General features: G+C 45.3%; 14 protein-coding genes, 1 long non-coding RNA gene and 2 pseudogenes across 15 annotated transcripts; all 17 read right to left on the bottom strand.

Moving 5' to 3' along the window:
• Positions 1-16,699: 16,699 nt before the first annotated feature.
• LOC123450134 (germin-like protein 8-11) lies at positions 16,700-17,747 on the bottom strand. Its single transcript, XM_045127536.1, has 2 exons — positions 17,570-17,747; positions 16,700-17,438 (listed from the first exon to the last, which is right to left on the bottom strand). The coding sequence occupies exons 1-2, from the start codon at positions 17,688-17,690 to the stop codon at positions 16,870-16,872; spliced, it is 690 nt and encodes a 229-aa protein (XP_044983471.1). The 5' UTR covers positions 17,691-17,747; the 3' UTR covers positions 16,700-16,869.
• On the bottom strand, positions 16,700-29,145 carry LOC123450133 (germin-like protein 8-11). Its single transcript, XM_045127535.1, has 3 exons — positions 28,968-29,145; positions 28,261-28,836; positions 16,700-16,862 (listed from the first exon to the last, which is right to left on the bottom strand). Exons 1-2 carry the CDS (start codon positions 29,086-29,088, stop codon positions 28,268-28,270), a joined length of 690 nt encoding a protein of 229 aa, XP_044983470.1. The 5' UTR covers positions 29,089-29,145; the 3' UTR covers positions 16,700-16,862; positions 28,261-28,267.
• On the bottom strand, positions 23,846-24,930 carry LOC123450135 (germin-like protein 8-5). Its single transcript, XM_045127537.1, has 2 exons — positions 24,732-24,930; positions 23,846-24,593 (listed from the first exon to the last, which is right to left on the bottom strand). The coding sequence occupies exons 1-2, from the start codon at positions 24,850-24,852 to the stop codon at positions 24,025-24,027; spliced, it is 690 nt and encodes a 229-aa protein (XP_044983472.1). The 5' UTR covers positions 24,853-24,930; the 3' UTR covers positions 23,846-24,024.
• Positions 29,146-35,240: 6,095 nt separating the features above from the next.
• Positions 35,241-36,318, bottom strand: LOC123450132 (germin-like protein 8-5). Its single transcript, XM_045127534.1, has 2 exons — positions 36,120-36,318; positions 35,241-35,981 (listed from the first exon to the last, which is right to left on the bottom strand). Exons 1-2 carry the CDS (start codon positions 36,238-36,240, stop codon positions 35,413-35,415), a joined length of 690 nt encoding a protein of 229 aa, XP_044983469.1. The 5' UTR covers positions 36,241-36,318; the 3' UTR covers positions 35,241-35,412.
• A 3,174-nt stretch (positions 36,319-39,492) lies between these two features.
• LOC123450131 (germin-like protein 8-11) lies at positions 39,493-40,541 on the bottom strand. Its single transcript, XM_045127532.1, has 2 exons — positions 40,356-40,541; positions 39,493-40,224 (listed from the first exon to the last, which is right to left on the bottom strand). The coding sequence occupies exons 1-2, from the start codon at positions 40,474-40,476 to the stop codon at positions 39,656-39,658; spliced, it is 690 nt and encodes a 229-aa protein (XP_044983467.1). The 5' UTR covers positions 40,477-40,541; the 3' UTR covers positions 39,493-39,655.
• Positions 40,542-44,833: 4,292 nt separating this feature from the next.
• On the bottom strand, positions 44,834-45,964 carry LOC123450130 (germin-like protein 8-5). Its single transcript, XM_045127531.1, has 2 exons — positions 45,706-45,964; positions 44,834-45,578 (listed from the first exon to the last, which is right to left on the bottom strand). The coding sequence occupies exons 1-2, from the start codon at positions 45,824-45,826 to the stop codon at positions 45,010-45,012; spliced, it is 690 nt and encodes a 229-aa protein (XP_044983466.1). The 5' UTR covers positions 45,827-45,964; the 3' UTR covers positions 44,834-45,009.
• Positions 45,965-49,025: 3,061 nt separating this feature from the next.
• Positions 49,026-50,072, bottom strand: LOC123450129 (germin-like protein 8-11). Its single transcript, XM_045127530.1, has 2 exons — positions 49,896-50,072; positions 49,026-49,764 (listed from the first exon to the last, which is right to left on the bottom strand). Exons 1-2 carry the CDS (start codon positions 50,014-50,016, stop codon positions 49,196-49,198), a joined length of 690 nt encoding a protein of 229 aa, XP_044983465.1. The 5' UTR covers positions 50,017-50,072; the 3' UTR covers positions 49,026-49,195.
• Positions 50,073-54,377: 4,305 nt separating this feature from the next.
• Positions 54,378-55,508, bottom strand: LOC123450126 (germin-like protein 8-5). Its single transcript, XM_045127528.1, has 2 exons — positions 55,250-55,508; positions 54,378-55,122 (listed from the first exon to the last, which is right to left on the bottom strand). Exons 1-2 carry the CDS (start codon positions 55,368-55,370, stop codon positions 54,554-54,556), a joined length of 690 nt encoding a protein of 229 aa, XP_044983463.1. The 5' UTR covers positions 55,371-55,508; the 3' UTR covers positions 54,378-54,553.
• A 3,061-nt stretch (positions 55,509-58,569) lies between these two features.
• On the bottom strand, positions 58,570-59,620 carry LOC123450125 (germin-like protein 8-11). Its single transcript, XM_045127527.1, has 2 exons — positions 59,440-59,620; positions 58,570-59,308 (listed from the first exon to the last, which is right to left on the bottom strand). Exons 1-2 carry the CDS (start codon positions 59,558-59,560, stop codon positions 58,740-58,742), a joined length of 690 nt encoding a protein of 229 aa, XP_044983462.1. The 5' UTR covers positions 59,561-59,620; the 3' UTR covers positions 58,570-58,739.
• Positions 59,621-65,737: 6,117 nt separating this feature from the next.
• LOC123450127 (germin-like protein 8-5) lies at positions 65,738-66,822 on the bottom strand. The gene is made up of 2 exons (XM_045127529.1): positions 66,624-66,822; positions 65,738-66,485 (listed from the first exon to the last, which is right to left on the bottom strand). The coding sequence occupies exons 1-2, from the start codon at positions 66,742-66,744 to the stop codon at positions 65,917-65,919; spliced, it is 690 nt and encodes a 229-aa protein (XP_044983464.1). The 5' UTR covers positions 66,745-66,822; the 3' UTR covers positions 65,738-65,916.
• Positions 66,823-69,996: 3,174 nt separating this feature from the next.
• On the bottom strand, positions 69,997-71,044 carry LOC123450123 (germin-like protein 8-11). Its single transcript, XM_045127526.1, has 2 exons — positions 70,867-71,044; positions 69,997-70,735 (listed from the first exon to the last, which is right to left on the bottom strand). The coding sequence occupies exons 1-2, from the start codon at positions 70,985-70,987 to the stop codon at positions 70,167-70,169; spliced, it is 690 nt and encodes a 229-aa protein (XP_044983461.1). The 5' UTR covers positions 70,988-71,044; the 3' UTR covers positions 69,997-70,166.
• Positions 71,045-75,845: 4,801 nt separating this feature from the next.
• Positions 75,846-76,804, bottom strand: LOC123450124. Its single transcript, XR_006632071.1, has 2 exons — positions 76,452-76,804; positions 75,846-76,357 (listed from the first exon to the last, which is right to left on the bottom strand). It is a non-coding gene; the product is annotated as an uncharacterized LOC123450124 (long non-coding RNA).
• Positions 76,805-86,615: 9,811 nt separating this feature from the next.
• LOC123450122 (germin-like protein 8-5) lies at positions 86,616-87,662 on the bottom strand. The gene is made up of 2 exons (XM_045127525.1): positions 87,488-87,662; positions 86,616-87,351 (listed from the first exon to the last, which is right to left on the bottom strand). Exons 1-2 carry the CDS (start codon positions 87,606-87,608, stop codon positions 86,783-86,785), a joined length of 690 nt encoding a protein of 229 aa, XP_044983460.1. The 5' UTR covers positions 87,609-87,662; the 3' UTR covers positions 86,616-86,782.
• A 2,176-nt stretch (positions 87,663-89,838) lies between these two features.
• On the bottom strand, positions 89,839-90,421 carry LOC123450121 (annotated as a pseudogene).
• A 612-nt stretch (positions 90,422-91,033) lies between these two features.
• On the bottom strand, positions 91,034-92,109 carry LOC123450120 (germin-like protein 8-5). Its single transcript, XM_045127523.1, has 2 exons — positions 91,906-92,109; positions 91,034-91,769 (listed from the first exon to the last, which is right to left on the bottom strand). The coding sequence occupies exons 1-2, from the start codon at positions 92,024-92,026 to the stop codon at positions 91,201-91,203; spliced, it is 690 nt and encodes a 229-aa protein (XP_044983458.1). The 5' UTR covers positions 92,027-92,109; the 3' UTR covers positions 91,034-91,200.
• Positions 92,110-101,739: 9,630 nt separating this feature from the next.
• LOC123450945 lies at positions 101,740-105,712 on the bottom strand (annotated as a pseudogene).
• Positions 105,713-113,368: 7,656 nt separating this feature from the next.
• On the bottom strand, positions 113,369-114,404 carry LOC123450119 (germin-like protein 8-11). The gene is made up of 2 exons (XM_045127522.1): positions 114,243-114,404; positions 113,369-114,114 (listed from the first exon to the last, which is right to left on the bottom strand). The coding sequence occupies exons 1-2, from the start codon at positions 114,361-114,363 to the stop codon at positions 113,546-113,548; spliced, it is 690 nt and encodes a 229-aa protein (XP_044983457.1). The 5' UTR covers positions 114,364-114,404; the 3' UTR covers positions 113,369-113,545.
• Between the last annotated feature and the right edge of the window lie 1,037 nt (positions 114,405-115,441).

The following is a 115,441-nucleotide window of genomic DNA, read 5'->3' as shown; positions in this document are numbered from 1 at the left end:
CCTCATTTGATTACCGGAAGGTTTTCGGAGTTACCGGGAATGTACCGGGAATGACGAATGGGTTCCAGATGTTCACCGGGGGGGGGGGGGGGGCAGCCCACCCCCGGGAAGCCCATAGGCCTTGGGGGTGGCGCACCAGCCCTTGGTGGGCTGGTGGGACAGCCCAAGAAGGCCCTATGCGCCATAGATAGAAAATCAAAGAGAAAAGAAAAAAAAGAGGTGGGAAGGAAGAGAAGGACTCCACCTTCCAATCCTAGTTGGACTAGGATTGGAGGAGGACTCCTCCTCCCCTTGGTGGCGCAGCCCTTGGGGCTCCTTGAGCCTCAAGGCAAGCCTCCCCTCCCCTTCTCCTATATATATGGAGCTATTAGGGCTGATTTGAGACAACTTTTTCCACGGCAGCCCGACCACATACCTCCACGGTTTTACCTCTAAATCGCGTTTCTGCGGAGGTCGGGCGGAGCCCTGCTGAGATTAGATCACCACCAACCTCCGGAGCGTCGTCACGCTGCCGGAGAACTCATCTACCTCTCCGTCTCTCTTGCTGGATCAAGAAGGCCGAGATCATCGTCGAGCTGTACGTGTGCTGAACGCGGAGGTGCCGTCCGTTCGGCACTAGATCGGAGCGGATCGTGGGACGGATCGCGGGACGGTTCGTGGGACGGTTCGCGGGGCGGATCGAGGGACGTGAGGACGTTCCACTACATCAACCGCGTTTCTTAACGCTTCTGCTGTGCGATCTACAAGGGTACGTAGATCGGAAATCCCCTTTCGTAGATGGACATCACCATGATAGGTCTTCGTGCGCGTAGGAAATTTTTTGTTTCCCATGCGACGTTCTACAACACAGATCCACGCGGAGGCTTTGCCCGAAGGACGCAAACGGTCGGCGGCGAGGGAAGGAGGAGAATCGGGGAGGGGCGGACGCGATATGCACCGGAGTGACAACTGCCTAGGGGCTTTTTCCAAAAAATGTAACGTTTTTTCCACTTATTGAAGGACCGCGGGTTGATTTCGAACAAACAGGGGGACTTTTCTGCAAAAACGCCATGACGGACGACCAGAAACCCTATTTGCTTTATTATTAGGGAGAGATATATATACTTGTATCCCTACCCCTTGTAACACCAGATCAACCAGATTCAGATCAAAGCAATAAAGCAACAGGGACGACAAGCTCCTGTTTGGCTATCAACTCTCGTGCCGTGTCTCGCCTATACGTATTTACGCTTGTACAGCCGCATCGATAGCACAACCTCAAGCTAGCTCGAGAGGATCCATCCACCAGCTTGTGTGCCTGCTTTCTTGCACGTGCATAGCTAGCTGCTGGGTGATTTGATATACGAGATCAAAGCCAACAATTGGTATCTAGAGCCTCGACCATCTACGATCTACGATGACGGACAGCGACGCTGAGTCGGTCAAGTCTGGCAGCGGCGGTGCCAAGGGGAACAAGAACGGCGACAAGGTGAAGAAGGGCGTCAAGTCAGCAACCAGTGGTGGAGGAACGAGCGGCGCCAACTTCCAGGCGCATCGCAACATCGCAATCCAGTAACCGATGCTCACAGACGCCAACTACGGTGTGTGGGCGGTGAAGATGAAGATTATTCTTTGGTCCCTTCGAGTGTGGGAGGCCATCACGGACGACGACGTCGATGAGGAGCGCGACGAAGGTGCCATGGCCGCCATAGCCCAGTCTGTGCCGGATTCCGTGCTGATGACATTGGCGGAGTTCGAGACGGCAAGAGAGGCGTGGAACGCACTCAAGGAGATGAGGATCGGAGAAGATCACGTCACCAAGGCACGGGCACAAGTGCTGAAGCGCCAATTTCACAAGTTGCAGATGGAGGAAACTGAATCGGTGAACGACTACGCCATGCGTCTTACTACTCTGGAGGGAGAGATCCGCGCGCTTGGTTCAAAGCTCGAGGAGACTGAGATCGTGGAGAAATTTTTCAGTTCGGTGTCTGACAAATTCACGTACATCATCGGCACGCTCGAGAGCTTTACGACATCGACGACATGACCATAACGGAGGCGATCGGACGCCTGCGGACATGGGAAGAGAATGCTCGTGGCTGTTGGAAAGGCAAAGGAGGAGGAAGTGACCAACTCATGTACTCGCGCGCAGATTGGGAGGCCCCAAGTAGCAAAGGAAGGCGTGATGATGGCGAAGGCTCAAGCAACGTGAAGTGCGATGGACAAACCGGAAAAGGCAAAGGAAAAGGAAAGCCACAAGATCGTGTCAAGGCAGACCGATCTAAAGGGCGGAAGCAACGAAACTTGGATATGTCCGAGGTCAAGTGCTATAACTGCAACGAGATGGGTCACTTTGCAAAGGATTCTCCGAAGCCTAACAACCGGAAGATCAAGGCAAATTTGGCAAAGTAGGAAGACGAAGGTCCAGGTCTTCTGATGGCCGAAGTTTGTGATCTCGCTGAAAAGGCGGTTGTGAAACCAAGCCGGAAGGTGCTACTTCATGAGGAAAAAGTGACACCAAAGTTATCCGGTGATCAGAACGTGTCGTGGTATCTCGACACGGGTGCCAGTAACCACATGACGGGGTGCAAGGAGAAATTCCTCGAGCTGGAATACGATGTTGAAGGCTCGGTCAAGTTCGGTGATGGTTCAGCTGTGGAGATTTGCGGGCAAGGATCTATCCTATTCGAGGGTCTCACAGGCGAACATCGCATACTCACCGGAGTGTACTACATCCCACGGCTTCGCAACAACATCATCTCTATTGGGAAGCTTGACGAGAATGGATGCAAGGTGAATATCGAGAACGGAGTGATGACGATCTTCGACAACCTCCGAAACATGCTAGCTCGTGTTAATCGCACACGGAATAGGCTCTATATCCTCAACCTTGATCAATCTCAACCGGAGTGTTGGCTCGCCAAGAGTGATGATGATTCGTGGTTATGGCATGCTAGATTTGGACACGTTAGCTTCTACGCCTTGAAGAAGATGTCAAAGATGGAGATGGTATCCGGGATGCCATTTATCGAACATGTTGATCGAGTATGTGATGGGTGCTTGGTTGGAAAACAGCACTGCAGGCCGTTCCCTGCTCAGTCTACCTATCGTGCAAGTGATGCACTCGAGCAGCTCCATGGTGATCTATGTGGCCCTATCACCCCAGCAACTCACGCGGGAAAGAAGTATTTCTTCCTCGTGGTAGACGACTACTCGAGATATATGTGGGTCGTTCTCCTACGATCTAAAGTTGAGGCGTTTGAAGTGTTCAAGAAGCTGAAGGCTGCAACGGAGATGGAACACAAGTTGAATGTTCGCGCTCTACGGACAGATCGCGGCGGAGAGTTTACATCGAACGAATTCAACGATTACTGCGAGAAGATTGGCATAAAGAGGTTCCTCGCGGCACCTTACACGCCGCAGCAGAATGGGGTCGTTGAAAGGCGCAATCGAACCGTCGTTGACATGGCAAGGAGTTTACTCAAGAGCAAGAACCTGCCGGGGATTTTTTGGGGGGAAGCTGTCTCGACGGCAGTCTATCTTCTTAACCGGGCTCCAACGAGGGTGGTGATCGGCAAGACTCCGTATGAAGCAATTTACGGACGTAAGCCGAATGTGTCTCATTTACGGACGTTCGGGTGCGTGGCACATGTGAAGATGACGGAGCCACATCTCTCAAAGCTTGCTGATCGTAGCACCAAGATGGTGTTCATCGGATACGAGAGCAGTTATGGCACCAAGGCATACCGTTTCTACGATCCACAAACCAAGCGTCTACGGATTTCACGCGACGTCGTGTTTGAAGAAAACCAAGCGTGGAATTGGAGCGCCGCAGCCGACGGTGCTCCAAACGGTAACATATTCACGATTGAATTTCCAACTGATGATGATGCAGGGGAGGATGTCCAGGTGGTTGGCAAGACGCCCAACCAAGGTGACCACAATGGTAGTGATCATCATGGCGCCGACACCGACGACGGCGTGCATAGGTCGCAAGGAGATAACGACAACGCCGCACACGACACAGGCGGAGATCTCGACGACAACATCGACAACGAGGCGCGTAGTGACGACGACAATCAAGATGATGGTCACGGTCAGGACGACTACGCCGACGACACGGATGTCGATGACACGCCCGTGTCTCAGCTATCTTCCTCAAGTGCATCAACACCGACACAATTTGTGTCGCCTCCTTCGCAAGCCACAACGGATTCCTCAGGGCCTCGTCGCTACAAGACCCTCAAGAAAGTCTACAAGTACACAAAGCCAGTTACACTCGAGTACTCTGGACTATGTCTGTTCGGAGTTGAGGAGCCGGCGAACTTCGTAGAGGCGAGCAAAAGTCCTAGCTGGACGCACGCCATGGATGAGGAGATGAAGGAGATTGAGAGCAATGGCACGTGGACTTTGGTAACCCGTCCTCCAAACCAAAAGGCGATTGGTTTGGAGTGGGTTTACAAGTTAAAGAAGGACACACAGGGTGATATTGTGAAGTACAAGGCAAGACTCGTTGCAAAGGGCTACATTCAACGTCAAGGAGTTGACTATGATGAGGTGTTTGCACCGGTTACTCGAATCGAGACGGTGAGAGTGCTCCTAGCTTTGGCAGCACAAGAGGATTGGAAGGTTCATCATATGGATGTTAAATCCGCTTTCCTCAACGGCGATCTCACAGAAGAAGTGTACGTGGAACAACCCCTCGGCTACGAGAAGAAAGGCGAAGAAGGGAAAGTTTACAAGCTCAAGAAGGCACTTTATGGGTTGAAGCAAGCACCAAGATCTTGGAACTCAAAGTTAGACCGAAGTCTGGTCTCGCTCGGGTTCAAGAGATGTCCCCTCGAGCACGCAGTCTATACAAAGAACTCTAAAGGCTCAAACCTGCTAGTTGGAGTTTATGTTGACGATCTGATTATCACCGGAGAAAGCGTACAAGAAATTGAACGTTTCAAGGCGCAAATGAAGAACAAGTTCAGCATGAGTGATCTAGGATTACTAAGCTATTACTTGGGCATCGAAGTGAAGCAAAGCTCCGGAGAGATTTCCCTATGTCAATCGGCTTATGCGGTCAAGTTATTGGAAAAGTGTGGCATGTCAGATTGCTACGAGACACAAGTTCTAATGGACCAACGTCACAAGTTGAGCAAGCGTAGCTCAAATCCGCTGGTGGACACCACAATGTATCGAAGCGTTGTGGGCAGCCTAAGATATTTGATGCATACCCGACCTGACTTGGCTTATTCAGTCGGGATCGTGAGTCGTTTCATGGAGAATCCGACAACTGAGCACATGAGCACGGTCAATCAAATCTTGCGCTATGTGAAAGGCACCATTAATCTTGGTTGCACGTACAGAAAGGGAAAGGAAGGATTGATCCTTCGTGGATATTCAGATAGTGACATGGCAGGTGATGTTGATGACCGAAAGAGCACAACGGGCATGGTTTTCTACCTTGGCCCGAATCCGATTAGCTGGAATTCTCAGAAGCAAAAGGTGGTGGCACTGTCTTCATGCGAGGCAGAATACATAGCGGCAAGCAGATCGGCTTGTCAAGCAGTGTGGCTGAGAAGACTCCTAGCTATTCTTGCGAAGCGCGAGGTGCGGAAGGTGTCACTGAAGATCGACAACCAAGCTGCAATCTCATTGTGCAAAAATCCGGTTCATCACGAAAGGAGCAAGCACATAGATACCCAATACCATCACATCCGGGAGTGCATTGAGGAGGGGTTGATCGAAGTTCAGCACGTGAACACGAAAGACCAGCTTGCCGATATTCTCACGAAGTCTCTCGGACGACAGAAGTTCTTGGAGATGCGAGAAAAGATCGGCGTCCAAACTGTAAAGTAAGGACATTGTGTTTAGGGGGGTGAATGTAGGGATTAAACCCAACGTCCGGGTCGTACTGGTATACGTTTCCGAGTAGGTTTGCTGGTAGGCTCTTCTATACCTATATATATACTTGTATCCCTACCCCTTGTAACACCAGATCAACCAGATTCAGATCAAAGAAATAAAGCAACAGGGACGACAAGCTCCTGTTTAGCTATCAACTCCCGCGCCGTGTCTCGCCTATACGTATTTGCGCTTGTACAACCGCATGGATAGCACAGCCTCAAGCTAGCTCGAGAGGATCCATCCACCAGCTTGTGTGCCTGCTTTCTTGCACGTGCATAGCTAGCTGCAGATCAAAGCCAACATGCACCGATGGACGTGATGATGGCAGCGCATTGCATCATAACTCTCTTGGGGGAGTCACCGGTGAGTGTAGTTGTCTTTAAGTCGCACTAGCCTTTTCGGAATGGTATTGTGATCCTTTCAACCCTACCTCAAATCTGGTTACTCACGGTAAGCCACAATGTGCTCCTTTCACCGTGTCTGCTCGTCCCTACGGCCAATGCTCCTTAGTTTAGGCAGAGGGTCCTCTCCCACAACATTTAGGTTGTGACGGCGCGACGAAGTCCATTATTTTCTTCCAGGTGGCGCATAGTTCAATGTCATTATCCGTCATGGTTGAGTATGAGGTGGTACAACCTCTCATGTGCTTCATCTCGGCTGTATGCTGAAGGTGTCTAATTGTGCACTTCTGATGCTTGTTAACGTGTTTGGCTTGTTTTGTCGTGCTTTCTTTGATCATCTTGTATGGCGATTTCCTCAGCATCGTGTATCATTCAACCAAGTGGTCTGAAGTCCGTTTCGTGATAAAAAGCTTATATGACCAGCAAAACAAGAGCAGCGAAGATAACGAAGGAAGAGGAGGATGCCATCTAATCTCTCTCTCCCACACGCGCGCGCACACACACACTCTCATTTTTTCCTTTTGTTGGTGTTGTGTGAGTGATGGATTGGACATGCTGAGGATGTATGTGATGATATAGACGCAGATGGGAGCGCCCTCACTCCTGAGGAATAGTGTACTTAGCCAATTGGAACGGACATCAGATTGAAATAGTCTCTGGTTGTTGATTCAACTATTTTTCATAAACTTTACAAGCTACCTTTTAAGACATGTTTTCCCTTCAAAGAAGCAATGCAGCGTATACAACCATATAAGGATACTCTATCGGACGTGGAGTTTCACAGCCCGAGCTCAAATGAGCTCGGATGAACAGTAAAATCAAGGTCTCGAAGTAAGCTCTTGTAGCCTGATTCCCCTTGGCGAGGTTTTCGGGGCGGTCCAAGCGAAAGCTCAGCACCTCGACACTCGTGGCTGCGATATCTTGGTAGTCACTTCCCTCTTAGTGTCGTCACCATGGCTCTCCCGCCTTCCTAGCTCACGGTGAAAACCCTTGTCCGCCCTGACGAACGTGGTGGCTGTCGTGACCCTCTAGTACACGCAACAATGTCCTCCTTTGATCATGTATGCTTGCTGGTACGGTCAACACGCTCCTTGGTTTAGGCGTCGGTCCTCTCCGACAACAGTTGGGTGCTGACGGTGCGACAACCAGTGTTTTATTCTAGATGGCGCGTGGTTGAATGTCGTGGTCGGTCCTGCTTGAGTCTTCAGGTGGTCCAACCTCTCCTAAGTTTCCCCCGCCGGCATGCTGGAGGCGTGTAATTAGGCACTTCCGGTGGTTATTAGCCTGTTTGCCTTATTTTTTCATGCTAACTTTGATCATCTTTTATGACGATTTCCTCAACACCATGTATCATTCAACAAAGTGAGCTGAAGTCTGTTTCGTGATAAAATGCATTTATAACAGGCTTGTTACAAAGAAACAACTCAAATGATATTCATTTTAGGGTTTTTTAAGGAGGCCTCGTCCCGGCCTCTGCATCGAGGGATGCATACAGCCATATATTAAGTAAACATAGTGTTCAAGAAGTACAAAGTATATAAAAGGGGAAAAAAGGTACATGGCGAACATCGCGCCTCGGCCTGAAATGGCTAAAAGGTAAAGATGACTAAACACCTATCCTATTAATATGCCGCCATCCAAACCGGTTGAATATACCCTATGCTATCATCTCCCAGCGGACACACCGAGTAACCATAGGCTCCCTGGCTGCCACAGGAGTTAGTAACGACCATGTACGGATCAGTGCAGTAATTCTGTAGATAACCTGCAGAAAGTGAATATCACGAATTCTGTTAAAAACCAAATCATTTCTGCTATTCCATAAAGCCCAAAGAAGAGCACATGCTCCGACACGACTAGATTTAGCCAATTGAACATCAACTCCCTGTAACCACGTTCCAAATAACGAGTTCAAGTTAACAGGAGGAGAGATGTTAAAAGCAATATGAATTGAGCGCCAAACAAGTTTAGCCATAGGACAATCGAGAAAGAGGTGCTGAATATTCTCTACTCTTGGACAGAAACAACATCTGGGGCTACCTTTCCAATTCCGTTTGGCCAAATTATCCTTAGTTAAAATAACTCCCTTGTGAACAAACCACAAGAAAACTTTAATTCTAAGAGGAACTCTAACCTTCCAAATATGTTTGGAATTTGGAATAGGCACTGAATCAATGAGATCAGAATACATGGATTTAACCGTAAACAACCCATTCAGTGTTAATCTCCAGGAGATTCTATCACTCCTAGCAGAAAGGTTAATCTCCATTAACCTTCTAACTAGATGCAACCAAGAAATCCATCTATCCCCAACTAGAGATCTGCGGAATTGAATATTAAGGGGACTCTCACGCAATACTACCGCAACTGACACTTGGCGACGCTGGGCAATATGGTATAACCGCGGATATTGAAGAGCCAAAGGCGCTTCTCCTAGCCAGGTGTCTTCCCAGAATCTAGTCAATTCCCCATTCCCAATGATAAACCTCGATCTATGGCAGAATGAGCTTTTTACCCGCATCAGACCCTTCCAGAATGGCGAGTCAAAAGGTCTCGCTTCAACCTGAGATAAAGATTTGGAATGAAGGTACTTATTGGTCAGAATTTGTACCCACATTCCTTCGGATTCCATCGACAATCTGAACAGCCACCTGCTGAGAAGACATCTATTTTTGGTCTCCAAATTCTCAATACCTAAGCCTCCTTGATCTTTAGGACGGCAGATAATATCCCATTTCGCCAACCTATATTTAGTCTTAACCTCATCACTCTGCCAGAAAAAGCGAGACCGGTAGAAATCCAATCTTTTCCGTACCCCCACAGGTATCTCAAAAAAAGATAAGAGGAACATAGGCATACTTGTTAATACTGAATTAACCAACACTAACCTACCTCCGTAATAAAGAAGCTTGCCTTTCCAAGTACTTAGTTTCTTTTCAAACCGTTCCTCAATGCATTTCCACTCAGCATTTGTTAGTTTGCGATGGTGAATGGGAATCCCTAAGTACGTAAAAGGAAATTCCCCTGCCACACATCCAAACAGCTGATTATAGATATGTTGTTGGTTTTTGGCTTCACCAAAACAAAACAACTCACTTTATTGAAGTTAATCTTCAATCCAGATAACTGTTCAAAAAGGGACAAGATGAGCTTAAGGTTTTTAGCTTTGACTAAATCATGCTCCATAAAGATAATCGTATCATCAGCATATTGTAGAATAGATACACCCCCATCCACCAGATAAGGTACTAATCCAGCTACAAGGTCCTTTTCGTTAGCTCTCTTGATCAACAGAGCCAACATATCCGCAACAATATTAAAGAGAATAGGGGACATAGGATCCCCTTGTCTTAGCCCCTTACGTGTCTAGAAGAAGTGACCAATATCATCATTGACCTTGATCCCAACACTCCCTCTTGTAGTAAAGGAATCTATGTGCTTTCTCCAAACCTCATCGAACCCCTTCATCCGTAGTGTTTGTTGCAAGAAGGACCATTTCACTTTGTCATATGCCTTTTCGAAATCCACTTTAAAGATAACTCCATCAAGTTTTTTTGAGTGAATTTCGTGCAGAGTCTCATGAAGAACCACTACCCCTTCAAGGATATTACGCCCGGGCATAAATGCGGTTTGCGAAGATTGTACCACGGAATGCGCCATCTTTGTTAGTCTATCTGTTCCAACCTTTGTGAATATTTTGAAACTAACATTAAGCAAACAGATCGGGCGAAACTGCTCAATACGTGATGCCCCTTCCTTCTTTGGTATCAACGTAATAGTACCAAAATTCAAATGGAAAAGTTGGAGATTACCAGCATACAAATCATCGAACATTGCCATAAGATCCTTCTTAATGATGTGCCAACAATGTTTGTAAAACTCCGCCGGAAACCCATCTGGACCAGGGGCCTTGCCACACTTCAAACCTCCTATCGCGTCTAGCACCTCTTTCTCCGAGAAAGGAGCAGATAAAGACTCATTATCAGCCTCCCTAACTTGGGGAATATCTGCAACCTGGTGCTCGTCCATAGTCACAGAACTATCATGATGAGCACCAAAAAGTTGTTTATAATAGTTTGAGATGTACAATTTTAAGTTCTCATGACCAACTATTGTACCATCATCCTGTTCAAGCTGCACTATCCTCTTCTTCCTGTGCTTGCCATTGGCTACTAAATGGAAGAACTTAGTGTTATTATCCCCAAGTAAAATAGCTTTTACTTTTGCTCTATTCGCCCACTTCATCTCCTCCTCTCTAAGAAGAGTGCGAAGCCTTTGTTCAGCCTCAAATCTAAGTTGACGATCATTATCATTCAGCACGTTGTACTCAGCCTTTCTATCCAGCTCATCAATAAAGTTAATGAGCCTTTCCCGCTCATCTTTATATGTCCCCGAGACATGCTTAGCCCAGCCACGAAGGTATTGTCTCAGGTGTCTAATTTTATTTTGCCATCGTTGTACACTCGATGAACCCCCCGAAGTCCTATTCCATTCCCTGTCAATCAACTCCAGAAAGCCCTCCCTTAAGAACCAGCTGGATTCGAAAGAGAAACTGTCTCGATTACCCAGATGCGATGCATCCCCAGTATCCAACAGCAAGGGGGTATGATCGGAAATCGCCCTTTGGGGTGCACGGACTGAAACCAAAGGGAACTTATGTTCCCAATCTACACTGGTAAGAACTCTATCTAACTTTTCAAAAGTTTGATTTGGCAGAGAATTTGCCCAAGTGAAATTCCTACCTGTGAGTTCAATCTCCCGCAATTCAAGGCTCTCAATAATAGTATTGAACAAAAATGGCCATTTACCATCAAAATTGTTATTATCCTTTTCATACGGCCATCGCATAATTTTGAAATCACCGCCTATCAGTAATGGCAATTGATCGTCGCATATGCGAACTAAATCCGCCAAGAATTCAGATTTAAGTTCAGGCTGAGCAGCCCCATAAACCGCTACTAGAGCCCACTTAAAACCATCCATTTTGGATGTAATTTTGAATTTGACCGCAAAATCGCCAAACACTACTTCCCTAACCTGGAGTGTGTCACATCTGACTCCAAGTAAGATCCCTCCGGATCTTCCTCTTGGGGGTAGGCAATGCCAATCAAAATCAATCCCTGCGGAAAGAGAACTCAGAAACTGAGAAGAGAACTTATCTCTCCCTGTCTCCAAAACGGCGATAAAGTCTAGCTGATGCTCCACCGTAGCGTCAGCGAGGAATCTTGTTTTAGCCAAGTCACGTAGACCTCTGCTATTCCAAAAAATTCCTCACATCTTTCATCGTAAAATTTCTTAGCAGTCTCAAAGCGGGAACTCCTACGGATAGCCGACACCGGATAAACTTTTCAATTCCATGTCCGTTTAGTTTTCTCCCCATGTCCCTGGTCCGTATAACCAGGAGGACCTGAGTCAATTTGAACAGCACCCTGGGCACCTAAAGTATTATCAAGAAACGAATCCTGACCCTCCTTAAGCTCATCTATGGGATACAAATTCTGACATAAAGAATTCAGCCCCCCAAGGTCACTAATCTCTGCATCGGTCATCGGTTTGACCGTAGCCAGGTTCCTAACAATATCCAGAGCCATATCTACCTCTAGGTCCAATAACTCATTAGTAGATTTCGCAATTTCAGCGTTCGAATTACCAAGCGAAACCCCGATAGCCGTAGCTTTATCAATAATCTCAGGAGGTGAAAATTGCAAAATAGAATGCTCCAAATTAGGGTTAATTAGGTAATAATCATTTCTTTTATATATTTATATGCATGTTTTCTATATGTATCTTGGTGCTAATTTTTGGAACCTGATCTCCGATTTGCCCAGTTTGAAAAACTTAGTAATAATCGTATTTTTAGTTCTCAAGTTAAGATAAACAAAAATAATGCTCATAAGAATTTAGATAAAACAAGCCACCTCATATATTTCCATTAGAGCAACCGTCAATCAAACTTACAAGAGTTTTGAACCAAAAGGAAGCTAAAAAATACATGCAGGAACGTATATTTCTAGTTTCATGCACCAGAAAGCAAGAGACTGGAACAACTACTCCAGGAAGCAACGTTTGCACATTCCACTTTCACATTTAAATCATGAGCACAATCGGGCTCCACCCATTGCATACTTCACATGTATTGCAAGATTATAATACGTCCATAACTGTAGCATCAGACATATACTTCATTACAAAATAGTCGAGCATTGTTTCTTTTTTCAACCGATCATATATCGTTTCGGAATAAGGTGAAAAGAACCCAAGCTGGCTCCTAGAGGAGGCTTGTTTCTTTTTTGAGCTCCTCAGCACCATGTATCGTTCAGCCAAGCGAGCGAAGTCCGTTTCGTGATAAAAATGCTTCCAGAGGAGGCTTGTTACACTGAAACAACTAAAAAGATATTCATTTGGGGAGGTGGGGTTCCGCCGCCGGCGAGCTCCTCCCTGCACCCACCCGGAATGGTTAGATGGTTTTGCCGGCACTACTAGGCTCGACTGGATCTGTTCATGGTCGTGGGCTTGGGCCTGGTCGAGCCTAATCTGGAGTCTGGGGCCCATCATGGTGGATCTGGTGGCCCAAGTCCCCTTGACTAAGTGTGAGTTGTGGTCCAAGCGAAAGCTCGACGCCTCCGTGCTGGTAACGTGATGTCCTGGTAGTCATGTCCCTCTTGGGGTCGTCGCCATGGCTCTCTCGCCCTCTCAACTCAAGGTGAAAACCCTTATGCGCACATACAGATGGATGGTGGCGGCGTATTGCGTCGTGACCCTCTTCGGGGAGTCACTAGTGAGTGCAGTTGTCCTTCATTTGTGGTGGCTTGTTTGGAACGGTATGACGAAACAATTGACCCTACCTCACCTCCCGTGACTCACGGTTTTGCTTGCACCTATCTTCTACACGCAACAACGTCATCCTTTCATCATGTCTGCTCGCAGTCAACGTTCCTTGCTTTAGTTAGATGGTCCTCTTCGACATCCATTGGCTGGTGATGGCGCGATGAAGTCCAGCATTTTCCTCCAACTGGCGCGTGGTTGAATGTCGTCAGCGGTGCTAGTTGAATCTTCAGTTGGTCCAACCTCTCATGTTCTTCCTCTCGATGGCATGTTGGAGGCATCTAATTGTGCACTTCATGTGCTTGTTAGCATGTTTGGCTTGTTTTGCCAAGCTTTCTTCCATCATCGTGTATGATGATTTCCTCCACACCTTGTAAGCATTGGACTTTATGTATGGGAAGCAGGCCGAAGTACGTTTTAGGGATAAAATACTTCTATGACAAGCTTGTTACAAACAAGCAACTCAAATTATAATCTGTTTTTTTTTGGGGGGGGGGGGGGGGGAAGGGGGTAGGTAATAATCGTTTATTCTGTATATTGATGGAGCTGATTTTTTGAACCTGGTCTCCGGTATGTCCAGGTTCTAGAACTTGGTGAAAATCGTACTCCCTCTCTTCTTAAATATAAGTATTTCTAGAGATTTTAATATGGACTACATACGGAGCAAAAGGAGTGAACGTACACTCTAAAATATGTCTACACACATCCATATATAGTCCATGTAGGAACCTCTACAAAGATCTATATTTAGGAATCGAGGGAGTATTTCTAGTTCTCAACTTAAGAAAAACAAATAATGCTACGAGTTTTTTGATAAAACGAATCACCTCATTAACTCCCATCAAAGCATCCGCCAATCGAACTTGCAAGAGTTTGAACCAACATGAATCTAAAACATTACAAGAGCAGTTAAAATTTCCTTGTCAAAGAGATCTCATCATGACCAATTCAGTGCATAAATCTAACGATCTAGTCCTGACAAAGGTTCATGACTAGTTTTTGTCATGGATGTTCTGATCCATGTATCTTACAACAAGAAGCATGGCTGATTTACACTCCAACAAGGAAGAACGGGAAGCTACCAACCCCGAGGAGGAGGAGGAGCGGGCCCGCTGTTGGCGGGTGTAGTCCCAGATTGCGATGGCGGCGTTGACATGGACGTTGAGCGACCGGACGACGCCCAGCTGCAGGATCTAAACGCACACGTCCACCGCCTCCTGGATGATGTCCACCGGGATGCCCTCCTAACTGCCCAGCACCACCATCGTCTTCTCCGGGAACGAGAACTCGTCCAGGGCTGGGCAGTTTCAAGCCAACACGACAAGATAGCTCAAGTTCAAGTGCTTACATTCAGAAAGTTATTTACTCTCTCCAAAACCGACACTGGAACACATTCAAAGCTAGACGACTGCATAAAAACAAGGCATATTCTTTATTTTTTGCGAGAAAAATAAGGCATATTCAGAATTACAACAGAAAGGCCGAAAGGTTCAGTGCCCCATAAAAAACATAACTACCGCCCTAGAGTCGTCCGTCTTATTCATTTCTTCACAAAATAAACAGTGTCCTCAAATTTCTAGGAGACAGAGAATACAACGAATCTCAGTGCAAGTTGTAAATATTCCCGTTGGAGTCCCAGATGTATTGGGATAAAAAACATCAAGAAAACCTTCAATTGAAACTCTGAGCCTGTAATCAAAACATATACGGAGGATACAAACACTCAAGATGGAAATATTTATAATTAACACCTTTCTAGATTAAGAGAAGGACATCAAGTAAGGTATATCGGTTTCTTTTAGAGAAAACTAAGGTATATATAAGTGTATAACTTGACACTATTAGTTACGGAAGAAATCTATGAGTAAACTCGTGATGGTACACAGAGAGAAGTTTTATCACTGAGAGAAGTATAGCCCAAGTATGTGGGCTATACTCCAGGAACTACCGTAAACTACTTATTACATGCCCCGGAAAGGCAGACCACAACAACGACTCAAGGAAGCAACGTTTGCACATTCAACTTGCACGTTGAAACCTCTGAGCACATTACTAAATAATCATCTATTGGCTTCTGAATAGTATTTTGCATAAAATTTTCAAGTTTGCTTTTTAATATGCTTAAGCGCTAATGCATCATCCGATGTATGACTGAGTAGTAATTACAATTATTTATCCATCTCAACCAAGTCAGCACAATGCATGGAGCGCTGGTTTCATGAAAAGTCGCCACCCATCATCATAGTTTATTAGATATCATATACGTATACTTGGTCATGGTGAGAACTGATGCACACGAGGTCAAAGAGGAGTTGAGAGATGTAAGTTATGTAAAGCAATCGTTTTCTACACAGACAAAGTCGTCTGCTTAGCTTGATCTACTCTCCTGTAAGATTATCTCGTGTGTTTGCGTGCTATACTTTGGTGTAGTCCCGATTGAGATTTATCTAGCCGGACGGCAGAATACATCAGTTCCATAGCTAGCTAGCCCAACAATCGATCCACCAGCCAGCTTGCTTGCTTTTAGCTCGTAGCGTGCATGTTTTGTTCTAGTTTCGGTTATAGTTGTGTTGGCGTACGACGGCGATCTGATCTACGGCAAGCGGCTAGTTCTAACACTCTCCATTCTTTTAAGTTGCTACAGAATGTGTGCAATCAACACTCTCCATTTACGGTGGTGTGTTCGGAATGGTATGGCGATCCAATCGACCCTGCCTTAAATCAAATGACTCACGGTATTGCATGCACATATCTTGTAGTACATGCAACAATGTCCTCCTTTCATCATGTCTGCTGGTATGGTCAAGACACTACTTGGTTTAAGCAGCGGGTCGTCTCCGACATGCAACTGTAGTTCAAAGGTGACAGTACGACGAAGTCAGGTGTTTTCTTCCAGGTGGCTCGTGGATGAATGTCGTCATCGGTCCTGGTTGAGTCTTAAGGTGGTCCAGCTTCTCATCTGCTCCCTTCCGCCAGCATGCTCGAGGTGTGTCATTAGGCACTTCCGGTAATAAGTTTATTTTCTACATTTATGCATATTTTTTATATGTATGTTGGAGCTAATGTTTAAAATCTCGACTCCGTTGTGCCCAGTTTCCAAAACTTAGTAAAAAAACGTGTTTTTAGTTCCCAACTTAAGAAAATCAAAAATACTACTCATAAGAATTTAGATAAAATGAGCCACCTCATCGATTTCCATCAAAGCAGCCGTCAATCGAACTTACAAGAGCTTTGAACCAAAAGGAAGCTAAAAATATTACATGGAGGAACTGTATATTTCTAATTTCATGCACCAGAAAGCGAGAGACCAGAACAACAAGTCCAGGAAGCAACTTTTGCACATTCCACATTCACATTTAAATCCTGAGCACAATCGGGCTCCACCCATCGCATACTTCACATGTATTGCCAGATAATAATACGTGTTCAACACCAGCGTCAAACAAATACTGCATTACCAAATAATCTTGTATTGTTTCTTTTTTTTAACCTAATCATATATTATTTCAGAATAAGGGGAAAAGAACCCAAAATATTGATCAATTATGAGAAATACGACACAGTAGAACCAAAAAAAAGCATGTGAGATCATATCAGTGTGATAAAAAACAATATTTTTGATTATTTAAAAGGTAGAAATACATTCACTGATTACAGGCACACAATTACATATGCTCCTTTTATTTTATAAATTAGGATGCATATCTAGGAACTCAATCATGCCCTTAATTTACGCACGTGTCGTCCGTGTAATCACCCAATGTGTGACTTAATTGTGGTTGTTCTCCCAGAACTGAGCCTGGAGCCAGTCTATAGTATTCTTTTCCACCTGAAACGCCTTGGCAAGAACATCATCTGATATTGCTGGGTCTGACCCAAACACTGCATTGGCAATTGTGATAGCCCCTGGGTTCTGGCTGCTGAGCGCGGCAATTGCAACAGCGGGCTGATGGGGGTTGGGGTTGAACTGAAAGTGAATGAGCCCCACGGGGAAGACAAATACATCACCTTTGTTGAGCACCTTCGAGAGGAACTTGTTTCTGTTGGGTGCAGGCAGGTTGGATGTGACAAATCCGACATACAGTGTCCCCTCGAGTACCGTGAGGATCTCAGTGGCGCGAGGGTGCGTATGTGGCGGGTTCTGACCCAAGGGAGCATAGTCGATGCGCGCAATTGAGATGCCGAGGGTGTTGAGTCCAGCAATCTGCATGACGTTGATCAAGGTGACGTTGGAGCCAACCTTGTTTGTCACCCTAGGCTTGTCGAGGGCGGCTGCCTTGAAGAAGTCATCAGCGTTTACATCCATAGGGTTCTTGCAAACAAACCCATTTACACGCACTGGTGAATAGAGGAGATGTAGAGTGTAAGCTTGGGTATTACTAGGAAGTGATATGAACATGCATATAATTTTTAGAAATTAATTTCAGCATATGTATTTGGTGAAAGCATGGTAAGAAGCCGTACTGTACCTGGTGAATGCATGTCGGCCACACAAAAGTCTTGGAGTGGGCTAGGGTCGGAGGAAGTTGCCTGCCATGAGACCAACGCAAGAAGAGCAGCGAGGAGAAGGAAGGAACAGGAGGATGCCATCTTATTGATTTCCTTGTCTTGTGTTCCTGTTTGTGGTTGTGGCGTGAGTGATGGTTTGGATATGCCGGGAATGTATGTGTTTATATAGGCGCAGCAAGCAGTGCATGAACTCGTGAGCAATAATAGACTTGGCCAACTGGAACCGACCAACATATTGAAATGGTCTATGATGGCTGATTAAACTATTTTATATAAACTTTATGAGTTACCTTTTAAGACATGTTTTTCCTTCAAAGAAGCAATGCAGGGTATACAGCCATATAATAGCTACTCTGTGGTGATGTGTTCGGCTGAGTAGTAATTATGAATGTTTCTCCATCTCACCTGAGTCCCGAAATGCATGCAGGACTGATTCCTAGAAAATGCACCACACATCACTGTCAAGAAAATGATATTTAATTAAGACAAGAAACATCTGACACTAGTAAAATTAGATATCATATACTTGGTCATAGTTGGAGCCAATGCGTACGAAACCAGTCAAAGAGCAGTTGAGAAAAGCCATGTCATGTAAAGCAATCACTCGTTTTCTAACTCGGGGCCGACATAGACAAAGTCACCTATTTGCACATGCGCTTGATTCATGTCTGCATGACTTCTAAAGACATACAGAGTGACTACTACTACAGGTTCTTTCCAGAAGTTGATATAGAATCATGTGCGCAGTCCCGCTTTTCAAACTATGAAACTATATATTATTTGCCAATATATTTGTCATGAAATCCAGCAACATAAGACGACGGAGTAGTTAGAGGATTTATAGCAGCCCCTGTACGTTATCAACATGTCAATTCGATATTTACTTTGTCAGATGTCTCTCGAAGTGGTTGAGTACTTAATTACAGGAAGAAGCGGCGACATTAATGCACGAAATACCCAACCAAAAGGAGAGTTGATACAAAGGTCATGATGATGGAGAGCAGGAAGTTTCCATACGATCTTAGCAAGACTAGTCAACACCCTCTTGCTAAGAGTTTTATCATGCATGACCAGTTCAGTGTATAAATCTAACAATCTGGTTTGCCTTCGTGACTAGGTTCACGGCACCAGTAAGTACTCATCCAATGACTAGACTAGGTCGGGCAACCAGTCATAAACTTATTAATTTCTTCGAGGTGTGTGTTGGCTGTTTTAGATAGAAAGAAGTTTTCATCAAATGATTTAATTACTTCTATCACAAGCTGGTTAGAAAAAGAACTCAAATAATAGTTTTATTGTGGGGTCAAATATCTAAAAAAGTTTGCTGGGGAATGATCAATCAAACTTAGATTTTTGAACCAAAAGGAAGCTAAAACAAAACACTCAAGAAAAATAGAAATACTGTAAACTACTTATGACATGCACCAGGAAAGGCAGACCATAACAACGACTCCAGGAAGCAACTTTTGCACATTCAGCTTGCACATTGCAACCTGTGAGCACATTACCATATAATCATATAATTGTCTATTGGCTTCTGATTAATTTTGTCATAAACTTCTCAAGTTTGCTTTTAATTTGCTTAAGCGCTACTGAATCTTTTTATGTACATATCAGTAGTAATTACGTTATCCATCTCATCCAAGTCAGCACAATGCATGCAGGGTTGGTTCCATGAAAAGGCACCAACCACCACCATAGTTTATTAGGTACCATATACTTATACTTGGTCATAGTGAGAATTGATGCGCACGAGATCAAAGAGCAGTTGAGATATGTGAAGTTATGTAAAGCAATCGTTTTCTACCTAGAAAAGGTCACCTTGTTAGCTTGGTCTATTCTCTCCATTATTTTAAGTTGCTACAGAATGCATGCAATCAAGCTTTTCAAGATGTGGCCACTAACATAAGCAAACTATATATTTGCCACCGGATTAGTCATGAACAACACTATGCACGAGATATGTCATGGGATAAAAAGAACATTCACATAATTATACATTTAGCGATGTGCGTTAACAACTTAACATACATATGGTAAAAAGCGTGGCCAGAGATATAATGCAATATCTTACCATTCATCAAAACCAATGGAAAAAATAAACTGAAAAACTTTGCAATTTGAGTCATCTAGTGATATAAAAAAATATTAGGTTGGAAGATGACGCATGTGTCAATGAGGAATAAGTCAGAGGTGTGTTACTCCATGCATGAATGCACCTAATACACAACTATTATATGTACTGCGCCTGTTATCATCACATCAATAAGATATTACTCGGTCAAAATTTTGTTAAAATGGTTAATTACATTAAGTGTTGTTGGTAGTTTTGATACAAAAAATATGTTCCCATCAGACAAATAAAATGCATCCAAAAAATACATGACCCAACATCATCCTCGTGGACGACATGAGAGACGATCTCGGCCGCCGTCCCTAGGACCCCACACTCTCATCCTTCCCACACCGTCGTCGATCAACATCATGCACAGCAAAGCCCGGGGTTACTTTAGGCAGCAGCGTTGTGTCCCGTCTCTCCACTCCACTCCCTGGTCTCTCTGGGTTGCTCCTAGGACCTCACACTTTTGGCGCTGCTATCCCTCACAGCCGAAGCAAGCCGTTGGCATGAGGTTGCAAGGCGTGGCTTGTGGGAACGTGGTTCACCTGGTTCATGACTGGGTAACGGAACTCTGCCAAAAGTCGGTGTTTTCCCAGATCAACCAGCATCATGGTCGTTGACTTGTGAGGGGTGACTGTGGTCAGACATGACGTGGTTGCCCATCACCTCTCATGGGAGAGGTTCCGCCACCGGTGAGCTCCTCCCTGCACCCACCTGGAATGGTTAGGTGGGTTCGTCGGCACTACTAGGCTCGACTGGATCTGTTCATGGTCGTGGGCTTGGGCCTGGTCGAGCCTAATCTGGAGTCTGGGGCCCATCATGGTGGATCTGGTGGCCCAAGTCCCCTTGACTAAGTGTGAGTTGTGGTCCAAGCGAAAGCTCGACGCCTCCGTGCTGGTAACGTGATGTCTTGGTAGTCATGTCCCTCTTGGGGTCGTCGCCATGGCTCTCTCGCCCTCTCAACTCAAGGTGAAAACCCTTATGCGCACATACAGATGGATGGTGGCGGCTGTTGGGGAACGTCGCATGGGAAACAAAAAATTTCCTACGCGCACGAAGACCTATCATGGTGATGTCCATCTACGAGAGGGGATGAGTGATCTACGTACCCTCGTAGACCGTACAGCAGAAGCGTTAGAGAATGCGGTTGATGTAGTGGAACGTCCTCACGTCCCTCGATCCGCCCCGCGAACAATCCCGCGATCAGTCCCACGATCTAGTACCGAACGGACGGCACCTCCGCGTTCAGCACACGTACAGCTCGACGATGATCTCGGCCTTCTTGATCCAGCAAGAGAGACGGAGAGGTAGAAGAGTTCTCCGGCAGCGTGACGGCGCTCCGGAGGTTGGTGATGACCTTGTCTCAGCAGGGCTCCGCCCGAGCTCCGCAGAAACGCGATCTAGAGGAAAAACCGTGGAGGTATGTGGTCGGGCTGCCGTGGAAAAGTCGTCTCAAATCAGCCCTAAAACCTCCTTATATATAGGTGGGAGGGAGGGGGCCTTGCCTTGGGGCTCAAGGAGCCCCAAGGGGGTCGGCCGAGTCCAAGGGGGAGGACTCTCCCCCCCTCCCAAACCGAGTTGGACTAGGTTTGGTGGGAGGGAGTCCCCCTTCCTTCCCACCTCCTCCTTTTTTTCTTTCTCTCTTGATTTTCTTCTCCTTGGCGCATGGGGCACTTGTGGGCTGTCCCACCAGCCCACTAAGGGCTGGTGTGGCTCCCCCAATGCCTATGGGCTTCCCCGGGGTGGGTTGCCCCCCCCCCCCCCCCCCGGTGAACTCCCGGAACCCATTCGTCATTCCCGGTAACTCCGAAAACCTTCCGGTAATCAAATGAGGTCATCCTATATATCAATCTTCGTTTCTGGACCATTCCGGAAACCCTCGTGACGTCCGTGATCTCATCCGGGACTCCGAACAACATTCGGTAACCAACCATATAACTCAAATACGCATAAAACAACGTCGAACCTTAAGTGTGCAGACCCTGCGGGTTCGAGAACTATGTAGACATGACCCGAGAGACTCCTCGGTCAATATCCAATAGCGGGACCTGGATGCCCATATTGGATCCTACATATTCTACGAAGATCTTATCGTTTGAACCTCAGTGCCAAGGATTCGTATAATCCCGTATGTCATTCCCTTTGTCCTTCGGTATGTTACTTGCCCGAGATTCGATCGTCAGTATCCGCATACCTATTTCAATCTCGTTTACCGGCAAGTCTCTTTACTCGTTCCGTAATACAAGATCCCGCAACTTACACTAAGTCACATTGCTTGCAAGGCTTTTGTGTGATGTTGTATTACCGAGTGGGCCCCGAGATACCTCTCCGTCACACGGAGTGACAAATCCCAGTCTTGATCCATACTAACTCAACTAACACCTTCGGAGATACCTGTAGAGCATCTTTATAGTCACCCAGTTACGTTGCGACGTTTGATACACACAAAGCATTCCTCCGGTGTCAGTGAGTTATATGATCTCATGGTCATAGGAATAAATACTTGACACGCAGAAAACAGTAGCAACAAAATGACACGATCAACATGCTACGTCTATTAGTTTGGGTCTAGTCCATCACGTGATTCTCCCAATGACGTGATCCAGTTATCAAGCAACAACACCTTGTTCATAATCAGAAGACACTGACTATCATCGATCAACTGGCTAGCCAACTAGAGGCATGCTAGGGATGGTGTTTTGTCTATGTATCCACACATGTAAATGAGTCTTCATTCAATACAATTATAGCATGGATAATAAACTATTATCTTGATACAGGAATTATAATAATAACTATATTTATTATTGCCTCTAGGGCATAATTCCAACAGCGGCGTATTGCGTCGTGACCCTCTTCGGGGAGTCACTAGTGAGTGCAGTTGTCCTTCATTTGTGGTGGCTTGTTTGGAACGGTATGACGAAACAATTGACCCTACCTCACCTCCCGTGACTCACGGTTTTGCTTGCACCTATCTTCTACACGCAACAACGTCATCCTTTCATCATGTCTGCTCGCAGTCAACGTTCCTTGCTTTAGTTAGATGGTCCTCTTCGACATCCATTGGCTGGCGATGGCGCGATGAAGTCCAGCATTTTCCTCCAACTGGCGCGTGGTTGAATGTCGTCAGCGGTGCTAGTTGAATCTTCAGTTGGTCCAACCTCTCATGTTCTTCCTCTCGATGGCATGTTGGAGGCATCTAATTGTGCACTTCATGTGCTTGTTAGCATGTTTGGCTTGTTTTGCCAAGCTTTCTTCCATCATCGTGTATGATGATTTCCTCCACACCTTGTAAGCATTGGACTTTATGTATGGGAAGCAGGCCGAAGTACGTTTTAGGGATAAAATACTTCTATGACAAGCTTGTTACAAACAAGCAACTCAAATTATAATCTGTTATTTTGGGGGGGGGGGGGAAGGGGGTAGGTAATAATCGTTTATTCTGTATATTGATGGAGCTGATTTTTTGAACCTGGTCTCCGGTATATCCAGGTTCTAGAACTTGGGTGAAAATCGTACTCCCTCTCTTCTTAAATATAAGTATTTCTAGAGATTTTAATATGGACTACACTCTAAAATATGTCTACACACATCCGTATATAGTCCATGTAGGAACCTCTACAAAGATCTATATTTAGGAATCGAGGGAGTATTTCTAGTTCTCAACTTAAGAAAAACAAATAATGCTACGAGTTTTTTGATAAAACGAATCACCTCATTAACTCCCATCAAAGCATCCGCCAATCGAACTTGCAAGAGTTTGAACCAATATGAATCTAAAACATTACATAGGAACCGTAAATTTCCTATTACATGCACCAGAAAGCGAGATACCAGAACAACGACTCAAGGAAGCAACTTTTGCACACTCAACTTTCACGTTTCAATCATGAGCACAATCGGGCTCCAACCATCGCATACTTCACATGTATTGCAAGAAAGTCCTAGGTGTTCAACCGTAGCATCAAACATATTTAAATTACCACATAATTGTGTATTGTTTCTTTTTTAACCTAATCATCTATTGTTTCAGAACAAGGGGAAAAGAACCGAAATTTTGATTTGTTGTGAGAAATACGAGACATCATAACCAAAAAAGCATATGAGATCATATCAGTGTGATAAAAAAAATGGTATTGTCAATTATTTGGAAGGAAGAAATGCATTCAATGTTTACATACACACACCGACCTGACATGTGCTCCATTAATTTTACAGCTTAAGATGCATGTCTAGAAACTTAACTAATTCCTTGGTTTATGCACTAATCTTCCGGGTAATCACCCAATGCCTGACTTAGTTTTGGTTGTTCTCCCAGAACTGAGCCTGGAGCCAATCTATTGTATTCTTTTCCACCTGAAACGCCTTGGCAAGAACATCATCTGATATTGTTGGGTCTGACGCAAAAACAGCATTGGCAATTGTGATAGCCCCTGGGTTCTGGCTGCTGAGCGCGGCAATGGCAACGGCGGGCTGGTGGGGGTTGGGGTTGAATTGAAAGTGAATGAGCCCCACGGGGAAGACAAACACATCACCTTTGTTGAGCACCTTGGAGAGGAACTTGTTTCTGTTGGGGGCGGGCAGGTTGGACGTGACAAATCCGACATATAGTGTCCCCTCGAGCACCGTGAGGATCTCAGTGGCACGAGGGTGCGTGTGTGGTGGGTTCTGACCCAAGGGAGCATAGTCGATGCGTGCAATTGAGATGCCGAGGGTGTTGAGTCCAGCAATCTGCATGACGTTGATCAAGGTAACGTTGGACCCAACCTTGTTGGTCACCCTAGGCTTGTCGAGGGCGGCTGCCTTGAAGAAGTCATCAGCGTTGGCATCCATTGGGTTCTTGCAAACAAACCCATTGACACGCACTGGTGCACAGAGGAGATGTAGAGTGTCAGCTTAGGTATTACTAGAAATTTATTTTAACATGCATATAATTTTTATAAATTAATTTCAACATGCGTATTTGGTGATAGTAGGACGGGAAAGCAGGAAGTAGGCAGTACCTGGTGAATGCATGTCGGCGACACAAAAGTCCTGGAGCGGGCCAGGGTCGGAGGCAACAGCCTGCCATGAGACCAAGGCGAAAAGAGCAACGAGGAGAAGGTAGGTAGGGGAGGATGCCATTTGTTTTCGGCTCCTTCGGATCTTCTTTTCTCTTGTATTCCTGTTGTGTTTGTTGGGTGAGTGATGGTTTGAGTATGCAGGGGATGTATGTGTTTATATAGGCACGGTGACTAGTGGGAACTCGTGAGCAATAGATATAGTCAAGTGGAACCTCGCAACAGATAGAAATGGTCTGATGTAGATTAGTCTGCATAAACTTTTGAGATGTGGTCAGCCATATTCAAATCTTTGATGTATTATCATCAGATCTCCCATTTGTAATTAATATGCCAAAGCGACACATTTCCCCTTTAATAATAAATTTAAATATGAAGAAGCAAATTAAGGTACTCCATCTGACATAGACCTCTTAGTAACAATTACTATGAGGTATAGTTTTGATTGTGTCAAACAAGGACAAAATCATGGCGGGTCGATCCACGCAATAACGCGCCTATTACGTATCATATGATTACATCAACCAGATATAGAGTTGCCTGGTCAAATTTCTCTCCAAATGGTTGTGTACTTTGCAGGAAGAAGCAACGACATTAATTAATGGATGAAGGAGAGCAAGAGCAGTTAAAATTTCCTTGTCAAAGAGATCTCATCATGACCAATTCAGTGCATAAATCTAACGATCTAGTCCTGACAAAGGTTCATGACTAGTTTTTGTCATGGATGTTCTGGTCCATGTATCTTACAACAAGAAGCGTGGCTGATTTACACTCCAACAAGGAAGAACGGGAAGCTACCAACCCCGAGGAGGAGGAGGAGCGGGCCCGCTGTTGGCGGGTGTAGTCCCAGATTGCGATGGCGGCGTTGACATGGACGTTGAGCGACCGGACGACGCCCAGCTGCAGGATCTCAACGCACACGTCCACCGCCTCCTGGATGATGTCCACCGGGATGCCCTCCTAACTGCCCAGCACCACCATCGTCTTCTCCGGGAACGAGAACTCGTCCAGGGCTGGGCAGTTTCAAGCCAACACGACAAGATAGCTCAAGTTCAAGTGCTTACATTCAGAAAGTTATTTACTCGCTCCAAAACCGACATTGGAACACATTCAAAGCTAGACGACTGCATAAAAACAAGGCATATTCTTTATTTTTTGCGAGAAAAATAAGGCATATTCAGAATTACAACAGAAAGGCATAAAGGTTCAGTGCCCCATAAAAAAGATAACTACCGCCCTAGAGTCGTCCGTCTTATTCATTTCTTCACAAAATAAACAGTGTCCTCAAATTTCTAGGAGACAGAGAATACAACGAATCTCAGTGCAAGTTGTAAATATTCCCGTTGGAGTCCCAGATGTATTGGGATAAAAAACATCAAGAAAACCTTCAATTGAAACTCTGAGCCTGTAATCAAAACATATACGGAGGATACAAACACTCAAGATGGAAATATTTATAATTAACACCTTTCTAGATTAAGAGAAGGACATCAAGTAAGGTATATCGGTTTCTTTTAGAGAAAACTAAGGTATATATAAGTGTATAACTTGACACTATTAGTTACGGAAGAAATCTATGAGTAAACTCGTGATGGTACACAGAGAGAAGTTTTATCACTGAGAGAAGTATAGCCCAAGTATGTGGGCTATACTCCAGGAACTACCGTAAACTACTTATTACATGCCCCGGAAAGGCAGACCACAACAACGACTCAAGGAAGCAACGTTTGCACATTCAACTTGCACGTTGAAACCTCTGAGCACATTACTAAATAATCATCTATTGGCTTCTGAATAGTATTTTGCATAAACTTTTCAAGTTTGCTTTTTAATATGCTTAAGCGCTAATGCATCATCCGATGTATGACTGAGTAGTAATTACAATTATTTATCCATCTCAACCAAGTCAGCACAATGCATGGAGCGCTGGTTTCATGAAAAGTCGCCACCCATCATCATAGTTTATTAGATATCATATACGTATACTTGGTCATGGTGAGAACTGATGCACACGAGGTCAAAGAGGAGTTGAGAGATGTAAGTTATGTAAAGCAATCGTTTTCTACACAGACAAAGTCGTCTGCTTAGCTTGATCTACTCTCCTGTAAGATTATCTCGTGTGTTTGCGTGCTATACTTTGGTGTAGTCCCGATTGAGATTTATCTAGCCGGACGGCAGAATACATCAGTTCCATAGCTAGCTAGCCCAACAATCGATCCACCAGCCAGCTTGCTTGCTTTTAGCTCGTAGCGTGCAGGTTTTGTTCTAGTTTCGGTTATAGTCGTGTTGGCGTACGACGGCGATTTGATCTACGGCAAGCGGCTAGTTCTAACACTCTCCATTCTTTTAAGTTGCTACAGAATGTGTGCAATCAACACTCTCCATTTACGGTGGTGTGTTCGGAATGGTATGGCGATCCAATCGACCCTGCCTTAAATCAAATGACTCACGGTATTGCATGCACATATCTTGTAGTACATGCAACAATGTCCTCCTTTCATCATGTCTGCTGGTATGGTCAAGACACTACTTGGTTTAAGCAGCGGGTCGTCTCCGACATGCAACTGTAGTTCAAAGGTGACAGTACGACGAAGTCAAGTGTTTTCTTCCAGGTGGCTCGTGGATGAATGTCGTCATCGGTCCTGGTTGAGTCTTAAGGTGGTCCAGCTTCTCATCTGCTCCCTTCCGCCAGCATGCTGGAGGTGTGTCATTAGGCACTTCCGGTAATAAGTTTATTTTCTACATTTATGCATATTTTTTATATGTATGTTGGAGCTAATGTTTAAAATCTCGACTCCGTTGTGCCCAGTTTCCAAAACTTATTAAAAAAAACGTGTTTTTAGTTCCCAACTTAAGAAAATCAAAAATACTACTCATAAGAATTTAGATAAAATGAGCCACCTCATCGATTTCCATCAAAGCAGCCGTCAATCGAACTTACAAGAGCTTTGAACCAAAAGGAAGCTAAAAATATTACATGGAGGAACTGTATATTTCTAATTTCATGCACCAGAAAGCGAGAGACCAGAACAACAAGTCCAGGAAGCAACTTTTGCACATTCCACATTCACATTTAAATCCTGAGCACAATCGGGCTCCACCCATCGCATACTTCACATGTATTGCCAGATAATAATACGTGTTCAACACCAGCGTCAAACAAATACTGCATTACCAAATAATCTTGTATTGTTTCTTTTTTTTAACCTAATCATATATTATTTCAGAATAAGGGGAAAAGAACCCAAAATATTGATCAATTATGAGAAATACGACACAGTAGAACCAAAAAAAAGCATGTGAGATCATATCAGTGTGATAAAAAACAATATTTTTGATTATTTAAAAGGTAGAAATACATTCACTGATTACAGGCATACAATTACATATGCTCCTTTTATTTTATAAATTAGGATGCATATCTAGGAACTCAACCATGCCCTTAATTTACGCACGTGTATAATCACCCAATGTGTGACTTAATTGTGGTTGTTCTCCCAGAACTGAGCCTGGAGCCAGTCTATAGTATTCTTTTCCACCTGAAACGCCTTGGCAAGAACATCATCTGATATTGCTGGGTCTGACCCAAACACTGCATTGGCAATTGTGATAGCCCCTGGGTTCTGGCTGCTGAGCGCGGCAATTGCAACAGCGGGCTGATGGGGGTTGGGGTTGAACTGAAAGTGAATGAGCCCCACGGGGAAGACAAATACATCACCTTTGTTGAGCACCTTCGAGAGGAACTTGTTTCTGTTGGGTGCAGGCAGGTTGGATGTGACAAATCCGACATACAGTGTCCCCTCGAGTACCGTGAGGATCTCAGTGGCGCGAGGGTGCGTATGTGGCGGGTTCTGACCCAAGGGAGCATAGTCGATGCGCGCAATTGAGATGCCGAGGGTGTTGAGTCCAGCAATCTGCATGACGTTGATCAAGGTGACGTTGGAGCCAACCTTGTTTGTCACCCTAGGCTTGTCGAGGGCGGCTGCCTTGAAGAAGTCATCAGCGTTTACATCCATAGGGTTCTTGCAAACAAACCCATTTACACGCACTGGTGAATAGAGGAGATGTAGAGTGTAAGCTTGGGTATTACTAGGAAGTGATATGAACATGCATATAATTTTTAGAAATTAATTTCAGCATATGTATTTGGTGAAAGCATGGTAAGAAGCCGTACTGTACCTGGTGAATGCATGTCGGCCACACAAAAGTCTTGGAGTGGGCTAGGGTCGGAGGAAGTTGCCTGCCATGAGACCAACGCAAGAAGAGCAGCGAGGAGAAGGAAGGAACAGGAGGATGCCATCTTATTGATTTCCTTGTCTTGTGTTCCTGTTTGTGGTTGTGGCGTGAGTGATGGTTTGGATATGCCGGGAATGTATGTGTTTATATAGGCGCAGCAAGCAGTGCATGAACTCGTGAGCAATAATAGACTTGGCCAACTGGAACCGACCAACATATTGAAATGGTCTATGATGGCTGATTAAACTATTTTATATAAACTTTATGAGTTACCTTTTAAGACATGTTTTTCCTTCAAAGAAGCAATGCAGGGTATACAACCATATAATAGCTACTCTGTGGTGATGTGTTCGGCTGAGTAGTAATTATGAATGTTTCTCCATCTCACCTGAGTCCCGAAATGCATGCAGGACTGATTCCTAGAAAATGCACCACACATCACTGTCAAGAAAATGATATTTAATTAAGACAAGAAACATCTGACACTAGTAAAATTAGATATCATATACTTGGTCATAGTTGGAGCCAATGCGTACGAAACCAGTCAAAGAGCAGTTGAGAAAAGCCATGTCATGTAAAGCAATCACTCGTTTTCTAACTCGGGGCCGACATAGACAAAGTCACCTATTTGCACATGCGCTTGATTCATGTCTGCATGACTTCTAAAGACATACAGAGTGACTACTACTACAGGTTCTTTCCAGAAGTTGATATAGAATCATGTGCGCAGTCCCGCTTTTCAAACTATGAAACTATATATTATTTGCCAATATATTTGTCATGAAATCCAGCAACATAAGACGACGGAGTAGTTAGAGGATTTATAGCAGCCCCTGTACGTTATCAACATGTCAATTCGATATTTACTTTGTCAGATGTCTCTCGAAGTGGTTGAGTACTTAATTACAGGAAGAAGCGGCGACATTAATGCACGAAATACCCAACCAAAAGGAGAGTTGATACAAAGGTCATGATGATGGAGAGCAGGAAGTTTCCATACGATCTTAGCAAGACTAGTCAACACCCTCTTGCTAAGAGTTTTATCATGCATGACCAGTTCAGTGTATAAATCTAACAATCTGGTTTGCCTTCGTGACTAGGTTCACGGCACCAGTAAGTACTCATCCAATGACTAGACTAGGTCGGGCAACCAGTCATAAACTTATTAATTTCTTCGAGGTGTGTGTTGGCTGTTTTAGATAGAAAGAAGTTTTCATCAAATGATTTAATTACTTCTATCACAAGCTGGTTAGAAAAAGAACTCAAATAATAGTTTTATTGTGGGGTCAAATATCTAAAAAAGTTTGCTGGGGAATGATCAATCAAACTTAGATTTTTGAACCAAAAGGAAGCTAAAACAAAACACTCAAGAAAAATAGAAATACCGTAAACTACTTATGACATGCACCAGGAAAGGCAGACCATAACAACGACTCCAGGAAGCAACTTTTGCACATTCAGCTTGCACATTGCAACCTGTGAGCACATTACCATATAATCATATAATTGTCTATTGGCTTCTGATTAATTTTGTCATAAACTTCTCAAGTTTGCTTTTAATTTGCTTAAGCGCTACTGAATCTTTTTATGTACATATCAGTAGTAATTACGTTATCCATCTCATCCAAGTCAGCACAATGCATGCAGGGTTGGTTCCATGAAAAGGCACCAACCACCACCATAGTTTATTAGGTACCATATACTTATACTTGGTCATAGTGAGAATTGATGCGCACGAGATCAAAGAGCAGTTGAGATATGTGAAGTTATGTAAAGCAATCGTTTTCTACCTAGAAAAGGTCACCTTGTTAGCTTGGTCTATTCTCTCCATTATTTTAAGTTGCTACAGAATGCATGCAATCAAGCTTTTCAAGATGTGGCCACTAACATAAGCAAACTATATATTTGCCACCGGATTAGTCATGAACAACACTATGCACGAGATATGTCATGGGATAAAAAGAACATTCACATAATTATACATTTAGCGATGTGCGTTAACAACTTAACATACATATGGTAAAAAGCGTGGCCAGAGATATAATGCAATATCTTACCATTCATCAAAACCAATGGAAAAAATAAACTGAAAAACTTTGCAATTTGAGTCATCTAGTGATATAAAAAAATATTAGGTTGGAAGATGACGCATGTGTCAATGAGGAATAAGTCAGAGGTGTGTTACTCCATGCATGAATGCACCTAATACACAACTATTATATGTACTGCGCGTGTTATCATCACATCAATAAGATATTACTCGGTCAAAATTTTGTTAAAATGGTTAATTACATTAAGTGTTGTTGGTAGTTTTGATACAAAAAATATGTTCCCATCAGACAAATAAAATGCATCCAAAAAATACATGACCCAACATCATCCTCGTGGACGACATGAGAGACGATCTCGGCCGCCGTCCCTAGGACCCCACACTCTCATCCTTCCCACACCGTCGTCGATCAACATCATGCACAGCAAAGCCCGGGGTTACTTTAGGCAGCAGCGTTGTGTCCCGTCTCTCCACTCCACTCCCTGGTCTCTCTGGGTTGCTCCTAGGACCTCACACTTTTGGCGCTGCTATCCCTCACAGCCGGAAGCAAGCCGTTGGCATGAGGTTGCAAGGCGTGGCTTGTGGGAACGTGGTTCACCTGGTCATTGACTGGGTAACGGAACTCTGCCAAAAGTCGGTGTTTTCCCAGATCAACCAGCATCATGGTCGTTGACTTGTGAGGGGTGACTGTGGTCAGACATGACGTGGTTGCCCATCACCTCTCATGGGAGAGGTTCCGCCACCGGTGAGCTCCTCCCTGCACCCACCCGGAATGGTTAGGTGGGTTCGTCGGCACTACTAGGCTCGACTGGATCTGTTCATGGTCGTGGGCTTGGGCCTGGTCGAGCCTAATCTGGAGTCTGGGGCCCATCATGGTGGATCTGGTGGCCCAAGTCCCCTTGACTAAGTGTGAGTTGTGGTCCAAGCGAAAGCTCGACGCCTCCGTGCTGGTAACGTGATGTCTTGGTAGTCATGTCCCTCTTGGGGTCGTCGCCATGGCTCTCTCGCCCTCTCAACTCAAGGTGAAAACCCTTATGCGCACATACAGATGGATGGTGGCGGCTGTTGGGAACGTCGCATGGGAAACAAAAAATTTCCTACGCGCACGAAGACCTATCATGGTGATGTCCATCTACGAGAGGGAATGAGTGATCTACGTACCCTCGTAGACCGTACAGCAGAAGCGTTAGAGAATGCGGTTGATGTAGTGGAACGTCCTCACGTCCCTCGATCCGCCCCGCGAACAATCCCGCGATCAGTCCCACGATCTAGTACCGAACGGACGGCACCTCCGCGTTCAGCACACGTACAGCTCGACGATGATCTCGGCCTTCTTGATCCAGCAAGAGAGACGGAGAGGTAGAAGAGTTCTCCGGCAGCGTGACGGCGCTCCGGAGGTTGGTGATGACCTTGTCTCAGCAGGGCTCCGCCCGAGCTCCGCAGAAACGCGATCTAGAGGAAAAACCGTGGAGGTATGTGGTCGGGCTGCCGTGGAAAAGTCGTCTCAAATCAGCCCTAAAACCTCCTTATATATAGGTGGGAGGGAGGGGGCCTTGCCTTGGGGCTCAAGGAGCCCCAAGGGGGTCGGCCGAGTCCAAGGGGGAGGACTCTCCCCCCCCCCCCCAAACCGAGTTGGACTAGGTTTGGTGGGAGGGAGTCCCCCTTCCTTCCCACCTCCTCCTTTTTTTTTCTTTCTCTCTTGATTTTCTTCTCCTTGGCGCATAGGGCACTTGTGGGCTGTCCCACCAGCCCAGGTGTGGCTCCCCCAATGCCTATGGGCTTCCCCGGGGTGGGTTGCCCCCCCCCCCCCGGTGAACTCCCGGAACCCATTCGTCATTCCCGGTAACTCCGAAAACCTTCCGGTAATCAAATGAGGTCATCCTATATATCAATCTTCGTTTCCGGACCATTCCGGAAACCCTCGTGACGTCCGTGATCTCATCCGGGACTCCGAACAACATTCGGTAACCAACCATATAACTCAAATACGCATAAAACAACGTCGAACCTTAAGTGTGCAGACCCTGTGGGTTCGAGAACTATGTAGACATGACCCGAGAGACTCCTCGGTCAATATCCAATAGCGGGACCTGGATGCCCATATTGGATCCTACATATTCTACGAAGATCTTATCGTTTGAACCTCAGTGCCAAGGATTCGTATAATCCCGTATGTCATTCCCTTTGTCCTTCGGTATGTTACTTGCCCGAGATTCGATCGTCAGTATCCGCATACCTATTTCAATCTCGTTTACCGGCAAGTCTCTTTACTCGTTCCGTAATACAAGATCCCGCAACTTACACTAAGTCACATTGCTTGCAAGGCTTTTGTGTGATGTTGTATTACCGAGTGGGCCCCGAGATACCTCTCCGTCACACGGAGTGACAAATCCCAGTCTTGATCCATACTAACTCAACTAACACCTTCGGAGATACCTGTAGAGCATCTTTATAGTCACCCAGTTACGTTGCAACGTTTGATACACAGAAAGCATTCCTCCGGTGTCAGTGAGTTATATGATCTCATGGTCATAGGAATAAATACTTGACACGCAGAAAACAGTAGCAACAAAATGACACGATCAACATGCTACGTCTATTAGTTTGGGTCTAGTCCATCACGTGATTCTCCCAATGACGTGATCCAGTTATCAAGCAACAACACCTTGTTCATAATCAGAAGACACTGACTATCATCGATCAACTGGCTAGCCAACTAGAGGCATGCTAGGGATGGTGTTTTGTCTATGTATCCACACATGTAAATGAGTCTTCATTCAATACAATTATAGCATGGATAATAAACTATTATCTTGATACAGGAATTATAATAATAACTATATTTATTATTGCCTCTAGGGCATAATTCCAACAACGGCGTATTGCGTCGTGACCCTCTTCGGGGAGTCACTAGTGAGTGCAGTTGTCCTTCATTTGTGGTGGCTTGTTTGGAACGATATGACGAAACAATTGACCCTACCTCACCTCCCGTGACTCACGGTTTTGCTTGCACCTATCTTCTACACGCAACAACGTCATCCTTTCATCATGTCTGCTCGCAGTCAACGTTCCTTGCTTTAGTTAGATGGTCCTCTTCGACATCCATTGGCTGGCGATGGCGCGATGAAGTCCAGCATTTTCCTCCAACTGGCGCGTGGTTGAATGTCGTCAGCGGTGCTAGTTGAATCTTCAGTTGGTCCAACCTCTCATGTTCTTCCTCTCGATGGCATGTTGGAGGCATCTAATTGTGCACTTCATGTGCTTGTTAGCATGTTTGGCTTGTTTTGCCAAGCTTTCTTCCATCATCGTGTATGATGATTTCCTCCACACCTTGTAAGCATTGGACTTTATGTATGGGAAGCAGGCCGAAGTACGTTTTAGGGATAAAATACTTCTATGACAAGCTTGTTACAAACAAGCAACTCAAATTATAATCTGTTATTTTGGGGGGGGGGGGGAAGGGGGTAGGTAATAATCGTTTATTCTGTATATTGATGGAGCTGATTTTTTGAACCTGGTCTCCGGTATATCCAGGTTCTAGAACTTGGGTGAAAATCGTACTCCCTCTCTTCTTAAATATAAGTATTTCTAGAGATTTTAATATGGACTACACTCTAAAATATGTCTACACACATCCGTATATAGTCCATGTAGGAACCTCTACAAAGATCTATATTTAGGAATCGAGGGAGTATTTCTAGTTCTCAACTTAAGAAAAACAAATAATGCTACGAGTTTTTTGATAAAACGAATCACCTCATTAACTCCCATCAAAGCATCCGCCAATCGAACTTGCAAGAGTTTGAACCAATATGAATCTAAAACATTACATAGGAACCGTAAATTTCCTATTACATGCACCAGAAAGCGAGATACCAGAACAACGACTCAAGGAAGCAACTTTTGCACACTCAACTTTCACGTTTCAATCATGAGCACAATCGGGCTCCAACCATCGCATACTTCACATGTATTGCAAGAAAGTCCTAGGTGTTCAACCCTAGCATCAAACATATTCAAATTACCACATAATTGTGTATTGTTTCTTTTTTAACCTAATCATCTATTGTTTCAGAACAAGGGGAAAAGAACCGAAATTTTGATTTGTTGTGAGAAATACGAGACATCATAACCAAAAAAGCATATGAGATCATATCAGTGTGATAAAAAAAATGGTATTGTCAATTATTTGGAAGGAAGAAATGCATTCAATGTTTACATACACACACCGACCTGACATGTGCTTCATTAATTTTACAGCTTAAGATGCATGTCTAGAAACTTAACTAATTCCTTGGTTTATGCACTAATCTTCCGGGTAATCACCCAATGCCTGACTTAGTTTTGGTTGTTCTCCCAGAACTGAGCCTGGAGCCAATCTATTGTATTCTTTTCCACCTGAAACGCCTTGGCAAGAACATCATCTGATATTGTTGGGTCTGACGCAAAAACAGCATTGGCAATTGTGATAGCCCCTGGGTTCTGGCTGCTGAGCGCGGCAATGGCAACGGCGGGCTGGTGGGGGTTGGGGTTGAATTGAAAGTGAATGAGCCCCACGGGGAAGACAAACACATCACCTTTGTTGAGCACCTTGGAGAGGAACTTGTTTCTGTTGGGGGCGGGCAGGTTGGACGTGACAAATCCGACATATAGTGTCCCCTCGAGCACCGTGAGGATCTCAGTGGCACGAGGGTGCGTGTGTGGTGGGTTCTGACCCAAGGGAGCATAGTCGATGCGTGCAATTGAGATGCCGAGGGTGTTGAGTCCAGCAATCTGCATGACGTTGATCAAGGTAACGTTGGACCCAACCTTGTTGGTCACCCTAGGCTTGTCGAGGGCGGCTGCCTTGAAGAAGTCATCAGCGTTGGCATCCATTGGGTTCTTGCAAACAAACCCATTGACACGCACTGGTGCACAGAGGAGATGTAGAGTGTCAGCTTAGGTATTACTAGAAATTTATTTTAACATGCATATAATTTTTATAAATTAATTTCAACATGCGTATTTGGTGATAGTAGGACGGGAAAGCAGGAAGTAGGCAGTACCTGGTGAATGCATGTCGGCGACACAAAAGTCCTGGAGCGGGCCAGGGTCGGAGGCAACAGCCTGCCATGAGACCAAGGCGAAAAGAGCAACGAGGAGAAGGTAGGTAGGGGAGGATGCCATTTGTTTTCGGCTCCTTCGGATCTTCTTTTCTCTTGTATTCCTGTTGTGTTTGTTGGGTGAGTGATGGTTTGAGTATGCAGGGGATGTATGTGTTTATATAGGCACGGTGACTAGTGGGAACTCGTGAGCAATAGATATAGTCAAGTGGAACCTCGCAACAGATAGAAATGGTCTGATGTAGATTAGTCTGCATAAACTTTTGAGATGTGGTCAGCCATATTCAAATCTTTGATGTATTATCATCAGATCTCCCATTTGTAATTAATATGCCAAAGCGACACATTTCCCCTTTAATAATAAATTTAAATATGAAGAAGCAAATTAAGGTACTCCATCTGACATAGACCTCTTAGTAACAATTACTATGAGGTATAGTTTTGATTGTGTCAAACAAGGACAAAATCATGGCGGGTCGATCCACGCAATAACGCGCCTATTACGTATCATATGATTACATCAACCAGATATAGAGTTGCCTGGTCAAATTTCTCTCCAAATGGTTGTGTACTTTGCAGGAAGAAGCAACGACATTAATTAATGGATGAAGGAGAGCAAGAGCAGTTAAAATTTCCTTGTCAAAGAGATCTCATCATGACCAATTCAGTGCATAAATCTAACGATCTAGTCCTGACAAAGGTTCATGACTAGTTTTTGTCATGGATGTTCTGGTCCATGTATCTTACAACAAGAAGCGTGGCTGATTTACACTCCAACAAGGAAGAACGGGAAGCTACCAACCCCGAGGAGGAGGAGGAGCGGGCCCGCTGTTGGCGGGTGTAGTCCCAGATTGCGATGGCGGCGTTGACATGGACGTTGAGCGACCGGACGACGCCCAGCTGCAGGATCTCAACGCACACGTCCACCGCCTCCTGGATGATGTCCACCGGGATGCCCTCCTAACTGCCCAGCACCACCATCGTCTTCTCCGGGAACGAGAACTCGTCCAGGGCTGGGCAGTTTCAAGCCAACACGACAAGATAGCTCAAGTTCAAGTGCTTACATTCAGAAAGTTATTTACTCGCTCCAAAACCGACACTGGAACACATTCAAAGCTAGACGACTGCATAAAAACAAGGCATATTCTTTATTTTTTGCGAGAAAAATAAGGCATATTCAGAATTACAACAGAAAGGCATAAAGGTTCAGTGCCCCATAAAAAAGATAACTACCGCCCTAGAGTCGTCCGTCTTATTCATTTCTTCACAAAATAAACAGTGTCCTCAAATTTCTAGGAGACAGAGAATACAACGAATCTCAGTGCAAGTTGTAAATATTCCCGTTGGAGTCCTAGATGTATTGGGATAAAAAACATCAAGAAAACCTTCAATTGAAACTCTGAGCCTGTAATCAAAACATATACGGAGGATACAAACACTCAAGATGGAAATATTTATAATTAACACCTTTCTAGATTAAGAGAAGGACATCAAGTAAGGTATATCGGTTTCTTTTAGAGAAAACTAAGGTATATATAAGTGTATAACTTGACACTATTAGTTACGGAAGAAATCTATGAGTAAACTCGTGATGGTACACAGAGAGAAGTTTTATCACTGAGAGAAGTATAGCCCAAGTATGTGGGCTATACTCCAGGAACTACCGTAAACTACTTATTACATGCCCTGGAAAGGCAGACCACAACAACGACTCAAGGAAGCAACGTTTGCACATTCAACTTGCACGTTGAAACCTCTGAGCACATTACTAAATAATCATCTATTGGCTTCTGAATAGTATTTTGCATAAACTTTTCAAGTTTGCTTTTTAATATGCTTAAGCGCTAATGCATCATCCGATGTATGACTGAGTAGTAATTACAATTATTTATCCATCTCAACCAAGTCAGCACAATGCATGGAGCGCTGGTTTCATGAAAAGTCGCCACCCATCATCATAGTTTATTAGATATCATATACGTATACTTGGTCATGGTGAGAACTGATGCACACGAGGTCAAAGAGGAGTTGAGAGATGTAAGTTATGTAAAGCAATCGTTTTCTACACAGACAAAGTCGTCTGCTTAGCTTGATCTACTCTCCTGTAAGATTATCTCGTGTGTTTGCGTGCTATACTTTGGTGTAGTCCCGATTGAGATTTATCTAGCCGGACGGCAGAATACATCAGTTCCATAGCTAGCTAGCCCAACAATCGATCCACCAGCCAGCTTGCTTGCTTTTAGCTCGTAGCGTGCAGGTTTTGTTCTAGTTTCGGTTATAGTCGTGTTGGCGTACGACGGCGATTTGATCTACGGCAAGCGGCTAGTTCTAACACTCTCCATTCTTTTAAGTTGCTACAGAATGTGTGCAATCAACACTCTCCATTTACGGTGGTGTGTTCGGAATGGTATGGCGATCCAATCGACCCTGCCTTAAATCAAATGACTCACGGTATTGCATGCACATATCTTGTAGTACATGCAACAATGTCCTCCTTTCATCATGTCTGCTGGTATGGTCAAGACACTACTTGGTTTAAGCAGCGGGTCGTCTCCGACATGCAACTGTAGTTCAAAGGTGACAGTACGACGAAGTCAAGTGTTTTCTTCCAGGTGGCTCGTGGATGAATGTCGTCATCGGTCCTGGTTGAGTCTTAAGGTGGTCCAGCTTCTCATCTGCTCCCTTCCGCCAGCATGCTGGAGGTGTGTCATTAGGCACTTCCGGTAATAAGTTTATTTTCTACATTTATGCATATTTTTTATATGTATGTTGGAGCTAATGTTTAAAATCTCGACTCCGTTGTGCCCAGTTTCCAAAACTTATTAAAAAAAACGTGTTTTTAGTTCCCAACTTAAGAAAATCAAAAATACTACTCATAAGAATTTAGATAAAATGAGCCACCTCATCGATTTCCATCAAAGCAGCCGTCAATCGAACTTACAAGAGCTTTGAACCAAAAGGAAGCTAAAAATATTACATGGAGGAACTGTATATTTCTAATTTCATGCACCAGAAAGCGAGAGACCAGAACAACAAGTCCAGGAAGCAACTTTTGCACATTCCACATTCACATTTAAATCCTGAGCACAATCGGGCTCCACCCATCGCATACTTCACATGTATTGCCAGATAATAATACGTGTTCAACACCAGCGTCAAACAAATACTGCATTACCAAATAATCTTGTATTGTTTCTTTTTTTTAACCTAATCATATATTATATCAGAATAAGGGGAAAAGAACCCAAAATATTGATCAATTATGAGAAATACGACACAGTAGAACCAAAAAAAAGCATGTGAGATCATATCAGTGTGATAAAAAACAATATTTTTGATTATTTAAAAGGTAGAAATACATTCACTGATTACAGGCATACAATTACATATGCTCCTTTTATTTTATAAATTAGGATGCATATCTAGGAACTCAACCATGCCCTTAATTTACGCACGTGTATAATCACCCAATGTGTGACTTAATTGTGGTTGTTCTCCCAGAACTGAGCCTGGAGCCAGTCTATAGTATTCTTTTCCACCTGAAACGCCTTGGCAAGAACATCATCTGATATTGCTGGGTCTGACCCAAACACTGCATTGGCAATTGTGATAGCCCCTGGGTTCTGGCTGCTGAGCGCGGCAATTGCAACAGCGGGCTGGTGGGGGTTGGGGTTGAACTGAAAGTGAATGAGCCCCACGGGGAAGACAAATACATCACCTTTGTTGAGCACCTTCGAGAGGAACTTGTTTCTGTTGGGTGCAGGCAGGTTGGATGTGACAAATCCGACATACAGTGTCCCCTCGAGTACCGTGAGGATCTCAGTGGCGCGAGGGTGCGTATGTGGCGGGTTCTGACCCAAGGGAGCATAGTCGATGCGCGCAATTGAGATGCCGAGGGTGTTGAGTCCAGCAATCTGCATGACGTTGATCAAGGTGACGTTGGAGCCAACCTTGTTTGTCACCCTAGGCTTGTCGAGGGCGGCTGCCTTGAAGAAGTCATCAGCGTTTACATCCATAGGGTTCTTGCAAACAAACCCATTTACACGCACTGGTGAATAGAGGAGATGTAGAGTGTAAGCTTGGGTATTACTAGGAAGTGATATGAACATGCATATAATTTTTAGAAATTAATTTCAGCATATGTATTTGGTGAAAGCATGGTAAGAAGCCGTACTGTACCTGGTGAATGCATGTCGGCCACACAAAAGTCTTGGAGTGGGCTAGGGTCGGAGGAAGTGGCCTGCCATGAGACCAACGCAAGAAGAGCAGCGAGGAGAAGGAAGGAACAGGAGGATGCCATCTTATTGATTTCCCTGTCTTGTGTTCCTGTTTGTGGTTGTGGCGTGAGTGATGGTTTGGATATGCCGGGAATGTATGTGTTTATATAGGCGCAGCAAGCAGTGCATGAACTCGTGAGCAATAATAGACTTGGCCAACTGGAACCGACCAACATATTGAAATGGTCTATGATGGCTGATTAAACTATTTTATATAAACTTTATGAGTTACCTTTTAAGACATGTTTTCCCTTCAAAGAAGCAATGCAGGGTATACAGCCATATAATAGCTACTCTGTGGTGATGTGTTCGGCTGAGTAGTAATTATGAATGTTTCTCCATCTCACCTGAGTCCCGAAATGCATGCAGGACTGATTCCTAGAAAATGCACCACACATCACTGTCAAGAAAATGATATTTAATTAAGACAAGAAACATCTGACACTAGTAAAATTAGATATCATATACTTGGTCATAGTTGGAGCCAATGCGTACGAAACCAGTCAAAGAGCAGTTGAGAAAAGCCATGTCATGTAAAGCAATCACTCGTTTTCTAACTCGGGGCCGACATAGACAAAGTCACCTATTTGCACATGCGCTTGATTCATGTCTGCATGACTTCTAAAGACATACAGAGTGACTACTACTACAGGTTCTTTCCAGAAGTTGATATAGAATCATGTGCGCAGTCCCGCTTTTCAAACTATGAAACTATATATTATTTGCCAATATATTTGTCATGAAATCCAGCAACATAAGACGACGGAGTAGTTAGAGGATTTGTAGCAGCCCCTGTACGTTATCAACATGTCAATTTGATATTTACTTTGTCAGATATCTCTCAAAGTGGTTGAGTACTTAATTACAGGAAGAAGCGGCGACATTAATGCACGAAATACCCAACCAAAAGGAGAGTTGATAAAAAGATCATGATGATGGAGAGCAGGAAGTTTCCATACGATCTTAGCAAGACTAGTCAACACCCTCTTGCTAAGAGTTTTATCATGCATGACCAGTTCAGTGTATAAATCTAACAATCTGGTTTGCCTTCGTGACTAGGTTCACGGCACCAGTAAGTACTCATCCAATGACTAGACTAGGTCGGGCAACCAGTCATAAACTTATTAATTTCTTCGAGGTGTGTGTTGGCTGTTTTAGATAGAAAGAAGTTTTCATCAAATGATTTAATTACTTCTATCACAAGCTGGTTACAAAAAGAACTCAAATAATAGTTTTATTGTGGGGTCAAATATCTAAAAAAGTTTGCTGGGGAATGATCAATCAAACTTAGATTTTTGAACCAAAAGGAAGCTAAAACAAAACAGTCAAGAAAAATAGAAATACCATAAACTACTTATGACATGCACCAGGAAAGGCAGACCATAACAACGACTCCAGGAAGCAACTTTTGCACATTCAGCTTGCACATTGCAACCTGTGAGCACATTACCATATAATCATATAATTGTCTATTGGCTTCTGATTAATTTTGTCATAAACTTCTCAAGTTTGCTTTTAATTTGCTTAAGCGCTACTGAATCTTTTTATGTACATATCAGTAGTAATTACGTTATCCATCTCATTCAAGTCAGCACAATGCATGCAGGGTTGGTTCCATGAAAAGGCACCAACCACCACCATAGTTTATTAGGTACCATATACTTATACTTGGTCATAGTGAGAATTGATGCGCACGAGATCAAAGAGCAGTTGAGATATGTGAAGTTATGTAAAGCAATCGTTTTCTACCTAGAAAAGGTCACCTTGTTAGCTTGGTCTATTCTCTCCATTATTTTAAGTTGCTACAGAATGCGTGCAATCAAGCTTTTCAAGATGTGGCCACTAACATAAGCAAACTATATATTTGCCACCGGATTAGTCATGAACAACACTATGCACGAGATATGTCATGGGATAAAAAGAACATTCACATAATTATACATTTAGCGATGTGCGTTAACAACTTAACATACATATGGTAAAAAGCGTGGCCAGAGATATAATGCAATATCTTACCATTCATCAAAACCAATGGAAAAAATAAACTGAAAAACTTTGCAATTTGAGTCATCTAGTGATATAAAAAAATATTAGGTTGGAAGATGACGCATGTGTCAATGAGGAATAAGTCAGAGGTGTGTTACTCCATGCATGAATGCACCTAATACACAACTATTATATGTACCGCCCCTGTTATCATCACATCAATAAGATATTACTCGGTCAAAATTGTGTTAAAATGGTTAATTACATTAAGTGTTGTTGGTAGTTTTGATACAAAAAATATGTTCCCATCAGACAAATAAAATGCATCCAAAAAATACATGACCCAACATCATCCTCGTGGACGACATGAGAGACGATCTCGGCCGCCGTCCCTAGGACCCCACACTCTCATCCTTCCCACACCGTCGTCGATCAACATCATGCACAGCAAAGCCCGGGGTTACTTTAGGCAGCAGCGTTGTGTCCCGTCTCTCCACTCCACTCCCTGGTCTCTCTGGGTTGCTCCTAGGACCTCACACTTTTGGCGCTGCTATCCCTCACAGCCGGAAGCAAGCCGTTGGCATGAGGTTGCAAGGCGTGGCTTGTGGGAACGTGGTTCACCTGGTTCATGACTGGGTAACGGAACTCTGCGAAAAGTCGGTGTTTTCCCAGATCAACCAGCATCATGGTCGTTGACTTGTGAGGGGTGACTGTGGTCAGACATGACGTGGTTGCCCATCACCTCTCATGGGAGAGGTTCCGCCACCGATGAGCTCCTCCCTGCACCCACCCGGAATGGTTAGGTGGGTTCGTCGGCACTACTAGGCTCGACTGGATCTGTTCATGGTCGTGGGCTTGGGCTTGGTCGAGCCTAATCTGGAGTCTGGGGCCCATCATGGTGGATCTGGTGGCCCAAGTCCCCTTGACTAAGTGTGAGTTGTGGTCCAAGCGAAAGCTCGACGCCTCCGTGCTGGTAACGTGATGTCTTGGTAGTCATGTCCCTCTTGGGGTCGTCGCCATGGCTCTCTCGCCCTCTCAACTCAAGGTGAAAACCCTTATGCGCACATACAGATGGATGGTGGCGGCGTATTGCGTCGTGACCCTCTTCGGGGAGTCACTAGTGAGTGCAGTTGTCCTTCATTTGTGGTGGCTTGTTTGGAACGGTATGACGAAACAATTGACCCTACCTCACCTCCCGTGACTCACGGTTTTTCTTGCACCTATCTTCTACACGCAACAACGTCATCCTTTCATCATGTCTGCTCGCAGTCAACGTTCCTTGCTTTAGTTAGATGGTCCTCTTCGACATCCATTGGCTGGCGATGGCGCGATGAAGTCCAGCATTTTCCTCCAACTGGCGCGTGGTTGAATGTCGCCAGTGGTGCTAGTTGAATCTTCAGTTGGTCCAACCTCTCATGTTCTTCCTCTCGATGGCATGTTGGAGGCATCTAATTGTGCACTTCATGTGCTTGTTAGCATGTTTGGCTTGTTTTGCCAAGCTTTCTTCCATCATCGTGTATGATGATTTCCTCCACACCTTGTAAGCATTGGACTTTATGTATGGGAAGCAGGCCGAAGTACGTTTTAGGGATAAAATACTTCTATGACAAGCTTGTTACAAACAAGCAACTCAAATTATAATCTGTTTTTTTTTGGGGGGGGGGGCAAGGGGGTAGGTAATAATCGTTTATTCTGTATATTGATGGAGCTGATTTTTTGAACCTGGTCTCCGGTATGTCCAGGTTCTAGAACTTGGTGAAAATCGTACTCCCTCTCTTCTTAAATATAAGTATTTCTAGAGATTTTAATATGGACTACATACGGAGAAAAAGGAGTGAACGTACACTCTAAAATATGTCTACACACATCCGTATATAGTCCATGTAGGAACCTCTACAAAGATCTATATTTAGGAATCGAGGGAGTATTTCTAGTTCTCAACTTAAGAAAAACAAATAATGCTACGAGTTTTTTGATAAAACGAATCACCTCATTAACTCCCATCAAAGCATCCGCCAATCGAACTTGCAAGAGTTTGAACCAACATGAATCTAAAACATTACATAGGAACCGTAAATTTCCTATTGCATGCACCAGAAAGCGAGATACCAGAACAACGACTCAAGGAAGCAACTTTCGCACACTCAACTTTCACGTTTCAATCTTGAGCACAATCGGGCTCCAACCATCGCATACTTCACATGTATTGCAAGAAAGTCGTAGGTGTTCAACCCTAGCATCAAACATATTTAAATTACCACATAATTGTGTATTGTTTCTTTTTTAACCTAATCATCTATTGTTTTAGAACAAGGGGAAAAGAACCGAAATTTTGATTTGTTGTGAGAAATACGAGACATCATAACCAAAAAAGCATATGAGATCATATCAGTGTGATAAAAAAATGGTATTGTCAATTATTTGGAAGGAAGAAATGCATTCAATGTTTACATACACACACCGGCCTGACATATGCTCCATTAATTTTACAGCTTATGATGCATGTCTAGAAACTTAACTAATTCCTTGGTTTATGCACTAATCTTCCGGGTAATCACCCAATGCCTGACTTAGTTTTGGTTGTTCTCCCAGAACTGAGCCTGGAGCCAATCTATTGTATTCTTTTCCACCTGAAACGCCTTGGCAAGAACATCATCTGATATTGTTGGGTCTGACCCAAAAACAGCATTGGCAATTGTGATAGCCCCTGGGTTCTGGCTGCTGAGCGCGGCAATGGCAACGGCGGGCTGGTGGGGGTTGGGGTTGAACTGAAAGTGAATGAGCCCCATGGGGAAGACAAACACATCACCTTTGTTGAGCACCTTGGAGAGGAACTTGTTTCTGTTGGGGGCGGGCAGGTTGGACGTGACAAATCCGACATACAGTGTCCCCTCGAGTACCGTGAGGATCTCAGTGGCACGAGGGTGCGTGTGTGGTGGGTTCTGACCCAAAGGAGCATAGTCGATGCGTGCAATTGAGATGCCGAGGGTGTTGAGTCCAGCAATCTGCATGACGTTGATCAAGGTAACGTTGGACCCAACCTTGTTGGTCACCCTAGGCTTGTCGAGGGCGGCTGCCTTGAAGAAGTCATCAGCGTTGACATCCATCGGGTTCTTGCAAACAAACCCATTGACACGCACTGGTGCATAGAGGAGATGTAGGGTGTAAGCTTAGGTATTACTAGGAAGTGATTTTAACATACAGGTAATTTTCAGAAATTCATTTCTTGGTGATAGTACGACGGGAAAGCGGGAAGTAAGAAGTACCTGGTGAATGCATGTCGGCAACACAAAAGTCCTGGAGCGGGCCAGGGTCGGAGGCAACAGCCTGCCATGAGATCAAGGCGAAAAGAGCAACGAGGAGAAGGAAGGTAGGGGAGGATGCCATTTTTTCAGCTCCTTTGGGTCTTGTTTTCTCCTATATTCCTGAGATGTTTGTTGGGTGAGTGATGGTTGGAACATGCTGGGGATGTATGTTTTTATATAGGCATGGCGAGCAGGTGGAACTCATGAGTAATGGACATAGTCAAGTGGAACCGCCCAACGGATAGAAATGGTCTTTGGCTGCCGACTAGATTAGTCTGCATAAACTTTTGAGATGTGGTCAGCCATATTCAAATCTTTGATACACGTTTTTCCCTTTAATAAATAGAGAAGCAAATTAAGGTACTCCATGTGATGTAGACCTCTTAGTAACAATTTCTATGAGCAATAGTTTTGATTGTGTCAAACAAGGAAGAAATCATGGCGCGTCGATCCATGCATTAACGCACCTAATACGTATCATATGATTACGTCAACCAGATATACAGTTGCCTGGTCAAATTTCTCTCCAAATGGTTGAGTACTTGAAGGAAGAAGCAACGACATTAATTAATGGACGATGGAGAGCAAGAGCAGTTAAAATTTTCTTGCCAAAGAATTTTCGTCATGACCAATTCAGTTCATAAATCTAACAATCTAGTCCTGACTAAGGTTCATGACTAGTTTTTGCCATGGATGTTCAGGTCCATGCATCTTACAACAACAAGCATGGCTGATTTACACTCCAACAAGGAAGAGCGGGAAGCTACCTACCGCGAGGAGGAGGAGCGGGCCCGCTGCTGGCGGGTGTAGTCCCAGATGGCGATGGCGGCGCTGACACGGACGTTGAGCGACCGGACGACGCCCAGCTGCGGGATCTCGACGCACACGTCCACCGCCTCCTGGATGATGTCCACCGGGATGCCCTCCTAACTGCCCAGCACCACCATCGTCTTCTCCGGGAACGAGAACTCGTCCAGGGCTGGGCAGTTTCAAGCCAACACGACAAGATAGCTCAAGTTCAAGTGCTTACATTCAGAAAGTTATTTACTCGCTCCAAAACCGACACTGGAACACATTCAAAGCTAGACGACTGCATAAAAACAAGGCATATTCTTTATTTTTTGCGAGAAAAATAAGGCATATTCAGAATTACAACAGAAAGGCCGAAAGGTTCAGTGCCCCATAAAAAACATAACTACCGCCCTAGAGTCGTCCGTCTTATTCATTTCTTCACAAAATAAACAGTGTCCTCAAATTTCTAGGAGACAGAGAATACAACGAATCTCAGTGCAAGTTGTAAATATTCCCGTTGGAGTCCCAGATGTATTGGGATAAAAAACATCAAGAAAACCTTCAATTGAAACTTTGAGCCTGTAATCAAAACATATACGGAGGATACAAACACTCAAGATGGAAATATTTATAATTAACACCTTTCTAGATTAAGAGAAGGACATCAAGTAAGGTATATCGGTTTCTTTTAGAGAAAACTAAGGTATATATAAGTGTATAACTTGACACTATTAGTTACGGAAGAAATCTATGAGTAAACTCGTGATGGTACACAGAGAGAAGTTTTATCACTGAGAGAAGTATAGCCCAAGTATGTGGGCTATACTCCAGGAACTACCGTAAACTACTTATTACATGCCCCGGAAAGGCAGACCACAACAACGACTCAAGGAAGCAACGTTTGCACATTCAACTTGCACGTTGAAACCTCTGAGCACATTACTAAATAATCATCTATTGGCTTCTGAATAGTATTTTGCATAAACTTTTCAAGTTTGCTTTTTAATATGCTTAAGCGCTAATGCATCATCCGATGTATGGCTGAGTAGTAATTACAATTATTTATCCATCTCAACCAAGTCAGCACAATGCATGGAGCGCTGGTTTCATGAAAAGTCGCCACCCATCATCATAGTTTATTAGATATCATATACGTATACTTGGTCATGGTGAGAACTGATGCACACGAGGTCAAAGAGGAGTTGAGAGATGTAAGTTATGTAAAGCAATCGTTTTCTACACAGACAAAGTCGTCTGCTTAGCTTGATCTCCTCTCCTGTAAGATTATCTCGTGTGTTTGCGTGCTATACTTTGGTGTAGTTCCGATTGAGATTTATCTAGCCGGACGGCAGAATACATCAGTTCCATAGCTAGCTAGCCCAACAATCGATCCACCAGCCAGCTTGCTTGCTTTTAGCTCGTAGCGTGCAGGTTTTGTTCTAGTTTCGGTTATAGTTGTGTTGGCGTACGACGGCGATCTGATCTACGGCAAGCGGCTAGTTCTAACACTCTCCATTCTTTTAAGTTGCTACAGAATGTGTGCAATCAACACTCTCCATTTACGGTGGTGTGTTCGGAATGGTATGGCGATCCAATCGACCCTGCCTTAAATCAAATGACTCACGGTATTGCATGCACATATCTTGTAGTACATGCAACAATGTCCTCCTTTCATCATGTCTGCTGGTATGGTCAAGACACTACTTGGTTTAAGCAGCGGGTCGTCTCCGACATGCAACTGTAGTTCAAAGGTGACAGTACGACGAAGTCAGGTGTTTTCTTCCAGGTGGCTCGTGGATGAATGTCGTCATCGGTCCTGGTTGAGTCTTAAGGTGGTCCAGCTTCTCATCTGCTCCCTTCCGCCAGCATGCTCGAGGTGTGTCATTAGGCACTTCCGGTAATAAGTTTATTTTCTACATTTATGCATATTTTTTATATGTATGTTGGAGCTAATGTTTAAAATCTCGACTCCGTTGTGCCCAGTTTCCAAAACTTAGTAAAAAAACGTGTTTTTAGTTCCCAACTTAAGAAAATCAAAAATACTACTCATAAGAATTTAGATAAAATGAGCCACCTCATCGATTTCCATCAAAGCAGCCGTCAATCGAACTTACAAGAGCTTTGAACCAAAAGGAAGCTAAAAATATTACATGGAGGAACTGTATATTTCTAATTTCATGCACCAGAAAGCGAGAGACCAGAACAACAAGTCCAGGAAGCAACTTTTGCACATTCCACATTCACATTTAAATCCTGAGCACAATCGGGCTCCACCCATCGCATACTTCACATGTATTGCCAGATAATAATACGTGTTCAACACCAGCGTCAAACAAATACTGCATTACCAAATAATCTTGTATTGTTTCTTTTTTTTAACCTAATCATATATTATTTCAGAATAAGGGGAAAAGAACCCAAAATATTGATCAATTATGAGAAATACGACACAGTAGAACCAAAAAAAAGCATGTGAGATCATATCAGTGTGATAAAAAACAATATTTTTGATTATTTAAAAGGTAGAAATACATTCACTGATTACAGGCACACAATTACATATGCTCCTTTTATTTTATAAATTAGGATGCATATCTAGGAACTCAATCATGCCCTTAATTTACGCACGTGTCGTCCGTGTAATCACCCAATGTGTGACTTAATTGTGGTTGTTCTCCCAGAACTGAGCCTGGAGCCAGTCTATAGTATTCTTTTCCACCTGAAACGCCTTGGCAAGAACATCATCTGATATTGCTGGGTCTGACCCAAACACTGCATTGGCAATTGTGATAGCCCCTGGGTTCTGGCTGCTGAGCGCGGCAATTGCAACAGCGGGCTGATGGGGGTTGGGGTTGAACTGAAAGTGAATGAGCCCCACGGGGAAGACAAATACATCACCTTTGTTGAGCACCTTCGAGAGGAACTTGTTTCTGTTGGGTGCAGGCAGGTTGGATGTGACAAATCCGACATACAGTGTCCCCTCGAGTACCGTGAGGATCTCAGTGGCGCGAGGGTGCGTATGTGGCGGGTTCTGACCCAAGGGAGCATAGTCGATGCGCGCAATTGAGATGCCGAGGGTGTTGAGTCCAGCAATCTGCATGACGTTGATCAAGGTGACGTTGGAGCCAACCTTGTTTGTCACCCTAGGCTTGTCGAGGGCGGCTGCCTTGAAGAAGTCATCAGCGTTTACATCCATAGGGTTCTTGCAAACAAACCCATTTACACGCACTGGTGAATAGAGGAGATGTAGAGTGTAAGCTTGGGTATTACTAGGAAGTGATATGAACATGCATATAATTTTTAGAAATTAATTTCAGCATATGTATTTGGTGAAAGCATGGTAAGAAGCCGTACTGTACCTGGTGAATGCATGTCGGCCACACAAAAGTCTTGGAGTGGGCTAGGGTCGGAGGAAGTTGCCTGCCATGAGACCAACGCAAGAAGAGCAGCGAGGAGAAGGAAGGAACAGGAGGATGCCATCTTATTGATTTCCTTGTCTTGTGTTCCTGTTTGTGGTTGTGGCGTGAGTGATGGTTTGGATATGCTGGGAATGTATGTGTTTATATAGGCGCAGCAAGCAGTGCATGAACTCGTGAGCAATAATAGACTTGGCCAACTGGAACCGACCAACATATTGAAATGGTCTATGATGGCTGATTAAACTATTTTATATAAACTTTATGAGTTACCTTTTAAGACATGTTTTTCCTTCAAAGAAGCAATGCAGGGTATACAGCCATATAATAGCTACTCTGTGGTGATGTGTTCGGCTGAGTAGTAATTATGAATGTTTCTCCATCTCACCTGAGTCCCGAAATGCATGCAGGACTGATTCCTAGAAAATGCACCACACATCACTGTCAAGAAAATGATATTTAATTAAGACAAGAAACATCTGACACTAGTAAAATTAGATATCATATACTTGGTCATAGTTGGAGCCAATGCGTACGAAACCAGTCAAAGAGCAGTTGAGAAAAGCCATGTCATGTAAAGCAATCACTCATTTTCTAACTCGGGGCCGACATAGACAAAGTCACCTATTTGCACATGCGCTTGATTCATGTCTGCATGACTTCTAAAGACATACAGAGTGACTACTACTACAGGTTCTTTCCAGAAGTTGATATAGAATCATGTGCGCAGTCCCGCTTTTCAAACTATGAAACTATATATTATTTGCCAATATATTTGTCATGAAATCCAGCAACATAAGACGACGGAGTAGTTAGAGGATTTATAGCAGCCCCTGTACGTTATCAACATGTCAATTCGATATTTACTTTGTCAGATGTCTCTCGAAGTGGTTGAGTACTTAATTACAGGAAGAAGCGGCGACATTAATGCACGAAATACCCAACCAAAAGGAGAGTTGATACAAAGGTCATGATGATGGAGAGCAGGAAGTTTCCATACGATCTTAGCAAGACTAGTCAACACCCTCTTGCTAAGAGTTTTATCATGCATGACCAGTTCAGTGTATAAATCTAACAATCTGGTTTGCCTTCGTGACTAGGTTCACGGCACCAGTAAGTACTCATCCAATGACTAGACTAGGTCGGGCAACCAGTCATAAACTTATTAATTTCTTCGAGGTGTGTGTTGGCTGTTTTAGATAGAAAGAAGTTTTCATCAAATGATTTAATTACTTCTATCACAAGCTGGTTAGAAAAAGAACTCAAATAATAGTTTTATTGTGGGGTCAAATATCTAAAAAAGTTTGCTGGGGAATGATCAATCAAACTTAGATTTTTGAACCAAAAGGAAGCTAAAACAAAACACTCAAGAAAAATAGAAATACCGTAAACTACTTATGACATGCACCAGGAAAGGCAGACCATAACAACGACTCCAGGAAGCAACTTTTGCACATTCAGCTTGCACATTGCAACCTGTGAGCACATTACCATATAATCATATAATTGTCTATTGGCTTCTGATTAATTTTGTCATAAACTTCTCAAGTTTGCTTTTAATTTGCTTAAGCGCTACTGAATCTTTTTATGTACATATCAGTAGTAATTACGTTATCCATCTCATTCAAGTCAGCACAATGCATGCAGGGTTGGTTCCATGAAAAGGCACCAACCACCACCATAGTTTATTAGGTACCATATACTTATACTTGGTCATAGTGAGAATTGATGCGCACGAGATCAAAGAGCAGTTGAGATATGTGAAGTTATGTAAAGCAATCGTTTTCTACCTAGAAAAGGTCACCTTGTTAGCTTGGTCTATTCTCTCCATTATTTTAAGTTGCTACAGAATGCGTGCAATCAAGCTTTTCAAGATGTGGCCACTAACATAAGCAAACTATATATTTGCCACCGGATTAGTCATGAACAACACTATGCACGAGATATGTCATGGGATAAAAAGAACATTCACATAATTATACATTTAGCGATGTGCGTTAACAACTTAACATACATATGGTAAAAAGCGTGGCCAGAGATATAATGCAATATCTTACCATTCATCAAAACCAATGGAAAAAATAAACTGAAAAACTTTGCAATTTGAGTCATCTAGTGATATAAAAAAATATTAGGTTGGAAGATGACGCATGTGTCAATGAGGAATAAGTCAGAGGTGTGTTACTCCATGCATGAATGCACCTAATACACAGCTATTATATGTACCGCCCCTGTTATCATCACATCAATAAGATATTACTCGGTCAAAATTGTGTTAAAATGGTTAATTACATTAAGTGTTGTTGGTAGTTTTGATACAAAAAATATGTTCCCATCAGACAAATAAAATGCATCCAAAAAATACATGACCCAACATCATCCTCGTGGACGACATGAGAGACGATCTCGGCCGCCGTCCCTAGGACCCCACACTCTCATCCTTCCCACACCGTCGTCGATCAACATCATGCACAGCAAAGCCCGGGGTTACTTTAGGCAGCAGCGTTGTGTCCCGTCTCTCCACTCCACTCCCTGGTCTCTCTGGGTTGCTCCTAGGACCTCACACTTTTGGCGCTGCTATCCCTCACAGCCGGAAGCAAGCCGTTGGCATGAGGTTGCAAGGCGTGGCTTGTGGGAACGTGGTTCACCTGGTTCATGACTGGGTAACGGAACTCTGCGAAAAGTCGGTGTTTTCCCAGATCAACCAGCATCATGGTCGTTGACTTGTGAGGGGTGACTGTGGTCAGACATGACGTGGTTGCCCATCACCTCTCATGGGAGAGGTTCCGCCACCGATGAGCTCCTCCCTGCACCCACCCGGAATGGTTAGGTGGGTTCGTCGGCACTACTAGGCTCGACTGGATCTGTTCATGGTCGTGGGCTTGGGCCTGGTCGAGCCTAATCTGGAGTCTGGGGCCCATCATGGTGGATCTGGTGGCCCAAGTCCCCTTGACTAAGTGTGAGTTGTGGTCCAAGCGAAAGCTCGACGCCTCCGTGCTGGTAACGTGATGTCTTGGTAGTCATGTCCCTCTTGGGGTCGTCGCCATGGCTCTCTCGCCCTCTCAACTCAAGGTGAAAACCCTTATGCGCACATACAGATGGATGGTGGCGGCGTATTGCGTCGTGACCCTCTTCGAGGAGTCACTAGTGAGTGCAGTTGTCCTTCATTTGTGGTGGCTTGTTTGGAACGGTATGACGAAACAATTGACCCTACCTCACCTCCCGTGACTCACGGTTTTTCTTGCACCTATCTTCTACACGCAACAACGTCATCCTTTCATCATGTCTGCTCGCAGTCAACGTTCCTTGCTTTAGTTAGATGGTCCTCTTCGACATCCATTGGCTGGCGATGGCGCGATGAAGTCCAGCATTTTCCTCCAACTGGCGCGTGGTTGAATGTCGCCAGTGGTGCTAGTTGAATCTTCAGTTGGTCCAACCTCTCATGTTCTTCCTCTCGATGGCATGTTGGAGGCATCTAATTGTGCACTTCATGTGCTTGTTAGCATGTTTGGCTTGTTTTGCCAAGCTTTCTTCCATCATCGTGTATGATGATTTCCTCCACACCTTGTAAGCATTGGACTTTATGTATGGGAAGCAGGCCGAAGTACGTTTTAGGGATAAAATACTTCTATGACAAGCTTGTTACAAACAAGCAACTCAAATTATAATCTGTTTTTTTTTGGGGGGGGGGGGGGGCAAGGGGGTAGGTAATAATCGTTTATTCTGTATATTGATGGAGCTGATTTTTTGAACCTGGTCTCCGGTATGTCCAGGTTCTAGAACTTGGTGAAAATCGTACTCCCTCTCTTCTTAAATATAAGTATTTCTAGAGATTTTAATATGGACTACATACGGAGAAAAAGGAGTGAACGTACACTCTAAAATATGTCTACACACATCCGTATATAGTCCATGTAGGAACCTCTACAAAGATCTATATTTAGGAATCGAGGGAGTATTTCTAGTTCTCAACTTAAGAAAAACAAATAATGCTACGAGTTTTTTGATAAAACGAATCACCTCATTAACTCCCATCAAAGCATCCGCCAATCGAACTTGCAAGAGTTTGAACCAACATGAATCTAAAACATTACATAGGAACCGTAAATTTCCTATTGCATGCACCAGAAAGCGAGATACCAGAACAACGACTCAAGGAAGCAACTTTCGCACACTCAACTTTCACGTTTCAATCTTGAGCACAATCGGGCTCCAACCATCGCATACTTCACATGTATTGCAAGAAAGTCGTAGGTGTTCAACCCTAGCATCAAACATATTTAAATTACCACATAATTGTGTATTGTTTCTTTTTTAACCTAATCATCTATTGTTTTAGAACAAGGGGAAAAGAACCGAAATTTTGATTTGTTGTGAGAAATACGAGACATCATAACCAAAAAAGCATATGAGATCATATCAGTGTGATAAAAAAATGGTATTGTCAATTATTTGGAAGGAAGAAATGCATTCAATGTTTACATACACACACCGGCCTGACATATGCTCCATTAATTTTACAGCTTATGATGCATGTCTAGAAACTTAACTAATTCCTTGGTTTATGCACTAATCTTCCGGGTAATCACCCAATGCCTGACTTAGTTTTGGTTGTTCTCCCAGAACTGAGCCTGGAGCCAATCTATTGTATTCTTTTCCACCTGAAACGCCTTGGCAAGAACATCATCTGATATTGTTGGGTCTGACCCAAAAACAGCATTGGCAATTGTGATAGCCCCTGGGTTCTGGCTGCTGAGCGCGGCAATGGCAACGGCGGGCTGGTGGGGGTTGGGGTTGAACTGAAAGTGAATGAGCCCCATGGGGAAGACAAACACATCACCTTTGTTGAGCACCTTGGAGAGGAACTTGTTTCTGTTGGGGGCGGGCAGGTTGGACGTGACAAATCCGACATACAGTGTCCCCTCGAGTACCGTGAGGATCTCAGTGGCACGAGGGTGCGTGTGTGGTGGGTTCTGACCCAAAGGAGCATAGTCGATGCGTGCAATTGAGATGCCGAGGGTGTTGAGTCCAGCAATCTGCATGACGTTGATCAAGGTAACGTTGGACCCAACCTTGTTGGTCACCCTAGGCTTGTCGAGGGCGGCTGCCTTGAAGAAGTCATCAGCGTTGACATCCATCGGGTTCTTGCAAACAAACCCATTGACACGCACTGGTGCATAGAGGAGATGTAGGGTGTAAGCTTAGGTATTACTAGGAAGTGATTTTAACATACAGGTAATTTTCAGAAATTCATTTCTTGGTGATAGTACGACGGGAAAGCGGGAAGTAAGCAGTACCTGGTGAATGCATGTCGGCAACACAAAAGTCCTGGAGCGGGCCAGGGTCGGAGGCAACAGCCTGCCATGAGATCAAGGCGAAAAGAGCAACGAGGAGAAGGAAGGTAGGGGAGGATGCCATTTTTTCAGCTCCTTTGGGTCTTGTTTTCTCCTATATTCCTGAGATGTTTGTTGGGTGAGTGATGGTTGGAACATGCTGGGGATGTATGTTTTTATATAGGCATGGCGAGCAGGTGGAACTCATGAGTAATGGACATAGTCAAGTGGAACCGCCCAACGGATAGAAATGGTCTTTGGCTGCCGACTAGATTAGTCTGCATAAACTTTTGAGATGTGGTCAGCCATATTCAAATCTTTGATACACGTTTTTCCCTTTAATAAATAGAGAAGCAAATTAAGGTACTCCATGTGATGTAGACCTCTTAGTAACAATTTCTATGAGCAATAGTTTTGATTGTGTCAAACAAGGAAGAAATCATGGCGCGTCGATCCATGCATTAACGCACCTAATACGTATCATATGATTACGTCAACCAGATATACAGTTGCCTGGTCAAATTTCTCTCCAAATGGTTGAGTACTTGAAGGAAGAAGCAACGACATTAATTAATGGACGATGGAGAGCAAGAGCAGTTAAAATTTTCTTGCCAAAGAATTTTCGTCATGACCAATTCAGTTCATAAATCTAACAATCTAGTCCTGACTAAGGTTCATGACTAGTTTTTGCCATGGATGTTCAGGTCCATGCATCTTACAACAACAAGCATGGCTGATTTACACTCCAACAAGGAAGAGCGGGAAGCTACCTACCGCGAGGAGGAGGAGCGGGCCCGCTGCTGGCGGGTGTAGTCCCAGATGGCGATGGCGGCGCTGACACGGACGTTGAGCGACCGGACGACGCCCAGCTGCGGGATCTCGACGCACACGTCCACCGCCTCCTGGATGATGTCCACCGGGATGCCCTCCTAACTGCCCAGCACCACCATCGTCTTCTCCGGGAACGAGAACTCGTCCAGGGCTGGGCAGTTTCAAGCCAACACGACAAGATAGCTCGAGTTCAAGTGCTTACATTCAGAAAGTTATTTACTCGCTCCAAAACCGACACTGGAACACATTCAAAGCTAGACGACTGCATAAAAACAAGGCATATTCTTTATTTTTTGCGAGAAAAATAAGGCATATTCAGAATTACAACAGAAAGGCCGAAAGGTTCAGTGCCCCATAAAAAACATAACTACCGCCCTAGAGTCGTCCGTCTTATTCATTTCTTCACAAAATAAACAGTGTCCTCAAATTTCTAGGAGACAGAGAATACAACGAATCTCAGTGCAAGTTGTAAATATTCCCGTTGGAGTCCCAGATGTATTGGGATAAAAAACATCAAGAAAACCTTCAATTGAAACTCTGAGCCTGTAATCAAAACATATACGGAGGATACAAACACTCAAGATGGAAATATTTATAATTAACACCTTTCTAGATTAAGAGAAGGACATCAAGTAAGGTATATCGGTTTCTTTTAGAGAAAACTAAGGTATATATAAGTGTATAACTTGACACTATTAGTTACGGAAGAAATCTATGAGTAAACTCGTGATGGTACACAGAGAGAAGTTTTATCACTGAGAGAAGTATAGCCCAAGTATGTGGGCTATACTCCAGGAACTACCGTAAACTACTTATTACATGCCCCGGAAAGGCAGACCACAACAACGACTCAAGGAAGCAACGTTTGCACATTCAACTTGCACGTTGAAACCTCTGAGCACATTACTAAATAATCATCTATTGGCTTCTGAATAGTATTTTGCATAAACTTTTCAAGTTTGCTTTTTAATATGCTTAAGCGCTAATGCATCATCCGATGTATGGCTGAGTAGTAATTACAATTATTTATCCATCTCAACCAAGTCAGCACAATGCATGGAGCGCTGGTTTCATGAAAAGTCGCCACCCATCATCATAGTTTATTAGATATCATATACGTATACTTGGTCATGGTGAGAACTGATGCACACGAGGTCAAAGAGGAGTTGAGAGATGTAAGTTATGTAAAGCAATCGTTTTCTACACAGACAAAGTCGTCTGCTTAGCTTGATCTCCTCTCCTGTAAGATTATCTCGTGTGTTTGCGTGCTATACTTTGGTGTAGTCCCGATTGAGATTTATCTAGCCGGACGGCAGAATACATCAGTTCCATAGCTAGCTAGCCCAACAATTGATCCACCAGCCAGCTTGCTTGCTTTTAGCTCGTAGCGTGCAGGTTTTGTTCTAGTTTCGGTTATAGTTGTGTTGGCGTACGACGGCGATCTGATCTACGGCAAGCGGCTAGTTCTAACACTCTCCATTCTTTTAAGTTGCTACAGAATGTGTGCAATCAACACTCTCCATTTACGGTGGTGTGTTCGGAATGGTATGGCGATCCAATCGACCCTGCCTTAAATCAAATGACTCACGGTATTGCATGCACATATCTTGTAGTACATGCAACAATGTCCTCCTTTCATCATGTCTGCTGGTATGGTCAAGACACTACTTGGTTTAAGCAGCGGGTCGTCTCCGACATGCAACTGTAGTTCAAAGGTGACAGTACGACGAAGTCAGGTGTTTTCTTCCAGGTGGCTCGTGGATGAATGTCGTCATCGGTCCTGGTTGAGTCTTAAGGTGGTCCAGCTTCTCATCTGCTCCCTTCCGCCAGCATGCTCGAGGTGTGTCATTAGGCACTTCCGGTAATAAGTTTATTTTCTACATTTATGCATATTTTTTATATGTATGTTGGAGCTAATGTTTAAAATCTCGACTCCGTTGTGCCCAGTTTCCAAAACTTAGTAAAAAAACGTGTTTTTAGTTCCCAACTTAAGAAAATCAAAAATACTACTCATAAGAATTTAGATAAAATGAGCCACCTCATCGATTTCCATCAAAGCAGCCGTCAATCGAACTTACAAGAGCTTTGAACCAAAAGGAAGCTAAAAATATTACATGGAGGAACTGTATATTTCTAATTTCATGCACCAGAAAGCGAGAGACCAGAACAACAAGTCCAGGAAGCAACTTTTGCACATTCCACATTCACATTTAAATCCTGAGCACAATCGGGCTCCACCCATCGCATACTTCACATGTATTGCCAGATAATAATACGTGTTCAACACCAGCGTCAAACAAATACTGCATTACCAAATAATCTTGTATTGTTTCTTTTTTTTAACCTAATCATATATTATTTCAGAATAAGGGGAAAAGAACCCAAAATATTGATCAATTATGAGAAATACGACACAGTAGAACCAAAAAAAAGCATGTGAGATCATATCAGTGTGATAAAAAACAATATTTTTGATTATTTAAAAGGTAGAAATACATTCACTGATTACAGGCACACAATTACATATGCTCCTTTTATTTTATAAATTAGGATGCATATCTAGGAACTCAATCATGCCCTTAATTTACGCACGTGTCGTCCGTGTAATCACCCAATGTGTGACTTAATTGTGGTTGTTCTCCCAGAACTGAGCCTGGAGCCAGTCTATAGTATTCTTTTCCACCTGAAACGCCTTGGCAAGAACATCATCTGATATTGCTGGGTCTGACCCAAACACTGCATTGGCAATTGTGATAGCCCCTGGGTTCTGGCTGCTGAGCGCGGCAATTGCAACAGCGGGCTGATGGGGGTTGGGGTTGAACTGAAAGTGAATGAGCCCCACGGGGAAGACAAATACATCACCTTTGTTGAGCACCTTCGAGAGGAACTTGTTTCTGTTGGGTGCAGGCAGGTTGGATGTGACAAATCCGACATACAGTGTCCCCTCGAGTACCGTGAGGATCTCAGTGGCGCGAGGGTGTGTATGTGGCGGGTTCTGACCCAAGGGAGCATAGTCGATGCGCGCAATTGAGATGCCGAGGGTGTTGAGTCCAGCAATCTGCATGACGTTGATCAAGGTGACGTTGGAGCCAACCTTGTTTGTCACCCTAGGCTTGTCGAGGGCGGCTGCCTTGAAGAAGTCATCAGCGTTTACATCCATAGGGTTCTTGCAAACAAACCCATTTACACGCACTGGTGAATAGAGGAGATGTAGAGTGTAAGCTTGGGTATTACTAGGAAGTGATATGAACATGCATATAATTTTTAGAAATTAATTTCAGCATATGTATTTGGTGAAAGCATGGTAAGAAGCCGTACTGTACCTGGTGAATGCATGTCGGCCACACAAAAGTCTTGGAGTGGGCTAGGGTCGGAGGAAGTTGCCTGCCATGAGACCAACGCAAGAAGAGCAGCGAGGAGAAGGAAGGAACAGGAGGATGCCATCTTATTGATTTCCTTGTCTTGTGTTCCTGTTTGTGGTTGTGGCGTGAGTGATGGTTTGGATATGCCGGGAATGTATGTGTTTATATAGGCGCAGCAAGCAGTGCATGAACTCGTGAGCAATAATAGACTTGGCCAACTGGAACCGACCAACATATTGAAATGGTCTATGATGGCTGATTAAACTATTTTATATAAACTTTATGAGTTACCTTTTAAGACATGTTTTCCCTTCAAAGAAGCAATGCAGGGTATACAGCCATATAATAGCTACTCTGTGGTGATGTGTTCGGCTGAGTAGTAATTATGAATGTTTCTCCATCTCACCTGAGTCCCGAAATGCATGCAGGACTGATTCCTAGAAAATGCACCACACATCACTGTCAAGAAAATGATATTTAATTAAGACAAGAAACATCTGACACTAGTAAAATTAGATATCATATACTTGGTCATAGTTGGAGCCAATGCGTACGAAACCAGTCAAAGAGCAGTTGAGAAAAGCCATGTCATGTAAAGCAATCACTCATTTTCTAACTCGGGGCCGACATAGACAAAGTCACCTATTTGCACATGCGCTTGATTCATGTCTGCATGACTTCTAAAGACATACAGAGTGACTACTACTACAGGTTCTTTCCAGAAGTTGATATAGAATCATGTGCGCAGTCCCGCTTTTCAAACTATGAAACTATATATTATTTGCCAATATATTTGTCATGAAATCCAGCAACATAAGACGACGGAGTAGTTAGAGGATTTATAGCAGCCCCTGTACGTTATCAACATGTCAATTCGATATTTACTTTGTCAGATGTCTCTCGAAGTGGTTGAGTACTTAATTACAGGAAGAAGCGGCGACATTAATGCACGAAATACCCAACCAAAAGGAGAGTTGATACAAAGGTCATGATGATGGAGAGCAGGAAGTTTCCATACGATCTTAGCAAGACTAGTCAACACCCTCTTGCTAAGAGTTTTATCATGCATGACCAGTTCAGTGTATAAATCTAACAATCTGGTTTGCCTTCGTGACTAGGTTCACGGCACCAGTAAGTACTCATCCAATGACTAGACTAGGTCGGGCAACCAGTCATAAACTTATTAATTTCTTCGAGGTGTGTGTTGGCTGTTTTAGATAGAAAGAAGTTTTCATCAAATGATTTAATTACTTCTATCACAAGCTGGTTAGAAAAAGAACTCAAATAATAGTTTTATTGTGGGGTCAAATATCTAAAAAAGTTTGCTGGGGAATGATCAATCAAACTTAGATTTTTGAACCAAAAGGAAGCTAAAACAAAACACTCAAGAAAAATAGAAATACTGTAAACTACTTATGACATGCACCAGGAAAGGCAGACCATAACAACGACTCCAGGAAGCAACTTTTGCACATTCAGCTTGCACATTGCAACCTGTGAGCACATTACCATATAATCATATAATTGTCTATTGGCTTCTGATTAATTTTGTCATAAACTTCTCAAGTTTGCTTTTAATTTGCTTAAGCGCTACTGAATCTTTTTATGTACATATCAGTAGTAATTACGTTATCCATCTCATCCAAGTCAGCACAATGCATGCAGGGTTGGTTCCATGAAAAGGCACCAACCACCACCATAGTTTATTAGGTACCATATACTTATACTTGGTCATAGTGAGAATTGATGCGCACGAGATCAAAGAGCAGTTGAGATATGTGAAGTTATGTAAAGCAATCGTTTTCTACCTAGAAAAGGTCACCTTGTTAGCTTGGTCTATTCTCTCCATTATTTTAAGTTGCTACAGAATGCATGCAATCAAGCTTTTCAAGATGTGGCCACTAACATAAGCAAACTATATATTTGCCACCGGATTAGTCATGAACAACACTATGCACGAGATATGTCATGGGATAAAAAGAACATTCACATAATTATACATTTAGCGATGTGCGTTAACAACTTAACATACATATGGTAAAAAGCGTGGCCAGAGATATAATGCAATATCTTACCATTCATCAAAACCAATGGAAAAAATAAACTGAAAAACTTTGCAATTTGAGTCATCTAGTGATATAAAAAAATATTAGGTTGGAAGATGACGCATGTGTCAATGAGGAATAAGTCAGAGGTGTGTTACTCCATGCATGAATGCACCTAATACACAACTATTATATGTACTGCGCCTGTTATCATCACATCAATAAGATATTACTCGGTCAAAATTTTGTTAAAATGGTTAATTACATTAAGTGTTGTTGGTAGTTTTGATACAAAAAATATGTTCCCATCAGACAAATAAAATGCATCCAAAAAATACATGACCCAACATCATCCTCGTGGACGACATGAGAGACGATCTCGGCCGCCGTCCCTAGGACCCCACACTCTCATCCTTCCCACACCGTCGTCGATCAACATCATGCACAGCAAAGCCCGGGGTTACTTTAGGCAGCAGCGTTGTGTCCCGTCTCTCCACTCCACTCCCTGGTCTCTCTGGGTTGCTCCTAGGACCTCACACTTTTGGCGCTGCTATCCCTCACAGCCGGAAGCAAGCCGTTGGCATGAGGTTGCAAGGCGTGGCTTGTGGGAACGTGGTTCACCTGGTCATTGACTGGGTAACGGAACTCTGCCAAAAGTCGGTGTTTTCCCAGATCAACCAGCATCATGGTCGTTGACTTGTGAGGGGTGACTGTGGTCAGACATGACGTGGTTGCCCATCACCTCTCATGGGAGAGGTTCCGCCACCGGTGAGCTCCTCCCTGCACCCACCCGGAATGGTTAGGTGGGTTCGTCGGCACTACTAGGCTCGACTGGATCTGTTCATGGTCGTGGGCTTGGGCCTGGTCGAGCCTAATCTGGAGTCTGGGGCCCATCATGGTGGATCTGGTGGCCCAAGTCCCCTTGACTAAGTGTGAGTTGTGGTCCAAGCGAAAGCTCGACGCCTCCGTGCTGGTAACGTGATGTCTTGGTAGTCATGTCCCTCTTGGGGTCGTCGCCATGGCTCTCTCGCCCTCTCAACTCAAGGTGAAAACCCTTATGCGCACATACAGATGGATGGTGGCGGCTGTTGGGGAACGTCGCATGGGAAACAAAAAATTTCCTACGCGCACGAAGACCTATCATGGTGATGTCCATCTACGAGAGGGGATGAGTGATCTACGTACCCTCGTAGACCGTACAGCAGAAGCGTTAGAGAACGCGGTTGATGTAGTGGAACGTCCTCACGTCCCTCGATCCGCCCCGCGAACAATCCCGCGATCAGTCCCACGATCTAGTACCGAACGGACGGCACCTCCGCGTTCAGCACACGTACAGCTCGACGATGATCTCGGCCTTCTTGATCCAGCAAGAGAGACGGAGAGGTAGAAGAGTTCTCCGGCAGCGTGACGGCGCTCCGGAGGTTGGTGATGACCTTGTCTCAGCAGGGCTCCGCCCGAGCTCCGCAGAAACGCGCTCTAGAGGAAAAACCGTGGAGGTATGTGGTCGGGCTGCCGTGGAAAAGTCGTCTCAAATCAGCCCTAAAACCTCCTTATATATAGGTGGGAGGGAGGGGGCCTTGCCTTGGGGCTCAAGGAGCCCCAAGGGGGTCGGCCGAGTCCAAGGGGGAGGACTCTCCCCCCCCAAACCGAGTTGGACTAGGTTTGGTGGGAGGGAGTCCCCCTTCCTTCCCACCTCCTCCTTTTTTTATTTCTCTCTTGATTTTCTTCTCCTTGGCGCATGGGGCACTTGTGGGCTGTCCCACCAGCCCACTAAGGGCTGGTGTGGCTCCCCCAATGCCTATGGGCTTCCCCGGGGTGGGTTGCCCCCCCCCCCCCCCCCGGTGAACTCCCGGAACCCATTCGTCATTCCCGGTAACTCCGAAAACCTTCCGGTAATCAAATGAGGTCATCCTATATATCAATCTTTGTTTCTGGACCATTCCGGAAACCCTCGTGACGTCCGTGATCTCATCCAGGACTCCGAACAACATTCGGTAACCAACCATATAACTCAAATACGCATAAAACAACGTCGAACCTTAAGTGTGCAGACCCTGCGGGTTCGAGAACTATGTAGACATGACCCGAGAGACTCCTCGGTCAATATCCAATAGCGGGACCTGGATGCCCATATTGGATCCTACATATTCTACGAAGATCTTATCGTTTGAACCTCAGTGCCAAGGATTCGTATAATCCCGTATGTCATTCCCTTTGTCCTTCGGTATGTTACTTGCCCGAGATTCGATCGTCAGTATCCGCATACCTATTTCAATCTCGTTTACCGGCAAGTCTCTTTACTCGTTCCGTAATACAAGATCCCGCAACTTACACTAAGTCACATTGCTTGCAAGGCTTTTGTGTGATGTTGTATTACCGAGTGGGCCCCGAGATACCTCTCCGTCACACGGAGTGACAAATCCCAGTCTTGATCCATACTAACTCAACTAACACCTTCGGAGATACCTGTAGAGCATCTTTATAGTCACCCAGTTACGTTGCGACGTTTGATACACACAAAGCATTCCTCCGGTGTCAGTGAGTTATATGATCTCATGGTCATAGGAATAAATACTTGACACGCAGAAAACAGTAGCAACAAAATGACACGATCAACATGCTACGTCTATTAGTTTGGGTCTAGTCCATCACGTGATTCTCCCAATGACGTGATCCAGTTATCAAGCAACAACACCTTGTTCATAATCAGAAGACACTGACTATCATCGATCAACTGGCTAGCCAACTAGAGGCATGCTAGGGATGGTGTTTTGTCTATGTATCCACACATGTAAATGAGTCTTCATTCAATACAATTATAGCATGGATAATAAACTATTATCTTGATACAGGAATTATAATAATAACTATATTTATTATTGCCTCTATGGCATAATTCCAACAGCGGCGTATTGCGTCGTGACCCTCTTCGGGGAGTCACTAGTGAGTGCAGTTGTCCTTCATTTGTGGTGGCTTGTTTGGAACGGTATGACGAAACAATTGACCCTACCTCACCTCCCGTGACTCACGGTTTTGCTTGCACCTATCTTCTACACGCAACAACGTCATCCTTTCATCATGTCTGCTCGCAGTCAACGTTCCTTGCTTTAGTTAGATGGTCCTCTTCGACATCCATTGGCTGGCGATGGCGCGATGAAGTCCAGCATTTTCCTCCAACTGGCGCGTGGTTGAATGTCGTCAGCGGTGCTAGTTGAATCTTCAGTTGGTCCAACCTCTCATGTTCTTCCTCTCGATGGCATGTTGGAGGCATCTAATTGTGCACTTCATGTGCTTGTTAGCATGTTTGGCTTGTTTTGCCAAGCTTTCTTCCATCATCGTGTATGATGATTTCCTCCACACCTTGTAAGCATTGGACTTTATGTATGGGAAGCAGGCCGAAGTACGTTTTAGGGATAAAATACTTCTATGAAAAGCTTGTTACAAACAAGCAACTCAAATTATAATCTGTTATTTTGGGGGGGGGGGGTAGGGGGTAGGTAATAATCGTTTATTCTGTATATTGATGGAGCTGATTTTTTGAACCTGGTCTCCGGTATGTCCAGGTTCTAGAACTTGGGTGAAAATCGTACTCCCTCACTTCTTAAATATAAGTATTTCTAGAGATTTTAATATGGACTACATACGGAGCAAAAGGAGTGAACGTACACTCTAAAATATGTCTACACACATCCATATATAGTCCATGTAGGAACCTCTACAAAGATCTATATTTAGGAATCGAGGGAGTATTTCTAGTTCTCAACTTAAGAAAAACAAATAATGCTACGAGTTTTTTGATAAAACGAATCACCTCATTAACTCCCATCAAAGCATCCGCCAATCGAACTTGCAAGAGTTTGAACCAATATGAATCTAAAACATTACATAGGAACCGTAAATTTCCTATTGCATGCACCAGAAAGCGAGATACCAGAACAACGACTCAAGGAAGCAACTTTTGCACACTCAACTTTCACGTTTCAATCATGAGCACAATCGGGCTCCAACCATCGCATACTTCACATGTATTGCAAGAAAGTCCTAGGTGTTCAACCGTAGCATCAAACATATTTAAATTACCACATAATTGTGTATTGTTTCTTTTTTAACCTAATCATCTATTGTTTCAGAACAAGGGGAAAAGAACCGAAATTTTGATTTGTTGTGAGAAATACGAGACATCATAACCAAAAAAGCATATGAGATCATATCAGTGTGATAAAAAAAATGGTATTGTCAATTATTTGGAAGGAAGAAATGCATTCAATGTTTACATACACACACCGACCTGACATGTGCTCCATTAATTTTACAGCTTATGACGCATGTCTAGAAACTTAACTAATTCCTTGGTTTATGCACTAATCTTCCGGGTAATCACCCAATGCCTGACTTAGTTTTGGTTGTTCTCCCAGAACTGAGCCTGGAGCCAATCTATTGTATTCTTTTCCACCTGAAACGCCTTGGCAAGAACATCATCTGATATTGTTGGGTCTGACCCAAAAACAGCATTGGCAATTGTGATAGCCCCTGGGTTCTGGCTGCTGAGCGCGGCAATGGCAACGGCGGGCTGGTGGGGGTTGGGGTTGAATTGAAAGTGAATGAGCCCCACGGGGAAGACAAACACATCACCTTTGTTGAGCACCTTGGAGAGGAACTTGTTTCTGTTGGGGGCGGGCAGGTTGGACGTGACAAATCCGACATATAGTGTCCCCTCGAGCACCGTGAGGATCTCAGTGGCACGAGGGTGCGTGTGTGGTGGGTTCTGACCCAAGGGAGCATAGTCGATGCGTGCAATTGAGATGCCGAGGGTGTTGAGTCCAGCAATCTGCATGACGTTGATCAAGGTAACGTTGGACCCAACCTTGTTGGTCACCCTAGGCTTGTCGAGGGCGGCTGCCTTGAAGAAGTCATCAGCGTTGGCATCCATTGGGTTCTTGCAAACAAACCCATTGACACGCACTGGTGCACAGAGGAGATGTAGAGTGTCAGCTTAGGTATTACTAGAAATTTATTTTAACATGCATATAATTTTTATAAATTAATTTCAACATGCGTATTTGGTGATAGTAGGACGGGAAAGCAGGAAGTAGGCAGTACCTGGTGAATGCATGTCGGCGACACAAAAGTCCTGGAGCGGGCCAGGGTCGGAGGCAACAGCCTGCCATGAGACCAAGGCGAAAAGAGCAACGAGGAGAAGGTAGGTAGGGGAGGATGCCATTTGTTTTCGGCTCCTTCGGATCTTCTTTTCTCTTGTATTCCTGTTGTGTTTGTTGGGTGAGTGATGGTTTGAGTATGCAGGGGATGTATGTGTTTATATAGGCACGGTGACTAGTGGGAACTCGTGAGCAATAGATATAGTCAAGTGGAACCTCGCAACAGATAGAAATGGTCTGATGTAGATTAGTCTGCATAAACTTTTGAGATGTGGTCAGCCATATTCAAATCTTTGATGTATTATCATCAGATCTCCCATTTGTAATTAATATGCCAAAGCGACACATTTCCCCTTTAATAATAAATTTAAATATGAAGAAGCAAATTAAGGTACTCCATCTGACATAGACCTCTTAGTAACAATTACTATGAGGTATAGTTTTGATTGTGTCAAACAAGGACAAAATCATGGCGGGTCGATCCACGCAATAACGCGCCTATTACGTATCATATGATTACATCAACCAGATATAGAGTTGCCTGGTCAAATTTCTCTCCAAATGGTTGTGTACTTTGCAGGAAGAAGCAACGACATTAATTAATGGATGAAGGAGAGCAAGAGCAGTTAAAATTTCCTTGTCAAAGAGATCTCATCATGACCAATTCAGTGCATAAATCTAACGATCTAGTCCTGACAAAGGTTCATGACTAGTTTTTGTCATGGATGTTCTGGTCCATGTATCTTACAACAAGAAGCGTGGCTGATTTACACTCCAACAAGGAAGAACGGGAAGCTACCAACCCCGAGGAGGAGGAGGAGCGGGCCCGCTGTTGGCGGGTGTAGTCCCAGATTGCGATGGCGGCGTTGACATGGACGTTGAGCGACCGGACGACGCCCAGCTGCAGGATCTCAACGCACACGTCCACCGCCTCCTGGATGATGTCCACCGGGATGCCCTCCTAACTGCCCAGCACCACCATCGTCTTCTCCGGGAACGAGAACTCGTCCAGGGCTGGGCAGTTTCAAGCCAACACGACAAGATAGCTCAAGTTCAAGTGCTTACATTCAGAAAGTTATTTACTCGCTCCAAAACCGACACTGGAACACATTCAAAGCTAGACGACTGCATAAAAACAAGGCATATTCTTTATTTTTTGCGAGAAAAATAAGGCATATTCAGAATTACAACAGAAAGGCATAAAGGTTCAGTGCCCCATAAAAAAGATAACTACCGCCCTAGAGTCGTCCGTCTTATTCATTTCTTCACAAAATAAACAGTGTCCTCAAATTTCTAGGAGACAGAGAATACAACGAATCTCAGTGCAAGTTGTAAATATTCCCGTTGGAGTCCTAGATGTATTGGGATAAAAAACATCAAGAAAACCTTCAATTGAAACTCTGAGCCTGTAATCAAAACATATACGGAGGATACAAACACTCAAGATGGAAATATTTATAATTAACACCTTTCTAGATTAAGAGAAGGACATCAAGTAAGGTATATCGGTTTCTTTTAGAGAAAACTAAGGTATATATAAGTGTATAACTTGACACTATTAGTTACGGAAGAAATCTATGAGTAAACTCGTGATGGTACACAGAGAGAAGTTTTATCACTGAGAGAAGTATAGCCCAAGTATGTGGGCTATACTCCAGGAACTACCGTAAACTACTTATTACATGCCCTGGAAAGGCAGACCACAACAACGACTCAAGGAAGCAACGTTTGCACATTCAACTTGCACGTTGAAACCTCTGAGCACATTACTAAATAATCATCTATTGGCTTCTGAATAGTATTTTGCATAAACTTTTCAAGTTTGCTTTTTAATATGCTTAAGCGCTAATGCATCATCCGATGTATGACTGAGTAGTAATTACAATTATTTATCCATCTCAACCAAGTCAGCACAATGCATGGAGCGCTGGTTTCATGAAAAGTCGCCACCCATCATCATAGTTTATTAGATATCATATACGTATACTTGGTCATGGTGAGAACTGATGCACACGAGGTCAAAGAGGAGTTGAGAGATGTAAGTTATGTAAAGCAATCGTTTTCTACACAGACAAAGTCGTCTGCTTAGCTTGATCTACTCTCCTGTAAGATTATCTCGTGTGTTTGCGTGCTATACTTTGGTGTAGTCCCGATTGAGATTTATCTAGCCGGACGGCAGAATACATCAGTTCCATAGCTAGCTAGCCCAACAATCGATCCACCAGCCAGCTTGCTTGCTTTTAGCTCGTAGCGTGCAGGTTTTGTTCTAGTTTCGGTTATAGTCGTGTTGGCGTACGACGGCGATTTGATCTACGGCAAGCGGCTAGTTCTAACACTCTCCATTCTTTTAAGTTGCTACAGAATGTGTGCAATCAACACTCTCCATTTACGGTGGTGTGTTCGGAATGGTATGGCGATCCAATCGACCCTGCCTTAAATCAAATGACTCACGGTATTGCATGCACATATCTTGTAGTACATGCAACAATGTCCTCCTTTCATCATGTCTGCTGGTATGGTCAAGACACTACTTGGTTTAAGCAGCGGGTCGTCTCCGACATGCAACTGTAGTTCAAAGGTGACAGTACGACGAAGTCAAGTGTTTTCTTCCAGGTGGCTCGTGGATGAATGTCGTCATCGGTCCTGGTTGAGTCTTAAGGTGGTCCAGCTTCTCATCTGCTCCCTTCCGCCAGCATGCTGGAGGTGTGTCATTAGGCACTTCCGGTAATAAGTTTATTTTCTACATTTATGCATATTTTTTATATGTATGTTGGAGCTAATGTTTAAAATCTCGACTCCGTTGTGCCCAGTTTCCAAAACTTATTAAAAAAAACGTGTTTTTAGTTCCCAACTTAAGAAAATCAAAAATACTACTCATAAGAATTTAGATAAAATGAGCCACCTCATCGATTTCCATCAAAGCAGCCGTCAATCGAACTTACAAGAGCTTTGAACCAAAAGGAAGCTAAAAATATTACATGGAGGAACTGTATATTTCTAATTTCATGCACCAGAAAGCGAGAGACCAGAACAACAAGTCCAGGAAGCAACTTTTGCACATTCCACATTCACATTTAAATCCTGAGCACAATCGGGCTCCACCCATCGCATACTTCACATGTATTGCCAGATAATAATACGTGTTCAACACCAGCGTCAAACAAATACTGCATTACCAAATAATCTTGTATTGTTTCTTTTTTTTAACCTAATCATATATTATTTCAGAATAAGGGGAAAAAAACCCAAAATATTGATCAATTATGAGAAATACGACACAGTAGAACCAAAAAAAAGCATGTGAGATCATATCAGTGTGATAAAAAACAATATTTTTGATTATTTAAAAGGTAGAAATACATTCACTGATTACAGGCACACAATTACATATGCTCCTTTTATTTTATAAATTAGGATGCATATCTAGGAACTCAATCATGCCCTTAATTTACGCACGTGTCGTCCGTGTAATCACCCAATGTGTGACTTAATTGTGGTTGTTCTCCCAGAACTGAGCCTGGAGCCAGTCTATAGTATTCTTTTCCACCTGAAACGCCTTGGCAAGAACATCATCTGATATTGCTGGGTCTGACCCAAACACTGCATTGGCAATTGTGATAGCCCCTGGGTTCTGGCTGCTGAGCGCGGCAATTGCAACAGCGGGCTGATGGGGGTTGGGGTTGAACTGAAAGTGAATGAGCCCCACGGGGAAGACAAATACATCACCTTTGTTGAGCACCTTCGAGAGGAACTTGTTTCTGTTGGGTGCAGGCAGGTTGGATGTGACAAATCCGACATACAGTGTCCCCTCGAGTACCGTGAGGATCTCAGTGGCGCGAGGGTGCGTATGTGGCGGGTTCTGACCCAAGGGAGCATAGTCGATGCGCGCAATTGAGATGCCGAGGGTGTTGAGTCCAGCAATCTGCATGACGTTGATCAAGGTGACGTTGGAGCCAACCTTGTTTGTCACCCTAGGCTTGTCGAGGGCGGCTGCCTTGAAGAAGTCATCAGCGTTTACATCCATAGGGTTCTTGCAAACAAACCCATTTACACGCACTGGTGAATAGAGGAGATGTAGAGTGTAAGCTTGGGTATTACTAGGAAGTGATATGAACATGCATATAATTTTTAGAAATTAATTTCAGCATATGTATTTGGTGAAAGCATGGTAAGAAGCCGTACTGTACCTGGTGAATGCATGTCGGCCACACAAAAGTCTTGGAGTGGGCTAGGGTCGGAGGAAGTTGCCTGCCATGAGACCAACGCAAGAAGAGCAGCGAGGAGAAGGAAGGAACAGGAGGATGCCATCTTATTGATTTCCTTGTCTTGTGTTCCTGTTTGTGGTTGTGGCGTGAGTGATGGTTTGGATATGCCGGGAATGTATGTGTTTATATAGGCGCAGCAAGCAGTGCATGAACTCGTGAGCAATAATAGACTTGGCCAACTGGAACCGACCAACATATTGAAATGGTCTATGATGGCTGATTAAACTATTTTATATAAACTTTATGAGTTACCTTTTAAGACATGTTTTCCCTTCAAAGAAGCAATGCAGGGTATACAGCCATATAATAGCTACTCTGTGGTGATGTGTTCGGCTGAGTAGTAATTATGAATGTTTCTCCATCTCACCTGAGTCCCGAAATGCATGCAGGACTGATTCCTAGAAAATGCACCACACATCACTGTCAAGAAAATGATATTTAATTAAGACAAGAAACATCTGACACTAGTAAAATTAGATATCATATACTTGGTCATAGTTGGAGCCAATGCGTACGAAACCAGTCAAAGAGCAGTTGAGAAAAGCCATGTCATGTAAAGCAATCACTCATTTTCTAACTCGGGGCCGACATAGACAAAGTCACCTATTTGCACATGCGCTTGATTCATGTCTGCATGACTTCTAAAGACATACAGAGTGACTACTACTACAGGTTCTTTCCAGAAGTTGATATAGAATCATGTGCGCAGTCCCGCTTTTCAAACTATGAAACTATATATTATTTGCCAATATATTTGTCATGAAATCCAGCAACATAAGACGACGGAGTAGTTAGAGGATTTATAGCAGCCCCTGTACGTTATCAACATGTCAATTCGATATTTACTTTGTCAGATGTCTCTCGAAGTGGTTGAGTACTTAATTACAGGAAGAAGCGGCGACATTAATGCACGAAATACCCAACCAAAAGGAGAGTTGATACAAAGGTCATGATGATGGAGAGCAGGAAGTTTCCATACGATCTTAGCAAGACTAGTCAACACCCTCTTGCTAAGAGTTTTATCATGCATGACCAGTTCAGTGTATAAATCTAACAATCTGGTTTGCCTTCGTGACTAGGTTCACGGCACCAGTAAGTACTCATCCAATGACTAGACTAGGTCGGGCAACCAGTCATAAACTTATTAATTTCTTCGAGGTGTGTGTTGGCTGTTTTAGATAGAAAGAAGTTTTCATCAAATGATTTAATTACTTCTATCACAAGCTGGTTAGAAAAAGAACTCAAATAATAGTTTTATTGTGGGGTCAAATATCTAAAAAAGTTTGCTGGGGAATGATCAATCAAACTTAGATTTTTGAACCAAAAGGAAGCTAAAACAAAACACTCAAGAAAAATAGAAATACCGTAAACTACTTATGACATGCACCAGGAAAGGCAGACCATAACAACGACTCCAGGAAGCAACTTTTGCACATTCAGCTTGCACATTGCAACCTGTGAGCACATTACCATATAATCATATAATTGTCTATTGGCTTCTGATTAATTTTGTCATAAACTTCTCAAGTTTGCTTTTAATTTGCTTAAGCGCTACTGAATCTTTTTATGTACATATCAGTAGTAATTACGTTATCCATCTCATTCAAGTCAGCACAATGCATGCAGGGTTGGTTCCATGAAAAGGCACCAACCACCACCATAGTTTATTAGGTACCATATACTTATACTTGGTCATAGTGAGAATTGATGCGCACGAGATCAAAGAGCAGTTGAGATATGTGAAGTTATGTAAAGCAATCGTTTTCTACCTAGAAAAGGTCACCTTGTTAGCTTGGTCTATTCTCTCCATTATTTTAAGTTGCTACAGAATGCGTGCAATCAAGCTTTTCAAGATGTGGCCACTAACATAAGCAAACTATATATTTGCCACCGGATTAGTCATGAACAACACTATGCACGAGATATGTCATGGGATAAAAAGAACATTCACATAATTATACATTTAGCGATGTGCGTTAACAACTTAACATACATATGGTAAAAAGCGTGGCCAGAGATATAATGCAATATCTTACCATTCATCAAAACCAATGGAAAAAATAAACTGAAAAACTTTGCAATTTGAGTCATCTAGTGATATAAAAAAATATTAGGTTGGAAGATGACGCATGTGTCAATGAGGAATAAGTCAGAGGTGTGTTACTCCATGCATGAATGCACCTAATACACAGCTATTATATGTACCGCTCCACATCCCGCCCCATATCATGGAGGATCGGTGGGTGGGGGTAACAAATTTTGGGCACCGACAACGAGAAGTTGAAGGGGGAAATGGGGAATCGTGTCGGCGGGGGCATAGGGTTTCGACCCGTATTGCGGCTGCGGGCCCGGATATATACTACCGGGGGGGTATGTTTCCGGACCACTATAAAAACTTTATGGGCTAGCCCAAGTACACGGGGTCTAATCTGATCTGTCCAAACCCATATACTCGTCGGAATTTTACGGGCTGCAAGATTTTACGGGCTCTTAGGTTACATATATGTAGAGGTTCTTGAGTAAATTTTACTTGTGCTTGTAATTTATGTACTCATATCCACTCACCTTCGTCAGTAAGTTGAAAAACAAAAGACTGCTTGAGGACTAAAAATATCAGAAAATTCTGGAGAGTCGTCGCTCACCACACCATCACAAAGACCAAAGTCTAAGAAAACAACAAGGCCCGAGAATCCAGTCCAATGTTATTACACGTTCTTCCAGATAAAATAAATTGGTTATCTTATCACAGCGTCCCCAAACTTCCGGGCAATTCCCAATCCAATTCTCGAATTCTGGGCAATAGTTAGTAGAGAGTCAATGGTGGTGACCGTGCCGAGCAAAACAATCCCAGGAGAAAGCACATGCTCGGATTTATGTTAACTCGGCATAATGCCAGCTAAAACATGCCAACCATTACCAGAAATCAGCTGGACAACTGAAGAGTCTCCACAAACAAAATCAGATTAGTACTTGCACTTGATTTGCTTAATATCTGGTATCAATAAGCTGAAAATCCAAAAGCTGGTTCATTTAAGAGAGCAGCAGCATCAGTAAACAAACGCTTCGTGATTTACCTGGGTAACTCGTTATCAAAATATAAGAAAAAGAGAAGCTTGAGAGTAGAGCTTCAACGACGACGGACAACGGGAGCGTGATGCTCACCCATTTGCAAAGAAAAACCTACATGAGAGCAGCAAGACTCGAGATAAGGTCTCAAATATTATTATCACACGACCTTCCAGATCAATAAATAAATAAACTGGTTATCCGTGATACTTGTACTTCAAGATAATAGTAGTATAGGATCACAGCTCCCCCAAAGTTGTGGGCAGCCCGGTCACAATTCCCACGGAGGCCGGAAGCGACATCTCAGCTGAATTCCAGGAAACAATGGTGGCTGGCTGTGCCCAACGAAACAATCCCAGGAAAAAGCACATGCCGACCATAATAAGCAAGTAAAGATACATGGAGCATGAGCAGAAGCCACATGGAGGATAACCGAACGGCCTCCAGAAACAAAACAAAAACAGCTTACCGATTAAGTAGCTTCCCATGAGCAGAACGCATGCTTACCGATTTTTTGTAAAAAAACAGCTTCATAAGATAGATTAAGCATAACGCACAACAACAGCTCCAGAAACAAAAAACAGAACGCACAACAACCATTTAAAAAAAAAACATTGTGATGTTGACCGATTAAGTATGCCAGGTTCATTTGCTTCAGTGTTTTATAAATTTCACCATCGGTCAACCAAGCACTGATGGTTCGCAAGATCCTATCAAACAAATTCGGTGGAATAGACGAAAAAAACTAAAGGCAACAGCCATTCAGCAATCAAAAGAGCGAAGTAGGTGGTTAGTTCTCTTGAGCTTTTCACCTTTCCTTTATGACTGCAAAGGCAAAGTTAAACACCACAAATAATGTAGTTCTCCTTTTTTAAGCATGAGCAGATTAAGACAGTGGACAAGAAGATTGTGAATACATGTAAAGTGGTATGCACATCAGTTTGAATCAGGGCCTGGTTCATGCAAGATTGGAAGTGTGTTTCGCAATTTAGTGCATCGTGCAGCAAGACAAACACCCCAGATGATGGTGTGCGTGGCGTGACCAGAGTATTTGAACAGAAGAAGCAGTGGCTATACATGGTGGCTGACTGTGCCCAGCAAAACAATCCCTGGAGAAAGCACATGCTCAGATTTATCTCCCATGAAGCATCAACAGAAGCCGCATGGAGGTCAACCCAAAAGTCTCCAGAAACAAAAAACAAAAATAAACAAAACAGGTTAGTACATGCTTAGGTGAGTGCCAGATACTCAGGCAGAGACGACGACGCCTCAAGAACAATGCCCAGATTGATTATTTCATACAGCAAGGTAAAAACCAGAACAGAACAGAACATTCGCTCCCTGTTGCGGAGATTTGGTTGAACGATGTCTACTTTTGCCATACAATCCAACCATGGTGTGTCAAAAAGAGCTACAGGTACGGCAGAAAGGCGCAAGGCGCGACAACCAAAGAGAAAACAGACATTGTGATGATGACAGGTTAAGTATGCAAAGGTTCATTTGTTTCAGTGTTATAAATTTCACCATCGATCAACCTAGCACTGACGGTCCTGAAGATCTATCAAACGAATTCAGTAAATAGGCGAAGAAACTAAAGGCGACGAGCCATTCAACAATCAAAAGGGTGTCACTCGCTGGTACTGTATTCCCCCCTCCCCTCTTTTGACCGTGAATGCGGTGCTCTTGATATTGGCAGAACCAAAGGCCAAGTTGAACACCATAAATAATGCATCCATTTCCCCTTTTAACCATGAACAGCTTTACACGGTGGACAAAAAGATTGTGAATATATGTGAAATATGTACAATTGTACATCAATTTTAATCAGGCCATGGTTGATGCTCAATGGGAAGTATGTTATATTAGCAATTCAGTGCATTGTGCAGCAAGATAAACACCGCAAATGTGTGGCCAAATTATTTGCATAAAAATAGCAGTGGCCATACACTGACAGCTGAAACAAGCTAATATTTTTAGGTGTGCAGGACTGCAGAATTGCGAGTAGAGAACCAGCGCACATCAGAAGCAGTGGAGTTGCAAAATGGTTAAGAGACACACAAAGTGTCGAATTGCTGTAACCTATCCAACTACATATATCTTCGTAGGCATGACTGAATCCTGGTGCTTGGTCATGGCACTGAACAGCAAAACGGCGAAGCATAAGAAACACTGACAGCATGACTGAAACTCGCTAACTAATCACCATCGTCAAAATTCTTATGGTTATCCACCTATCAATCACGGAAAAGGCGCAACGAGACTTTGTCCATTTGATAGCATCACGGAGTGACAGAATGTATCATTTTCCAACGACATTGCATGTCCAAACGCAGAATGCATCCCTGCACTGAAATGTCCAAATGCAGGTGAGATTGGTGGGGATCAGAAATGTGAAATCCAGGACAAGAGAAATTACCAGTGCTGCCTGCATTGTTCTGTACCTGGCGGCAATGGGTATGGGTGGGTGGCTAGATGAGGCCGCGCTGGCGGGCGAGCGCGAGGAAGTCCTCCAAGGGATCCTGCTTGCTGGTGGTGGTGGTGGCGGCGGCGGTGGCGGTGGGGATCATGAGCACCGCCCTGTAGAGAGGATCGACGACGGCATGGGGTGGTTGCTCTGGCTGTTGCTGCTGCTTGGGGCTCGGGGTTGGGGTCGGGGTCGGGGTCGGGGTGCTGATCTTGGCGCCCCTGACCTTCCTGGTGCAAACCCTAGGCTTCCGGCAAGGTTTGGCGGCGGCGGCGTCGTCATCGGAGGAAGGAGGCGAGGGTGACTGGGGTACGGAGGGGGTGGCGGAGGGGGAGGGGGTGGGGGTGAAGGGGAGGCTGCACATGGTGATGGAGTCTTGCTGGGGGAGCTCGGGAGGGGTGGCGAAGACCTCCTCCCCGTCCTCGTCGTCCTCCCGCGCCTGCGAGGCGGAGACGGAGGGGGAGGGGGAGGGGGCGTTGGCGGCGCCGAGGAAGGAGGAGCTGGCGAGGATGTCCTCCTGGGAGGCCGAGATGTCGCCGCCGCACTCGAGCGCCACCTTCGCCATCGTCGGCCCGACCTCGGAAGCGGAGGCGGCCATGCTCGGAGACTGAACCTCTAGCTGTTGAAATCAGATCGACACTTGGTCAGTCAGCCCTCTTTCTCTCCATGTCTCTTGCCTCTCGGGAAAAGAAAAGTTAGGCCTCTTTCATTCAAATTCAAAGGATTTTCAAACGAATTCCGAAGGATCCTAATCCTAATAGTGTTTTTTTCCTGTGTCGGTTGCTTTTTATTTTTACACCGTAGTAATCGCAGATGCTCACATACACGCACGTACGCACACACGCGTACCCTATTCTTATGGGCACACTCGAGATGCTTAGCCGGTACAACTCGCGTCTCGTAGTCGACGGAAACACCTTCTTCCTCGTTTGACTTTTAGGATTGCAATTCATACGAATTTCCGTTATGATTTAATCGTACTAGATTTTATGAAGATTTTTTCCATTCACTCCTACCTCATATAAAGAAAAATGATTTGTGCGAAAGGCCTTCTAGATAAATTCGGGCATGGACACACTGGGTTGAAAAACCCGGGCAGGGCCAAGTCGGGCTTGTTGTTTAGGCCGGGCTTGGGCCTTGTTTTGCAGCCCGGAAGATAGTTCAGCTCGGGCTTTGCTTTTTCTGTATTTTGGGCCGGGCGTCGGGCCAAGCTTACACGCGTCTAGACTAGAAAACACCGACCTGGGCTTCCGGGCTTCGAGCTTGATTTTGTTCTATGCTCGGGCTTGAAAACATAGTGTATTTCGGACACCGTGGCGTAGCTATACACATCGACCTTGGCACCGACCAACATGCCGAGTGCCCACTCGAGGATCGTGTTTCATGTGACTGTGACTTGGATTAGAGGGTGCGCACCACACCAGCCCACCATTGTTGCGCCAGGCCGAGGATACCCCGACAACAGAATGGGTCATGCATGCCCTGACCCTCGGCCATACTCAAGATGAAATCCTCTGAAGATTTGGTGTACACTTTAAGGCACATATGAATGATTAGCATGTTATCCCTATTTGTAGGAGACATATTGGTAACCTTAGATACCCAGTGTCTATATAAGCCGGTGGGTTTAGTCTGTAGAGGCAATGTTTTTAGACTAGAGTTCATTCATACGATCTTGAGGTAGATCATTAGTACTTTGTATCCTATCCACAATCAATATAATACAAACATGATGTAGGGATTTTTATCGTGTCCCATTTTTTTCTGTTACTATCTAGTCAAGATCACCAGTTCGGGACCCCCTATCATAGATCCGTCAGTTTTAGCACAGACATTGGTAGCCCATACATGTCCCGTTGTGTGGTCGCAAAGGCTCAATGGATCTTCTTCGGATCAATGATGGCATCGACTATGGGAGTACCTTTTCCCTCGACGAGCCTTTTGCCTTTGGGAGCCTTGTGCTACACACCGACTCGTCGGTCGCCTTGGCCAGGTCGAGAACTGCTCCCCCTGCCATATCATCAGGTCTGGCAGTTTGGAGTACGCCACGGATTCTCGTGGCGAGCTTGGTTTTTTCGGGTTGGATGTTAGACCAGTCTGTAGATCCTATAAGCGAAGCCGCCCCGATGAGAGATTCAATCTCGGATCATGGCCATGGATCAAGCCATGCCTCGGCTCGAGCTTCAAGCTCGGACCTGACCTCTGCAATAAAGGACCAGACATCAGGCCTAATCAACAGAAGCCCCGAAGCTACGTCAGGTGGCACCTCGGGAAAACTACATGTAATTCCCACATATCGTCAGGATGTGGGCAAGGCCGACCTTACCCTACTGAATGAGGTGTTCGATGAGATTTAGAGGCATGAAATTTTTGATGATCATACCTCCGTCTACGATCAGATCGGAGGCAAACCAGGAGAAACATGAATCTTCTCCCCAGCCTCCACCCACCTAGTCGCTAGTGTTGATGACTTAAATGACATATTGGACTAGGCCTTCGACGAGATAGATGTCATGGACGAAGATGCCGGCGATGTGTCCTATTGCATATCACTCCTGGTCACCTCCAATAACGACAAGTGGGTGGCTACCTCCACCTACGATGTCTATATGGTAGACACCCCCAAGGATGGTGGAGGAGACAAAGAGCCATGTAGATGGACGACGTCGCATGCATGTTTTGCCTGGCTGGCTCGCTGACCGTACATTCTGCCTCGGAGATGTCATCACTGACCTAAGGTCGGGTGATGGCGGGAGCGCCCAATAACCGAAGCACAAGCTCGATGTTGAGGTGGCACTGACATCGAGCAACCCGCCTCTCGGACGGCGATAGGAAGGCCCGACTGCATCGATCGAGCCGATCATTGGTAGTGCAAGGCGACGACTGCTTATGGAGGAGGTGCCACAACCTCTGAATTCATGTCGTGGCGAAGGGGGTTCGTCCACCATTCACACAAGGGTGGCTGCACAGATTCTAGCGCTGCAACATTGACGATAGGAGTCGTTGTGGCCAGCCATTGTGTGCTTACGGAGTCGTGTGGGAGGGGGAGGGAAGGGGGTTCTGAAACACGTGGAATACCAATGATCGACCACTCAAAAGAGTGTGGACCGGATTATTTAAAAAATAGTGGTGTTGCAAAGTATTCACACGCCCGTAACGTTCCTCCTGCGACACGTGTTCTGCATGCACAACCACTAATACACCAATATATATAATGACATATATTTGAATTTAATTATTACCAGCCTAACTAAAATGCCAAATGTTATCATCTATACACGGGAACATCCAACCGTGCATCTACCATCTAAAAATGGAACTCCAATTCTACGAGTTTGCATTGAAACATCTGATTTTGTCTTGGATTAATCCGGTTGGAACAAATTGAAGCATCAGTTTCTAAATAGTGTACATCCCAAATTCGATTCAACACTATCAAATTTAACTGGTCAATACATGTCAATATAACACAACATGTCGAGTTTCATGAATTATTAACTTCACTAACATTTTATAAAATTTAAATAATCCAGTACAAAAAATGTACCTGGGTCGGGGCGTCTAACTTTTCATCAACACATGTGATATCTATTCTGATCATTGTAGCGCTGATTTTGTTTCAAGCCCACTGATATTTGGCTTCTGGCGAGGATTGGCGATGCCATCATCGGAGGGAGGAGGCATGGGCGACTGGGTCTGGGAGGGGGTGGGGGTGAATGGGAGGCTGCACTTGGTGATGGGGTCTTGCTGGGGTGGTCAGGAGAGGTGGCGAAGACCTCCTCCTCCTCCTTGTCCTGCCGTGCCTGCGAGGCAAAGGCGGATGGAGCATTACCGGCGTCGAGGAAGGGGGATTTGGCGAGGATGTCCTCGTGGGAAGCCGAGATGTCGCCGCCGCACTCCAACACCATCTTCACCATCATCGGCTTGACCTTGAAAGTGGAGGCGGTCGTGGCCGCAGTGGTAGGAGAGGAACGGGGAGGAGGCTTACCAGACTGAACCTGTACCTATTGAAAAGATATGGAAAATTCTACAATTAAGTAACTCTAGCAAATAACTTAAGGGGTTTTTGATCCGCATAAAATATTATGAAAGATATACTCCCGCTGTGTGATTTCGTACAGAGTGAGTTTTTTTGAAAAACAGGTTAAACCCCCGACATCTGCATCAATCAATGCATGCATCAATCTTTATTAATTATTCAACAAAAATCAGGCAAGAACATAAATAAGGCCACCCGAAGCCACCATCATCAAACCAATACATGCACACATTTTAGAAGCCACCACCATCATCGAACCGCTGGCCCATCTCTAGGAAAGAGATATGCGTCATCCTTTCTAGTCCGGCCATCCATTGGAGTCACCACGGTGTCCAACGACGGCGCCACCGCCCCGGACTAGTCCATCCAGGCGCTTCTGTCACCGAGACTCAGTTGCACCAAGCCGCCAAGACCCGACAACGTCGAGGCAGTGGATACAACACCGCTCCTCCCGCCAACCTCCACAGCTGGAGCCACCACGCGGAGCTCACAACCCACAAAAACTCCACCCCGAACACCCAAGCCTCCCTCCATGGAGGGTACGACGCGCAAGGCGCTGCTGTCGTCCAATCCAAGACGGGTTTTGGACTTTCGTCCAGAAGGGGGTCGGAGGAGGATAGGAGGGACCTCGGCTTCGACTCTAAGGACGATAAGGATGTCCTGGTCGTCACAGATGCCGGACCGAGATAGCGAACATAAGTTTCCTCCGGTTCCCATCCTATACAACCAACATCTGTCTGCTCCGGATCTGACAACGAGCCATGAACTGAAACCTACGGAGAATAAAGTGCCATGGGGCTCAACCTGCCAACAAGGAAGATTGAGGAAAGCCTCCGGCGCAGATCTATCTGGGTGCCACATCTAGGAGGATCTGACCTAGCCGACGACGAATACCACCACCCCATGCTGCCCGACGACGTCTGAGCACCAGATCTAAAATGATCCAACCCAAACCCAGCGACGCAAGCGACCACTAGGTCTTGCCCACCGCGCAGCTGCCATACCGCGCCTCGAGCACGTACACCAGCCGTTGACACACCCTGCGTTGTCTTATGAACCTTTGTGTTTTAGCAAATCCCGAACACTCCATGGTTCCGAAGATACCAAATACTTTTATGTTTTTTCTTTGCCCTTTTTATGCTAGATAAAGAGTGCAAATAAGGGAGCACAACTTCCTCTGTGTTTCTCTCGTCCTTCCTTTTGTTCTTGTGTAAATTTTAGCCTTTGATCTTTTTCAGTACAAATTAGTTGCTCCTCTTCTTCATGTTCCTTATCTTCCTTCTCTTCTTGTTTCTTCCGTCCTTCCTCTTCTTGTCTTTGTCCGTTTTTCTCCACTACCTCCATGTGCCTCTTAGCCGTGATTTTGCTACGTTCTTCTCGTTACAAGGAAGAAAATTTAGTTGTTTTCATTTTGACCGCATCCAATTGTGGCATCACGATAGTGCCCTAGTAAGATAGCCCTAAATATACACTTTGTTCATACACATTTTCATGTTTCACGCATTCCTTATTCTCATAATCCTTTTGTTTCTTTTGTTACCCGCATTTGTCTTGGTCTTTAGTCTATCAATTCCTTATTCTAATTCATTTTTCCTGCCTTCCCATTTTCTTGATCCAGAGTAGCCTTCTCCATAAATCATTGAGCCAATAGCCAAACTACCACTAGTCAAAACCAAACATGCCAAAATACCACTAGTAAAAGCCAACTTGCCAAAATAGCACTGGTTCATAACTGAGACTAACATCATCTGAAAAAGACTTGAATGCCCTTACCTCTTCAACATAGAAAACAGACACAAAATGGTTCATATAAGTCACGACACAGTATAGCATACCAAAAGAGCACCTCCTGTACACCATTGTGCCTACTATGCATGCATACACGGTTGCAAACAGTCTTAGTACTGACTCCGATTACATAACATCTAATTAATCTACTACAAGTTATAATCTAGGACGGTCAACATCCAAAAGCTTCCTGATATCCTCCTTCACATGGCATTGCTGTTTTGAGAGAAAACAAAGTAAAGATCAGGATGAAGGCAATTTGGAATCCGAATGTTTTCACAGAAAAATCATGCTTCTCACAATCAAATGAACTGAACTCACAGAAGAGGGCTAGGAGCAGCAATTTTGCTCCTTGTAGATGCACTAGGAGGTGTTGAAGCAATTGCAATAGCTGCTGCTCTTTGCCTTGTCATTGGACTTGTAGGACTACCAAGCTGAGTACCTTGCTTAGTTGGTGTCTTAGGAGAAGAAGTAGTTGTGATGCTTGCTTCAACCTTTGATTTTTTCCTACAGTTCAATACAATTAATATGCAAGACATTTGGCAGCAAGTGAAAGAAATTTCGACTCATGAAATAATTACCGTGGAGGAGTAGCATCTCGGTCCGCGTCACTTTCAATCTCTGGCTCCTTGCATGTCTTTCGAAGATGACCTAATGCTCCACACCTTTTGCATTTGTGTTTTCTGCCAGTTCCACCTTCAGTGTAATTCTTTATCCTCCTAGTTCTTGGACGTCCAGCACTCTTGGTAAGCTTGGGAGGGATCATATCAAATCCAGGATTTACCTTGGGCCATTGGGACCTACCCCTAATTGGCATGAGAATTCCCTCATATGCCGCTTTGAACCTTGCCACTGAGAAGCACTCATCAATATAATCCTCTAGCTTGGCTTTTTTGGAGAATATGAACCGAAGAGCATGTGTGCATGACTTACCACAAATCTGCCATCTTCTACAAGAGCACTCGTTTTTCTCCAAGTTAACGGTGTGCCTCCATCCATTTCCTGAAATCTCAGCTATATTTGGTGATGCCCTTGCTTCCAAATAGTGCAGCCCCTTGCTTTTCAAATTCAACTCCTTTATCACACTAGGTAGTATGTAACCTAGCAGCGTTTCGGCAACGGCTCTCCTTTTCTTGAACAATTTCATTATCATTTCCCTCAGGTTGTCCAAAATCTCAACAAGTGCAAGTTGCTTCATGTCCTTAATCCAATTATTGAAGACCTCTGCCAAATTATTGCAGACATACTCAACTTTTGTCATTGCTGAAAATTTGCTTCTTGTCCACACACGGTTGTGATGCATATTCAAATAGGCTATTGCTTCAACACTTTGTGCTTGTATTTCTGCCATCCTAGATGCATGCTTCTCTACTTTATAGGTCCAAGCTGCAGGCCACATATTATCTAGTATGTCACCTTTGAACTTTTTCTTGAAGTTAAGCATTAGATGCATCATGCATTCTCTATGTTCACAATTTGGGTAGACCTTAGAAATGGCATTCTCCAACCCCTTACATGCATCTGTATGGATTACAAGCCCTTGTGGCTCTCCAACAGCCAATTTCAGCTGCTCCATGAACCATACCCAATTTTCTGTATTTTCTTTCTCAAATATTCCAAATGCTACCGGAAACATCCAACTATGCCCATCCACACCAATTGCGGCTGCCAATTGTCCGGTATATTTCCCACTAAGAAATGTTGCATCAACCCCCAAATATGGTCTACACCCTGCCAAGAACCCATCAATGCATGGCTTGAAGGCAATGAACAACCTATTGAAAACATGCACAACGTCACTCCTTTTGTTGGTAGTTGTTTTTATGTCTATCTCAAATATACTTCCAGGATTGGTTGCCAACAATTCGGCTCTAAAGTTCCACAATTGCTTGAAATTCTCCTTATATGTACCTTCCAATTGATCCTTTGCACGAGCTCTTCCTTTCCAAACATCGGTGTACTGAAGCTTAATATCATACTCCTTTTGCAAAGTTTCTCTAAGTTGTTTTGCACTCACCGTGGGATTCTCCTCAAGTGTAGCATTCCCTTTATCAGCAAGCCAATCTCTATTTGCCATTCCTTTGCTGCAATTGGTACTCCCACAAGTATGGCCAAAAGGGAGTTTTTTTACCTACAATAACATTAAGAAACATAAGTGCCAAATAAACAACAGTAAAAAGAAAGAAATCAACAATAACATAAGCTCTAAATCTTTGAGGGTCACTATACAATGAGAGCTCCTATACAATACCATGAAAGTTTTTGTGTTAGGTAATTTTGAGGCATGTATCCTCCATGGGCAATCCTCATCAGTGCAATTAGCCCTAAATCTTTGAGGGTCACTATACTGCGTGCCAAAGGACCAATCTTCTCTAATTGCTAATTGTCTCAAAGCAACTTTAAATGCTTTAGAGTTAGGAAATGTGGCTCCTACTTCAATTCGAGGATTGTTTTTATCATGGATATAAGTAGGAGCCATATTGTTCGCAAGTAAAGCCTCATCATCCCCTCGCACATGTTGTGGATCATAAGAGTTGTCCACATCCAGTGTTCCCAATGGAACTCTTGCAGCCTTTGGCTCGACATTCTTTTGTGGCTCAGCATTCTCCTTTGACTCAACATTCTCCTCATGCAAATAGGTGCTCTCCTCGTTGCATCCCACAGGCTCATCATCCTCGTACTCCCCTTCATAGGCTTGCTTAGGCCAAGCAAAGAATGGAGCGTGAACTGGCTGATCATCCATCTCCTCGGTCATAACATGGGCTGGTTCATTCTGTTGTTGTTTACTCTCAATGGTCACACCGAACCTTACTATTTTTGTGTTAGAACATATGTCAAACAATTGAGCTATCTCTGATTCAGAGATCAATGGGACGGTGTTACCTCCGGATCCATACCAAATGACCATTCTCTGATCAGCAGACCATGTGTACCTCCCCTCCACAACCTCCTTTATCCGCGCAATGGACAAGCCCCGACCAGCCAGAAAATTCCATGTTCTGCCCCTTGTATACACTTTTCTGCCGTCTACAACCGTCAAGTAAGATTGAACATCTATTTCTACTTTGAAACGCCCATCGAATCTAAAAATGGAAACAGAGGATCATCATTTAGAATAAAAACATCAGATTTAAAGCATCAGATATTCACCCAGAGGGCCAGCAGCAAGGCCGTCGCTGGCCTGGTCGAGGGGCGAGCGGGAGGGCCAACAGCAAGGCCGTCGAGGGCCTGGTCGAGGGGCGAGCGGGAGGGCGGCGTCGGGACCCTGGAGAGCGGGAGGGCGGCCTCGTCGGGGGCGAGCGGAGGGCCTGGTCGAGCGGGAGGACGGCCTCGTCGGGGGCGAGCGGAGGGCGGCCTCGTCGGGGGCGAGCGGGAGGGCGGCGTCGTCGGGGGCGAGCGGGAGGGCGGCGTCGTCGGGGGCGAAGCTAGGGGAGGGCGGCGGAGCGAGCGGGAGGGCGGCGGGGCGAGCGGACGCACGCCATGGATAGAGACCGGGAGATGGGGAATACGGGACTAGGTTGAGAGATCAGGGGCATTTTGGAAATACCCAAAAAAACTGACAGATGCTAACGGTTTGACTAACAGAATATGTTTGACATCTAACGGAAGTGTTATTCTGGTCTGAAAAACTAAGAGAGCAGTGTTATTTTGGCACTTTGGTTTTTTATAGTGGTATTTTGACACTTGCGGTTTTCATTAGTGGTATAGTGGCAATTTTCTCTAAATCATTCCACTAACGGGGCTAGACACTTCCTTTTGAGAGACAACTAATTCCGTGCGAAGGGAGTGGATACCATGCGTAGATGGCTCAACTCCATATTCCAGGACACCGGATTTCTTTAATTCTTCTCACACCCGGTAGAAATCTAATAATATTCATATCATGCAGAATTTGCATACTTATTATATATGCTACTAGAATTATAGATCCAGTGTCACACTATATTGCACTAGGTGTTCCGTCAAACTTACATTAAAGTGCCAGATAATCATCTATTGTTTTGGATCAATGAGAAAAGAACACAAAATTCATGCCAGACACACACCAACAATCTGCGTGACGTTGATCCAGGTGACTTTGGTTCATAAATTGTGTCGTCATAACAAATGGCAATCGTTGTACGTACCTCGCTAGTGCATACAAACACTATATATGTTCAGTTTCTCAAGGAATTCAACCATACAAGTAAACTTATATTAAATAACTAGATAATCGTTTATTGCTTTGGAGAAGGGGAAAATAACCCCGAATTTCATTTGTTATGCGAAATACGATACATCAAAACCAAAATAGCATACAACATCATATCAGAGTGATGAGAAAAAAAACATATTCTTGATTATTCATAGGACTGAAATACATTCAGGGCTTACAAACACACAATGGCATGATATATGCTCCATTTATTTTATAGACTAGGATGCATGTCTAGAAAGTCAACCAAGTCCTTGGTTTATGCACTCATATTCCGTGTAATCAATCAATTGTGGTTGCTCTCCCAGAACTGAGCCTGGAGATAGTCTATTGTATTCTTTTCAACCTGAAATGCCTTGGAAAGAACATCATCCGATATTGGTGGGTCTGACCCAAACACTGCATTGGCAATTGTGATAGCCCCTGGGTTCTGGCTACTGAGCGCGGCAATTGCAACGGCAGGCTGGTGGGGGTTCGGGTTGAATTGGAAGTGGATGAGCCCCACGGGAAAGACAAACACATCACCTTTGTTGAGCACCTTGGAAAGGAACTTGTTTCTGTTGGGGGCGGGCTGGTTGGATGTGACAAAGCCAACGTACAGTGTCCCCTCGAGCACCGTGAGGATCTCAGTGGCGCGAGGGTGCGTATGTGGTGGGTTCTGGCCCAAGGGAGCATAGTCGATGCGTGCAATTGAGATTCCGAGGGTGTTGAGTCCAGCAATCTGCATGACGTTGATCAAAGTGACGTTGGATCCAACCTTGTTGGTCACCCTAGGCTTGTCGAGGTTGGCTGCCTTGAAGAAGTCATCTGCATTAACTTCCATCGGGTTCTTGCAAACGAACCCATTGACACGCACTGGGTGCATAAAGGAGATGTAACATGTGAGATTAGAAGTTACAAAGTCATTCCAACTTGCATATAATTTTCAGAATCTAATAGCAACATATGTATCTGGCGATAACATGACATGAAACCATGGAGTACGTTGTACCTGGTGAATGCATGTCGGCGACACAAAAGTCCTGGAGTGGGTCAGGATCGGACGCAATGGCCTGCCATGAGACCAAGGCAAGAAGGGCAGCAAGGAGAAGGATGGAAGAGGAGGTTGCCATTTGAGTTAATTAGTTTCTTTGGCTCTTCTTTTCTCTTGTGTTCCTGTTTGTGTTTGTGGCGTGAGTGATGCTTTGAACATGCAGGGGTATATGTGTTTATATAGGCGTAGTGATCTGTGTACGAATATAGTAAGCAATAGAAATAGTCAGGTGGAACCGATCAACAGATTGAAACGATCTCTAGCTGTTGATTAAATTATTTTCCAAAAGCTTTACAAGTTCCCCTTTACACGTTTTTCCTTGAATGAAGCGATCCGGCGTATACAATAGGAAAAGGAATAAATCAACTCTATGTGATGTACTCCATCCGTTCTTAAATATAAGTCTTTGTAGAGATTTCACTAGTGGACTACATACAGATGTATATAAACATATTTTAGAGTATAGATTCAATCATTTTGTTTCGTATGTAGACCCTTAGTGAAATCGCTTAAAAGACTTATATTTAGGAACGGAGGGAGTACGACTCAGTAGTAACCAGGATTGTTTGTCCACAATGCATGCATGGCTAATTCCAGGAAAGTTCACCACCCATCACCATTATTAATGAAGGAAAATATTTGTAAACAAGAAACATCCGGCAGGATAAACAAATGAGTTCGACTAGTTCAGTTATCTTTTTGTGAATGGAATCGACTAGTTCAATTAGATATCTAAATATCCTGCGTTTCTACCTGGTCATAGTCTGAACTGGTGCACACGAAATCAGTCAAAGAGCAGTTGAGCAGTTGAGAAAAGCTGACATGCATAGACAAAGTCACCTACTAATGCGTGGGCTTCATGGGTTCATGACTTTTGAAGACATATGGACTCACTACTACGCTTATTCTTTCCAAAACTTGGTATATGATCCCTAAAATCAAGCATTTCAAACTATGCAATTATATAGTATTTGGCAACAGATTTGTCAAGAAATCCACCTGCTATTTGTAGCAGCCCCTGTTATCATCACGTCGATCAGATATTTACTTGGTCAAATCTTCTCGCAGTGGTTGAGTATTTGGAGGAAGAAGCAACGACATTACTGGACGAGCCTATCTAACCAAATGGAGAGCTATGAGCATGGAGCTGAGCAGGTACATTTCATATCTGCAAGAGTAGTTTGTTTCCTCTTGCTACAAGTTTAATCATGACCACCAACGGCTCGCCCCGTGCGCTCTGCTGCCGTCCGCATCGCCGGTGCCTGCCCCCGTTGACCGACCGCATCGCCGGTTTCCATCCCCGTCGTCCGTCCGCATCGCCGGTTTCCACCCCCGTCGGCCGTCCACATCGCTGGTTCCAGCCTCCTCTTGTCGTCCTCGTCGTCGTCTGCTACCATGGACGGGCCGTGCGTATACAAGGGTTGCAACCATCATCTAAAGCAGCTTCAAAAGTTGTGAAAAAAAGATTCAACCATAGACAGAAATAGTTTCAATCGGCTCTGCCCAGCAAGGAAAGCTGCAACCGTAATTGCATTTTGCTACTGCCGGCTAACTTTTTTGCTACATCCATCAAAGTGGACCTGCGACCTAGAGACGGCTGCGACGATTTTTTGCTGCAATCGTAGTTGCATTTTGTTAGTACCGGCAAACTTTTTTGCTACATTCATCAGGACGGTGTTGCGACCTTGCGACGACGACGATGATGATTTTGCTGCAACCATATTTGGATTACCACAATGCTTCACGGGAGGCGAGATGTTGGTTGTGAGTTGCTGCGAACCACGACGTCAGCGGCGAACGCGGTGAGCAGGCTGATAATGGGGACGACGACGACGAGAGCGCGGGGAGCCTGCGGGTAACGCCGCATGCGAGATGTAGGGAGGCAGGACCGGGGTGTTGGTTGAGATGCTAGAGGAGGACGAAGGAGTAGGGAAGATCCAACGACGCGAGAGCCTCCAATCATAGGGCTGCGCTGCGACCAGTCAAGTTTTCGGGCCGGTGCGCCAGCGCCGGTACTGCCCATAAATCTAAGAGCATCTCCAATAGATGGTCCAAAATTTGGCGGTCCAAAATCAAAGATGTAAAATTTGGACTGCCAAAAAGTACGTTTTGGAGCTTCGAAAAAAGCTCAACTCCAACAGATGGTCCAAATTGATGGTCGAAAAGAGCAACTCCAATAGATGGTCCAAAATGAAGATGTAAAATTTCTTAAAACGACAAACTACTAGTCCATTCAACATAGTTCAAACATCAAATTCAACATAGCTTCATACATGAAATTCAACTACTACTTCAAACTACTAGATAAACTACTCCTTATAGTCGGAGCTGCGGAACTGCTCCCAGAACTCCTCCTTCTCCGGGTCGTCGCACCCCTCCTCGTCGCCCTCCTCCTCCGAGAAGTCTGCCCAGTCCTCCTCGGAAGAGGACTCGATGGGGATCACCGTCGAGGGACCGGCCTCGCGCGTCCTCCTTCTTCTTCAGCTCCGCCTCACGCTTCCAGTAGTGCTCCAGCTCGGCCTCGACGTACTCCGGATGCTCCTGAGCAAACCTCGCCATCGCTTCCTCGTCGGTCTCGCCGGCATTCACGACAACCGACAGCTTCTTCGTCGCCTTCTTCTTCGTCGTGATCTCCTTCATCTTGATGCCTTGCGGCACAAGCATCTCCGCTTCCACCCGACTCTCGATCTCTGGAAAGTTGAGGTGCTCCCGAGGCCTCTCGGCACGCCACACCGCCACGTCGTAGGCATGCGCGGCCTCGTGGGCGGAGGGGTACGTGCCGATCCACCAACGCCTCCCAGCATCGGAGAACTCCACTCCCCAGTTACCGGAGGGCTTCTGCCTCATGCCGAAGAAGCCCGAGTTGCCCTTCGGCGTCTTCTTCAGCGCCATCGGAGAGCGGTGAGAGCGGTGGAGCGGCGGCGGCATGCGGCCGGAGCGGTGACGGACGGAGCCGGGCGGGGCGGAGCTGCGGGACGGTGGCGGACGGAGCCGGGCGGGGCGGAGCTGAGGGGCGGCGGACGGGACGGGGCGGACGAGGCGGCGACGGGTTGTGGAGGCGGCGGGGCGGCGTGGAAACAGTGGTGTGGGGCGGGGCGGGGCCGGATCTGATGCGGGCGGCGTCCGGCGGGGCGGCGGCGGGTTGTGGAGGCGGCGGGGCGGCGGCGGACGGGCGGAAGGTCGCGAACGGGCGGGCGGGAAAGTAAACGAAGTGGCGGTTGGGCGTTCGCGGGCGGCGGCTGGTTTTGGACCAGATGCATCTCGTGATGTAAATTTGCACCGCGAGGTGTTGCATTTTACATCAAGGAGGCCGCGGTCTATTTTTTTTTACATATGGACTGTCTGTTGAAGCTGCGTTTTTTGCCTCAGACGGTCCAAAAGTTAGTACTAAATAACTAGATAATCATTTATTGCTTTGGAGAAGGGGAAAATAACCCCGAATTTCATTTGTTATGCGAAATACGATACATCAAAACCAAAATAGCATACAACATCATATCAGAGTGATGAGAAAAAAAACATATTCTTGATTATTCATAGGACTGAAATACATTCAGGGCTTACAAACACACAATGACATGATATATGCTCCATTTATTTTATAGATTAGGATGCATGTCTAGAAAGTCAACCAAGTCCTTGGTTTATGCACTCATATTCCGTGTAATCAATCAATTGTGGTTGTTCTCCCAGAACTGAGCCTGGAGATAGTCTATTGTATTCTTTTCAACCTGAAATGCCTTGGAAAGAACATCATCCGATATTGGTGGGTCTGACCCAAACACTGCATTGGCAATTGTGATAGCCCCTGGGTTCTGGCTACTGAGCGCGGCAATTGCAACGGCAGGCTGGTGGGGGTTCGGGTTGAATTGGAAGTGGATGAGCCCCACGGGAAAGACAAACACATCACCTTTGTTGAGCACCTTGGAAAGGAACTTGTTTCTGTTGGGGGCGGGCTGGTTGGATGTGACAAAGCCAACGTACAGTGTCCCCTCGAGCACCGTGAGGATCTCAGTGGCGCGAGGGTGCGTATGTGGTGGGTTTTGGCCCAAGGGAGCATAGTCGATGCGCGCAATTGAGATTCCGAGGGTGTTGAGTCCAGCAATCTGCATGACGTTGATCAAAGTGACGTTGGATCCAACCTTGTTGGTCACCCTAGGCTTGTCGAGGTTGGCTGCCTTGAAGAAGTCATCTGCATTAACTTCCATCGGGTTCTTGCAAACGAACCCATTGACACGCACTGGGTGCATAAAGGAGATGTAACATGTGAGATTAGAAGTTACAAAGTCATTCCAACTTGCATATAATTTTCAGAATCTAATAGCAACATATGTATCTGGCGATAACATGACATGAAACCATGGAGTACGTTGTACCTGGTGAATGCATGTCGGCGACACAAAAGTCCTGGAGTGGGTCAGGATCGGACGCAATGGCCTGCCATGAGACCAAGGCAAGAAGGGCAGCAAGGAGAAGGATGGAAGAGGAGGTTGTCATTTGTGTTTAGTTTCTTTGGCTCTTCTTTTCTTTTGTGTTCCTGTTTGTGTTTGTGGACTGAGTGATGCTTTGAACATGCAGGGGTGCATGTGTTTATATAGGCGTAGTGAGCTGTGTGCCAACTCGTGAGCAATACAAATAGTTAGGTGAAACCGACCAACAGATTGAAAGGGTCTCTGGCTCTTGATTAAATTATTTTTCACAAGCTTGACAAGTTCCCCTTTACACGTTTTTCCTTCAAGAAACGATCCAGCGTATACAATAGAAAAAGGATGAAGCAACTCTACGTGATGTACGACTCAGTAGTAACTAGGATTGTTTGTCCATAAAATGCATGCATGGCTAATTCCAGGAAAGTTCACCATCCATAACCATTACTCCCTCCGTTCTTAAATATAAGTCTTTGTAGACATTTCAATAGAAGACTACATACGAAGAAAAATGAATGAACATACATTCTAAAATATGTTTACATACATCTGTATATAGTTTAGATATCTTTTTGCAAATGAAATCGACTAGTTCAATTAGATATCTAAATATCCTGCGTTTCTACCATGCTATCATACACCTGGTCATAGTCTGAACCGGTGCACCCGAAATCAGTCAAAGAGCAGTTGAGAAAAGCCAAGTCATGTACTCTAAAGCAATCAATCGTTTTCTACCTCGAGGCTGACATGCATAGACAAAGTCACCTACTAATGCGTGGGCTTCAAGGGTTCATGACTTTTAAAGACATATAGAGCCACTACTATGCCTATTCTTTCCAAAAGTTGGTATATGATCCGTAAAATCAAGCTTTTCAAACTATGCAATTATATAGTATTTGGCAACAGATTTGTCAAGAAATCCACCTGCTATTTGTAGCAGCCCCTGTTATCATCACGTCGATCAGATATTTACTTGGTCAAATTTACTCGCAGTGGTTGAGTATTTGGAGGAAGAAGCAACGACATTACTCGACGAGCCTATCTAACTAAATGGAGAGCAATGACCATGGAGCTGACCAGGTACATTTCATATCTGCAAGAGTAGTTTGTTTCCTCTTGCTACGAGTTTAATCATGACCACTTTGGTGCATATATGAATCTAGGAAAACGTTTCTGGCCGGAGCGCCGGCCAAATCGTTTTTTGCAGGTCGTGTGCGACCCTTGTGATCTCCTCTGATCCGGCGCCCGATTTCTCTCGCGTGGTAGGGCGCATGGCCGAGGGGGTCCACCAACGTCTCGCCCGTGCGCTGCTGTCACCCGCATCATCGGTGCGTGCCCCATCGACCGCCCGCATCGCCGGTTCCCACTCCCGCAGGCCGCCCTCATCGCCGGTTCCAGCCTTCGCTTGTCGCCCTCGTCGCATGTTGCCATGACCAGACCACGCGTATACAAGTGTTGCAACCGTCATCTAAAACAACTTCAATTATTGTTTAAAAAAGCTTCAACCATAGACAGAAAAAGCTTCAACCGGCTCTGCCCAACAAGGAAAGTCGCAACCGTAGTTGCATTTTGCTACTACCGGCTAACTTTTTTGCTACATCCATCAAGGTGCACCTGCGACACAGCGACCGTTGCGATGATATTTTGCTGCAACTGTAGTTGCATTTTGCTACTTCTGGAGAACTTATTTGCTACATCCAACAAGGCGATGTTGCGACCTTGCGATGACGACGGCGATGATTTTGCTGCAACCATTGCTGGATTTTGCTACATCCATTAATGGACTCCCACAATGCTTCACGGGAGGCGAGATGTGACTGTGACTTGGATTAGAGGATGCACATCACGCCAGCCCACCATTGCAGGGCTAGGCCGAGGATACCCTGTCAACAGAATGGGTCATGCAGGCCCTCGTCCATACTCAAGATGAAATCCTTCGAAGATTTGGTGTACACTTTAAGGCACATATGAATGATTAGCATGTTATCCCTACTTGTAGCCGACATATTTGTAACCCTAGATACCCAGTGTCTATATAAGCCGATGGGTTTAATCTGTAGAGGCAAGGTTTATAGACTAGAGTTCATTCATACGATCTTGAGGTAGATCATCAGTACTTTGTATCCTACTGAATATAGATACCCAGTATCTATATAAGCTGATGGGTTTAGTCTATAGATGCACGTTTTGTCCGGCCAACTCGCCGATGGTAGATTCTGCGTTGGAGATGTCATCGATGACCCAAGGCCGTGTGATGGCGGGGGCGCCCGACAACCGGAGCACGTTATCGAGGTGTCATTAGTCTCAAGCAACTCGCTTCCCAGATGACGATGGAAAGGCCCACCCTTGTTATGCCGAGTCGACCCCCGGCGATGTGCGTCGACGATTGATGGCGACGAAGGCGCCGGAACCTCCAAATCTACGTCGCCGCGAAGAGGCGCATCCACCATCCCAAAGGGACATGTCGAGGAGAGGAGAATGAGTTTAACAGAGTGCAATAGATTTGGAGTGTTAGTATTAAGAAGATATGAGTTTGATTATTTAATAGAAGGGGAGACCAGTCGTCAAAGGAGTGTGGACCGAATTGTTCTAGAAACTAGTGGCGTGGCATCGTGTTCACACGCATGTAACTTTCCTCACGTGTCGCGTGTTGTGCATACAACGCCGCTAATATATCTATACTTATATACACATATATATGATATATCTTTGAATTTGATTATTACCGGCCTAATTAAGATGCCAAATGTTATCATCCATGCAAGGGAACATCTAACTTTATATCTAGCATCTAGAAAAAAAGGGAACTCCGTATCTATGAGTTTGAAGAACTGAACCATCTGACTTTGTTTTGGAGTTGATCTGGTTGGAACAAACTAATGCATCGGCTATCCAAGTAATCCACATCGGAAACTCAATGCAACACTATCAAAATTAAACCAAAGTGTGCATATATAAGCGTCTGCAAATGTTACGGTGTTCAATTGTTTTAACCAAAGTGCATAGAGGTCAATGTACCACAAAATTTTTGTCTAAAAGGACCCCCTCTTGAACGTGAATGCCAGAAAAGACCACCTGCGAATGCTAAAGAGCGAAAGGACCAGCTCCCCGGGTGGCGGCAGGCGCGCCAGGCGGCACGTGGCACCTGCCGCCACCGCCCGAGGCGGCTGTGGGTCCTGCCGCCACCGCCCGAGGCGGCTGGGGCCTGCCGCCACCAGCCGAGGCGGCCGGCTGCGGACCCCGTTCCCTCCACGCCGGTCCGTAACGGACAGTGACTGGGTGGGCCCTGCCGCCACCACCCCCGGCGGCCGACCGAATCTCCGCGCTGCTCGTGACACGGACGTTGATTTCGCTGACTACGAGGCTGCTGTCTGGGCAAACGGCGCTAACTTTCCGCTCAAAATTTTCCCGCTCTAACTTGCATGCGGTATTGGATGTAGTTCCTCCGTTCCAAAATATAAGACCTTTTAGGTATTTCACTAGGAGACTACATACGGAGCAAAATGAGTGAATCTATACTCTAAAGATGTCTATGTACATCCGTATGTACTTTATTGCACAATCTCTAAAATGCCTTATATTTAGGAACGGATGGAGTTTTTTTTACGGAGGGAGATTTGCTAAATATAAGTCTTTTAAGAGTTTGTACTACAAGACTACATATGGATGTATATGGACTTATTTTAGAATGTAGACTCTGTCATTTTGCTTTTTATGTAGTCATCTAGTAACATATCTAAAAAGACTTATATTTAGGAACGGAGGGAGTACACTTGTAAAAATAATACACACCTTTGTAAAGTATTGCATTTGTAAAAATAGAACGGCATTCCAAGCAGGGCCTAAAGGCTGATTGCACTAACTGAGTCTGTCTGCTGTATTTCTTCCCGCCACATGCACGCGATAACGACGGACGAGCAGTGCAATTTTTTCCCGTCTAAGTTTCCCGCGTTATTTTCCCGCCTAAGTTTTCCGCTGAAGTTTCTCGTTTTCGCGCTGTTTTTTCCCGCGTAGACATCCGGCAGAGCCTATAAAAGGAGGCAGGGACTGAAACTCTCTTCACCATCAGCCAGACTTCAAAGCACCTGCACCTCCATAGCACCTGCACCTCCATAGTCAGTATGAGTTTGCCTTGTTCGGATCAGAGCATTAGGCCTAGGAAAATGCAGAGTGCAAGCTTGCCTCGGGGGGTGGAAGCAGTTCGATGTTGGTGCGGAGATGTCTGCAAGGTGAAGGAGGTGACGGATTTTTCAGATTGGTTGGGCATGAAGTTTTTCATGTGCGCCAATTATGAATCTGATCCACCCGAATCTATTTCTGCGTACGTTAGGCCTCCGGTATGCTCAAGTCATTCAGATTATTGTTATTTGATATTATTGTTTACTTGAATCTGATCCATCCTTTAGTCTCCTCCTCCTCTGTGCATGTACTATCGTTGGATTGACAAGAAATGTCGGACTGGGCGGTGACCGAGATTCGTGAAAGAGGTCGCCGTGCATGGGCTAGCTTGGACTTGGAAGAGCGTCGTGAGAAGGCTGAAGCAGAGGAGAAAGCAGAGCAGAAGAAAGAGTGGGAAGATTACTGTGTGGAGCAGAGGGCTTTTCTTGATGAGATGAAAAGGAAAAATCAAGAAGAGAAACTTCGGCTGGAGGAGGTTTACAGACAGCGGGAACAGGCCCGTGAAGCTGAGAGGCAGAGAAAGAGAGAAAGGGCTCGTGCCGCCAAGGCAGCAGAAGAAGCTGGTGATGGAAAAGGAAAATATCCACGTTGGACTCAGTAGATTTATTTTATTGTATGTTAATTTGTGTTAGTTGTATCTTAATTTCTGCAAGTTGTATCTTAATTTCGGTAAATTGTATCTTATTTTCAGCAATGTGTATCTTAATTTCTGCAATGGGTATCTTAATTTCAGCTACGTGTATGTTCATTTTATCCCGCCATTTATTTCCCGCCTCGCCTTTCCGCCATTTTTTTCCCGCGTATAGCTTTGCGGCCATTTTGTTCCCGCCTCGCTTTCCCTCCTCGTTTTCCCGCCATTAGTTATTCGTCTCGCTCTGCTGCACCTATAAAACCCCCTCCAGACCAAGGTGGGTAAGGAGTGTGCTGAAAATGTCTCATTATCCTTTCGATCGTAGTTTTCACAGTGGTATGTCCGAGTGTCTTCTGCGCTTAGCTAGCAATTTCAAGATAGATAATAGAATAGTTTCATGGGACGAACTCATCAGTAGTGACACACTACTGAATGAGGTTGCCCACGCATTAGCTAGGAAGGGGTGGCCTGGAAGGACATATGAGGAGATTTGAAAAGAACTTCTGCGGTTGAATGAAAGATGAAAGAAGAAAGGCCAACACATACGCGGTGGAGGTGGAGTAAAACATCCCTTTTTATGGATTGACGATAGTGAGGACGAAGACGATATCTTCATGCCGAGTACCAAGAGCGCATCATCGACGAAGGCCAAGTGCGCATCATCGACGAAGGCCAAGAGTAGCGCTTTGTCAAAGGGCGAGAGCTCTGCATCGTCGAAGGATGACGACGACTTTATGTAGTTTTTTATGAACTCTACATCTTAATGTATCTTATTTTATGAATCTTATTTTATGTATCTTATTTTATGGAAGCAACTTTAAATATATCGAGAACTTTTATTTCATGAAACTACATAGATGTCTTGTACGTACATCTGAAAGTTTGAAACTGACATAGAGAGATGCAATAGTTCGCACACATACATAGACGAATCACCCTATGCGACGACGACCAGCTGGCCTTGCCCGACGACCGGAGGGTGACAATCGTTCAGGGGGTCTGTGTTCACGAAGACCACGACCGTACTGTCCCTCGTGTTCGTGTGTCTGCGACTCATGCATAGGTGGTGGAGTCTGAAATCCATATTGAGATGATGATTCTAAATTGTAGGTGAATGGCTGTGACTAAGAATTGATATAAGATGGACCAATAACGTCCTGCCCGAAAAAATCATTTATCATTCGTGGGAACGTGCATTGAGTATCATGGTTTTCTGTGAGTATTTCTTTCTGTACGCCACGCTGGGTATGTTCATCTCCCCATGATGGATCATCGGTAATATATGAACATAGTCGACCTATTATCACATGAACACAAATATGAACAGAGTCTCATACCTTGATCTTCAACTTAGTAGTTCATATCGCATGACAAAATAGTTCCACAAAAGTGATAATACACTCCCTAAGACAAAAGATAAACACATACTTAGAAACTAATCGAACAAAATATAACATCATGCATGCAAACACGACCAACAGAAATGTAAAGCTCTTACCTTGATCTAACTTTTTTTCAACTACAACGCCTTCAAAATAGTTCCACGAAAGTGGTAATACACTCCCTAAGACAGAAGAAAGAACATACTTAGAAACTAATCAAACAAAATAAAACATCATGCATGCAAACAAGACCAAAAGAAATGGAAAGCTCTTACCTTGATCTATCTTTTCTTCAACTGCAACGTCTTTAAAATCTAACTTTAAACCATCCAAAATCGCAACTTAAACCTTCATATGGACTAGTTCTCGAGAAGAGAGTGAGAAAGAGAAAGAGAAGAGGGTGACAAAGAAGGCAACGGCAGGAGAAGAGAGTGAGAGAGGAGGCAGTGACACAGTTCGTTTATAAAGAAAAGTTTCACACTGTTTCGTCGGTGAAGAGCGGGAAAAATGTGCTACTGTTTCGTCGGCGGAGACTGTCTCAGCGTAGGAATCAACGAGCCTCGAAATCAGCGCAGTCAGTGGAATTCAGCGCAGTCAGTGCCAATCAGCGCGGCAACAGTACGCGCCGCTTCGTCCCGAGGCGGCATGTCCCACCTGGCCGCCATATGCCGAGGCGGCAGGGCCCTCCTCTCATTCCCGTTACGTTGCCGCGACGCGGGAACGGAATCTCGCATGCGCCGCCTGCGCTCGTGGCGGCAGGCCCCAGCCGCCTCGGGCGGTGGCGGCAAGTGCCACGTGCCGCCTGGTGCACCTGCCGCCACGGAGGGGTGGAGGTCCTTTCCTTTTTTGCGTTCGAGCTGGTCTTTTCTGGCAATCACGTTCGACAGGGGTCCTTTTGGACAAATATTCGAAAATGACAAGTTTCATGAATTTTTGACTTCACTACCATTTTTATTTTTTTGAAATTACTCCGTAAAAAGAATGTACTGTCATCTACCTTTTTGTCAACATCGGTGATACCTATTCTGGTAATGGTCGCGCTGCTTTTATTTCTAGGGCCATTGATATTTGGCTCTTTCACCGCATTAGAAATCACTTTTGTGATTTTTTTTCCCCAAAATCCCCAATGTACGGAGCTCTTACAATTTTGGGGACACATATGGCACTCTGCGGCTGCTGCCCCACTCTTCAGCCCCATCGAGGGCTGCGCGCCCCACCCCGACGGTGTGGTGATGGCGTGCCGCCCCTCTTGCGCTCGCTGGTGTATAGTTCTATCGTGGCGTCGAACACCACCATTGGATGTCGTCCCGATGCTGACAAGACCCGGATCTGACCAGACGACGAGCACCTTAACTACCAGGCGCCATATGCTTGGATCTGGTCGTTTCAGCAGTACCAAAAAAATCAGTAGTTTTCTCTCACTCACTTTCAGACTCTAAATGCTCATATTCTTTACAACAAGTAGTATCTACAGGTTTCGCGTATTCTTATGTTTATGTTTACCCATATAAAGTTTGCCTAGTTAATCAACAGTTTGTAATGTTGAAATTAAATCAGAAGATCCTTTATCATCATTAGATTTGGCATCAAGTTTTCATTAACATCTAACACAATATTATCTTCAATATTTTATCAAAAAGGGTTTCCCCGCTTTGTATACAAAGCAACCAACACCGTACATGGATCATTGCTGGGCTGAACAGCACATCAAGCCCAAAAAATAAAAAATAAACAAATGCCAACATCGTTAACTCACAAAGAGCGGAAGATTCGCCACTACTGCGCCTTCCGGAGACAAATCCCCACAGTCCGAGGCTCCGATCCGCCAGCACGGTTGCGCCACTATCCATGCAGTCTCACTGCGAACACCAACCCGAGTCCAAAGAGACCGGAGAGCTGCGCCAAACGATGAAGCAGCAACACCGAATCCGAGCGGGAGGAGATCCACCGCCACCGCCGACGTGCGGGAGGCCCGCGCCTCCGGCACCGCCGCGGTCACCAACCGGACATGGCAGCAGGGCATACCAGGCAACCCCTGGCCTAGCCGGGCCCGAATCAGGCCCGCTAAGCCCTGTCGGACATGCTGCAGTGGGCTGGGAACGGCGCCGTCAGCACCCAACCGCCCGTCGCTGCTCCCCCGTCTCCCGGAAGCTCCGCCGCAGACCCGCTCCGCCGTTGGCCAGCCCAGGCCCAGATGGGCCCCACAGGGCCTAGATCTGGGCTGGGCGGCCGCCGCTAGATCTCGCCGCAGTGTCACCCTGCCGCCAACAACGCCGTCGCCGCCGAGCCGTCCACCCACGCCACGTCGGGGAGCCCCGTCGCCACCTGGAACGCCGCCGCCTAGGAGCACCCCCTCTTGCAGCTCCGCCCCGCGTCGGAGAGCCATCGGGAGGGGAGGGGCCGTGGGCCGCCGCCATCAGCGAACCCGGGGCCAGACCGGCCGCGGGTGCTAGCGACGATGGCAGAGAGGGGAGGAAGAGAGCGGGGCTGGAGGAAGGAGGAGGTTGGCCGCGGCCGGTCGCCCGCCGGGGCGACGCGGTCGCGGGAGCGGCGCCAATGATATTTTAAACTTTGAGTGTGTGCAGTCCTCCCTCCGGGCAAGACGGATGCAGCAACGCTGGACGTTGCTGTTGCAATAGCTATTTTACCCTTTACCGTTGGATGTAAAGTGTACGGGCTAGATTACCGTTATCATGTATTCCATCCGTCCCAAAATAAGTGACTCAATTTTATACTAAAGTTAGTATAAAATTAAGTTATTTTTGAATCACTTATTTCATGATGGAGGGAGTATCACTTTTGTGTGGTTGCATCTTTTCTCAAGTCCCCACCAGTTCTTTGAGAGGCGGTGCTCTCCTCTGTCATGTCCCCTCCTATTCTCCTGTTGGGCACATGCCCCTGTTCCAAACTCCCTGAGTTAGGGCTAGACTAAAAGGGGTCTCCTCTCTTCGTGCTGATGACGGCATGGCCGCAAGTTCTAGTCGAGAAGAAGGAATGGCCATGAGATCTGCATCGGCATCCTTCAGGACTTCTCATAAGTGGTTTAAGAGGACTTATGTCCAGTATCATTGAGATACGCATACATAGGTGACATGCGATTTGGTTTCACCTTGTTATTCAATACCAAAACAGTCTTTCTAAGTCTGAGTCGACCGAGTCTTTGTTAAGTCTCAGTCGATGATATATCCGTAAGATCTTACATTAAGATCCGTGCATTTTTTATTTTTTATTATTTTTTCTGTTTTGTATGTAATGTCATTTGACTCTGAGACTTTATTAAATCTCAGTCGACTGAGACCTGAGCATACCCGTACCAAAAATAGGACCCTCTGTTCGTGATTATGCCCTGTCCATTAGGATCTAGGTTTCCATAACTTTTTTTTCCTGCTACTACCTGCATTTCTGTTATTTTCATTTGGTATAGTTGATGGAGCTTCATAGTTTTATTGAGAAAATGTGCTTGATCTAGCAACCTCCGAGGACTTGTAATTGACATTAGGTTGTAATTCATGAATTGTCCAGGCATATGCAGATGATTAGTTATTTATTTAGATGTGTCTCTTTCTATTGAGACTCGAAAGTATAAGGCTGTGGGGTAAAATGTTTAGCTATAGATTCGGACAACAAACTGCAGGTAGGAGTGGGCATAAGTGGGACTAACTAAGTCCATCCCACTTAATCATCTTAGTGAGACTCCATTGGATAACAGTAAAATTAGGTGGGTTGTCCTATTTAACCCGTCGGAAACCCACTACACCAGTGCAAACATGCTGTTGCTGACCATGCACATACATACTATGCCCGTCCCAAACCCATCAGCAGGCAACAACTACGAGTCTGGTATGATCTTATTTCCTCTACGAAGGCAGGCGTCGAGCCTCTCTGCACTGTGGTTGTGCCCGTGGCTGTGCGGCGACAGGGCTCGCCTCGTCTAGAGCGTGAGGACGCTTTCAAGTACGTCAGTGGCTGCTTTGCCACGGTCCGGCGCCCTGCCCACGGCTACAACATTCCGACTGGTGCTCTGGCTGAGATGATCCATCGACGCCGGTTCAGGAGGCGTCGCGTATCATCAGCAGGGAGCCTCACACGGGGGCCCAAATGTCAATGCCAGGGAATTGCTCGCCGTCGTCGGCAGTGGCTCAACTTGGCTGTTTACATCGGAGAGTGAGGTCGGTTTGCGCAGTGTTGTGTCGTGTCTTCATGGAACATGGTGTCGCCAAGGAAGACGACGACCTTGCCGCCGTCAATGACAGGATCTCAACTTTACCTTGCCCGATGAACACTTGCGCTACGCCATGAACTCCTCCTTGACCACCTCGAGCGCAGCCACTTGCTGAACTTCAGCTCCGTCCCATCCGCTCACCCAAGATGGCGAGCTCCCTCCTCGACAAAGGTTGTTATACATCTGTTTAGTGGAATCCCACTTATTTAATTTCCAACTAATCTACTTAAGTTTTAATGGATTGTTAGTTATCGCCCAGTCCCACCTGCAGCCTGAAGAACCATCATATGGAGGTAGCAATAACAGAATATAAGCTTACACTTAATGTTTTAAATAGCGGGCTACGGCAAATAGCGACGAGCCTCCGCTATAGCGGGCTATAGCGGCGTATTTGTACATGATACCATTTAACGGCACCCTGCTGAAAAGGCTATAGCCAGGCTATAGCGGGGCTATTTAAAACTATGCTTACACTGCGGGAATCTCATCATAGAAGCATGCATCATCTACTCCCTCCGTTTCTAAATATAAGTCTTTTTAAAAGTTGCACTAGAAGACTACATACAGATGTATATAGACACATTTTAAAGTATAGTTTTATTCATTTGCTTTGTATGTAGTCTATTAATAAAAACTCTAAATGACTTATATTTAGGAACTGAGGGAGTAGCATTAATGCATGCGGAGCAAATACCTTATGTGGTGAGAATAGGGGGCATGAATTTGGATTTGGTTCCGAGCACCGGAGCCTCGGCTGTGTCGGGGAAGCACTTGGACCCAGGCAGTTCCGTGACGGTGCCGTCCTTGGCCACCGCAACTGGGTAGGTGAGAAGGTGTCCAGGGAGGTCGTCCTTCAGCTCATCGCTCGCATAGAGATCCCAGTACTTGTCAGCCATCTTGTTCACCCTCTGGACGCACCCCAGGTTCCCCGGGTTGAGGAAATCGTCGTGCAGCATGCCCAGGTGCTCGTACCACAACGACATCCGAAAGCCATGGACCTGCCCTCTGGCAACCTGGCCTTTGTTGGCGTTGAGGTGGTGAGGCTGGAATGCGCCCATGGCGATCTCCGAGTCCCTGCCCCCGTCCATCGACCGCTGGTTGATGTTGGCAGAGCCGACCATGATGTACTCGTCGTCCACTGGAAATCAAACAGAATACAGTAACATGTTAGGCAATTTTTTACTTGGAAGTGCCTATATATAGATGTGCAAGAATTTTCTGCAACATGCATGGTGGAGCTAGTGGGCATATATATATATATATATATATATATATATATACCTAGGCTACGTACCTATCATCATCTTAGAGTGCACATAGATCATGAACCGCCGAGCGTTCTGCGCCATTTCATAGGGAGACCCAGCCCAGGCAATGGACGATCAGCGGGTTCATACTCTCCGCTCCTCTTCACCTCCCTGTTCCCTAAGCAAAAGAAGGCGAGGTAATCCTTGGGGTTTGCATCAATCGTCCCCTTGGCCTCCAGCCCGATGGCGATGTCATAGTACATCATGTCCATGGTCCTTCTCTGCCAATCTAGTATTGCCTGCATAGATCCATGTTCAGGAACACCTTCCGGCCACATGGGCACCACGACATAGACCACGAAGCGTTCACCGGCCTCAATCTTGCTCACGATCTTGAGCGAAAGCTCTCTGGGAATCAGATGCAGCGCCTCGATTTCTTCCGGCCTTATGCCGTCGGCTTTCCACGCGAATGAACTGCCTAGGAAGTACTGGTTCTCGATGTAGATGAAGTGCTTCGCGCGGCGTATCGCGTGGATGTAGGCGTCCTGGATGCTCCTGTCAATGGTGTTGTTCTTGCCGCTGACGATGCCTGATCGAGCGGCTTCCTCGGGTGCGCTAGGAAAGCCGAAGCTCGCACCGCCGTCGATGGACCGGAACACCTGCACCTTCCACGCCTCCTGGTCGTCGGGGAACGTCACGGCCGATGGCGGCATGATCAAGTTCTCCAACGCTACCAGATCGACGAGGAGATCATGGTCACCGCGTTGCTTCCTCCATCGCTGCTCGAAGTTGTAGAGAATGTCCCACGCGGCCGGACCTTCGATCTTGGCATGGATGTCGTGCCATGGCTGCCTCGGCCCGCCCTTGTCGACGGACGCGTCGGCGATGCTGCCTTGGTGGAAGTCCTTGTGGTGCGCCGTGTCCAGCGTCCTGAACAGGGAGTGGAACTGCGTGTCGTAGCGCCCGTCGCAGAGGTCGAGGCCGCTGACGAAGCTGACTATGCGGCGGCGGCTGGAGCTGCCCCTCACCGGCATGTCGTGGTCGACCGCGATGATCTTCTGGTGGTGGCTGATCGTGTAGGCGGTCTCCAAGCCCATGACGGCGCTTCTGCCGGCGTCGGGGTTCCGCGGGCAGAGGACGCACTGCACGTCGCTGCCGCGGAAGTAGTTCGCCGTCTCGGCGTCGTGCGTGTCCATGTACCCCCACGTCATGCCGAGGGACTCGACGGAGGTGCGGTCGTCCCAGACCAGCATGAGCACGCGCACGCCCTCGCTGGCCTTGCGCTTGAGGAGCTCGCCGAGGGTGGCGTCGCCGCCGGGGCGAGGCCGGTCGCCGTCCCGTATCAGCGTGATCTCGGTGTACACCGACCAGACGGTGATGTACACCAGGTGGCGCGCGTCGGTGATGGCGTCGAACACGTCCTCCCAGCACCGTCCCTGCTTGTAGCTCCGGCCGCCGGAGAGCGGGATCCCGGGCGCGAACGCGTCCGGGGTGTGCGCGTCCTGGTACAGGGTCACCCTGCACCCCGGCCGCCGGGAGAAAAACGTGTAGGGCACCCCGGGATTCCCCGCGCTGCCGACGCCGGCGCCCCACTCACGACGGCTTGAGGTGACGCCGCAGAACCTGAGCCGCACCTGAATCGTGGGCCCGTGGGCGAGCTTCTGCTTGGTCGCGTCGAGGATGTCATTACCGTCGGCGTCGAGCAGCTCCCGGACAGGGAGATAAGCGCGGCCGATGAGGGTGGCGCCGATGGGCTGCGCGGCCTTGACGGTGAAGACGACGTCGGCGGCGAAGTGCGCGCAGTAGATGTGGAAGTCCTCGTACCAGCGCGGGTTCACCGGGTCGCCGGCGAGGACCCGCGTGCGGCCCACGCGCGCCCTGCCGATGTCGATGGTCGCGTACAGCCGCGTCGAACCCTTGCCCCGCCCGATGGTCTCCTCGAACCCTTCCACCAACTGCAATCAGACGACAAGGTTCTTATCTACAAATTTCACGAAACATCAGATCTCCTTTCCATCTTTTCTTTCGTTCCTCTCAGGTCCACCAATGGGGCCATGCGCGTGCTGAAAGCGCGCTCACCCCCTGTCCACGCCATCGGCCATAGTTCGCCGGCAAGGCCGCCCTTCGTTGTTGTCCTTCCTTCCTCCTCTTTTCTTCTCCACCCTTTCCTAACCAGACCGAGCCAGCCGTCCACCGCGACACACTCACACGCCTAGTATTAGGATTACTAGTCTAGTCATGTTGCAGAAGTTAATTATGTTGTTTCTTTAGGATTAAGAAAAAGAGCCAAACCGAGTCCTAGTAGTATTAGGATTCCTAGTCGTAGTCTATTTCTATAGTCCCTTGTGGACGTGTATAAAAGACACCCTAAAGGTGTTGATTATAACACCAGAAAAACGAAAAGCAATACAAAGCAAAGGCACGACACGAGCCTTTAGCTATACGCACCACCAAAATCAGTTTCCGTTCCTCTCGTACTCCTAGTTACGCGGCCGTCGTCAAGAGAGTTAAGGGTTCCGCCGAGTTTAATCCGATACACAGCAAGCTAGCTCAGGTTGCTTATACGTACGCGAGTGCTATTGCTAATCCATCCAGCAGCTTGTCTGCTTGGTTGCTATATAGCTAGCTTGCACGTACGTGTAAGGGAGCTTTGATCTAGCGATCCAAAGCCAATAATTGGTATCTAGAGCCTCGACGATCTACGATGACGGACAGCGATGCTGAGTCGGTCAAGTCCGGCAAGGACGGTGCCAAGGCGAACAAGAACGGTGACAAGGTGAAGAAGGGCGGCAAGTCAGCAACCAGTGGTGGAGGAACGGGCGGCGCCAACGTCCAGGCGCATCGCAACATCCCCATCCAGTACCCGATGCTCACCGACGCCAACTATGGCGTGTGGGTGGTGAAGATGAAGATTATTCTCCGAACCCTTCGAGTGTGGCAGGCAATCACGGACGACGACGTCGATGACGAGTCCGAGGAAGGTGCCATGGCCGCCATAGCCCAGTCTGTGTCGGATTCCGTGATGATGACATTGGCGGAGTTCGAGACGGCAAGAGAGGCGTGGAACGCACTCAAGGAGATGAGGATCGGAGAAGATCGCGTCACCAAGGCTCGGGCACAAGTGCTGAAGCGCCAATTTCACAAGTTGCAGATGGAGGAAACTGAATCGGTGAACGACTACGCCATGCGTCTTACTACTCTGGTGGGAGAGATCCGCGCACTTGGTTCAAAGCTCGAGGAAACCGAGATCATGGAGACGTTTTTCAGTTCAGTGACTGATAAATTTACGTACATCATCGGCACGCTCGAGCAGCTTTACGACATCGACGACATGACCATAACGGAGGCGATCGGACGCTTGCGGACATGGGAAGAAAATGCTCGTGGCTGTCGGAAAGGCAAAGGAGGAGGTAGTGACCAACTCATGTACTCGCGCGCAGATTGGGAGGCCCCAAGTAGCAAAGGAAGGCGTGATGGTGGCGAAGGCTTAAGCAACGTGAAGCGCGACGGACAAACCGGAAAAGGCAAAGGAAAAGGCAAGCCACATGATCGTGGTAAGGCGGACCAATCTAAAGGGCGGAAGCCACGGAGCTTGGATTTATCCGATGTTAAGTGCTATAACTGCAACGAGATGGGTCACTTTGCAAAGGATTGTCCGAAGCCTAACAAGCGGGAGATCAAGGCAAATTTGGCAAAGCAGGAAGACGAAGGTCCAGGTCTTCTGATGACCAAAGTATGTGATCTGGCTGAAACGGTGGTTGTGAAACCAACCCGGAAGGTGCTACTTCATGAGAAGAATGTGACACCTAAGTTATCCGGGGATCACAATGTGTCGTGGTATCTCGACACGGGTGCGAGTAACCACATGACGGGATGCAAGGAGAAATTTCTCGAGCTGGAATATGATGTTCAAGGCTCGGTCAAGTTCGGTGATGGTTCAGCTGTGGAGATTTGCGGGCAAGGATCTGTCCTCTTCGAGGGTCTCACAGGCGAACATCGCATACTCACCGGAGTGTACTACATCCCACGGCTTCGCAACAACATTATCTCTATTGGGAAGCTTGACGAGAATGGATGCAAGGTGAATATCGAGAACGGAGTGATGACGATCTTCGACAACCTCCGAAACGTGCTAGCTCGTGTTAATCGCACACGGAATAGGCTCTATATCCTCAACCTTGATCAATCTCAACCGGAGTGTTGGCTCGCCAAGAGTGATGATGATTCGTGGTTATGGCATGCTAGATTTGGACACGTTAACTTCTACGCCTTGAAGAAGATGTCAAAGATGGAGATGGTATCCGGGATGCCATTTATCGACCATGTTGATCGAGTATGTGACGGGTGCTTGGTTGGAAAACAACACCGCAGGCCGTTCCCTGCTCTGTCTACCTATCGTGCAAGTGATGCACTCGAGCTGCTCCATGGTGATCTATGTGGCCCTATCACCCCAGCAACTCACGCGGGAAAGAAGTATTTCTTCCTCGTGGTAGACGACTACTCGAGATATATGTGGGTCGTTCTCCTACGATCTAAAGATGAGGCGTTTGAAGCGTTCAAGAAGCTGAAGGCTGCAACGGAGATGGAACACAAGTTGAAGGTTCGCGCTCTACGGACAGATCGCGGCGGAGAATTTACGTCGAACGAATTCAACGATTACTGCGAGAAGATAGGCATAAAAAGGTTCCTCACGGCACCTTACACGCTGCAGCAGAACGGGGTCTTTGAAAGGCGCAATCGAACCGTCGTTGACATGGCAAGGAGTTTACTCAAGAGCAAGAACCTGCCGGGGACTTTTTGGGGAGAAGCTGTTTCGACGGCGGTCTATCTTCTCAACCGGGCTCCAACGAAGGCGGTGGTCAGGAAGACTCCGGATGAAGCAATTTACGGACGTAAGCCGAATGTGTCTCATCTACGGACGTTCGGGTGCATGGCACATGAGAAGACGGCGGAGCCGCATCTCTCAAAGCTTGCCGATCGTAGCACCAAGATGGTGTTCATCGGATACGAGAGGAGTTCCGGCACCAAGGCATACCGCTTCAACGATCCACAAACCAAGCGTCTACGGATTTCACGTGACGTCGTGTTTGAAGAAAACCAAGCGTGGAATTGGAGCGCTGCACCCGACGATGCTCCAAACGGTAACATATTCACGGTTGAATTTCCAACTGATGATGATGCAGGGGAGGATGTCCAGGTGGTTGGCAAGACGCCCAACCAAGGTGACCACAATGGTAGTGATCATCATGGTGCCGACACCGTCGACGACGTGCATAGGTCGCAAGGAGATAGCGACAACGAAGCGCACGGCACGGGTGGAGATCTCGACGACAACATCGACAACGAGGCGCATAGTGACGATGACAATCAAGATGATGATCATGATCACGACGACTACACCGACGACGCGGATGTCGATGACACGCCCGAGACTCAGCCATCTTCCTCAAGTGCATCAACATCGACACAATTTGTGTCACCTCCTTCGCAAGCCACAACGGATTCCTCAGGGCCTCGTCGCTACAAGACCCTCAAGAAAGTCTACAAGTACACAAAGCCAGATACGCTCGAGTACTCCGGACTATGTCTGTTCGGAGTTGAGGAGCCGGCGAACTTCGTAGAGGCGAGCAAAAGCCGTAGTTGGACGCACGCCATGGATGAGGAGATGAAGGCGATTGAGAGCAATGGCACGTGGACTTTGGTAACCCGTCATCTAAACCAAAAGGCGATAGGTTTGAAGTGGGTTTACAAGTTAAAGAAGGACACACAGGGTGCCATTGTGAAGTACAAGGCAAGACTCGTTGGAAAGGGCAACGTACAACGTCAAGGAGTTGACTATGATGAGGTGTTTGCACCGGTTGCTCGAATCGAGACGGTGAGAGTGCTCCTAGCTTTGGCAGAACAAGAGGATTGGAAGGTTCATCATATGGATGTTAAATCCGCTTTCCTCAACGGCGATCTCACAGAAGAAGTGTACGTGGAACAACCCCTCGGCTACGAGAAGAAAGGCAAAGAAGGGAAAGTTTACAAGCTCAAGAAGGCACTTTACGGGTTGAAGCAAGCGCCAAGAGCTTGGAACTCAAAGTTAGACCGAAGTCTGGTCTCGCTCGGGTTCAAGAGATGTCCCCTCGAGCACGCAGTCTATACAAATAACTCCAAAGGCTCAAACCTGCTAGTTGGAGTTTATGTCGACGATCTGATTATCACCGGAGATAGCGTACAAGAAATTGAACGTTTCAAGGCGCAAGTGAAGAACAAGCTTAGCATGAGCGATCTGGGATTACTCAGCTATTACTTGGGCATCGAAGTGAAGCAAAGCTCCGGAGAGATTTTTCTATATCAATCGGCTTACGCGGTCAAGTTATTGGACAAGTGTGGCATGTCAGATTGCTACGCGACCCAAGTTTCAATGGACCAACGTCACAAGTTGAGCAAGCGTAGCTCAAATCCGCCGGTGGACACCACAATGTATCGAAGCGTTGTGGGCAGCCTGAGATATTTGGTGCAAACCCAACCTGACTTGGCGTATTCAATCGGGATCGTGAGTCATTTCATGGAGAATCCGACAACCGAACACATGAGCGCGGTCAATCAAATTCTACGCTATGTGAAAGGCACAATTAATCTTGGCTGCACGTACAGAAAGGGAAAGGAAGGATTGATCCTTCGTGGATATTCAGATAGCGACATGGCAGGTGATGTTGATGACCGAAAGAGCACAACGGGCATGGTTTTCTACCTTGGCCCGAATCCGATTAGCTGGAATTCTCAAAAGCAAAAGGTGGTGGCACTGTCTTCATGCGAGGTAGAATACATAGCGGCAAGCACGGCGGCTTGTCAAGCAGTGTGGCTGAGAAGACTTCTAGCTATTCTTGCAAAGCGGGAGGTGCAGAAGGTGTCATTGAAGATTGACAACCAAGCTGCAATCTCATTGTGCAAAAATCCGGTTCATCACAAAAGGAGCAAGCACATAGATTCCCGGTTCCACCACATCCGGGAGTGCATTGAAGAAGAGTTGATCGAGGTTCAACATGTGAACACGCAATTCCAACTTGCCGATATTTTCACCAAGTCCCTCGGTCGACAGAAGTTCATCGAGATGAGGAGGAAAGTCGGAGTGCAAGAAGTGAAGTCAAGCAACAAGATTAAGGAGGTGAATGTAGAAGTTAATCATGTTGTTTCTTTAGGATTAGGAAAGAAAGCCAAACCGAGTCCTAGTAGTATTAGGATTCCTAGTCCTAGTCTATTTCTATAGTCCCTTATGGACGTGTACAAAAGACACCCTAGGGGTGTTGATTGTAACACCAGAAAAACGAAAAGCAATACAAAGCAAAGGCACGACACGAGCCTTTAGCCATCAAATCCATCGATCAGTTTTATATGTGTCGCTAGTTACGCAAGTTCCGTCAAGTAGCCGGCCGAAGCAAGAATCGCGTAGGCATGCCTGTACAGCTGCATACGCACGTTCAAAAGCCAACATCCGTGCTTGCCACCGGCCTGCGCTGGCAGCCTTCGTCCGCTGCTACTCCCTCACTCGCGATGATTTTTTTTCTTCCAACATCATCTTTCTTGCAAGAAATAGTCTGCAACATCACTAATGTTGCAAAACTTTTCATCCGTCGATATATACCTTTGTTTGAAAAAAAATCTGCAACAATATCTTTGTTGCAAAAATAAATAATCCGCAACACAACTTGTGTTGCAAAAAATTCTGCAACACAACCTTTGTTGCATAAAAATTCTGCAACACAATATTTGTTATAAATGTTTCTGCCACATAGCAGTTGTTGCGGGAATCTGCAACACAATCTTTGTTTATAAATGTTTCCGCAACAAAGCAGTTGTTGCGGGAATTAATTAGTGGGGAAGGGGACAAGCGGGACATGGCAGGAGATCGATCGGACGCTTCCCGCGCATAGGTCCAATGGTCATCGAGGTGGCAGACATATAACAAACGTCCACCGATAGACACGTAGCAGTCCCGAAATTAAAGAAACATATTATCAAAGCACCGCAGCTCTCTAAACTATCCCTCCCCTCACTTGGTATAGCAGAAAAGAAAGGGACGAGAGTATGCCCACCATAACCATCTATCCAACAATATTAAGCAGGAATCAAGCAAGTTTGCACGACCGGAAACAAGAACCGACGCAAAACGGAACACTCTATCGAAGACTACAACATCAAGTATTCCAGCAAAAAGCCCAACTAGTTTTGCAGACCGTCAATCTTCCAAACGCATAACATCACACATTCACCCCTGAGACGAGTTGTAAACTTGTTTCTATTGCGAGCGGGCTGGTTGGATGTGACAAAGCCAATGTATGTTGTCCCCTCGAGCACCGTGAGGATCTAAGTGGCGTGAGGGTGTGTATGTGGTGGGTCCTAACCAAAGAGAGCATAATCGATACACGCAATAGAGATGCCGAGGGTGTTGAGTCCAGCAATCTGCATGTTGTTGATCAAAGTGACGTTGGATCCAACCTTGTTGGTCACACTAGGCTTGTCGAGGGCAGCTGCCTTGACGAATTCTTCAATCTTGACCTTCATCAGGATCTTGCAAAAGCTCAGTACTAGTGGCGGCGATGTCTTGGTAGCCATGTCCTTCTTGGGGTAATCGCGATGGCTCTCCCATCCTCCTAGCTGAGGGTGAAAACCCCCATCCACCCTAACAGACGCGGCGGTGGTAGCGTATTGTGTCATGATCTTCTTGGGGGCAACATCAGTGAGTGCAGTTGTCATGCAGTCGTGTAGCGTGTTCGGAATGGTATGGCGATCCAGTCGACCCTACCTCAACTTTGGTGACTGGTGGTATTGTTTGCACTATATTGTACGTGCGACAACGTCCTCCTTCCATCATCTCTGCTCACTGGTATGGTCAACTCTCCTTGGTTTAGGCAGAGGGTCTTCTCCGACAGTAGTTGGGTGCTCACGGTGTGCCGAAGTTTAGTGATTTCTTCTAGGTGGCGTGTGGTTGAATGTCATTAGTAGTCCTGGTTGATTCTTGAGGCGATCCAGCCTCTCATTTGTTTCCACTCGGTGGCATATTGGAGGCATTCCAATTGTGCACTTACGATGCTTGTTACCGTGTTTGGCTTGTTTTGTTGTGTTTTGTTTAATCATCTCGTATGATGATTTCCTCATGATAAAATGTTGTTTAGCCATTGAACTTTATTTATGAAGCGGGCAAAAGTAAGTGTCGTGATAAAATGCTTCTATGACAAGGTTGTTACAAAGAAACAACACAAATAATTATTACTTGTGTGTTGGTGTGTGTTGGGGGGGGGGGGGGTGGGGGAGGGGGGGTCGTAACTGTTTCGTTTGTATATTATGCATGCTTCTTGTATGTATGCTGGAGCAGATTTTTGGAACGTGGTCTGCAGTGTTCTCAGTTTTAAAACATAGTAAAAAACGTATTTCTTGCTCTCTACAAAGAAAAGAGAAAACAATGTGAAAGCGAGAGACAAGAACGACGACTCTAGGAAGCAAAGTTTGCGCATTCAACTTCCACATTTAAATCCCGAGCACAATCAGGCTCCAACTATAGCATGCTTCACATGTATTGCAGGATAATCCTATGTATTAAACCCTAGCATCAAACATATACTGAATTACCACATGATTATGTGTTTTTTACATTTTTAACCTAATCATCTATTGTTTCGGTGAAGAAAAAAGAACCCTGATTTTTTGTTTCTTTTGGCAAATACGACACATGAAAACCAAAATAGCATATGACACAATATCAGAGTGAAGAAAATAAATCATATTGTTGATTATTCAAAAGGTTGAAATACATTCACGGCTTACAGACACACCATCATGACATAGGCTTCATTTATTCTATAGATCAGGAAGCATGGCTAGAAGCTCAACCAAGTCCTTGGTTTATGCACTCATCTTCCGATGAAGTCAACCAATGTCTGACTTAATTGTGATTATTCTCCCAGAACTGAGCCTGAAGCCAGTCTATTGTATTCTTTTCCACCTGAAATGCTTTGGCAAGAACATCATCCGATATTGGTGGGTTTGACCCAAACACTGCATTGGCAATTGTGATAGCCCCTGGGTTCTGGCTGCTGAGTGCGGCAATTGCTACGGCGGGCTTGTGGGGGTTGGGGTTGAATTGGAAGTGAATGAGGCCCACTGGGAAGACAAACACATCACCTTTGTTGAGCACCTTCGAGAGGAACTTGTTTCTGTTGGGGGCGGGCAAGTTGGATGTGACAAAGCCAACATACAGTGTCCCCTCGAGGACCGTGAGGATCTCAGTGGCGCGAGGGTGCGTATGTGGCGGGTTCTGACCCAAGGGAGCATAGTCAATGCGCGCAATTGAGATGCCGAGGGTGTTGAGTCCAGCAATCTGCATGACGTTGATCAAGGTGACGTTGGATCCAACCTTGTTGGTCATCCTTGGCTTGTCGAGATTGGCTGCCTTGAAGAAGTCGTCTGCGTTAACTTCCATCGGGTTCTTGCAAACAAACCCATTGACACGCACTGGTGCATAGAGGAGATGCAACATGTAAGCTCAAATCCGAGAAAGTTGTTTCGATTTGCAAATAATTTTCAGAAATTCATGTCAACGTATGTATTCTGTGAAAACATGGGGAGAAACCAGACGATACCTGGTGAATGCATGTCGGCCACACAAAAGTCTTGGAGTGGGCTAGGATCGGAGGCAGTGGCCTGCCATGAGACCAATGCAAGAAGAGAAGCGAGGACAAGGAAGGAAGAGGAGGATGACATCTTATTGTTTCTCTCTCTTGTGTTCCTGTTTGTGGTTGTGTTGTGAGTGATGGTTCAGACATACCGGGGATGTATGTGTTTATATAAGCGCAGCGAGCAGCGCCTGGACTCTTGAGCAATAATAGATTTATTCAAGTGGAACCGACCAACCGATTGAACTGGTCTCTTGCTGCTAATTAAAATATTTGCATAAAGTTTACAGGTTCCCTTTTAAGACACGTTTAATTTTTATAGATATGTTATTAGCTTGCATTTCTGTGGTACTATCATATACTTGGTCATAGTCTGAACTGGTGGGCAGGAAAAGAGCAGTTAATGAAAGCCAAGTCATGCAGGGCAATCGTTTTCTTTGCAGAGGTTGCTATAGGATCGCGTGCAATCGAGCTTTTCAAACTATGAAATTGTGGATTTGCCACTAGATTATTTACCATGAAACCCGGCAGCATAAGACGACACAGTAGTTAGCGGATTGTGTCAACAGGGAAGAAATCAAGGCGCGTTGGTCCATGCATGAATCCACATAATACACCTGCTATTTTTAGCAGCCCCTGTTACCATGACGACATCAATCGTTTATTTTTATTTAGAAAAGGAGGATAACCCAGTCAATCAGACACTTACTTGGTCAGTTGTTGAGTACTTGTAGGAAGAAAGCAACGATGTTAGTGCTTAGTGGACGTTCCTAGCTAACCAAAAGGAAAGTGTGACCCGGGAGGAACATTTCATATGATCTTAATTAGTAAGAGTAGTTAGTTTCCTCCTTGCTACGATTCAATCATGACCAGTTCATTGCATTTTTAAATCTAAGAATCAGGCCTCAGCTGCTTATTTTTTAGAGTAAACAGTATTCATAAACTGATTAATTTCTTGGAGGTGTCCGTTTCAGTTTCATATATAAAAGACATTCATCATACGTTTTGTCCCTCTTTCGATCCCGCAGGATGAAGCAAAAAGGCATGTTCCAACTTCCAGCACCAGGGATGTAATTGACCCTAAAAATTATAAATTATTTGGTTGCAAGATGAGGCGGTAATTAATGGATTGTGTAAATGAGGAAGAAAGCATAGGTACGCCATTC

This window comes from Hordeum vulgare, chromosome 4H, assembly GCF_904849725.1.
Source record: "Hordeum vulgare subsp. vulgare chromosome 4H, MorexV3_pseudomolecules_assembly, whole genome shotgun sequence".
Taxonomy (NCBI): domain Eukaryota; kingdom Viridiplantae; phylum Streptophyta; class Magnoliopsida; order Poales; family Poaceae; genus Hordeum; species Hordeum vulgare.
Note: the sequence above shows the minus strand (reverse complement) of the source record. Positions and strands in the feature narration are given on the sequence as shown.

Excerpts from the sequence above, each read along its gene's own strand:
- LOC123450127 (XM_045127529.1), bottom strand. The coding sequence starts at position 66,744 with ATGGCATCCTCCCCTACCTACCTTCTCCTCGTTGCTCTTTTCGCCTTG. Across the intron at positions 66,486-66,623 it reads CGCCGACATGCATTCACCAG|TGCGTGTCAATGGGTTTGTT; the intron begins GTACTGCCTACT and ends TCTGTGCACCAG.
- LOC123450131 (XM_045127532.1), bottom strand. The coding sequence starts at position 40,476 with ATGGCATCCTCCTGTTCCTTCCTTCTCCTCGCTGCTCTTCTTGCGTTG. Across the intron at positions 40,225-40,355 it reads GGCCGACATGCATTCACCAG|TGCGTGTAAATGGGTTTGTT; the intron begins GTACAGTACGGC and ends TCTATTCACCAG.
- LOC123450134 (XM_045127536.1), bottom strand. The coding sequence starts at position 17,690 with ATGGCATCCTCCTGTTCCTTCCTTCTCCTCGCTGCTCTTCTTGCGTTG. Across the intron at positions 17,439-17,569 it reads GGCCGACATGCATTCACCAG|TGCGTGTAAATGGGTTTGTT; the intron begins GTACAGTACGGC and ends TCTATTCACCAG.
- LOC123450123 (XM_045127526.1), bottom strand. The coding sequence starts at position 70,987 with ATGGCATCCTCCTGTTCCTTCCTTCTCCTCGCTGCTCTTCTTGCGTTG. Across the intron at positions 70,736-70,866 it reads GGCCGACATGCATTCACCAG|TGCGTGTAAATGGGTTTGTT; the intron begins GTACAGTACGGC and ends TCTATTCACCAG.
- LOC123450132 (XM_045127534.1), bottom strand. The coding sequence starts at position 36,240 with ATGGCATCCTCCCCTACCTACCTTCTCCTCGTTGCTCTTTTCGCCTTG. Across the intron at positions 35,982-36,119 it reads CGCCGACATGCATTCACCAG|TGCGTGTCAATGGGTTTGTT; the intron begins GTACTGCCTACT and ends TCTGTGCACCAG.
- LOC123450130 (XM_045127531.1), bottom strand. The coding sequence starts at position 45,826 with ATGGCATCCTCCCCTACCTTCCTTCTCCTCGTTGCTCTTTTCGCCTTG. Across the intron at positions 45,579-45,705 it reads TGCCGACATGCATTCACCAG|TGCGTGTCAATGGGTTTGTT; the intron begins GTACTTCTTACT and ends TCTATGCACCAG.
- LOC123450122 (XM_045127525.1), bottom strand. The coding sequence starts at position 87,608 with ATGGCAACCTCCTCTTCCATCCTTCTCCTTGCTGCCCTTCTTGCCTTG. Across the intron at positions 87,352-87,487 it reads CGCCGACATGCATTCACCAG|TGCGTGTCAATGGGTTCGTT; the intron begins GTACAACGTACT and ends TTATGCACCCAG.
- LOC123450126 (XM_045127528.1), bottom strand. The coding sequence starts at position 55,370 with ATGGCATCCTCCCCTACCTTCCTTCTCCTCGTTGCTCTTTTCGCCTTG. Across the intron at positions 55,123-55,249 it reads TGCCGACATGCATTCACCAG|TGCGTGTCAATGGGTTTGTT; the intron begins GTACTGCTTACT and ends TCTATGCACCAG.
- LOC123450120 (XM_045127523.1), bottom strand. The coding sequence starts at position 92,026 with ATGACAACCTCCTCTTCCATCCTTCTCCTTGCTGCCCTTCTTGCCTTG. Across the intron at positions 91,770-91,905 it reads CGCCGACATGCATTCACCAG|TGCGTGTCAATGGGTTCGTT; the intron begins GTACAACGTACT and ends TTATGCACCCAG.
- LOC123450119 (XM_045127522.1), bottom strand. The coding sequence starts at position 114,363 with ATGTCATCCTCCTCTTCCTTCCTTGTCCTCGCTTCTCTTCTTGCATTG. Across the intron at positions 114,115-114,242 it reads GGCCGACATGCATTCACCAG|TGCGTGTCAATGGGTTTGTT; the intron begins GTATCGTCTGGT and ends TCTATGCACCAG.
- LOC123450133 (XM_045127535.1), bottom strand. The coding sequence starts at position 29,088 with ATGGCATCCTCCTGTTCCTTCCTTCTCCTCGCTGCTCTTCTTGCGTTG. Across the intron at positions 28,837-28,967 it reads GGCCGACATGCATTCACCAG|TGCGTGTAAATGGGTTTGTT; the intron begins GTACAGTACGGC and ends TCTATTCACCAG.
- LOC123450135 (XM_045127537.1), bottom strand. The coding sequence starts at position 24,852 with ATGGCATCCTCCCCTACCTACCTTCTCCTCGTTGCTCTTTTCGCCTTG. Across the intron at positions 24,594-24,731 it reads CGCCGACATGCATTCACCAG|TGCGTGTCAATGGGTTTGTT; the intron begins GTACTGCCTACT and ends TCTGTGCACCAG.
- LOC123450125 (XM_045127527.1), bottom strand. The coding sequence starts at position 59,560 with ATGGCATCCTCCTGTTCCTTCCTTCTCCTCGCTGCTCTTCTTGCGTTG. Across the intron at positions 59,309-59,439 it reads GGCCGACATGCATTCACCAG|TGCGTGTAAATGGGTTTGTT; the intron begins GTACAGTACGGC and ends TCTATTCACCAG.
- LOC123450129 (XM_045127530.1), bottom strand. The coding sequence starts at position 50,016 with ATGGCATCCTCCTGTTCCTTCCTTCTCCTCGCTGCTCTTCTTGCGTTG. Across the intron at positions 49,765-49,895 it reads GGCCGACATGCATTCACCAG|TGCGTGTAAATGGGTTTGTT; the intron begins GTACAGTACGGC and ends TCTATTCACCAG.